Source organism: Urocitellus parryii, chromosome 6, assembly GCF_045843805.1.
Source record: "Urocitellus parryii isolate mUroPar1 chromosome 6, mUroPar1.hap1, whole genome shotgun sequence".
Classification (NCBI taxonomy): domain Eukaryota; kingdom Metazoa; phylum Chordata; class Mammalia; order Rodentia; family Sciuridae; genus Urocitellus; species Urocitellus parryii.
The window spans coordinates 165,280,464-165,402,359 of NC_135536.1; the positions used below are offsets into that span (position 1 = coordinate 165,280,464).

At 38.7% G+C, this 121,896-nt stretch overlaps 1 protein-coding gene across 1 annotated transcript; it reads left to right on the top strand.

The window, feature by feature from the left end:
* Positions 1–13,715: 13,715 nt before the first annotated feature.
* Pak5 (p21 (RAC1) activated kinase 5) lies at positions 13,716–121,078 on the top strand. Its single transcript, XM_026385834.2, has 8 exons — positions 13,716–13,919; positions 86,407–87,192; positions 101,809–102,300; positions 104,210–104,343; positions 105,195–105,321; positions 116,699–116,824; positions 118,321–118,455; positions 120,923–121,078. Exons 1-8 carry the CDS (start codon positions 13,716–13,718, stop codon positions 121,076–121,078), a joined length of 2,160 nt encoding a protein of 719 aa, XP_026241619.2.
* The last annotated feature ends 818 nt before the right edge of the window (positions 121,079–121,896 follow it).

Consider the following 121,896-nt stretch of genomic DNA (forward strand, 5'->3'; position numbering starts at 1 on the left):
TTGTTTTTCTTCTACCTATGAGAGGTCAGTTATTAAACCTATATTATCTAGACACAGGTAGGTATTTCTGAAGTACTTAAATATCCATTAGTACATTTGCCAAGTTCTTCAAGATGAATTTGAGGTTAAAAAAAGGAAAAAAAATCTCTTTATGAGACAGTCAATGGGAGAAGACTGGCTGCTAAGGTGTACATTACAGGCAACATTCTTTAATCCTATGGTCTTCTTTGTATATCCCCTGCTGTCTCTATGGCTAAGAACCTTAATCATTCTGTTAACGCCTCACTTCAGCTGTAGGGCTTGAAAGCATATCCTAATTAGTTATCAGCAAAACATTTGAGATCAACTTTATTACATCAACGCTGTTTGAGATGTTGAGGGGGAATATAACCCCAAAAATTGTCTCATAAATATACCAGCTCTGCCTATCTTGTCTCTGACCCACTCAATCTTCGACACAGCCCCTCTGGGCTAACCACTTCCTCCTAGACAGGCAAAGCTCCTGGGGCATATCCACAACATCATCTATTATTATTACTATTAAGTATTCATAACATTTACCATTTTAATCACTTTCAAGTATACAGTTCCTTGTATGCATGTTGTTTTGCAACCATCACCACCATCCATGCCATTTGTCTGAAAATACTGCTGTGGTAGGGACCAACAGTAGTGCCACAAATGATTGAGTTGATAAAGGTTAAATTGCCAAAGCCTATTTCATTTGAAATAAGGGTTGAGCAAATGCTGCTCTCCTTCTGACCAGCTGCCTGATGTGTTGATTAGACTTCAGCCACTAACTGGACCTGGCTTAGGGTAGGGTTCCTACAAACTCTTTCTGAGTGCTTCCTATTCCATTAACCAATAAACCAATTCCAGTTCCCAGTACAAAGTGTAGTGAAAGTTGAGCCCTTGCCTTGATACAAGGGTAGACTGAAGCCTCTTTTCTCATCTGTTTTCATTGATTTTTCACAGCAACCCACTGAGGAAGGTTATAAATGCTATTCCCCTTTTTAAAATGAGTATACCAAGGCAAAACAGAGGCATAACAATTTGCATAAAATTGCAGAATTGGTAGGTGTAATAAAACTTGGTGTCAGATTCACACAGTCTGGGCTCACGATTTCATTCACAGTGTCATATTAAATGTGAAATTTGTCTGCCTAAAAATCAATGAAATTACTTAGTAAAATCATTTTATCTTTACTCTTTGGGATAATTTCATAAATAAAATTATTTCACAGAATTCCCATCTTGATTTTTTTTTAAAAAATCAAGCTTTATGTCCAAGGGGAAAAGCATGGCATCAAAAAGAAATGAATATACTTTAAAACAGGGTCCTGACAGAGTAAACACAAGAAGTGGGGGAGGCCTCCAAGTGGCTAACAGATAGGTAGTGGGTTTAGGAGGACAGGTCTGGTCTCTATGGCATTCAGATGAATCCTGTGGAGAACATAAACCCCATAAACATGCCACCATTCCATTCATTGCCCTAGCAGAAAACAATGCATACTCTGGGTGGGTTTCCCCAGAACTCGAGAACAAGGTCCTGAGAATCCATAAGGCATGAAGAAGCACTCATATACTAGAAACAGCATGAAAATCTACCCTACCTAATCTTTCAGGGACCTGCAACCCAGTGAGAACAGGAGAAGAGGTTACCCCTATAGAAGCTGTAGGTATTGAAATTTGGGCCAAACATTGAGAAAACCAGAGGAATAAATACCTAGCCTCTTTTTCCATCTTCCCAGTACCTCCTACTTGCCAAATCCAAGAAGAAACTAAAAGTAAGGAAAGTGTAATTGATAGAGCCACAGAAATCCTTCACCAACTCACAGAGCACAGAACCTGGGGTGAGGGAAGGGGGTGGTAGTATGGCAATAGAAAAATCACAAAACATAAGGATGTTTTGTTGATATGAACAAAAAGAAGCAAAAACTTTTTTAAAAAAAACTTGAAAAATAGTCATGGTAATTATTTTGGTAATAAACTAGATTCTGATCTACCAAAGCTTAAAATAAAAGGATAGAGGTATCTAAAATTGGTATGACAATATACATATAATTTGGCCATGTGCTTAAGGTAAGACAAACTGCTAAAACATAGGGCCAAGTTGCTGGGCTGTCCTTTAAGACTGATTGAGGACTGAGATAACCATGAATTTGTCAGTATAGAAGCAAGGTGTTGATGTCTTAGGATATGGATTTCCTCTGTCTCTTTCCAAGACTTTTATAGAACACTCTTTTGATGATAGAGAAATATGACCAAAACAGTCCATCAGAGCCATGGTTGCTCCTAATTTTGAAAGCATCTTTCAGAAACAAGGATTCTAGGGTTTGTCTACTACCTTCTTATCTATGTGTTAAAATTACAAATACCATGAAAAGTCCCAAAAGGGAACCCTTTGCTTAGCAGTCTTAGTTGTGGACTGAAGAATCAGTTTCCTACCACATGCTCCTCAAATTTACCTTTCAAAGAACTGATGTTTCCTGGAACACACTTAGTTAATGTATAGACAGGTTAGCAAGCAAATATTCACATGTGTGTTTCATAATGAAAGGCCCAATTTTAAACCTATGGCAAGTTTTCTACAGTGAAATATGTCTACCCAATTTTGCTGCACATCAGTCTGCTGGATTTCAGAAGCTTGATGATATATGCCATAATTGGCTCCATGGATGTTAAATCACAGGATCTACTTTTATTCTCTGTGAGGGGTTGTCCAGCCTCCCTGCAGCATAAAGAGGTCCCTTTGCTTTACCAGCTCAGTGACACAATTTGTAATGTCTTAAAAAGAGTCTTTCATGAGAGACCTAGATTCGCAGAGTTAACTTTATTAGCACCCATCATTAATTCCCACAAGATTGCATAGGAAGGAAAGGATGGTGTGTCTGGCAGGGAAGATAAGTACAGTGCAGTGATACATTGCCCTATGACTAAAGGCATGTGCTTTGAGGTTCTGAGACTTCAATTCTGCCAGTCACTCCTCTGGACTCTGAGCATCCATTTCCCTTTCTATGAAATTAGATATTAACACCTAAACAGAAAATGTTTACCACAGCACCCTTGGTTAGAATTTGGGAGTTGGATTTGATGAAGTTCCCACTATGCCTGCTAAGAATGGCTTACTGTGCTTGAACTGTTTATACAAACATTATGGGTTCTGCAGAACCTCTGGTTTCTATCTACAGTGTGAATCTTTGGTGTAGAACAAGCAGAAGATATCTATGTGACTAGAAGTGAGTCAAATCCTCAGGCATTGAGTCTCTGTTGCTTCCCTGGTAGACAGCATTTCACATGCATTGGCACAATCCAGTGTTACGAAGGTCAATCACATCCTATGTGCATTAACTGGGAGAGGACCCCTAAAAGTATGTGCCTGGTTTTCTCCAGGCTTGGCTCCATACACCTCTTCCATTGATTATTTTGTATTTTATATCCTTTCACAGTGATAAATAACATCCATGCATATGACTGTGTGCTAAATCTGAGTCCTCTTAGCAAATCAACAATATACTAGGAGTGGTTTTGGGAGCCCCTAATATACAGTTATTGTAGCTAGAATGTTCCCTAAAAACTCATGGTTTGAAAACATGATCCCTAATACAGTAGGTTTCAGAGATGGAGATTTTTAGCCAATGATTAGCATTGTTACCTTGTCAGTGGATTAATCCATTTGATGGTTTTATAAGTTGAATGGACCTACTGGTTAATAACTGTAGGCAGGTTGGTGTGACAGGAAAAAAGTAGGACAATGGAGTCATAACTTGGGGGACTATATCTAGTCTCTGGCTGCTTACTCCTTCTATCTGTTTTCTGGATACCAGGAACTGAGCAGCTTTCCTTCACTATGTTCTTCTGCCACTGTGTTCTGCCTCCACTGGCACCCAGAGCAATAGAGACAGACCTCTGAAACCCACTGAAACAGTTAGCCACAATATGTGCCATGTGACTTCACAGATCCCCCCTTTACCTTTTGACTCTGAAATGAACTTAGGAATTGTTTTGGTTATAGAATCTAGCAAAACCAATCCTGGGTGGCTTTTCCAAGCCTAGATTTTAAAAGGCAATTCTTCTTTTCTCTCTCAGAACCCTAACACAACCATGACAATAATCCCATGCTACCCTGCCGAGAGATGAGAATCCATGTGACCATCCTAGACTAGTCAATCTAGCCAACCCACAGCTGACTTTGGAACACAGGAGGGAGCACAGGCAAGACCAGAAGGACCACCCACCTGAGCCCAACACAAATTGTCAACCCATAGTATCATGGCCAAGTAAATGGTTGGCATTTGAAGTCACTGAGTGTTAGGGTGACTAGTCATGTAATGTAGACTAACTTATACACTAATCTATTCAAAATTTCCAGTGAGTTTTAAGCAAAGAGCAGTGTTATTGCCAAGATGAAAATATCAGCCAATATCTGTTTGGGAAAGTCTACTCCACTTAAAGACTTACTGTGAAAATATTTTCTATTTAAGTTTTCCTAATAATGACTTTGAAATGGTAAATGGAAATATTTAGACAATAGTTTCAGTGGAGTTGAATACAAAATAAAACTGGGGAATCTAGCTATCTAGTCAATGTTTAAAGATTGTGGAGTACTCCATTCTCCAGTGAAACACTATCATGTCATGCCCTGTACAGCAGTTAATTCAAGTACTGGATGAGGAGATATAAGGGCATGAAGCAAAGACAAACACACTCACAAACAGAGAAAAAGCTGGGGCTTGGTGGATCACTAAACCCTGGTAGGAAAATAGTGACCCATAACAAGCTCAGCACATTTATTATATAGGTTGAATCATCAAAATGATTTATTGTGAGAAAGTTTCTTCAAAGCAAACACCACCAAGGTCAGAAATGAGCAGTGCAATTATAATTCTCAACCTGTTCCCATAATTCCCTACCACTGGGCAGTTGGCATTTGAACACCAGCTCATTCCATGGCTGTTATAGAACCTCCTTTGGAACAGGGTGTCCTCATAGCAACTGGGCAGTCTTAACTGACACTTTCACACATAGCGCTCTGTTGCTGGACAGCTCAAGGACCATAACTGAGACACTGAACCAATCAAGATGCTTCAGTTTCTTGCACAAGGCAAGTCCTTTGACCTTAAGTCTGATTTCTGTTTCCTCGGGTTTCTCTGTCTCACATATTGTCACACCTGTTCCATCGTGTCCATAATAGCTGAATACACATCATCTTTCCATGATATGCATACCACAAGTAGGCACACAGTTACTCTCCTCAAAATGAGTCTATCACAGTGTTATCCCACATCAATGGAAAGTACATGTTGAACTCTAAATACTCCAGTGGTTTTTAACTTCTCTGTGTACATATATAAATACATTGCAGTGAATATCCATATCATATACAACAAAAACTGGTATCCTAATAGGAATAAGATGGACTCCATATCTGTATAAATATGTAAGACTATACTGTCATGTATAACTAATGGGAAGAAATGAAGAATAAATGCTACTCATAAAACATAAATAAATAGGAAAGAGATGAAATTAATTTTATCTTTTTTCCCTCTTTCATAGCAGGATTGAATCCATGGGCTCTTAACCTAGGAGCCACATCCAAGCCCTTTTTAGTTTTTGATACAGGGTGTCCCCAAGTTGTTTAGGACTTCCCTAAGTTGTTGAGGCTAGCTTTGAATGTGTGATCTTCCTGCCTCAGCCTTCCCAGCTGCTGAGATTACAGGGGTGAGCCACTGCACCCAGCCTTGAAATTAATTTTCATTACATATTTTACTTTAACCTTAATTATATAATTTCAACCAATATTTAAAAATAAGTAGTAAATACAACCACAAAAAACCTCTACAGCATTGTTCCCGTCAGTTTTATTTGTAACTGCCAAGAACTAGAAACAACCAAAGTAATATTTTTTTAACCAAAGAAATATTATTTAGAAAGAAAATAATGAAATATTTGAATAAAATAAATAAAAAATAAATAAAATGAATATAAAAGCATGAAATATTATTTATCAATAAAAAGGAATAAACTATTGATACATGCAATCACAGAGTGGATCTTAAGGGGATTATGCTAATTGGAAGAAAACAACCAATCTCAAAAGGCCTTAAAATGTACACATATAACAATCTCAAAATTAAAATTTAGTAGAGAAAGAAAAAAGGTTATTGGTTATGAGGGTTGGGGATGGTGGAGTAAAAGGAGCAGATCTGACTATAAAGAGATAGCATGAGGGAAATCTTCACAGTGATGGAGCAGTTCTGCTTCTTGATTGTGCTGGTGGTTACACAAATATATACATGTGATGCACGTCACAGACCTATATGCACACATTGTACCAATGCCAGATTCCTTGTTTCAACATCATATAAGTAACCCTGGCGGGTATTATTTAAGGGAAAAGTACATATGCACATGCCGATACATTTTTTTTTGAATTGTAGATTCACAGGAGGTTGCAAAGATAATACAAGGAGATTTATCTCTTTAATATTTTATTTTTCCTTTTCTAATAACAATATCTGACATTACTGAATGCTTATTCTGTGCCAGGCAGTGCTTTGTGTACTTACAAAGCATTAGTTCATTCAATATTACAATAAGCCTTTGACATAGATGCTACTTATTATCTTCCCTTTATGGATATAACACCAAGCCATGAAGACATTAGATCATTTGCCCCTGTGAGTGGCACAGCTAAGACTTGAACCCTGAAACCTGACTCCAGGATTCACTGTGCTTGTCTCTGTCCCCTTTACTCCATAAGGACTCACACCCATCACTGTTTTGTCTACAGAGCTTTGTACATAGTAAGTACTTAATAAAAACTTTTGAAGGAGTAATGACAATATGTGAAGGGCCAGCATTTTGGCACATGCTTGTAATCCCAGCCACTCAAAAGGCTGAGGCAGCAGGTCTGCAAGTTGAAGGTCAGCCTGGGCAATGTAGCAAGATCCTGCCTCAAAATTGAAAAACATAGATTAAAAGGGTTAGGGGTATAGCTCTGTAGTAGAGCACCAGTGGCTTCAATCCTCAGACCATAAAATAAATACATGAATAAAATTAAAAGGTTTAAGGCTCAGGTTGCCTATCTCTCAATCTGCACCAGATGAGCCATATATTCAATTGGGTTTCTGAGAAATAGAGCTTGTTTCAGGGATTCAGACCCATGACTGTCCCATGCTGCTTATTTCACCATGTTAAAGCATCAAAAAATATAAAGTTTCAGAGAGACCAGAGGAATAGGGTTGGAGATAGGATGATTATAGGATGACTGTAGTCAATAATGGTATATACTCTAAATTTTGAATTAACTGAGTGAAATTCAAATGCCTCATTGTAAAATTGATAAACAATGTGATAGACATTCTAATTAGCCTAAGTTTTACATTTCACAGTGTATATATGCAATAAAACATCACCTTCAACCCTATTAATATGTAGATGAGTATGACTTGTGAATCAAAAATAATTTATTTATAAAGTCAATCTGGTTAAGCCACGAATTGGCTTTACCAAAGAAATATTTTGTCCCAATAAATATTTATTCCACACATATTTATTGATCACCTGCCCTTTGCCAGACACAGATAAGGTGGACATCAATTTAAGGGGCTAATGAATTGCCAGGGAAGACCAAGTTTGCTTTTCAACAATATTGGAAGAAAAGATAAATGACCTAGGTTTTCTGAACATCGCCTTACCAGAATTAATGTGTGTGTGTGTGTGTGTGTAAAATCTCTTCCCAAATTCCTATGTTAAAATCCTAAACATCAAGAACTCAGAATTGAGGTTTTTTGGGGACATGGAGACTAAAAAGGATATTTCGGTTAAAATGAAGTTATTATTGTGGCCCCTAATATGGATGGTGCCCTTACTAGAAAAGGAACTGGAACATTATCCCATACCAAGGGTAGTCACTGTGAAGACACAGGGAGAACATGGCATCTACAAAACAAGGCAAGAAGTCTTAGATAAAACCTACCCAGTTTATACCTCAATATAGACTTCTAGCCTCCAGAAACATGAGAACAAAATTATCCTGAAAGCTGTATAATCCCTGGAACTTTCTTAAGATGTCCTTTTTACCTAGTATTTCCATATCTGACAATCCAGGCTATTGCCTATATTTCTACAGAATGACGTGTGCTCTGGGAGTCTTGCTGGAGTGTTGTTTTTAAGAGTTAAAAAGAAATAAATTTAAATGTTATTCAATTAAGGAATCAGTAGATGAATTATAGTACATTCCATCTTATGAAATGTTATAGAGATTATTTTTCAAAAGCAAGATGATACCATGTGTACTAACTGATATGATAATCTAACTAATATTTGCTTTCTTGGTTTGTTGTTGTTGTTTGTTTGTTTGTTTAAACGTAACAGGCAAAATAGTTAAATGACACAAAAAGCAAATCCCACACAGTGTCCATAAGGTGATCATATTCATGTTTGAAAATTCAAGGTGTGAAGGCAGGAAAAATAAACATTAAAAAACTCCAGTCTTGGGATTTTGTGATGGGAACAGCATAGCAGTTGATGTTAATTTTTTTCTGTATTGTTTAACTGTTCTGTATTGTATGCTTCTGTGTTGTTTAACTGTCCACAACTGGCATTACCTCATACATTACTTCTGTAGGATTTGAAGTAATCTCTTTTTCTTTCTGTAGCACAATAGTTATACAAGGGCTATAGTGCAACAGAAGAAGAAAAGTCTGCTGAGATTCACAGGTAGCCTTCCTGAAGTGACACTTAGACTCTGAGACAGGATTGGAGACATAGGGGCAGAGCTGAGATGAGGTGGGGAGCCTGGGAAAGAGGGAGGTAGAAGGTAGAGGTAATAGGAGTGCGGCTTTAAGGTAAAGAAGGTTAGTAAGTTATGATAATAATGAGGGGAAGGGATTTAGGCAACACATTTAGAAATGTATCAACAACTGGACCTCAGAAAGCCTTGGGAGCTCAGATAAGGATTTCAGTTTTGTCATTAGGTCAATGGGAAACCATAGAAAAGGGTTAGGAGAAACAGTGTGACACAGATTTACATTTTAGGAAGATTGGTGGAGAACCCTTTGGAAGGGGACAAGTTTAGTAACTCAGATGAGTTTTTAGTAGTTGGGGGAGAAATGATGGTGGCACAGATAGTCTAGTGACAGTAGTGTGTGCAGTAGGCAAAATCATGTCCCCACATATGTCCATGACCTAATCTTGGTAGCTATGGATGTGTCACATGAATTGCAAAGGGGAACTGAGGTTGCAGATGAAACTGCCATTGCTAAAAAGTTGTCAATAAAATTGGGAGATAATCCAGTTAAGCCCTATACAATCACAAGTATCCTTAAAAGCAGAAGGGAAGAGACACAGGAAAACGCATGAGATGGAAAAAGAGGCAGATAGGTGCAATGTTGCTGGCTTTGAATTCACAGTCAGGTTCTAAGAGCCAAGGGCCACAAGTGACCACTGGAAGTTGAAAAAGGCAAAGATGTGGATTCATAACTAGATCCTCCAGAAAGGGACACAACCTACAAACACCTTGACTGCCACCCAGTGAGACTCATTTCAGACACTTGACCTCCAGAACTATGAGATAAGTTAGTGTAATCTGCTAAGTTTATGGTAATTTATTACAGCAGCAGAAAGAAGCTAATTCAGTGAGGCCACCATGAGATGTGCAGATATAGTAAACATTGGGCAGAATGAATAGGAATTGGTGATTATTGGATGTGCAGGATGAGTGAGGTGGAAAAATCAAAGTAGACTCCCAAAATTTGATTCAGCAACTTGATAGGTTGTGATATCTCTTAATATATATGTAAAAGAACAGGTAGAGCAAGTAGGAAAGACCACGATTTGAGTTTGGAGATGAAACTGCAAAAATACGGAGTCGGAGAGAAGTCTGGAGTATTTCTCTGTATTTTGGATCATTGGTTTAAGGAAGAAATAAGCTAATGGTGTTATGATTTTCTGGATTATAAGCATGGATGTTGAATCACAAGGATCTTCTTTTATTCTCTGTGAGGAGTTGTCCAGCTTCCCTGTAATGTTTTTTTTTAATTTTAAATACCTTTATTTATTTGTTATTTTTAGTTATACATGACTGTAGAATGTATTTGGATATACTATACATACATGGAGTATAACTACCCATTCTTCTGGTTGTACATAGTGTGGAATTACATTGATTGTATATTCATATATGCACATAGGATAATAATGTCCGATTCATTCTACTATCTTTCCTATTCCCATTCTCCCTCCCTTCCCTTCATTCCCTTTTGTCTAATCCAAAGTACTTATTCTGTCCCCCCCACACCATTGTGAGTTAGCACACACATATCAAAGAGAACATTCAGCCTTTGTTTTTTTTAGAATTATCTTATTTCACTTAGCATGACCTCTAGTCTTACCAGCTCAGCAACACAATTTGTAATGTCCTAAAAGGGGTCTTTCACAACAGACCCAAAATCTCATAGTTAGCGTTATTAACACCCATCATTCTCTCCCACAAGATTCCATAGAAAAGGCAGGATGGTGTCTCTGGCAGAGAAGGTAAGTACAGTGCAGTGATACACTGCCCCATAATTAAAAGCATGTGCTTTGAGGTTTTGAGGCTCCAGTTCTGCCATTCTCTCATCTGGACTCTGAGCATCCATTTCCTTTTCTGGAAAATTCCTCTCTACAATTCTCTCATTTAAAAGCAGAGAAATGTTAGTTCTTTGATAGTTGCCTTCTTATAGTCTTGCTTGAATGGCACAGCAACCAGTGGGAAATTCACAACCAGGAAGGGAATAGCAAGACATTTCTGTTCTGGTTCTCAAAATCTTTGGTATAGCATTTTCAGTGCTTGTCCAGATAGGAACACATACAGAACTTTTTTTCAAATGATTTTTTCTGAAATAATTCCTATTTTTTCTTTTCAAAATGATCGTAACTAAAATGTCAAGTAGACTTAGCAACAAATAGCCAAATTATATTTGAGGGTATATTTTATGTTCACTAAATAAAACCAAGAGATGACACATAGAGTCACTAATGAGGTACAATTTTCTGTCACTGAAAACATTGCAGGCCTTCAACCAACCAGAGAGTAGTATCAGAATCAAGACTCCTTTGAGTTAAGGCAATTATGTGATAGCTAATATAGTTGCCCAGATTGGACATTATTACTTGAAATTTCAGAGCAGCTAAAATTGAAAGAGAAAAATGATGAGCATCTGGAGCTGCAAGGTATGAGATGATAGTCAGGTGTTTGCATTAGCTTTTTTCTAAACAACAATGTATTCCAAAGCATAATGGTTTAAAGCAACAAGCATTTATTTATGTCCTGATTCTGGAAATTGGTACCTGTGGGTCCAGCTCAGTTTGGTAGTTTTGCTGCTGGTTTTGACAGGGCTTGCTCATGTGAATAGTTGCAGGTCAACTGGACAACTGGGCTTCTGGGGATTGGCTGGGATGACAAATAGCTAGGAACCATGGCATCTTTCTTTTAGCAGGAAAGCCTGGTCTTATCCTCATGTGGGCTACAAATTTCAAGAGCAGCAAGAGGGCAAACCTTAATGTGCCTACCCATTCACATTTCCTTTTGTCCCATTGGCTACAGCAAATTGTATTTCCCAGAGTCAGTGTGAGAGAGGACTATTCAAGAGCATAGACATTGTGGATCTTTTCTTCAATTGTGGCTCTTTTCCTCCCCTGGGTTTTTCTAGTTCTTTATACTTTGGCCTATTTGTACCTAGATGGTAAGATCATCTAAGCTATGTTTATAAGTTTTCTTGGTCTATAGTACTTAATCTTTTTTAAACTTAAGTTTTTCAAGAGAGAAAATACATCAGAGTATTTTCAGCTCATATCATCTTCATTAGTTTCCCAAGTTAGTTAGTCTGAAGTAGCAACCAGGATGAATGGGATGGGTTTCAACACAGTCGGGGAATTCAAGGCTATGAATGGTCTGTAATCATTGGTGAGAAAATATTTACCCAGGCAGAGGATAGATAAAACTGGAAGGCAGAAGGAAAACACTGCCTGAAAAACAACAGCAAATGATAAAAAGAAATCGACACCATAATGGAGAACAAAGGAAGGTAGAATATTGAGAAAGAGGAAATGAAGGGAGATGTTAATGTGCATGGACCTCTGATACTGCAAAAACATACTGGGTGATATGGGTCTGTCATCCAATATTTCTGGAGCCCTTCAATAGGGCAGACATTAGCAAACAGGAATGAACAAGCAGACAGCTTCCTTTCTAGGACCCTGCATACTAGGAGAGAAAACAGATGCTGAACACGTTGTCACATTTCATTATTCACAGTTGGATGAATGCCATGAAGAATATGTATAGGAACAGTGAGAATGTATAACCCACGTATTCCAATTTAAGAGCTGAGGTAAGGCTTCAGCAGCAAAGCAACTCTTAAGCCAAAACATCATCTTTTATAAAGTCCACAACACTGTGTGGAAGGATTCCCAACAGGATCATGATTATCCTACTCACAAATAGTAGATTCAGACAGGGAAAAGCCACTACACAAAATCACAGCTGATAGGTGACCAACCCACCCTTCAAACCCGGGTTCTCTTACATTTTCTCAATACCACAAAGCCTAACATACCCCTTTTACTTATTTTCTAGAGATATTCTAGTCACTGGATATATTTTACGTAGATACACTCTATTGTTTTAAATAAAATACATTGTACAAAATTCTAAATACAATATGCAATGAAAAGTGAATCTTCCTCCCTGGCTTATGCCCTGAATTCTCTTCTCTACAATGACAGTCAAGTTTCTTGTGTATTTTCCCAGAGGTATATAGTTAGTTCTTGTGGCACTTACTTTGTGCCAGGTGTTTTCTAAGTGTTTGACAAATGCTTACCTGTTCAGTTCTGTAATAATAACTATACGGTAAATGTTATTATTAGCCTATTTTTCACACATATATATTCTATTTTTTGATTTTAGGTGCATACCAAAATTTTGAGATGCTTCTCCTGGCATACTGGTCAGTTTTTTTTTTTTAAGAGAGAGTGAGAGAGAGAGAGAATTTTAATATTTATTTTTTAGTTATCGGCGGACACAACATCTTTGTATGTGGTGCTGAGGATTGAACCCAGGCCGCACGCATGCCAGGCAAGCGCGCTACCGCTTGAGCCACATCCCCAGCCCTACTGGTCAGTTTTTACTTTGATAATACCTTGAGAACATGCAAGTCTAAAATTTTAGTGGCTTACTTACAGACATGCATTTCTCACCTGTGAGTCAGCTGTGGCTGAACAGTGGATCATTTAGGCTTGCCTGGTCTTCACTCTGAATTTGGTTTGTGTCCACTTCATACATCTCTTCTTCTAAGGCTGAGGCTGAGGAAGCATCATCTAAGTGGCTGGAACACATGGGGGAAAGTAAGAAACACCACCAGCACCCAAAAGTGGCTTATTGCCTCTTTGATCAGTAGTCTGTTGTTCAAAGCAGGTTACAGGCCAAATCCAAAGTCAGTGGTCCAGGGAACTATATATGGAGAGTCTGAGGAGAGAACAAAAAAATTGAATGAAATTAATCTGTACACCCTAACAATCCCTAACGTTTATCTTTTGCAGCTGGTATCTAGAGGTATGACTGAAAAAATGTAATTGTGGATGAAGTAAAAGTAACTCTTTCAGGTCTTTTGTTGGCAAAATATAAACAGCTGCCTCTTTTCTGTTTGCATTTCCCAGGTTGTTGCACCATGTTTGGGAAGAAAAAGAAAAAGATTGAAATATCTGGCCCATCCAACTTTGAACACAGGGTTCATACGGGGTTTGATCCACAAGAGCAGAAATTCACTGGCCTTCCCCAGCAGTGGCATAGCCTGTTAGCAGACACAGCCAACAGGCCTAAGCCCATGGTGGACCCTTCCTGCATTACGCCCATACAGCTGGCTCCCATGAAGGTATGGCAAGGATCTGTCTCTAGGTTGGCTTAAGCACGCTCTTATTTGATACACTGAACTGTCCTCATAGGAATGTTATAAAATACCTAAGCCATGCATTTTTTAAACACCCACAAATTAGCCACAATTATTCTTCAGGGGTTGAAATAGTCACCATTTATGATATATTGGAGCACAAAGAAAGGAAACTTAGCTTTCAGATGTGCATTATACTAAAAATCAGAATATAAAATTCAATCACTAAAAAAAAAAAAGGAAATTTTCATTTCCTCTTTAAATGGTAGTTTTAAGTCTATGGTGAAGAACATTATCCACCCCCTCTAGAAAGCTATTTCAAACAATAGCTAAAAATATTGAGTCATAGGATAGGATATAATTTACCTTAAATAACTAGTAGATTTGGGGCAAGGAACAATAATTGCATTAAAACAGAATGCAGATCCATACATTTCAGGTATGTCAAATTGCTACAAAGAAAATTCAGGGATTGCTGCTTCCTTCTGTGCTTTTGAATGCTAAGAATTCTGTAGACTCCTAGGCAGTTGATCAGAAGCTGTCTGGGAGTTAAACATCATTGAAGTCTATCAGCATATTATCCAATATATCATGTTTTCTAATCAGAAAAAAACACAATTCAGATTTTCCTCAACAAGTCACAAAGTATTTTTAAAGGACAGAAGAAGGAACACTTTTGATAAATTATAGAAAATGTTTCTATCACCTGAGCTATCCAAATTAGAATTGTGGTTCCATTATCATGCCTGGTCTTGGTCATTTTATTCTGCTATGGGTATGTGAATCTCGTTTACACGATCAGTACAGAGTCTTATAATCTGCATTCTATGAGATTAATTTTCTGATAGGATTTTTAAAGTTTTTGGAGCAGCTATTATAATCTTAAGCACACAAAAAGTGAATACTTGAGAAAATAAATTTCCAACAGGTATGGGTTGATACTTAAAAGAAACTGAAAAATTAACCAACTCTACTAATTAACACAAGAAAATATTCTGTAATTGAACATGATTTTCTCCCTAAAAGAAGGCTAAAACTTCTCTAACAACCAAATAACAGGATAGATTATATCTGAAAGGTTGGTATTATAAAGTTTTAGTTTTTTTAATTAAATTATTTATTTATTCTAATTTCTTATACATGAGGGCAGAATGCAATTCATTTCATATTACACATATAGAGTACAATTTTTCAAGTCACTGATTACACAAAGTATTTTCATACCATTTATGCCTTCATACATGTACTTAGGGTAATGATGTTTATCTCATTCCACCATCATTCCTACTCTTTTTGCCCCTCCCTTCTCCTCCCTCCCCTTGCCCTATCTAAAGTCCCTCCATTCCTCCCATGCTCCCTTTCCATTGCCATTATGAGTCAGCATCCTTATATCAAGGAAAACATTCAGCCTTTGGTTTTGGGGGATTGGCTTACTTCTTTTAGCATTTTATTATCCAACTCCATCCATTTACCTGCAAATGCCATGATTTTATTCTCTTTTAATGCTGAGTAATATTCCATTGTGTATATATACCAAAGTTTCCCTACCCATTATCTACTGAAGGGCATCTGGCTTGGTTCCAAAATTTAGCTATTATGAATTGTGCTGGCATAAACATTGATGGGGCTGTGTCCCTGTAGTCTGCTGTTTTTAAGTCCTTTGGGTATGAACTGAGGAGTGGGATAGCTGGGTCAAATGGGCCATTCCCAGATTTCCAAGGACCATACTGCTTTCCATATTGGCTGCACTAATTTGCAGTCCCACCAGCATTGTATGAGTGTGCCTTTTTTCCCACATCCTCGCCAACACTTATTGTTGTTGGTATTCTTGATAACTGCCATTCTGATTGGAGTGAGATGAAATCTTAGAGAAGTTTTGATTTGCATTTCTTTTTTTTATTTTAATACTTATTGTTTAGTTTTCAGCGGACACAACATCTTTGTTTGTATGTGGGGCTGAGGATCAAACCTGGGTCGCATGCATGCCAGGCAAGCACGCTACCACTTGAGCCACATCCCCAGCCCCTGATTTGCATTTCTTAATATCCAAAGTTTTTATATAACCCAGAAAATGGAATGGAGAGTGTGTCTAGAGAAGTCCTCTCCTCTTGATCATCATGATGAAAGGGAAATTCAAAGTGAAACTAAGTCTTATTTCCTTACCCTCGAATACTATTATCAATATCACTGGATAAGGAACATTCTAGAAAAGAGGCAGGGTCATAGAGAAGCATCCTAGCTGAAGATCCAGGAATGTGCTGTCTTGTTACAAAGTATGTTTATTACTGAGCAAGCACCAAGTTTCACCTATTTCATCATGATTTTCTACTTGCCCTGAAATATCACCTATTTCATCATAATTTTCTACTTGCCCTTGGTGTTAACTGGTCTTGTCTGGCAGTAGAGAAGCAGGCTTCCATCTCAATGGTAACCCACCATGCTCAATGGGCATAGGAAAACACTGTAGATAACTTTTTTCATGGCTTTGCTCATTATCCTTTGCTCTCTGATAGAATTTAGCATTATCCCACTGGAATTTGGATAGAATTTACATTCTCATTGGAATTTGGAGCAAGATTTCTCTATTATAGCACTCCAGGGTCCTGTGATACTGTGATTCTCTTATTCATTTTAATGGCCTTTCTAGCCCTGATGCAAATGTGTGAACTTTCAGTGTGCGAAATGGGAATGTTTGCTACAGTCATTTCAATGTTAACTGGTGATGACTGGAAAATACACCTTGACTATAGAAACAGCCCTGGATTTCTGCAAATGGAACCTCAGGCATAATTTTACCACAAAGAACACCAGTTAGTAAAATAAAAACAGAGAAGGAATGACAAAATAAGATCCCTCAGAAAGAGTGAATCTAGTCAAATGTATTTAATGGGCAAGCATCCAAAAAATTCTGTGTCTCAGAGTGAACCTATTCCTCTCTGAAAATCAGTACAGTTAGCCTTACTGGCTGATGGTGGACAACATTACTGGTTAAAGAGAATCCCATTGTCTCTTCCGGCCCCTAAAAACAGGTAAAATTAAAAAGGGCTAAGGTGCCAAAGTATGCCATGCAATTTGGTTGATGGCACTCTTTAGAAATGCTGTCTGTGGAAAAGCTTCCAAATTACTTAAGAATGGCATATAAACCATGTAAAAATATATCTTAGAAGTCAGAACAGTAGTTGAAATAAGAGGTTATGACAGAACTGACAAAAAGGACTGAATACTAAGCATAAAAATTTTGCAGGCCTAAACCACTTTGACCAAATTTTTTAAGTTAAGTAGAACCAATAGTCCTAGTTTGGTCAAATTGTCTTTCTAAAGAGGAGAAAGGAAAATGGGAAAGATATTATGACATAAAAATAGTCAATAAAAAGTGGCATCATCCCATATGTTGTAGCAAAGTGCTGGTCCTGTATTCATCATCAAGCTCCAGCCAGACTAGCTCTGAATGGAAATCCCACCATTGCAATCAACAGTCTCCTCTGTGGTTGCCTGGGATTTTCCTTGTTCCTATTCAGAATCTCAGTTACCTGTTGTACCTGTTGCTTACAAAGGCACACCTCTCCTATGTAGATTTATTTATGTCAATGTTTCTCAAAATATATAGTGGATCAGAATCACCCAGAGGACTTGATAAAACAGAAAGTGATTCAGAAATGGGGTTCAAGAATTTGCATTTCTAACAATTTTCCAGCAGTAGTGGCGCTGCTGGTCTTGTGACCAGAATATGAGAACTTTGACTTAAGTAGTTACAAAAAAAAATGTATCCCCATAAAGTATAATCCATGAATTTGCACTGACCAAGATTTCCCATTTGGCAAAAATTTAACCAGAACAGGTTAGCTGGGACCTCTGTCAAAAGTTGAAGTTTCTGTGCCCAAGCCAAAGACATGAAGGCTAACTGATATAACCTGAATACCCAAAGGAGGAGGATCCTTTTTAAATATTTGGCAAGGGACTGGGGATGTAGTTCAGTAATAGAGAACATACTTGGAGTGTGTGAAGCTCTGTGTTCAATCCCCAGCCTAATTTTAAAAAAAAAAAAATGGCAAATATCTTTGAGAAACTCCTTTTTACATTTACCACAAGAAAATTATCATCAATATTACCAAAATTCCTGCTGAATTAAATGTGTTATATAAAGGACAGGCTAAATGCTCATATTAGTTTGTTTTTGCCTGATGTGTACCAAACTTCGTCCTTCATCATAATTTCATGGGGGGGAGGGCTTGTTGTAATCCACATATTTTTGCTGCACCCTAGAGATTCTGATGCAGTAGGTGTGAGTTAGGCCCAAGGACTTGCATTTCTAACAAGTGCTCAGATGCTGCTGATGTGGCTCATAGATGGGGAACAGTTTCTAAGGACCATTGTTGTAGGTGAATTGAAGTGAGAACATGATGATCACACTTTCCCTTTGTTACAGTGTAGAAATAATTTGGAAAAATGCTAAAAAAGAAATACAGGGGATAATATTTAAAAGTCTTTGTAACTTCTATCTAACATGAATAAAGAGTAACTTTAAAATATTTCCTTCAGATTTGTTTTTAATTTTCAATTATATTTATAGAAAGAATATTAAGTGGTATTATTTGATACATTTAAATTGTATTTAATGAAATCATACTGTATATATTATTCTCTAACTGGTTTTTCTACCTAATGTTATTTTGGGATGAATTCTTATTGATAAGTAGAAAAAAGTTTATTTAAAATTTATAGTTTTTTATAATGTATCTATTTATTTACTAAATGACATCATCAAATATTTTCTATTAGAGATATTATTTGTAAAGATCTGTGTTAATTTTTCCTGGGGCCCATGGTAAGTTTTTTCCAATGGTTATTTATGTGATCTGGAACCCTGGGGATCCCTCAGACTCTTTCAGAGAGTCTGTAAGATAAAACTATTTATAATACTAACTATTATTATTATAATAGTTAGTATTATTACATAATACTAAGAAATCATTTGTATCTTTTCACACCCATTTTCCTCTGAGTGTACGGTGGAATTTTTCAGAAGGTATAAGATGTGTATAAAACACAGTAAATATTGATATTGTAACATAAACAAAGCTTTTCACGTCCACAATAATTTGTAAAAGTTCTTAAACCCAAAAGTTTTAGAACCACCATCTTGGAGCTTACATCAAATTTGATTACTTATAACTTCTGCAACTTATTTTCCTTACTTTTTTTTAATGAAAGTATTTGTCTTCTCCAGTTTGCTGGTATTTTTCTAGTCTTTTCTCGAAGACTGTTGAGTATGATAGCCAGCCCTTTAATTGTCATAGAATATAATTTCTCTAAGCCAACTATTTAAGTCATTTGATGTTGACAATCCGTACTCACTACGTCTTTTCTAATTTAACCTTCAAAGTTTTTCTAACAACTTGTCAAGATTGAAAAGTCACAGAGAATACCAAAGCAAATCTGGCTCTGACTGAGTGTTCTTCATCTTGTCACCTTGGTATTTTATAGTTGTCCAAAGCTAGGGTCTGCTTCTTCCTTTTTTTATCTTCTGCCCCAACCATGGAATTCAAAACCACCTTATTGAACAAAACAGGTACAAATGAGAGAGGTGGATCTTCATGTCTTACCAGCCCATTCTGTTTTCCAGAGCTTTTGTTGAAATCTCATCAAAGAATGGGTCCACCTTAATGGTAGTTCTCTACCTTTCTTCCTTTTATGATTCACAATTTTACATTCAGAATAAAAGTTTTTAGAATTATCATCTTTCTTAGTATTTTTCCCCCCTGTGGAATTCTTCCTTCAGCATATTTTGAAATCTGCTTTCCTAAAATGCAATGCAACTACTTATTTTCTAGCATTATTTCCCTTTGTCCAAAGGTAACAGATTCACCCAAGGTTCCTTCTCATTTTCACATCACTGATATGCTCTTCTTCACTGGTGGTAATTTAATCTAGAGCGGCTATTTTAGTGCCCTTCTTCTTCTGAGGGTGGTCCTCAAGGGATTCAAACTGTGCAGCACATGTTTGGTATTCTCTTAGCTGAATGAAACTCCAGCAATCCTGAAGGCAAGGGCTGACCTGTTGTCTCTTTTCTAGCTCCAATGCCTGATCTGTGGTCTATGCCACAAAAGCCTCACACTGCCATACAGCTGGGCTGAGTGCCTCCTGTCTTTTTATTTTCTTCCTCATGTTTTCCACTAGCCTCTGTTTCAAGCTCATAGGTTGGATTCCCTATGATCTTCCTATCCTCTTAAGTCAATATATTTTTACTCCCTTCTATTTCTACCAACATATAAAGTTGAGCATAGAAGCATTGTTCTTACAACATAAGATTTGATGCCCTGTTGTTCACCCAGCCAGACCTCTTCTTTCCATTTCTATGAGCCTGCTTAGCTGAACCTCAGGGCACCCCTGCGGAGGTGACTCTGGGGCTGGCAGAAGATCTGTGAAGGGGATATTCAGAGGCAGGAGGAGGAACTAGTGCAAAAAAAGAGCTCACCTGCAGTGCCTGGAGCAGAGTGTGTCTGGGAAGGGAGTGGGAAACACGATCAGGTGGTGGACTAGCTGGGATTGGGTGTTGGGGGTTTTAGAAGCCACATCAGGAATTTGCTATTTGTTGAGCCTCCATAAATGAAGAACATGGGTCTCACACCAAGAAATTGTTCTATTATGAAATAAATTGATTCATTTAAAGGTCAGATCCGATTTAAAGTGGAAACCAACCCTATTGATCTGATATGTAATCCTATAGGTTTTAGGTGCTTATTTTTTAAATAGTTGTGGAGAGTTGGGATATAGGACATCCTTCTAATGACGATTGCTTAGAAGATACTTAAGAAAAGCACAAACCTTCTTAGAGATGAAATTGAGTGTGTGTTATAAAGAAGTTAATCTCACAGGAAAGCAGAATGTAATATAAAGTGAAACCCATTGGGCATGTTACCTATATTTTAAGACCTCCTGTTAAAAATATTACTTCAAAAGAATTGTAGCAGTGTCTGTGTGGAGGTGATCAAAACCAAGGCTCTCCCTGGGAGATGGACTATAAATCTTTTGTTAAAGTCATCTCTGTATTCCTACACCTGCAAAACCAGTGAGGACAACATGCTTGGACTTTCCAATTTTCTCAGTGCCTTTTGCTGCTGAAATCCCCCCCCTTCCAATTTCAGCATGCCTTTCCAACCATCTCACTATCACAACAACTGCAAAGAAAAACATCTCTCACTTGCCTAAATTCAGGAGAGTTGGGTAATATAAACTTGTTTCTGAACAAAAGAAGAAAACCAAAATCAAATATATAAATAATATATAAATAATAATATATATAAATATCTTCTATTTCTATGATCCCACCAAGCCTATATACTCTAGAAAAGTAATTTTCCATTATATCAGTGAAGTTAATATTGTATTTGATGTGCACCCTGTCAAAATCATTTCACCCTACATATCTTTCTCTCTTTCTCTTTCTCTCTTTTTCTCTTTCTAATACCCACACCTTTAAAAGAAGTAAAATTTGACATCCACCTCTTATAAATACCATCTTCTTTTACTTCGGTACTTTTCAGTATTTTGCTTAAACCACATTAACATTTCCTTTCAAAGTTTGAGCAAAGTTAAACTCAAATGGCCTCTTTGTTACTCCGTAAAGCAAAGGCTGATGTTTCCAGGGAATAAGTATCATCCCAAGGAAGTTACTGTTGAAAGTGCCCACCCCTTCTTCCATTAGGAAAATGGCAAGGTGTTAACAATGCTTCTTCCCCAAACCTGGCACCTGTGATCACAAACAGGTGATTCTTGTCCTCAGTGTGACCAGTAGAGAATAACTGGACTTGCATAATCTGTCATCCTAGCATTTGAGAGAGAACTCCCAGTATCCCCATTAAAATTGAACCACTCAGATCCTATGAATGAATATTTTCCTTTACTCTTCGTTAGCATTGCCCTGTCACCATCAAGTTCTTGATAAACATAAACGGATTATACGATTTTAAAATAATTATTATTGATAGGTTATTTGGAGGTTACTTATGACTAGGTCTATATCTCAATTCCTTCTCTCACAGTTCAAAATGTTTTCTCCAGCATTCCTGTAGTGACCCTGATAGATCAGCCCCCACTCACCCAGAGACAGCATGTCAGAAGTCCCGTGATTACCTTAACTTGACCATTTGACCCCAGCTCTACTCCCAGGGCAGAGGCTGGTATTAGGGCCAAATGGGCATCAGATCTATACTGACCTGAAGTTTTTGTTGAAATTTCCTGGGACACAGGCCTGACCAAAAGCAAAACTACAGTGAACAAATATTAGTGTTTTGCAGAGCACAAAATGGTTGCTTTATTGATGGTTTGTGGCATTCATGTAACAACTGATGAAGAGTTTTAACCCAATTGTGTGGGTGAAGAAATTTAACTCAGCCTAATTAACTGATTTGTTCAGCTCCACTCAATTTCTAAGTTTAACCCACTTCTCGGGTCAGACTCAGCTGTGTTTGCTTGCCCCACGCTCTTTCTTTCTTCCTCTTGTGTCTCTCTTCTCTAAAGGCTCAAAGATCACTTTGTGTGTCCCCACTGAAAAGCATCTGCTTTTGGTAGGAAGGCCATAGGGAACAGATAATCATAATTCCAAGGAGAAAATGTTTTTTGGCAACATCAGATGTGTGATTGGGGTGGCATCCTTGAGCAAGAGAAATTTTCTAGTCTGCCTAGAGCAGCACTAGAAACATTGATTGTCCTCAAGAAGGTTTTGGCAAATGATGATGATGATGATAATAATACAGAGATGTCAATGACTAATAATGTCCTTATATATCAGATGGTATGTTCCACAGATGCTGCACATATACCATCTCCAGTAGACTGAATTAAACTCAATTCATTATTTCTTTTGCCCCAGCCTCATGAAGAGTTGAGTAGTTCCTTACCCCTTTCATCTGGGCTTAGCCAAGTAACTTGTATGACCAATTATGTGGTATAAATAAAAGCATGCAATGGATAGCTGAAGTTTCCCTATGTTCTTTTGCCATTGACATAAAAAGAATATACCTTGGAAAGCTCCGTGATTCCAGAATAGTGCGTGGCACCCCAGGCTTTCTATATCTTTTCAACCTAGAGGACAGCCACCCTAGCCCCATAGTCATTATATGACACTGTGTGTGAGGATATTTTTTATGCAGCATTGTTGGACAACTGAATGATACTATCTCATTTAGAACTGTTATCTTTTTATGGGTTGTTTTTTTTTTTTTTTTTTTTTTTTGGTATGGAGCATTGAACTCAGGGGCACTTAATCACCCAGCCACATCCCCAATCCATATTATGTTTTATTTAGAGAGAGGACCCACTAAGTTGCTTAGGGACTCACTAAATTGCTGAGGCTGGCATGATTTTGTAATCCTCCTGCCTCAGCCTCCAAGACTTCTGGGATTACAGGCATGCTGCACTGTGCCTGGCTCATATTATTCTTTTCAAGCAGGTGGTGTTAACTATCTTTTGGGTGAGGAGAACAGGTTTTGCAGGATTTAAAAAGTTGTTGAAGATCCAACAGCCAAAACTGGAAAAGCCAGTGTTCAAACCTCAAAAGTATCTGACTCTAAAACTCACGGCTGGGCTGTAATCATCATATCACTCTGATTCCTGATGATATGGGTGTAATTTGGGCATTAAAATGTGTTTCATGTATAAATGATGCTAAATCAGAGAAAAAAAATTGGTTCCTTCCTGCTTAGTCTTGTCTTTTCATCTAACAGATGATACAATTGGGACTCAGGTATGTTCCATTTTTTTTTCCCAAGGTCATAGAGCAAATTAACATTAGGTTCCTATGGGTAAAGGATGTCTTTGATTCAGCCACTTTGAAAGTGTAGATTTAGCCCTTCAGCTTCCACTCACTTGAGAATCTGATAAGGATATCATTTTAAATGCCTTCCTGGTGGTAATTCCTATCATTACTGCCATATGACTTTATTTTCAACTTGTAGAATACTCGGGGCCCTTTGCAAGGTCTTTCATTATGCATGTAATCCACACACAGTGTTCTCAAGTGAATTAGGCAGAATATTTCAACAGAAAATGTCAATGAAAGCATTTGCTGAGAAGCAAATGAATAAACTTTCAAATGCATGCTGCTCATTCTCTCCCCACTCCATGGCCTCGCTGCTCCCTGAGCTAATCATATTTGAGGTCAAACAGTGAACCCCCAGTTCACAGGCAGCTCCCCAGGCCCCTGCTGGCCTGCTCTGAACTCCTGACAGCTGAACTCACTGAATGATGAGAATGGCTATGCTTTGATAACTGGAACATGCTGTGTAAAGTAAGAGGATAGACTCAGGAACACCCTATTTGCCCCAGCTGGGCTTTCCTCAGAGTGGTGACCTAACTGAAAATAATCCTTCCAAATCAAAAGGAAAAATGCCTGTGATTCTCTGTGACTCCCACTTATGCTTGGAACTTAAAAGATTTAATTTTATCTCTCATTTAGCATCTTAGAGAAATTGGGACACTAAGATGGCAACTCTGGGCTGCTTTGGTGAAACTGTCAAGCACTAGTTTTTAATTATTTCATTACGGAATTTTAAGTGGAAGCACTATACTGTCAACGCTCTACTAATGATAAATCTATCATTTCAGTAATTTCCAAGCAGTACATCACTGTCCAATGGGTTGGTTGTTGCTACTGTTACTTATAAGGCTAAAGGACTAATAAGAAAGTGTGTGCCCAACACAGTGCTGGTCTAAGAGTTTTCTGTGATTAATCAATCATCACATATTGAGAATCTTTGCATGAGTCTTCCATTGCTAGGACAAATTACCACAAACCCAATGGCTTAAAAGAGCACCCTCATTATCACCGTTTCTGTGAATTCAGAGTCTAGGAATTGCTTAACGAGGTCCTCTGCTTAATAAGTCTTGCAAGGCTGCAGTCAGGGAGAGACAGCTGGACTTCATCCCCATCTGGAGGTTCAACTGGGGAAGAATCTACTTTCAACCTCATTTAAGTTGTTGGCAGGATTTCTTTCTTTGCTGCTATAAAACATCTAAGAGGCCATCAGGTGCAGGAGAGCTAGTCTGCTTGGAGTTTATATATCATTACATAACTACAGAAGTAATATCCCATCATTCTTTCTCCACTGGCCTCGTTGCTCCCCAAGGAACATTATAAGAATGGTGTCCATGGTATTGCATTCACCTTTGCTGAATAACACAATTCTAGAAGTGACAGACCTGTCAGCTTGCCATACTCTGTTGGTGAAAAGCAAGCCACAGGTCCTGCCATATGCACGGAGAGAGGATTACACAAAGCATGTGAACCAGAAGGTAGGAAATTGTAATTGACAGGATCGCTCTAGGTGTTGTTCTCTGTAGTCTCCAATATGCCTGCCATATGCAAAATGCATTCACCCCAGCCGAAAAGTCCCCAAATCTCATTCCACTACAGCAGCAACCCAAAGTCTAAATTCCCATCATTTAAATCAGGGTTAGGACCTATGGAATACTAATGTGTAATCTGTTAAGTACAGCTTCAGGGTAAAATTCTTGTCCATCTGTGGAGCATTGAAACTGGAGACAAATTTTCTCCCCCAGCCTCCTCAACATATAAAGGTAGGATAGACCTACAATAACAGGGATAAAAATTCTGGTTCAGAATGAGAGCTGCAGGTAAAACAGTGTGATTGAAGATAAAAAGGAATCACTGGTTCATGTCTATTCTGAATCCAGTCTGGCAGATATTGAAAGTTCCTAGTTTAAATTAAAAGAAATGGGAATATATCTCTAGTTCCACCCTTTGGTTTCTTATGCAGTGCTGTCCTCCTTTTGCATGAAAGGTAGCATGTGTTTGCAATTGAAGAAGTTTTATGGGCCTTCTTTTTAATATCAGTAGAGTTGGGCATGGTTATCAGAAAGTCTGTCTCCCTGGTTTCATATCTTCCTGTCCCTTTCAGGCCAATTGACAATGTGCTTGTTGAAACAACTTCTTAAGAACTTTGTGCATTTCACTGTAGCTCACAACTTTTAAACAAAAGCCGTGTTTTGAAGATAAATGCCCCTGTTCCTTGACTTTCTTTTTTTTTTTTTATTGTTGGTCGTTCAAAACATTACATAGTTCCTCATACATCATATTTCACAGTTTGATTCAAATGAGTTATGAACTCCCAATTTTATCCCGTATACAGATTGCTGTATCACATCAGTTACCCTTCCATTGATTGACATATTGCCTTTCTAGTGTCTGATGTATTCTGCTGTCTGTCCTATTCTCTACTATCCCCCCTCCCCTCCCCTCCCCTCCCCTTTTCTCTCTCTACCCCTTCTACTGTAAATCACTTCTTCCATTTGAATTATCTTGTCTTACCCCTCCTTTCCTCTTATATGTCATTTTGTATAACCCTGAGGATCGCCTTCCATTTCCATGCGATTCCCCTTCTCGTTTCCTTTCCCTCCCACCTCTCAACCCTGTTAATGAAAATCTTCGTCTCAAGCTCTTCGTCCCTACCCTGTCCTTGTTTCCTCCCCTTATATCAGAGGAGTCATTTGGTATTTGTTTTTTAAAGATTGACTAGCTTCACTTAGCATAATCTGCTCTAATGCCATCCATTTCCCTCCAAATTCTATGATTTTGTCATTTTTAAATGCAGAGTAATACTCCATTGTGTATAAATGCCACATTTTTTTAATCCATTCATCTATTGAAGGGCATCTAGGCTGATTCCACAATCTTGCTATCGTGAATTGTGCTGCTATGAACATGGATGTAGCAGTGTCCCTGTAGCATGCTCTTATTAGGTCTTTAGGGAATAGACCGAGAAGGGGAATAGCTGGGTCAAATGGTGGTTCCATTCCCAGCTTTCCAAGAAATCTCCATACTGCTTTCCAAATTGGCTGCACCAATTTGCAGTCCCACCAGCAATGAACAAGAGTGCCCTTTTCCCCACATCCTCTCCAGCACTTATTGTTGTTTGACTTCCTAATGGCTGCCAATCTTACTGGAGTGAGATGGTATCTTAGGGTAGTTTTGATTTGCATTTCTCTGACTGCTAGCGATGGTGAGCATTTTTTCATGTACTTATTGATTGATTGTATGTCCTCTTCTGAGAAGTGTCTGTTCAGGTCCTTTGCCCATTTATTGATTGGGTTACTTGTTGTCTTATTGTCTAATTTTTTGAGTTCTTTATATATTCTGGTTATTAGGGCTCTATCTGAAGTGTGTGGAGTAAAGATTTGTTCCCAGGATGTAGGCTCCCTGTTTATCTCTCTTATTGTTTCTTTTGCTGAGAAAAAACTTTTTAGTTTGAGTAAGTCCCATTTGTTGATTCTAGTTGTTAACTCTTGCGCTATGGGTGTCCTATTGAGGAATTTGGAGCCTACTCCCACAGTATGTAGATCATAACCAACTTTTTCTTCTATCAGATGCCGTGTCTCTGATTTAATATCAAGCTCCTTGATCCATTTTGAGTTAACTTTTGTGCAAGGCGAGAGATAGGGATTCAGATTCATTTTGATGCAAATGGATTTCCAGTTTTCCCAGCACCATTTGTTGAAGATGCTATCCTTCCTCCATTGCATGCTTTTAGCCCCTTTATCAAATATAAGATAGTTGTAGTTTTGTGGATTGGTTACTGTATCCTCTATTCTGTACCATTGGTCCACCCGCCTGTTTTGGTACCAGTACCATGCTGTTTTCGTTACTATTGCTCTGTAGTATAGTTTGAAGTCTGGTATCGCTATACCGCCTGATTCACACTTCCTGCTTAGTATTGTTTTTGCTATTCTGGGTCTTTTATTATTCCATATGAATTTCATGATTCTTTTATCTATTTCTACAAGAAATGCAGCTGGGATTTTGATTGGCATTGCATTGAACTTATAGAGAACTTTTGGTGATATCGCCATTTTGATGATGTTGGATCTGCCTATCCATGAGCAGGGTATATTTTTCCATCTTCTAAGGTCTTCTTCTATGTCTTTCTTTAGGGTTTTGTAATTTTCATTGTATAAATCTTTCACCTCTTTTGTTAGGTTGATTCCCAAGTATTTTATTTTTGGGGGGGATATTGTGAATGGAGTAGTTGTCCTCATTTCCGTTTCAGAGGATTTGTCGCTGATATACAGGAATGCCTTTGATTTATGCGTGTTGATCTTATATCCTGCCACTTTGCTGAATTCATTTATTAGCTCTAATAGCTTCTTTGTAGACCCTTTTGGGTCTGCTAGGTATAGAATCATATCATCTGCAAATAGTGATAATTTAAGTTCTTCTTTTCCTATTTTTATGCCTTTAATTTCTTTTGACTGTCTAATTGCTCTTGCCAGTGTTTCGAGGACTATGTTGAACAGAAGTGGTGAGAGAGGGCATCCCTGTCTTGTACCAGATCTTAGAGGGAATGCCTTCAATTTTTCTCCATTCAGAATGATGCTGGCCTGTGGCTTATCATAGATTGCTTTTACAATGTTGAGGTATGATCCTGTTATCCCTAATTTTTCTAGCGTTTTGAACATAAAGGGATGCTGTACTTTGTCGAATGCTTTTTCTGCATCTATTGAGATGATCATATGGTTCTTATTTTTTAGTCTATTGATGTGGTGAATAACATTTATTGATTTCCGTATATTAAACCAGCCTTGCATCCCAGGGATGAATCCTACTTGATCATGATGTATAATTTTTTTGATATGTATTTGAATCCGATTCACCAGAATTTTATTGAGGATTTTTGCGTCAAGGTTCATTAGAGATATTGGTCTGTAGTTTTCCTTCTTTGATGTGTCTTTGTCTGGTTTCGGAATCAGGGTGATGTTGGCCTCGTAGAATGAATTTGTAAGATCTCCCTCTTTTTCTATTTCCTGAAATAGCTTGAAAAGTATTGGTGTTAGTTCCTCTTTAAAGGTTTTGTAAAACTCTGCTGTATACCCATCCGGTCCTGGGCTTTTCTTAGTTGGTAGTCTTTTGATGGTTTCTTCTATTTCTTCTATTGTTATCGGTCTGTTTAGGTTGTCTATATCCTCCTGGTTCAATCTGGGCAGATCGTAAGACTTAAGGAATTTATCTATGCCTTCACTATCTTCTATTTTATTGGAGTATAAGGCTTCAAAATAGTCTCTGATTATCTTCTGTATTTCTGAAGTGTCTGTTGTGATATTGCCTTTTTCATCCCGTATGCTAGTAATCTGGGTTCTCTCTCTTCTTCTCTTCGTTAGCATGGCTAAGGGTCTGTCAATTTTATTTAGTTTTTCAAAGAAACAGCTTTTAGTTTTGTCAATTTTTTCAATTGTTTCTTTTTTTTTTATTGTTGGTCGTTCAAAACATTACATAGTTCCTCATACATCATATTTCACAGTTTGATTCAAATGAGTTATGAACTCCCAATTTTATCCCGTATACAGATTGCTGTATCACATCAGTTACCCTTCCATTGATTGACATATTGCCTTTCTAGTGTCTGATGTATTCTGCTGTCTGTCCTATTCTCTACTATCCCCCCTCCCCTCCCCTCCCCTCCCCTCCCCTTTTCTCTCTCTACCCCTTCTACTGTAAATCACTTCTTCCATTTGAATTATCTTGTCTTACCCCTCCTTTCCTCTTATATGTCATTTTGTATAACCCTGAGGATCGCCTTCCATTTCCATGCGATTCCCCTTCTCGTTTCCTTTCCCTCCCACCTCTCAACCCTGTTAATGAAAATCTTCGTCTCAAGCTCTTCGTCCCTACCCTGTCCTTGTTTCCTCCCCTTATATCAGAGGAGTCATTTGGTATTTGTTTTTTAAAGATTGACTAGCTTCACTTAGCATAATCTGCTCTAATGCCATCCATTTCCCTCCAAATTCTATGATTTTGTCATTTTTAAATGCAGAGTAATACTCCATTGTGTATAAATGCCACATTTTTTTAATCCATTCATCTATTGAAGGGCATCTAGGCTGATTCCACAATCTTGCTATCGTGAATTGTGCTGCTATGAACATGGATGTAGCAGTGTCCCTGTAGCATGCTCTTATTAGGTCTTTAGGGAATAGACCGAGAAGGGGAATAGCTGGGTCAAATGGTGGTTCCATTCCCAGCTTTCCAAGAAATCTCCATACTGCTTTCCAAATTGGCTGCACCAATTTGCAGTCCCACCAGCAATGAACAAGAGTGCCCTTTTCCCCACATCCTCTCCAGCACTTATTGTTGTTTGACTTCCTAATGGCTGCCAATCTTACTGGAGTGAGATGGTATCTTAGGGTAGTTTTGATTTGCATTTCTCTGACTGCTAGCGATGGTGAGCATTTTTTCATGTACTTATTGATTGATTGTATGTCCTCTTCTGAGAAGTGTCTGTTCAGGTCCTTTGCCCATTTATTGATTGGGTTACTTGTTGTCTTATTGTCTAATTTTTTGAGTTCTTTATATATTCTGGTTATTAGGGCTCTATCTGAAGTGTGTGGAGTAAAGATTTGTTCCCAGGATGTAGGCTCCCTGTTTATCTCTCTTATTGTTTCTTTTGCTGAGAAAAAACTTTTTAGTTTGAGTAAGTCCCATTTGTTGATTCTAGTTGTTAACTCTTGCGCTATGGGTGTCCTATTGAGGAATTTGGAGCCTACTCCCACAGTATGTAGATCATAACCAACTTTTTCTTCTATCAGATGCCGTGTCTCTGATTTAATATCAAGCTCCTTGATCCATTTTGAGTTAACTTTTGTGCAAGGCGAGAGATAGGGATTCAGATTCATTTTGATGCAAATGGATTTCCAGTTTTCCCAGCACCATTTGTTGAAGATGCTATCCTTCCTCCATTGCATGCTTTTAGCCCCTTTATCAAATATAAGATAGTTGTAGTTTTGTGGATTGGTTACTGTATCCTCTATTCTGTACCATTGGTCCACCCGCCTGTTTTGGTACCAGTACCATGCTGTTTTCGTTACTATTGCTCTGTAGTATAGTTTGAAGTCTGGTATCGCTATACCGCCTGATTCACACTTCCTGCTTAGTATTGTTTTTGCTATTCTGGGTCTTTTATTATTCCATATGAATTTCATGATTCTTTTATCTATTTCTACAAGAAATGCAGCTGGGATTTTGATTGGCATTGCATTGAACTTATAGAGAACTTTTGGTGATATCGCCATTTTGATGATGTTGGATCTGCCTATCCATGAGCAGGGTATATTTTTCCATCTTCTAAGGTCTTCTTCTATGTCTTTCTTTAGGGTTTTGTAATTTTCATTGTATAAATCTTTCACCTCTTTTGTTAGGTTGATTCCCAAGTATTTTATTTTTGGGGGGGATATTGTGAATGGAGTAGTTGTCCTCATTTCCGTTTCAGAGGATTTGTCGCTGATATACAGGAATGCCTTTGATTTATGCGTGTTGATCTTATATCCTGCCACTTTGCTGAATTCATTTATTAGCTCTAATAGCTTCTTTGTAGACCCTTTTGGGTCTGCTAGGTATAGAATCATATCATCTGCAAATAGTGATAATTTAAGTTCTTCTTTTCCAATTTTTATCCCTTTAATTTCTTTCGTCTGTCTAATTGCTCTTGCCAGTGTGTCGAGGACTATGTTGAACAGAAGTGGTGAGAGAGGGCATCCCTGTCTTGTACCAGATCTTAGAGGGAATGCCTTCAATTTTTCTCCATTCAGAATGATGCTGGCCTGTGGCTTATCATAGATTGCTTTTACAATGTTGAGGTATGATCCTGTTATCCCTAATTTTTCTAGCGTTTTGAACATAAAGGGATGCTGTACTTTGTCGAATGCTTTTTCTGCATCTATCGAGACTATCATATGGTTCTTATTTTTTAGTCTATTGATGTGGTGGATAACATTTATTGATTTCCGTATATTGAACCAGCCTTGCATCCCATGGATGAATCCTACTTGATCATGGTGTATAATTTTTTTGATATGTATTTGAATCCGGTTCGCCAGAATTTTATTGAGAATTTTTGCGTCAAGGTTCATTAGAGATATTGGTCTGTAGTTTTCTTTCTTTGAAGTGTCTTTGTCTGGTTTCGGAATCGGGGTGATGTTGGCCTCGTAGAATGAATTTGTAAGTTCTCCCTCTTTTTCTATTTCCTGAAATAGCTTGAAAAGTATTGGTGTTAGTTCCTCTTTAAAGGTTTTGTAAAACTCTGCTGTATACCCATCCGGTCCTGGGCTTTTCTTAGTTGGTAGTCTTTTGATGGTTTCTTCTATTTCTTCTATTGTTATTGGTCTGTTTAGGTTGTCTATATCCTCCTGGTTCAATCTGGGCAGATCGTAAGACTTAAGGAATTTATCTATGCCTTCACTATCTTCTATTTTATTGGAGTATAGGGCTTCAAAATAGTCTCTGATTATCTTCTGTATTTCTGTAGTGTCTGTTGTGATATTGCCTTTTTCATCCCGTATGCTAGTAATCTGGGTTCTCTCTCTTCTTCTCTTCGTTAGCATGGCTAAGGGTCTGTCAATTTTATTTATTTTTTCAAAGAACCAGCTTTTAGTTTTGTCAATTTTTTCAATTGTTTCTTTTGTTTCAATTTCATTAATTTCAGCTCTGATTTTGATTATTTCTTGCCTTCTACTTCTTTTGCTGTTGTTTTGCTCCTCTTTTTCTAGGATTTTGAGATGAAGTATGAGATCATTTATTTGTTGGTTTTTTCTTTTTTTGAGGAATGAACTCCAAGCAATGAATTTTCCTCTTAGGACTGCTTTCAATGTGTCCCATAGATTCCGATATGTTGTGTCCGTGTTTTCATTTAACTCTAGGAATTTTTTAATTTCCTCCTTGATGTCTTCTAAAACCCATTGATCATTCAGCAACCTATTATTCATTCTCCAAGTGATGCTTGATTTTTCCTTTCTTCTTTTATCATTGATTTTCAGTTTCATTCCATTATGATCAGATAAGATGCATGGTATTATCTCTACCCCTTTATATTGTCTAAGAGTTGCCCTGTGACATAATATATGTTCTATTTTTGAGAAGGTTCCATGTGCTGCTGAAAAAAAAGTGTAACTACTTGATGTTGGGTGGTAAAGTCTATATATGTCAATTAAGTCTAGGTTATTAATTGTGTTGTTGAGTTCTATAGTTTCCTTCTTTAACTTTTGTTTGGAAGATCTGTCCAGTGGTGAGAGAGGTGTGTTGAAGTCTCCCATGATGATTGTATGGTGGTCTATCAGACTCTTGAACTTGAGAAGAGTTTGCTTGATGAACACCGCTGCACCATTATTTGGGGCATATATATTTATGATTGTTATGTCTTGTTGGTTTATGGTTCCCTTGAGCAGTATGAAGTGTCCTTCTTTATCCCTTTTGATTAGCTTTGGCTTGAAATCTATTTTATTAGATATGAGTATGGACACGCCTGCTTGTTTCCGCTGTCCATATGAGTGGTATGATTTTTCCCAACCTTTCACCTTCAGTCTATGGATATCTTTTTCTATCAGATGCGTCTCCTGTAGACAGCATATTGTTGGGTCTTGTTTTGTGATCCATTCTACTAGCCTGTGTCTCTTAATTGGTGAGTTTAAGCCATTGACATTTAGGGTTATTATTGAGATATGGTTTGTACTTCTATCCATATTTGTTTGTTGATGTTACTAAACCTGATTTGTTATCCTCTTTGACTACTTTCCCCCCTTTACTGTCCTACCTCCCATTGTTGGTTTTCAATGTTATTTTCCATTTCCTCTTCCTGCAATGTTTTGCCAAGGATTTTTTGAAGAGATGGTTTTCTAGCTGCGAATTCTTTTAACTTTTGTTTATCATGGAAGGTTTTAATTTCATCTTCTAACCTGAAGCTTAATTTTGCCGGATACACGATTCTTGGTTGGAACCCATTTTCTTTCAGTGTTTGAAATATGTTATTCCAGGATCTTCTTGCTTTCAGAGTCTGTGTTGAGAGATCAGCTGTTATCCTGATTGGTTTACCCCTAAATGTAATCTGCTTCCTTTCCCTTGTAGCTTTTAAAATTCTTTCCTTATTCTGTATGTTGGACATCTTCACTATAATGTGTCTAGGTGTGGATCTCTTATGGTTTTGTACATTCGGCGTCCTGTAGGCTTCTAGGATTTGGGATTCTGTCTCATTCTTCAAGTCTGGGAAGTTTTCTCGTATTATTTCATTGAATAGGCTGTGTATTCCTCTGGTGTGGAGCTCTGTGCCTTCCTGTATCCCCATGACTCTTAAATTTGGTCTTTTGATATTGTCCCATATTTCTTGGATGTTCTGTTCATGGTTTCTTAGCAGACTTGCTGAGCTGTCTATGTTCTTTTCCAGTTGAAATACTTTGTCTTCATTGTCTGATGTTCTCTCTTCTAAGTGATCTACTCTGCTGGTAGTATTCTCAATTGAGTTTTTAAGTTGGTTTATTTTTTCCTGCATTTCTAGTATTTCTATTTGTTTGTTTTTTATTTCCTCTATCTCCCTGTGAAATTGATCTTTTACTTCCTGGATTTGTTTGTCAATGTGATCTTTCATTATCTGATTTTGCTGTCTCATGTCTTCCTTGAGACTCCAGATCATCTGAAGCATGTATATCCTGATCTCTCTATCTGACATTCCATCTGTTGCACCTATTACCTCTTCTAAAGTTGAGTTGACCTGCATTGCCTGTGGTCCTTTCTTTCCTTGTCTTTTCATACTGCTGGCGTTTCTTTCTGCTTGGAGAAACTGTTGTGTTTTGAAATTTTCCCTCTATTTATTTATATTGCTCTTGTATAGTTGAATAATCACCCTTGCAGGGCATGTAGTGGCTGTGATCCTCCTCCAATTGGTGTGATCCGTCTACCACGCTGGCAGGCCCTAGGTCTGCTCTGCTGATCGGTCAAAGGCCCGCCTACCCAGCAGGCACGAGGGGCACCTCTATCACTCCGCAGGTTGCTGGGCCTAACCTCCCGATGGGTCGAAGGTTCGCCTAGCTTGCAGGGGGCTGCTCCCGGAGCGAGAGCTAGGCCTCCCGGGGGAGCCCGGATGGTGGAGGCCGACTGCCGGTTCAGGCGGGGCGGGCCAAGCCGCACTGGGTGCCGGCGGCTTGCAAATGCGGCTGGTATCAGCAGGACTTAACTCCTGCACCCGCTGCGGGGGCACCTTTATCGCCGAGTAGCTGCGGTCGCGTGGTTGGGAACCGGGCGGGTGGGGCCGCTTCTCCCAGGGCGAGAGCTGGGCCTCCCGGGGGAGCCCGGATGGCGGAGGACTGCCGGTTCAGGCGGGGCGGGCCAAGCCGCTCCCGGATCCCGCGGGTTGCAAAGGTGGCTGGCGTCTGCAGGACTTAACTTCTGCACCCGCTGCCGGTTCGGGCGGGGCGGGCCAAGCCGCTCAGGGTTTCTGCGAGTTGCAAAGGTGGCTGGCGTCTGCAGGACTTAACTTCTGCACCCGCCATGTGGGCACCTTTATTGTCGAGTAGCTGTGGCTGCCTGGTTAGGAACCGGGCGGGTGGGGCCGCTTCTCCCAGGGCGAGAGCTAGGCCTCCCGGGGGAGCCTGTATGGCGGAGGACTGCCGGTTTTGGCGGGGCGGGCCAAGCCGCTCAGGGATCCCGCGGGTTGCAAAGGTGGCTGGCGTCTGCAGGACTTAACTTCTGCATCCGCCACGAGGGCACCTTTATCTCCAAGTAGCTGAGGCCACCTGGTTAGGAAGCGGGCGGGTGGGGCCGCTTCTCCCAGGGCGAGAGCTAGGCCTCCAGGGGGAGCCCGTATGGCGGAGGACTGCCGGTTCGGGCGGGGCGGGCCAAGCAGCTCAGGGATCCCGCGGGTTGCAAAGGCGGCTGGCGTCTGCAGAACTTAACTTCTGCACCCGCCACGTGGGCACCTTTATCGCCGAGTAGCTGTGGCCGCCTGGTTAGGAAGCGGGCGGGTGGGGCCGCTTCTCCCAGGGCGAGAGCTAGGCCTCCAGGGGGAGCCGCCTGCCGGAGCGGCTGATGGTTGGGGGACTAGACCTCTGTGCCCGCGTGGTCTTCCAAGATCCACTTCTCTGGGGCAACCTGTCACTTCGAGTAAACCTACCAGTTCACGGCAGCTCTCCTCTTAAGGAAGTTATGCTAGAAGTTCCTCCGTAGCTAGGCTGCAGCTGTTTCGATGAGTCTTTCATATCCCGTTAAAGTGGAGACGTTGGAGTGGCTGCTTCCTCGCCGGCCGCCATGTTGGATCCTCCTCTGTTCCTTGACTTTCTATTGAGATAGCTGAGGGACAATGCCCTAGGCTTTCTGAGGTTCTCTGGTTTGACCCTCCTGAAGACTCATAATCACTTTGAAAGCGCTCATTGTGTAACTACCTATTCTGTCCTTTCACTCCTGAGTTTTTAACACAGTTTTACACTCACACATTCAGCTTTCTCTTTAGAGCATGCTTTCCAAAGAGTGCATCTGTTTTGTTATGGTTTGGATATGAGATGTCTCCCAAAAGCTCCTGTGTTGTTGCAGGAATGGTCATAGGTGAAATGATTGGATTGTGAGAGCTGTAACCTAATTAGTCCATCTACTATGAATGAACTGACAGGGGGTAGTTGTAGGCAGATGGGGCATGGCTAGAGGAGGTGCATCAATGGGAACATACCTTGGAAGGAATCATCTCCCATTTACTCTCTCTGCTTCCTGGGGGCTATCAATGGAGCAGTACTCCTCTACTATGTTCTTCTGCCATGATGGGCTGCTTCGTGTTGGGCCCAGAGTAATGGACTCAGTCTTTTAAGAATTGAGAACTCTTAATCTGTGGGTCCCAGATAAACATCCTCCTCTAAGTTTTTCTTGTTGAATATTTGGTCACAGCAACACAAGCTGACTAACACATCTTCGTTTTTGCATCTTTGCCATGTAGAGACCATCTAAATTGTTACATCATCACATTCTGATTTTTTTTTAAGAAAAACCATTCCTTCAATTTATGTCTGGCCTAGCAGAAAGAAACTAGTCAGTTCCTCCAGTCCTTTTCTTGGAAATCTCTTTAACTACATAGTGCGTTTATCACTTGCAAGTTCTGCTTTCTACATAACTGCAGAGAACAATTTCACAGAGATTTACATAACAAAAATGTCTCTGCCTCCACTTTCCAGAAACATGTTCCTCACTTGCTTTTGAGCCCTCACCATCAGCATTCTCAGTCTAAATTACCATGAAGAGACTGTTATGGCAATTTAGGCTTTCTCTGCTCTGCTCTTCAAAATTTCTCTATCCGTCGCCCACTATTTGGTTTCAGAACTCCTTATGGATTGTTGTGGATGGAATTGTGTCCTTCCCAAAATTCATACGTTGGGACCCTGTAACCCAATGTGACTGTATTTAGAGGTAAGGACTTTCAAGAGGTAAATAAAGTTGAATGTGGTCATTCATAAGAGAAGGGCCCTAATCTAATGAAATCAGTATTTTTATAAAAGGAGGAAGAGAAACCAGATTGCACACAAAAAGAAAAGGTCATGTAAAAACAGAGTGAGAAGGTGACTGTTATGGTTTGCACATACGATATCCCCCAAAAGATCATGTGTGAGTCAATGCAAGAAAGTTCAGAGGTTAAATGATTAGGCTACCTACAAGAGCCTTAACCTAAACAGTGCATTAACCCATTAATAGGGATTAACTATGGATAACTCTAAGCAGGTAGGGTGTGGCTGGAGGAAGTAGGTCACTGGTGGTCTGTCTTAGAGGTTTACATTTTGTCCCTAGTGGGGCACTCTCACTGCTTCCTGATTGCCACGTCCTGAGCTGCTTTCCTTTTCTCTACATTTCCACCATGATGTTCTGGTTCACCCTGGGCTCAGAGCAATGGAGTTGGCTGTCTATGCACTAAGACTTCAGAAACCATGAACCCCAAATTTCTCCTTCCCCTACATTGTTCTTGTCAGGTCTTTTGGTGACAGTGATGAAAAATTTGACTAATACAGTGACCATCTGTAAGCAAGAAGAGAGACCTCAGGAAAAAAAAATCAACCCTGCTAACACATTGATCTCAAACTGTTGGCCTCTAGAACTATGAGAAATGAGTCTCCATTTTTTAAACACCTAGTTTGTGGTACTTTATTAAGGCAAACAAAAACTAATATGCATTTTTTAGACATTTGTTACATTAGTTCCCCACTTTCAAGCACCAAACTCTATATGACTTTTCTATTACAACATAACAAATCATCAGAAAACTTAACAGCTTGCAAGAACACATATCTGTTACCACCGTCAGTTTCTGTGGATCAGGATCGTGGCACTGCATAACTGGGTCCTCCACTCACATCTCGAAAGGCTGATTCCCCACTACCTTCCCATCCAGAGACTCAGCTGAGGAAGAATTAACTTCCAAGTTCATTCAGCTTGTTGGTAGAATTCACTTCCTTGCAGCTCGGAAGGAATGAATACTGCAACTGAGTAGTAAGGAGAGAACACAAAAGGAGTTGTTAATGACCAAGTAACTTCTGTGAGGAACTGGAGTCAGTCCCAGAGGGGACACTCCAAGACCTCAGGAGTGTCTCAGCAAGGAACAAAGGAGTAGAGACCCCTATCTACCAACTTTAATCCCTCTCTGATTGCAGATTGCTCCCAGGAATTAATTCCCTGGAAACTCCACATTTGGCCAAGCAACCAGAGAGCACCTTTAAGGAGAGAGACTCCAGAAGATTGGAGTATAAATAGGAAATGTCTGCAGTGGACCTCTGGGGTGGGCAGAGGTGACAAAGGCATGCAAAGATGTCAACTGTTATCAATACAATATCAGATTTAATTTTCTTTCCAAATATTTTTGTGGACCTACCATGTGCTAGGCAACAAAGTTCTGGAGGAAAACAATCTTTGGTTCTATCCCTATAAAGCACACAACCTAGTGAGGGAGATAAACTTAATAAAGACAAATGAAAATATAATAAATATTATAATGAAGCTATAAATATATGAAGGTCTCAAGAACAGAATGTTTATACCTTCTAAGAAATTTCCAGAAGGTATAATCTGGGATTTAAAAAAATATACAGTTTTATATTCATACCTAATGAAAGGATACCTGTTTTATTCAGCTTTTTTTTTTTTTTTTTTTTTTTTTTTTTGCTGCTGTGACTAAAGGACCCAACCAGCACAATTGTAGAGGATAATTGGTTTCAGAGGTCTTAGTCCATAGAAGAGGAGCTTCATTCCTCAGGGCTTGAGGTGAGGCTGAATGTCACCTCAGGAGAGGGTGGCAGAGGGAAGCAGCTCACATGATGATCCAGAAACAGAGGGACTCCACTCTAGAGATACAAAACATATACACCAAAGCCGAACCCTAATTCCCACCTCAGGGGATTAATTCACTGATTGGGGTAAGACTCTTACAGCCCAATCATTTCTCCTCTGAACCTTCCTGCGTTGTCTCATACATCAGTTTTGGGGAGACATCTTATATCCAAACCATAACAACACCCCTGTATAAGAAAATAATTTTACAAAGAGGCAGTGATAGTATCTTATTCCAGAGTCAGACTACGTGAAACAAATGCAAAATCTTGATTCTGCCTATTCTACATTTCCAGATATATGATCCTGTTTAAGTTTATCTCCGGGTGCTTTGTTTCCTTTTGCATACAAGTGGGTATGATTGTACTATTTCATAACATTATGTAAACATTGAACAGTTTAATACATGCAAAACATTAGTAATCGGTAAATTTTTTTTAAATGAGACAAACCCAATTATCACATACTAAATATGATGAGTAGTCCCTTTTTAAGGAACACTATTTTTAGTTTATTTTGTCTCAATAGTGTGTGTATATATACATATATATATGTATATATACACATATGTATATATAAACACACACATATAAACTCACACATAATTTTTTACAGTACTGCTAAGAACAATTTTGTAGGTGATTCTCTGTTATACAAAATGTGAGTTCTTGGGAGTTTCTCAGTTTTAACAGCAAAACACCTAGATCTCTTTCACGCAGGGGTTTTCTAGTGTGAATTTCCTAAGGGCAGGTTTCCAAGGATATCTGTCACTTCAGACCTGCAGGATACTGCAGGTTATTACTCCCACTGTGAAGCAGGAACCAGAGAAATGACTCTCCTTGCAGCAGCATCTGTGACATCCAAGGATCCACCTCTCCTCCTCATCTGCAGACAAGACATGCAGAGGGCAGTGGCTAGAAACTCAAAGCCAAGTTCACTTCCTGAAAGCTGTAGTGGTGTGAGACAGGTACTTAAAAACAAAAACAGAATCAAAAAATCACAAAGAGAGATAAACAGAGAAACAGGTTTTTTTGTTTGTTTGTTTGTTTTTGCTTTTGTTTTTTTGTTTTTTTCAAAATGTCTGCTTCCTAGAACCAGATTCTACTTATGTGGAGAGAAGTGGATTGTGATAAGCCTTCTCCAGCAATGAAACCCTGAGGTATGGTCAGCAGATATTTTTATTCATCATTGAAAATTTACTCCTTTTGGGACTCGTTTTAATAACTTTTCATTGTTTCTTATCATGTGAGAGTAAGACCTTTTCATCATAAGCAGTTTAGGAAACACAAAACTAGGGAGAAAAAAGACTTGTCAATATTCCCCACTGCCCACAGAATTTTGAACTTTGATGTATTCTTACACATACACAAACACACACACACACACACACACACACACACACACTAAGAAAGAGCAAGATTGAGACAATGTTTATGCACTTTTGATTTCAGTTGTTTTACCCAAACTTCCTTGGTTCAAGCTACCTTTAGTCTCAGTAATTTTGTCACAGCGCCCCCAGCAGGAAAAAAACAGCCATTTCATTTATTAAGTAGTTGGACAACTTAATAAGTATGTTATAAAAACAAATAATTCATATAAGTTAAACTGTTAAATATTTTTATTTTATTCTGCAAACACCGAGGAAGTGTACAAGGCTGTTTGGCACTGTGAACCAGTTTGAATATCAGTCTCATTTTTGCTACATATTGATTTTCATGAGGAACTCACTTATTTGTATCATGGCAACTGTGGTATGCATAATTTTGTAAAGTGGTGGCATGGGTGCTATGGAGCTGGTGGTGATAGTGGGTGGTGGACATGGTGGTGGCAGTAGGCAGTAGTAATAATATATATATTATTACTGCATTTATGAAAGATTAGCTGTAGATGTATGTCTTAGTCTATTTTGTGCTACTGTAACAGAATACCTGAGACTAATTTAAAAATAAACAAGATCCATTTCTTATTGTTCTGGTGTCTGTAAAGTCTAAAGTCAAGGGGCCTACAACTGGCTCTAGGGCCTTCTTTCTACATTATCCCATGATGGAAGGCAGAAGGGCTAGGAAATGCCTGTGTAGACGTGAGAAAGGAAGGGGAGAGAGAGAAATAGAAAGAGGCAGGGAGCAAGGGAGAAGGAGGTCAGCTCATTCTTTTATCAGGACCCCATTGCTGTAATAATTACAATAACAGTATTGATTTAGTTGTGAATACAGAGCTCTCATGGCCTGGTCACTTTATAAAGCTCCTACCTCACCCTGCTCCACTGGGGATAAGATTTCCAACACATACTTTTGAGATGACACTTTCAAATCTCAGCCATATAAAAGGCCTATGTCTGTTTTATGCTCAGTGAATCCATAGAAATGTATGATGTTACTATTCTCATAACCTAATCATTTTACCCATGAACATTGTTACAGTGTCTCACACATGATTTTGGGGGGCGGTTACCTCATATCCAAACCATAATACTGTGGGACTGGGGTTACTAGTAGTGATACACTTGAATGTATATTACCTCATTTGAGCCCTGTTATGTGAGAGGAAGTATCATTATCATTGTTTTACAGATGAGTGATCTGAGATTCGGAATAAAGGGACTTGCCTTTAATAGCTATCAAACGACAGAACTGGAACACACACACACTTCCACACGGCTCAGGAGACCCTAGAGTCAGGGCCTTTCCATGAATAAAAATATGTTTAAGATGGCAAGTGGTTTCTGAAGGTATAGTGGCATTAGTAGCATGTTATAAGACAAGGCTATGAGGAGAAATCATAAACCTGAATTTCAAGAAGACAGATAATTCTCTTGCTTTTATCATGACATTCATACCCAATCCTCAAAAATTGCATGGAAGATATTTCCATACATACCTTCCAGCCATTCAAGTTCTACTGTCTTATAACTTATTCACCACATCAATATCCTTGTTAAGATAATCTACCTTTCATTTGTTCAGCATTTTTTAACACTTGTCAAGGACTAGACATGGTGTTGGTGTTGCTAAATTGTGAGATTGAGTATGTCAGTGATGGAGATCAATAACTAGCAGAAGCCAAAATTTTTATAGGATCAGATCAAAGTTAAATTTCCTAACACAATTCTCCTGTGCCTTATTTGTAGAGCAAAAGCTATTGCTGCCAAATCATAAGAGGGATATGTTTAAGTTCCCCTGTAGAATTGTGATTTTTTATATGTTTTCCTTATAACATCTTATTCTCTAATGTTGGACCTCAGATGAGTGTAGGGTTAAAAGTTTCCTGCCTACAAGATATTCTGTCACCCAAGAATGAAATTGTTGGGTCATAAGACATATGCACCATTAAATTTAGTAAGTGCTGCCAGATGGCTCTCCAGAATGATGATTCTAGGGTACACCTCAGCAGCAAAGCACAAGGTTACACATCTTTCATTTTCACCATGTCTTTGAACTATGAACCTCTTAATATCTGAAGTTCCAAAGAGGGTCTCTTGTAGTTTTAGTTCCTCTCTCATTACTCATGTGTCTGAGTGTCTCTTCTTACACTTAGACCACTCATTCTGTGAATTGCCTACTCGAATCCTTATCAACTTTCCTGCTGTGTCGCAAAACCTCCTTCTTGCATTAATAAGACTTCATTTAGTGCATTTAACTTTACATGCCCTCTTGCCTAATATTTATATTTCCAAACTAATTTCTTTTTGTTTATCTGTCTTTATATAATGCTTCTTTTTTTTTCCTTGCATATATATCTGTAAACATTTTCTTATAAACAGCATAGAGTTGGTTTTATGTCATTTTGTCTTCAATCTGTATTTTGGGATACTTCAGTACATTTATATTTAGTATCATGACTCAGCTACTTGATTTTTTTTTTCTTCTGTGTTACTTAATGCTTAATTTGCTGTACACGATTATCTACTTCTTTTTCTTACTTTCTTGCTGATTTGGTCATATTGCTTATCATTCCATTCCATGGTTAAGTTAGAGTTTCTACTTTTCCATTTCTCCATCCCATTGATAGATTCTCCTCCCACTCCCCACCTCCCACCCTTTTTTTTTTTTTTTTTTTTTGGTATCAGGGATTGAACTCAGGGGCACTCAACCACGAAGTCACATCCCAGCCCTATTTTTTATATATTTTTTTAGAGACAGTGTCTCACTAAGTTGCTTAGCTCCTTGCTTTTGCTGAGGCTGGCTTTCAACTCACAATCCCCCTACCTCAGGCTTCTGAGCCCCTGGGATTACAGATATGCAAACCACCATGCCTGGCCTTTCTCTGCTCTATTTTGTAATCAAACTCCCAACTAATTCCTCAAATTGTAGACACTGAATCCCTGCACAATGCTCTGCTTCTCTCCTCTCACCTCAATAAGAGGAGACAATTAGAAAATGTTCATACATCCCTTTTTACCCTTCTCCACTCTGCAATCAAGAGAACTCGAAATGCGTTTATTTTTCTGACACCTTCCAACTTCTAAATTTTGATTAAATAATTTTACATTTCTGTCACTGAACTTGTAATTTCCTCTGCATTCTTTTTCAAGAGGCCTCATTCAGAAATCTTACTATGCATCATTCCTAGACAGTCTCACTTATTATCCAATCAAGATTAATTCTAGAGTGAGAGAGAGACAGAGAGAAACAGCAGTGTGTCTTCTTTTCCTCATGTTCATCCCATGATAAATGTTCTAGATCAGTGTTCTCCAACAGAGTTTTCTGCAGAAATACTCCATATCTGTGCTATCCAGTATGGTTGTCACTAGACTAATAGAGATGTGGGGCTCTGGAAATGTGGTGAGGATGACTGAGAAACGGAATTTTTATCATATTTCATCATCATCAATTTAAATTTCAATTTATTAGTCACATGTGGCTAGTGGTCACCATATTGAAAAGGGTGACCTTTTCATTCAGTATTTGCTCTAATATGGGTATATAGATGTTTTATTGGCTTAATTCTTATATGCATTTGGTTTCACTGATAAGGGAATTAAACATATTAAGCATTCCTAATAAAAAAAAAAATCTGAAAAGTTCCAAATTTCAATTTTTTTTCAGTGTATGTTGGCACACAAAATGTTGCAGATTTAAGATTTCAGATTTTTAATTAGTGATATTCAACTGATAGCATCTATGCAGATATTCCAAAATCTGAAAAACTCCAAAATTTGAAACACTTCTAGTCCCAAACATTTTAGATGAAGGATATTCAACCTGTACTTTGGTGGAGAATAGGCTCCCTAGTCCTTTTTTCTCGGGTTGAGTTCCCTGTGCACAGAGCCTGATTCCAGGATTCTTGAGAGTATGGTTTATTAAGGGAGAGCTCTTGGGGGACACCATGACAGAGTGTGAGAAACAAAATAAGGCAGAAGATGGCTCTGGGAAAAGTTGCAGTTTTAGTTGGAGTCTTGCCTTCGGCTGATTCTTCTGGGCACTCTGGTGTGTGAACCACACAGGGTTCTCTCATGTTAGGTAGTAGGTCTGACCTTTTATTCTTACTGATCAATCATTCACTGAGACCACCCTGAGAAGAACAGAATTTCCCAAGCCTGGTTGGGACAGAGTCTTTACCAGATAATTGTGAAAGTTTCCCGAGAAGTAGACGCTACTGGTTGGAATATCCCCACCAAAACTCATGTTAGAATTTAGTTCCCATTGTCTGGCATTTAGAAGTGGGACAAGGTTGAAATTTTGAGAGTGAAGAGGTCATGAGGATCCATCCATTCATAGTTTAATGAGTTATCTCAAAATTGGTCTGTTATAAAAATCATTTTGGCTCTTGTCTCTTCCCACATGATACCCTGCACCCTCAGGATCCAGCAAGAAGGACCTGGGCAGATGCATCTCCTTGACCTTGAAACTCTCAGCCTATAGGACCATGGATAAAAAACCTTTATTCTTTATAAATTTCCCAGTCTATGGTATTTAGTTATAACAACAGAAAATGTACCAAGACAATGGTGTAAGCTATTAACGGCCAACACTCAGCCCCACATAAAAGAATCGGCCAGGCACCAACAGCATCCACTGTAGGACTCCATTTCATTAGAGCTTCAAGTTTTAAGGTAATAAGTCCATTATAATTTTAATTCTTCTCCTTTTTCCTGGAAGTATATAAGAAAGAGTTTCTCTTCTTGGAATTAAGGAGTCTTCCAGTATATGTGTAAATGTGGTTTTCTTTTTTTCTTTCAAATTACTTCTGCCCTAAACTGCTGGAACATTTTTAAACTGCATACTCAGATCTTTAGCTCAAGAAAATTATTATCCATTATTTGTTTAATTATGTCCTCCATCTGTTCCTTTCCTTTTCTTTTTTTTTTCTTTTGGCACTCCTATTATCTTTTTACCCCTTGTGATTTTCATCTCTTTGTATACGATTGTTGAGACATTCCTTCCACTTCGAAGGCTCACTGTCACATTTCAGCCTGCCTTCCAACCTTCCTTCAGTCCATTCACTGAACTGCCCAGGTCTATGCTCTTTTTGTGCCATGTGTGAGTCAGTAGAGATATTCTGGCTACCTGTTACATTGAAGTGGTCATCTTTGTCTCCGAGTACCACTATTTTGCTGGGAATGAGTTCCATTTGGTTTTTTTTGAGCCATTGTCCTCTTTTCTGTGTATGCCAGATTTCTTTTCTTGGGATGAAATATTTATAGCATGCACTGAATAAAGATATTTCCATCAACAACAGACCACATACATGGTAGTATATACCATCTAGACCAAATGTATAGTTGGATATATCATCTAGGTGTCTACAGATACACTCTATGATGTTTGTACAATGACTTTCTCCTAATGATACATTCCTCAGAATATTTCTGCCCCAACCCATACATTAATTCCCAGGTCTGGTGTTTTTCTGTTTCTGAGAACTAGTAGTCTCTAAAACCAACTTTATAGATGTGGAATAATGATGTAATGTAGGCAGACTTCCCATCATCCATTGAGACTCATGGAGGAAGCCCCTCTTTTTCTAGACTATGTCTATACTCTCCCAGGCTCAAGACAAGAAACTCTCCTCAGTTCCATATTAGCTCTCTAGAGCCAGGAAGACCATAGTCACAAAGTCAATTTGTAAATTTCTTGGCTTTATTTTCATTGATTAATTTGAAAATCTGAAGTCTAACTGATGGGTTAAAAATTAGTTTCCTGTTTAAGGCTCATTGTTTGTAAAACCAAATCCCTGACAAAACTACAAGGATCATAGGATTTGGAACTGCAGGTACTACCAGCTAATTGTGCTCTGAAACTGCAAGGTGAGGAATAAACAGTCAAAGTCTGTTAGTCCATCTCTCATCTTTCATCAATTTAACCAACATAATGGCATGAACAACTTAAAGAGGAAAGACTTATTTGGGCTCAGAGATTCAGATGTTTCAATCTATAGCTCACTGACTCCATTAATTTGGTCCTGAGGTGAGACAGAACATCGTGGCAGAAGGGCATGGCAGAGGAAAGCCACCTAGGTCATGGCAGCCATGGGGCACAAATTGGGGAGGACAGAGGAAAGATGTAGTCCCCAAGGTCACATCCTCAACAACTGATTCCCTCTAATGATACCCCATGTGCCTAGAGTTTCCACCATCTCCCAGTCATCCATTCAAATGGATTAATCCACTAACCCACTAATAAGGTCAGAGTTCAACCATTCACTATAAGCCTCACCTCTGAACATTGATGCATTGGGGAACAAGCCTTCAATACATGAACTTTAGGAGACATTCTAGATCTAAATCATAACATCTACTTTCTCAGGTCCTTGTGTTGCTCTAAGATCTACCTCTATTTCCAACCATGCACAGCTAGAGCACAGACTCCTTCCCAGAGCAGCAGAGACAATCCCACCAACTCTGTCTGTTGCGATGTCCTCAGCACCCAAGCTTTGCAAATGCCTCACTGCCTACATGTCCATCAAGTCATGTGGTCTGACCACCAGTTGAAAATGCTGGTGTTGTTCTATCAAAGACTCAAGGGAAGGAAGCACACGATGGCTTTCTTAAAACACTGAATGGGGAACTCAGTATTCTCTGGAATTCCCTGCGGGGGGGTTAAGTAGAGAGAGATCCTAGTGGTACACTCTCACAAAAACAGGACTAGGAAACACATATGCATCCTCCTGCTGTGGAAGAACTGCCTCAAGAGTACAGGGCACCCTAATTAGGATTGTCTCCGTGTTGGCCCAGCTGCTCACATAAAAGGGACCTGAAGACAGGGCAAAAGAAGCCAGGAAGGAATGGAGATCAGAAGCTTGTTAGGGATTTGATGTTGAATGAGTTTGTTCATCTATGACAGGTGAGAGCAGGGCAGAGTAGACGGGGGTATAAGAAGTTTATCCAAGGTTTGTCAGGTATGTCTCCTTCAAGCACAAGTGAGGAATGAAGGGAGTTGTTTTTCAACTTCATGTTGCCAGATGACCTCTAAGTTTTCTAAAATATAGTCATGCTTTTTCTTCAAAAAATATGTGCATATATATTTATGTACATGGATATTTTATTTATTATATGTATGCATAATATATATGTACTTTTTTTCCTGATCTACCTGTAAAACTAAAACAATAAAAAATAGAATCTGGAAGGAACTACTCTCTACATTCCTTACCTCCTCTCAAAACCTACGCTCCTGAAACATATGCTATGTTATGAACGTATACATTCAGCTAAGCTTTTCTTTAATTGACTTGTATGCTCTATTTATGAAACTACGCCTGTTACCCAGCAGGTGCTCAATAAATATTTAATGACTGAATTAAAATAAGTTCCAGTCCTTAGTAGTTGTCAGCAATATCACTGGGCAGGGATCTTAACATAGAAAAAAATGTTGCTCACATGGAACAGAGCTGTATTTTTTTATTGTTGTTGTTTGTTTTTGTTGGGGTTGGGGGGGGTTCGTTTTTTGCTTATTTGTTTTTGTCTTCAATGTGACTATAATTTAGTAGGCTAAATTGTGTCCTGAAGTTTGTGCATAACATGTGGGAGTTACCTCATGATTTTTCACTGATGTACATAAAATAAGTTTAGACCTATTTTAGGCATCTATTCATCTGATCTAGGTATATTCATTGTCATCCCCAGCTTCAATCTGTCACTGCGTTAATCTCTTCCTATGGCCTCTGTACACAATGGCCACAAGCATTGTGTGTTCCTTATCCTTTGCTGCCCTCTACCAGGATTGGCGCCACATTACAAGTAATCTCTTATTAAGTATACATGATTTGTAGACTTTTTCATGTATTAGTATTAGCTTAATTAAAAGTAATTTCTTTTTATATGTTCAATCTTTCATTGTGTTTTCAAATTCATGACATAATTTAGGTTTAAAGATATCCTTGATGTTTCAACAATAAAATATTGAAATTTTTCACTTTTTTGTTTTCCATAATTTGGTAGAAAACCATCCATTCAGACAGAAGTTGGGGTTCATCTCCTCTTGGGTCCTTATCTTGTCTTGAAAATCAAGTAAAAAAAAAAAATTTTTTTGGACTGGGGATGTGACTCAAGCGGTAACACGCTTGCCTGGCATGCTCGAGGCACTGGGTTCAATCCTCAGGACCACATAAAAATAAAATAAAGATGTTGTGTCCACCAAAAACTGAAAAATAAATATTTAAAAAAATTCTCTCTCTCTCTCTCTCTCTGTCTCTCTCTCTGTCTTTCTCTCTCTTCTCTCTCTCTCTTTATAAAACATTTTTTCCTTTTTTCTTTTTTTTTTTAAAGAGAGAGAGAGAATTTGGAAATGGAATTGGAAAATGAAGAAACTGATTATAAAACATTTTTTTTCTTTTTTCTTCTTTTAATCAGTTTCTTCATTTTCCAATTCAGAGTAACTGTGTTCACTGTTTCTAAAGTTAACATATTGACAAACTAGTATAAAAGTAATTAAAGTATGAATTATCTGGGCCATACTTCTCTGATTCAGTGACTTTGAGACCCTCTAGACAAATCCGTTTCTGCTGATTCTAGCTTTATCAGTCAGAAGTCAACAAATGTGCAATGGCACCACCTAGTGTCCCTGAACGTATTGTACAGCCTCTCACTTAGAATCAGCTTTGGATACAGCAGCAGGCAGCACCTTTCACATTTTATGTTGCAACATCAGATATGGACCTAGTAAAGGTTCAGCTTGACAGCATTTCCACTTATCAAAGCAATATAATTCGCATCTTGGTTAGGGAAGCCGGTCCTGTTTTGAGATAGACATCATCCTGACTCAAAGTAATTAGTTTGATCTTCCTTTTGATTTATGATTTGACCTTTTCTAGACTCAGTTATGACTCTCAGCCGTCTTGTGTCTGAATCACACACAGTTGCAGTAGTCCAGCTCTCTACAGTTATCTACATTTTTATATGACTCCAGAAAGACCAAAGTGAAAGAATATGAGAAAAGACTTTTTCACAAGAAAATGGCAATTTTGGACTCCTTCCCATTCCTACTGGCAATGTGACAGACTGCCAAGGAATTCAGCTACATTCCACCACCACCCACCCCTGGACTTCTCTCCTTCAGTTACCAATGAACACAGAAGTACTAAGGTTATCATGCCCCTAAGGAAGGCAGCAGACTTTTCTTGGGTCACAGGACCTTGTCTGGGCCCTGCACCCCAGTGCATGACCCTGTTGTGTCCTATAGCCTCATTTCTCCTAGTTTAGTCCACAGACCAGCTGCTTCCAAAATCATCCAGGAGCTTGTCTGATGCAGAGTCTAGGCTGATTCAGACCTGCTGAATCAGAAACGACATCTTAACAAGAGGCCTAGGTAATATATGTGCATATTACAATCTGAGAACAACAACTATGGAGAACAAATATTTTAGCTAAAGCAAATGCTGTTCTCCTTTCTAATGTGCTGCTTCTCTCTACTGGAACAGGGGAGCTATAATATTGGAGGAGAGGCTATAGGACACAACTGCTTCACTGCAGTCAAATGTTAGGTGGGGCTGTAGTCATCAGAGGACACAAGAGAATGGATGTCCAAGATGCTCACTCACATGGTTGTGGTTGAGACCAACCCTTGGCTGGGGTCAGCTGTGCTGTTTACCAGAGCAGTCATATAAGGTCTCCCCAACATGGTAATTTCTTACAGGTGCTCATCCTGAGAGAACCAGGTGGCAGCTGCATGACCTTTCTTCATCTAGCCTTAAGAACTCAAATAATGCTGCTTCTTCCCCATTCTTCTGGTTATTAGGCAATCACAAGCCCATTCCATGCCAAGGTGAGGAAAGGTAGATACCACCTCTGGTAGAAGGTATGTCAAAGTCACTGCAGCCAGTTTTAAAAACTCAGTTACATTTTTACCTGACAGAAGTGGGTGGGTGGGTAGAAAAAAGGAACCAATATTTATCAAGGGTGGACTATGTGCCAGGACTAATACATTACTTCACATTTGTTAGCCCACAATTTCTCCCTGGATTAAATATTATAGCTCCTCTGTTCCTGATGGTGAACTAGAAGTACAGAGAGGTGACCAGCCCAAAACACATGGGTACTGAGTGGCATATTCTGTTTTCAATGCTAGATCCACCCTGTGTTTATCTTGAGATTTTTTTCTTGATATTCCTTTTTTGGTCCTATGTGTTATTTAGGACTGTGTTGTTTAATACTTATGTATCTGGGGATTTTCTAGTTGTCTTTCTGTTATTGATCTCAAGTTTAGTTCCATTGTGGTCTGAAAGGAGACACTGTATGATTTGTGTTTTTAAAAATTTATTAAGGTGTGTTTTATGGCCCAGAATGTGATCTATTTTGGTGATTGTTCCATGTGAGTTTGAGAAGAAAGTGCATTCTGCAATGGACAAAATGTTCCATAGATGGGAATCATATTCAGTGATTAATGGTGTTACTGAGCTTGGCTGTGTCCTTACTGATTTCTACCTGCTGGATCTGTCCATTTGTGATGGAAGATGTTGAAGGATCAACTGTAATGGTAAATTCATCTGTTTTTCCTCTTGCAGTTCCATCAGTTTCTTCTTTATGTGTTTTGATGCTGTTTTATGTATATATATGTTAAGAATTAATAGATCTTTTTTGAGTGCTGACCTTCTATCATTATATAATTCCCTCTTTATCCCTGGTAAGTTCCCTGTTAGAAGTCATTACAATAACTCCTGCTTTATTTTGATTAATGTTAGCATGGTCTATCTTTATCTATTCACTTTTAATTGATGAGTCTTTACATTTAAAACGAGTTCTTTTAAACAACATATTTTGGGGTCTGATTTTTTTGACCTATCTCTACCTTTTATAATCTCTATCCTTGACAACTGATATTCAAAGTAATTATTGATACAATAGAATTCATATATACTGTATTTGCTACTATTTTCTATTGTTTTTTAATGATTTTTTTAATTAAATGACAATGGAATGCATTATATTTCTTATTACACATATAGATCACAATTTTTCATGTCTCTGGTTGTATGTAAAGTATGTTCACACCAATTTGTGTCTTTATACATGCATTTTGGATAATTATGTCCATCACATTTCACCATCCTTGCTAACTCTCTGCTCCCTCCCTTCCCCTCCCACCCCTCTGCCCTATGTAGAGTTTGTCTATTCCTCCCATGCTCCCCCTCCCTACCCCACTATGAGTCAGTCACCTTATATTAGAGATATGATGTCTGCTTTATCCATTCAGCATTTGTTTTTATTTTCTATTCTTTGCCCTTACTTTTTGTTTCTATTTTTGTCCTCTACTCTTTGTCTGTATTTTGTAGTTTTATGTGAACATTTATATAATTTTATTTTCTCTTCTTTCTTAACATATCAGTTATACTTTTTCGAAAATTGTTCTCAAAAAAGTTTTATGTGAGCATTTATATAATTCTATTTTATACTTGTTTCTTAACATTATCAAAGTTTTCAATATACATAACAAGTCCACTTTTAAATAACCCTGTACTATTTCAAAAGTAATACAAATACCTTATAATAAGAATATAATTTGAATTCTTTCTTCCCATTCTCTGTATCATTGTTGTCATTCATTTCACTTATACATACACGTATATAAGATATGTACTTAATATATTGTTACTATTATTATTCTAGACAAATTTATCTGTTAGATTAAGAAGAAAAAATTAAGTTTTTCATTTACTTTACCTTATTCCTTCTCTAATACTGATCCTTCCATTACGGAAGTCTGATTTTCTGACCTATAGCACATTTTCTCCTCTCTGAAGAACTTTTTTAGCATTTCTTGTGAGGTCCATCTACTGGCCACAAGCCCCCCCTTAATCTTTGCTTGTCTGACAAGCTCTTTAAGTCTTCTTTACTTTTGAAGGATAATTTCCTATGGTCTAGAAATTTTGGCTAATGGAGCTTGTTTTTTTTTTTTGTCTTGTCTGTTTAATTTGCCTTTTGTTTTTCTCTCAACGCTTTAAATATTTCACTTCATTTATTCGCTTTCTCTTTCTGAGAAGTCATATGTAGTTATTCATTGTTCTAGTGCAGGCTGCTCCCCCACACCCCCCAGCTGCTTTCAGTATTTTTTCCTTTCCATTTCCTTTGGGGGGGTATAGAGGGGAGGGGAGCATGTTTTGAAAATGATATGACTGGGTGTAACTTTTTGGTGTTTATCCTATTTGGTGTTGTGATAATTTAGTTATTCATTTGGATAAATTCTCAGTCATTATTGCTTCAAAGATTCCTTCTATTTCCTTTCTCTTTTTTCTCCTTTTGCTATTCCGGATACATATAAGTTATCTCATAAAACTTGGATGTTGTCTTCCACTTTTTTTCCATCTTTCATCTCTTTTTTAGTTTTGCATGGTTCTAGAGAGATATCCTCAAGCTCAGAAATTCTTTCCTTATCTGTGTCCACCCTATTACTGACCTCATTAAAGGTATTCTTCATTTCTGTTAGTGTTTTTACTTATCCCTATTGTTTCTTCCTATTCATTCTCATAATGTTCATGCATCTGCTCATATTGCACATTTGTGTTTGCATGATGTCTGCTTGATCCATTGGAACCTTAGGCCTGTTAATCAGAGTTGTTTCAAACTCCTGTTCTGATAATTCCAATATCCCTCCTATATCTGGTTTGACATTTGCTCTATATCATTAAATTCAGCTTTTTACCTTAGAGCATGCCTTGTAATTTTTTTTCTTAATAGCTGTACCTGATGTACTGGATAAAAGGAACTATGTCAAATAGGTCTTTGGTAATGTGGTAATAAATTGTGGAGCAGGGGATGAATTTTATAGTTTTGTGATTAGATCTCAATCTTTCAGTAAATCTGCCATGGTCTCTGAAATTCTTCAGACATTTACAGATTTTTTTGTTATTGCTGACCCCTATTTTGGGTAATAGGGATGTACTAATACGTAAAAATTGCTTTTGTGGTGTTCATCTTTATATGAGGAATAGATGCAGTAAAGGCTAATAAATATCATGTCATAATATGTGCCAAGGGAAAAACTGAAGAAGGGAAAGCAGCAAAACAGTGACAGAGTATTATGGTTTGGATCTGTGTAAGATAAAACTCATGTGTAAGACAATATGAGATGTTCACAGTGAAGTGATTTAATTATGAGAGCTGGAACCTAATCAATGGATTAATCCACCTGAATGGATTTGCAATGGTAACCATCAATAGAAAGGGTGTGGGTGGAGGAAATAGGTCAGTGGGGGGTTATATTTTGTCCCTGGTGAGCTGAGTTCCCTCTGCTTGGTTGCTATGGCTTGGGCTGCTTTCCTCCCCTCTGCCCTTCTGCCATGAGGTTCTTCCTCACCCTAGGCCCAGAGCTCTGGAGTCAGCGGACCATAGACTGAACCTCTGAAATCAGGAGCCAAATGTCCACTTTTTGCCCTCTAAGTTGTTCCTGTCAGGTCTTTTGGTCACAGCAATACAAAACTGACTAAAACAGGGAGGGTAATGTGGTGGTCAGGAAGACATTTCAGCAGAGATGTGAGTTGGAGCAATAGGGCACGTCTGGGATGTCTAGGAAAATAGTGCCTTCCAAGCAGAGAAGAGGAAAGGTATTCAGCATGTAAGAGGAGCAGTGAAGGTAAGGAACCCAATATAGAAGCTGAGGACAGGGAAGCCCCAGAGGATGGGCCTCAGTGAGAACTTTGGATTTGGATGATTATTCTACTTCCATATTTAATCCTGGAGCATTTTCCATAGTGAATCACATATCCTGTGCCTGAGGAGTGTGAAGCTGACAGAATAACCTTATACTTGTTTAAATAATTTAAAGAAGAGCACAGGACTGTCTCAAAAATGGGCTCCCTGAGGAGACCTTAAGGCAACCAATCATTTGAAGGAAACACTCCCAGAAAAAAAAAAAAAAGAGAAAGAAAGAAAGAAAGTAAGGGCATGATGGAAACAGGCAGGAAATGGGAGAAGCCAAACAGAAATGGGAAAAGCCAAACAGTAGGAAAATTTCAGGTAAATCCTTAGCCTCAGCCTGATTTATGGGGAACTCTGAAGTATAAACTGTCCTTTGAGTTTATTCCTGCTTTTGAGTTGGGCTGTCCCATTCCCATGCAACAGAGAAAGAACTTTTTCTTCTGTTCTCATACGTCCTGCAGCTGAGGACCTACAGATTAGAATGGCAAAAGGCAGGTAAATAAGAGAAAAATATAAGTATATTGACACAATTTGCATACACATGGGAGATTTCAGTGATGAGTAACTTCAAGGCGTATGTTAGTCAACGTTTCATCACTGAGACAAAATACTGAGAAAAATGCTTTGGGGAGGAAAGACTTATTTGGGCTTATAGTTTTAGCCAACGATCAGCTGGCTCCATGGCTTTGAGTCTAAGGTTAGGCAGAACATGACTGTAGAAAGGCATGGTAGAGCAGAGATGCCCACCTCATGGCAGATGGGAAGCAGAAATACAGAGAAAGAAAGAGAGGTAAGGGACAAAATAGACCCCTCCTGGGAACACCCCCAGTTACCTACTTATTCCAACTAGGCCTGACCTCCTATGGTTTTGTACCACCTCCCAGTGATGCCATCAGCTATGAACCCATCAATGGCAATCCATTAATGAGGTCAGAGCTTTCATAATCCAGTCACTTCCTAGACCCCCGACACTGAATACTGCTGCAGTGGGGACCAAGCCTTCAACACATGAGCCTTTAGGTGATATTGCAGATGTAAAACATAACCAGGTGAATAAAACTTGGGCTTATCTAGCATCTGTTAAAAATCAATCATTTTGTAAAGAAGTAGTTAGATAAAGGAAAAGAAGTTTAGATTTTTAGGGTGGCAAATTGTATGGAGGTAAATGCATGGGGAAACTAAATAGAGCTGGTTAATAAGGTTTGTGTAGACTCCTGGAAACTGTCTCTTCTCTGGTGATGAGGTCATTACTCCCTTTCTGGTTGGAATAGGGGGCACCTTCACAGGGTAAGTTCTGCTTTCAGGGAGATAGTGAGGGGAAATAATTCAATCTGTGTCTGATTTTTCTGAGTTGCCTTCACATCAAAATAATCGCATGACAGAGTATTTTGGAGTGGCAAACTCCAAACCCCTTCACCTATAATCATATAATCAGCAGTCATTGGCTGAGGGGCCATGCCCCAAGAGGGGATGAAACAAAAACTCATAGGCATTACTGGTCTCTGCCTATATAGGGCAAGATCATTCCAGTAGTCTAAGGATGGTCCTTTAAAGATATGTATCTTAGTGCATTCCTGCTGCTATAACAAAATACCTGATACTGGGTAATTTATACACAATAGAAATTTATTTCCCACAGTTCTACAGGCTAGGAAGTCCAAGATCAAGGTGCTGACAGGTTCAGTGTTTGGGGAGGGTCCAGTCTCTGCTACTGAGATGGTACCTTGAATACTGGTCCTGACATGGAGGAAGAGAAAGAAAGGGTAAAAGGCCTATTAGTTCCCTCCAGCCCTTTTATTAAGATCACTTTATAAGGTCACTTCCTAAAGGCCCCACCTCTTGATATTATCATCTTGGGGTTTAAGTTCCAACATTTGAATTTTGAAGGGCTACATACATTCAAATTGTAGCTATGATACAGGTACACTTTGTTAGAAATAAAACTCACAGAATCCAGGGGAGGAGGGGGAGAGGGACAAGCCAAAAAAGTTAAAGAAATCCAAGTAAGTCCAAGAAGATGATCAGGAGGGTCTGCTACAAAGACCAAAATAAAAATGCTTTATGACATTGTAAATATGTCAGCATCTTACATTTGCCTATTTATAACTCAAATAGTAAGCACACTTCCTGTGTGCTATTCAGTTAAGCATTTTAAAACCTCTGATTTTAAGTAAGAAGGCTGCAAACATACTGTTCCATGCAAGGTTACCCTACAGTCAGGGAAGGGAGCAACAGCTACATCTCATGCCCAGTATTTTTCTGGAGAAGTTCAGAGAAATACAGCAGTGATAACTAATGGTTCAGGACCAATGTGTGAAGCCACACTCAAACTCTATCCCATGTCAGCATAAAACAGAGGTGTGTGTTTGTTTGTTTATACTGGAGATTGAACCCAGGGGCACTCAACCACTGAGGCACAGCCCCAGCTCTTCTTTGTATTTTGTTTAGAGACAAGGTCTCTCTAAGTTGCTTAGGCCCTTGCTAAATCGTTGAGGCTGGCTTTGAACTCGCAGTCCTTCTGCCTCAGCCTCCAGAGCCACTGGGATTGCGGATGTACAACACCACGCCTGGCTAAAAGGAGGTATTTAACAGCAGTCTGGTTACCCAGAAAATGTTTAGGCTAATTCTTTATTTGAAGTCCTCCATAATGACTAGTCCAATTCTGAATACACTGTGAATATTCACCCACTATCTATGTAAGGTTTTGTGTATAGCAGTATGATTTCAACGTTTATCTAAGCACTTGTAGTTGCTTTTATCTATCTTCACACCAGGGGGCAGATGTGAGTCTTTGAAATCTGCAGTCTAGTCCTTATTAAACAATAGCTGTGCTAATTATAAAAGAATACAAAGGAAAGACCCTATCACACATGGTTACCTCAAGAGAAAATGAGCATTTGGCATTTTACTTCCTTCACTGTCATTTTCTGATTACAAACCTTCTGCAGAATGGATTTCAAAGTGTTAGCTATCCATCTGTCCTGTCAGTTTCTTTCTCCATTTGTGATAATTTGCAAGGATCCATTTTTAAATTTTAAACAGGAAAATATACTATGTTAAAAATCCACCAAACTAATATGGTTTTAAAATTCCTAGAAAGGAAAATTAACCAAAATTGGATTTTTTTTTTTGTAATGTTTTGTTTTGCTTAGTGTAAAATCTTTCAGGAGAGTGTCCCCAGTGGCCAGATGCAAAAAAAAAAAAAAAAAAAAAAAAAATCCCCGCTGCCCCCTGCCTTTGATGGCTTTGAACCCCTGGGGGCTGAGGTTGTCATCAGAGCTCCAGGACCATCCTTCTCATGAGCTCATTTGCCCCCTTCGACCCTCACCACACTCCAGCCTTGAAGAAGGAAAGGAATGATGTGCATCTGTGTGTGTCTCCTTTGCCCTCAGGTTGTACAGGGTTAAAATCCAGTGTCCTTGATTCTCAGCAATCTGGAAAGCAGAGGCACTAGCTCAGTTGTTCATGGCAGCATGAGTGGAATTCGGACTTCAGAAGACTCCATCTGATGCATTCACATGGCTCAGATTGAACCTGAAGGCTAATGAGTGAGTTTGCAAATTAGAGCCACTGACCCATGAATAGGAAGCAAAGGCAAGCCCCTCTTCATTACTTGAGAGTCCATCTACAGCATAATCCCCTCTCCACCCCAACGTATTGTTGCCAGTATCCTGTGCTTAACTGCCAAGGCAATCCCTCCCTCCTCCTGGGCCCTGCCACCTGGAGTGGAGTCCATACTTTGCAGACAGTAGATATGATTTGGTGGGGAAGCATCATATATTCACCAAATCTGCAAGTTATTTGCTTTATTCTTCGTCTCACTGACTGTCTTTCATGACTAGAGTTCCTTTCTCTTTCATCCTTGTTTCCATTACCACTAGCATCAGATAAAGGAGCTGCAGCTGGACAGTTTAATTTATTAGGGTTGTCAGGGCCAATCTAACACTGATAATAGAACATAGTGGAAGTGACCTGTCCAGCAAAGCAAATTGAATCTAAATGATTCAAATACTGTTTCAGCAGCTTCCTATCTATTAATTCATTTTAGAAACCCCCCTATTAATCTTGTTTCGAATTTGAGAATGTGTGTATCTTGCACCCACATTTCTCTTTTTAAAATATCCATCAGTTTTTGCAAAGTATTTGGTATTTAAAATATTTTCCCTCTGATTTTAAAAACGAGATTGAAAGCCAAATTAAAAGACATTACTTAGGATCAGGAGTGTCTGAAAAACTTATCCCACATAGAGACAATGGAGGATTGTTGGCCAGTTTAAATTCACTCCAGAAATGAGCATTTCTACCTTATATTCTTGATCTAAACGGCTGTCCTTTCAGATCTAGGATCCTTTGGCTAAAGCATTCATGAAATTATTATTTATTATTTTCATTTTTATTTCAAATGATCTCAAAGAAAAGTTGTAAGCACCATGTAAAGAACCATTTTTCCTGAATCTGTTGAGATTAGATTGCCAGCTGAATGCTTCATCACCTCCAAAAACCATAGTGTATGTTTCCTGTCTCTTGTAGACTAAATGTTTGTGTCTCCCCCAAATGCTCATGTTGAAACCTTAACCCCTAATGTGGTGATTGGGTCATTAGAGCTCTGCCATTATAAGAGAGGCCCCAGAGAGCTCTCTCATGCTTTTCTCCATGAGAGGTAATAATGAGTCTATGAGCCAGTCACCCAATCTGCTAGCACTATAATTTTGGACTTTCTGACCACCAAGACTGTGAGGGGAAAAAAAATTGCTGTTTTATAAGCCACCCACTCTATGGTATTCTGTTAAAGCAGCCCAAATGGACTAAGACACTACCAATAAAGAACAACATCTACATGGCCACATGCCATCACCAACATTAGGACATTAACACTGAGATCTAAAACTTTTCTGTCATTTATTTCTCAGGCCCTAATAATGGTCACCAGTCATCCCAATGATGAAGATCTAATTGAAAATCACCTGTTGAATTTAGTTATATCTTTTTATACTTGATGAGTCTGGAACAGTCCCTCTATCCTCTTTGATGTCTGTACTGATGGTGGCACTTCCAAAGAATACAGGCTAATTGTTTTGTAGAATGACCCTCCATCTGGCTTTGATGTTTCCTCACAATTGGGTTCATGTGATGCACATTTAGCAGGACTTTGATAAAAACTAATGCTGGGTCTTTCCATTGCATCTGGCCAGGTGACACTTGGATTCCATGTGTCCCATGGCCAATGGCACTCACTTTGATCAGTGTTGGTGGTGTCTGCCAGGCTTCTCCCCTGTAAGGTTTCTCTTTGCAAATATGGGATGGAGAAGTAATTGGAGAATATGAAAAATGGGTCTTCTTTTAAAACATCAATCGGCAAAAAAGATTTTTTAATCAAATTTTGTTAATTTTCCAAAATGGCATTTTAATATCTTTTTTATTCAAGATGCACATAGAGGGAAATTAATTTTTGATGTCTATATTTCTCATTCCATGGGTATATAGTCCTTAGAAATCCTTTTAAAACAAGGCCTGTGTTCCCTTACCTCCACTTTTTTAAAAAGCTTTGATCAACATTTAGCATACACACAGAAATGTGTACAAGTTGTAAATGTGTGGCCCAGCATATTTTTACAAGGGAAACACTATAGAAGAATCACAATATTATAAACCCCCCTCTCTTCCATTCCATTTCCCATCTCATGTGCCTTACATTCTCACTCACTCCCAAGAGTAACCACTATCCACATAGATTTTGACAGTTTTCGAACTCTATTTCAATGAAATTATAGAGCATCTGCTTTTTTGTTCCTGACCTATTATTATGAGATTCATCCTAGTTCATGACACTGTCTACCATGGTAGTTATTGTCCCTCCCAGGCCACCTTTCAGATTTTGAAACTTTTATTCCTCCATTCATTCAACAAACACCTACTAAGCATCCAGAACATTGAGCAAGGAGACTGGCATTGGTAGGTTCATGTTTGACCCAGTGGGGAAACCAATAATAATTTTCCACTGTGTACCTGGGTACTACCCCAGGTATTAACTCTACCCTATCTCACTTGATCCTCCCTTTAATAAACCTAGTAATATATCATCATTCTCTGTTTTGCATTCAAGGAATATGATATAGGGAGGCTTCTGCAATCTGCATAAGGCCTTATAATTAACAGATGGCACAGCAGATATTTACATCTACATCTGAGTGCAAAGCCCACTGTGGAGTCACATGGATGCCCTGTTTCACGTGACCTTGGGCCACCTGAGTTTAGTTGCAGCTTTGGCGTGCTGGTCCCATGTACATTGAGAGAGTCCCATCTGCTCTAGGCCCCTCTTTGACATTACAGGCCTAACCAGTAATGCCAGGAATTTAATACCTCCACAATCCCCACCAGATAATCTTTAACCAATGCAGGAAGGATAAAGGACAGTGTTGGATAAATACCTCCATTTCCCCATCTCTTAAAGGGACAAATCTGACATACAATCTAAATGGCTCCTCAGAAGTTCTATAGCAGAACAGAGGTCCCCTTGTCCACAGAGGAAACTAGCTCATCAAAGTATACAAGATTTGTCTCATTTCTGTTGTACTCATTTCTGTCATATGGCTTTCTGGAGTCCCAGAGCTGCACTAAACAGCATCCTTAGGGTTGGCTTTCAGAAAAGCTCAAATTAGGACAGGTGTTCTCTCTGCACCTCCTTCAATAGGAATACCTAGTGCTTGAAAATAGGGTAGAGTTCCAGATAATAGCTCAACAAGTAACTGCACAAACCCTAGGTCTTTAATCCCTGCCACAGGGTAGAAATGCCTGGCCTTTAGCATTACATGGCTCCTCTGAAGAAGAAAAACCATATCACGACAGCAGGCATCTTTTTCTCATCTCTTTACATGAGTGTTCATGGAGGGAGGATAAAGGTGATGTTTGGTGTGTGGCTGACAAGGGACAGAGAACATCAGGTTGGAGGGGACTCACAACGAAGGGGATCCATTAGAGGATGCAGCTATTTTAAATGGGAATTAATGACTGCTTAAGAACAAACATTTTGAATCTAGAGAGACATGGCTTCAAAATCTGTTTCCTCCACTTAAGCTAACTTTGTGGCCTTGACATAGTAGCTTAACTCTGGCCATACCTCAGTTTCCTTATATTATATCATGATTATAATTTATCTGGTCTTACAGCGCTGTTAAGTGGATTACATTTGAAAATACATGTAAAGATCTTAACACAACTCTCAGGTGGTAAGACATTTTTTTTTAATGTTAGAAATTTGTAAATACTAGTTAAGACATTGATTCTGTAGCCAGATGCCCTGGGTTTAAAAACACAGCTTTCCTACTTACTGGCTTATGCCTCAACTTATAAATCAGTAACATGGGAATAATAATGGCACAGGCTTTCTAGGGTTATCTTGAAGATTACATATTGATGATGTGCACATCACACAGTATGTGTAGCACATTGTAAACACTATGTTATACATAAATCTAGAGAAATGGCTTGAATCTAGAAGCTGTCTATAGCCAAGTAGGCCCAGTCATGGAGTATTAATCTATACAGTTTGGGATGATTAATAAGTACAGGGTGGTATTAGCTGGTCAAGAATAGGATTGAAAAGATACTCCTGAATTTTCCTCTAGGGCAGAAGTTGTGTGTGAATTGGGATAAAATCGTCAGATGCCAAGAGATGCTAATTCTCTGATTTAAGTAGGGCAGAAGTTGAAGTCTGCAGGGAATGATGTGGGATAAGTAGAAGGGATTCACTAAAGTATAGGAAAGAAAGCAGGAATCATTGATAGAGATCAAGAAAATGGATGATTACCTCCTTCCAACCAGCTAAATCTTGCAGCTGTTAACATGCCCTTTCTCATGAAGAAGCACTTCCAAGGAAAGGGAAAAAAAAAGTAGTTACCTTGCTCTTTTTGAGAGCACCACCTACCCAGAAAAGCCAAGTGTGATTGACAGGTAGTTTATAGGAGATCAGCCATTTTCTTCTCAGGAAGCATCTGTGATTTTTCCTCTACAGTCCATTCTACTTGCCAACTTTCTATGCAGTGCAATGCTTCTATGTTGAAAGTGGTCCCTCCCAGCTTCCTGGGTTCTGTGCCAAGACAAAATGAGGAAAAATGAATCAACTTGACTTTCCCACCAAAGCCACCTCTATTTCAACCATCTGTGACTTAGAGTAATAGGAAATAAAATGCATGAGTCAGAAAGATATGGTTTTTGTTTTGTTGTGTTCTGGTTAAAGAATAGATTGAATAAATAAATAGATTTCTGCCTGCAAAAGCAGACATACAAAATACATTTCACATACATTCAGGCAATATGAGTTATTTCCTGGATTAAGTTCTTTGGGGGTTTTTTCCACATTTTTTATCAGCCCATTATAGTTGTACATATTGATGGGATTTGTTGTAAAATATTCATACATGTACACCATATAACAATATAATTTGGCCAATATCACTGCCTAACACTTCACCCACACTGCTTGCCTCCCATCCCTTGGTCCCTTTCCTCTACTAATATCCCTTGGATTTTTTTTTAATATTTATTTTTTAGTTCTCGGCGGATACAACATCTTTGTTTGTATGTGGTGCTGAGGACTGAACCCGGGCCGCACGCATGCCAGGCGATCGTGCTACCGCTTGAGCCACATCCCCAATGCTCCCTTGGATTTTTTATGAGATTCAACCCCACCTTTCTTTCCCTTTATCCTCTCTAGCTTCCATATATGAGAGAAACTCAATATTCTTAAGTTTGACTTATTTCACTTAACATAATGATCTCTAGTTCCATCCATTTTCCTGAAAATGCCATAATCTCATTTTTCTTTATGGCTGAATAAAACTCCATTGTGTATATATACCACAGATTTCTTTATCCATTCATCCATTGATAGACACTGGTTCCATAGTTTGGCTACTGTAAATTATGCTGCTACAAATATGGATAATGCATGTATCATTGTAGTATGATGACTTTAATTCTTCAGGATAAATACCAAGAAGTGGTATAGCTGGGTCATATGGCGGTTCATGCCTGTCTTTTGAGGAACCTCCATTCTGATTTCCATAGTGGTCACACTAACTTATAGCCCCACCAACAATGTAAAAGGTATCCTTTTTCTCTACATTCTCTCCAGCATTTACTGTTATTTGTATTCTTGATGACTGTCATTATGAATGGTGTGAGATGAAATCTTAATGTAGCTTTGATTTGCATTTCTCTAAGTGATAATGATGTTGAACATTTTTTTCATGTATTTGTTGGTCATTTGGATTCAGTTCTAATTATTGACTGAAGAGAAACAAAACTTAGGTTGATGAAGAGGCTCCTTTCTACATTTTTGCTTAGATGCTATAGTCATATTTTACTGATTTGAAACAGTTCTGAATCTCTACTGTCAAATATTGCAAGTACATCTCACATTTTACTAGCTATTATAGAATTTTCCCATGAAAATGGGAAAATTCTATATAGTAAAAAATGGTAAGAATAGAATGAACTGAAAAAAATAAAGGAAAAAAGGAAAGAAAAAAGAAACAAAACTTTAGATTCTCAGAAACTGACTGACAAATTAGCCTGAGGGTCTATCCATAAAAATGACAAACACATGACAGGTGAGCATCTATAGGAGGCACATGCAGGCACGGGGAGCTTCATTCCACACTGTGCTAGCCAAAGGCAGTACTATTCCCCAGATTGTGTGTTAGGGAAGTCAGGAGCAAAGGCACACAATCAGACATTCCTGGAATTTAATTATGACTCCATCACTGTATACATCAACTGTGGTTGCAAAACATGCTACATAGTAAACAAACCCCCAGATTTTAAAAACTTCTAACATCGAAATTTTCTTTCTTCTGCTTATGGGTCTTCAGTTGGTAGGGTTATTCTGCTTTAAGTTTTAGAAAAGCTGGATTTGGCTTCAGGTTTTATGTCGAGTTCATATCTGTTCAAAATGACTATTAGTACTATTCATGGGCCAGCAACTACCAGATCAGGTTCTCTTCAGGGAATATGGCAGGAACTCAAGAAGCCAAGCAGTACATATAACAGCCTCCATTTTTGTCAGTCCACAAATATTCCAAGGGCCAAAACAAGACCATCGCCAACCTCACAGTCAACAGGCACATCTGCTCTACTGGGAGATACTGTAATGTCAACTGCAAAGGGTGGGGTGCACAATCATTACAGGGAGGGGGTAAAGAATTTACAAGATATTTCAGTTTCCACCCGCTAAAGAGTTGTGGAATATTGGGCAATAATTGTAACTTTTCTTTTCTCATTAGTAAAAAGAGGCATACCAATAATATATATTTCTTACAACTGTTGTATAGATCCAAAAGCAAGAGAGTAGATGGTAGCACATAGGGATAAATGAAGAGTAATGTTCTTGTTAAAGAACCCACCCTTTTTGTTTTGGACCTTTTTTTGTCTTCAAACCTCTTCTCTACTCCATCCCACCAGTAGCATTTCCTTCCTCCAATTCATGGAATTCCTGCTTGGTTTTCTCTCACTTGCAGAACTGATTTAAACTATGACAGTTACACGTGGGTTTAAGGCAATGTGAAAATCTTTGCAGACTCTCCCTTATATTTAGACTGCAAGAAAGAAAGATGGAGATCCAAGTATCAGATTTATTCTTGTGAGGCCACATTTAATAATGATTCTTCATGCAATACACACCTCCATATCACCCTGCTGCTTAAACATGAGCATTGTGCAAAGCTATTATTGACCCAGCCACACTCATCATCTGCCAGTGTTGGATCAGAGAGGAACTCTTGGCTTCTGAAAGAAAAGTTCTCCATCCTTTCCACTTGGAAGTAGAGTACACAGGCTGTACACAGGGAAGCTCAAAAATCAAAAGGAGGTCCCTCAAGCTATGCATGTCCCTTGATGCTTCTTCCTACTTCCCATTAGATAAACCATGATCCCTGTCACATGTAGACAAGTGAGCAATGGAGACAAGAGAGACAAGACAATGAGAGAAAAGACAATGAGAGAGAGACAAGACAAGAGAGATAAGACAAGACAAGACAATGGAGACAAGAGAGACAAGAGAAAACAAAAGTGTCATTCCAGTGAATGACGCCACAGGGAAACAGGAGGACAGAGGACTATCATTTTCCTTGACAACTTGTTTTGAAAATGAGAAAGGTTAATGAAAAAGGGAGCTTTCTGCTCAGGGGAGAAATCAGGAGGTTTAGAGTCAGTAGCCTGGACTAATATCAATAATGGATCAGTCATCTATTATCAAAAGTAATTCTGTGTACCAAAGTGGTCTAAAACTAAAGAGCCAAGAACAAACTCAAAACTACAACACTGCTGAAAAATTGAAGAAAGTGTGAATGAATGGAAAGACATCCTATTTTTATAGAGAGGAATACTTAATATTATAAAGATGATGGTACTATCAAAATGACCTATAGATTCAATCCAATTCCTATCAAAATATTAATGGCGTTCTTGCAAAAAGAGAAAAACAATCCTTGGCTGAGTATGTGGCTCATTAGTAGAGTGCTTGCTTAGCATGTACAAGGCCCTGGGTTTAATCCCCAGCACCACAAAAAGAGAAAGAATCCTAAAAGTCATATGGAATCTTAAGGGACCCCAAAGAGCCACAACATTCCTGGAAAAAAAGAACAAAGTTGGAAGACACAAGCTTCCTGATCTCAAAACTACAATAAAAACCAAAATAGTATTGTGCTGGCATAAGGATAGACATCAAGATCAATAGAACAGAATACTTCCCAAAATAAACTCACAAGGGTGCCAAGACTATTCACTGGGGAAAAATCTTATAGCCAAAATAGTGCTGGGAAAATTAGATATTCACATGTAGAAGAATGAAACTGGACCCTTACCTTATACCATATAGATAAATGTAACTCAAGGTGGATCAAAAACCTGAACATGAGAGCTAAAACTATAAATCTCTTAAAGGAAAAATAGGAAATAACTTTATGATATTGGATTTGCGATGATTTCTTGGATATGTAAACAAAAGCATAGGCACAAGAAAAATATTGATAAATTGGACTTTAGGAATACTATCAAGACAGCAAAAACATGAGACAAAATATGGGAGAAAATATTTATAAATCATATATAAAGGGGAAAATATCCAGAATACAAAAAGAACCCCCCAAACTCAGCAGTAACAAAAACAAACAACCCAATTCAAATATGGGTGAAGAACTTGGACAGACGTTTCTCCAAAGAAGGTATGCAGAGGGCCAACAAGTACAGGAAAAGGTGCTGAACAATAACTAGTCACCAGGGAAATACAAATCAAAGCACAATGTCATTTTATACTCGTTAGGATGTCTATTATAACGTTTAACAGTTGATGCAAATAAATTATTATCCACAAGGATTGCTAGTAGGAATGTCAAATGCAGCAGCTGCTGTGGAAAGAATTTAGAGGTTCCTGAAAAGTTGAATCATAGACTTACTATATGACCCAGGGATCGAAGGGAGAGTTATTATTTAGTGGATACAGAGTTTCTGTATGGGGCAATTAAAAGTTCTAGAAATGGGTAGTAGTGGTACAACATTACAGAGGTGCTTAATGCCACTGAATTGCCTTCTTAAAAATAGTTAAAATGAGAAATTTCGTGTTATGTGTATTTTCCCATAATAAAAGAGAGTTTTAAACAAGAGGCATTTATAATTCCTCAAAATTCTGCAAGTTGGCAGTTTGGCCTGTGCTTAGCTGGCAGTTCCTCTAGACCCATCTGGACTCATTCATCTGTCAATTGCTGAATCGGCTCTGTGAGGCTGGCTGGTCAAGGATGGCTTCAGCTGCTATAACTTGTCCATTTTCCACATGCCTCTCATTTTTTACTAGGTTAGTCCAACTTTGTTCACATGGAAACCAGGGAGAGTTCAAAGCTGCACAGCCCCTGGAAGCTTAGCCTTGATTGGACAGGAAGTCACTTCTGCTATGTTCTATTGGCTAGAAACAGTCATGTGACCAAACCCAGAGTCAAGAGGAAAGGAAACAGACTCCATCTTCTGATGGGAGGAGTCATGGAGTCACATTGAAAATGACATGTGTTATAGTTTGGACCTGAGGTGTTTTTGAAAGCTCATGTGTGAGACAATGCAGAAATGTTTAGAGGTGGAATGAAGATTACAAGAGCTGTAATCTAATCAGTGAATTAATCTATTTGATGGGTTAATAATTTAAGTGGTTAATAGATGGTAACTGTAGGCAAATAAGGCATGACTAGAGCATGAAGGTCACTGGGGACACGCCCTTTTGTAGTATATTATCCCTGACTGTTTTCACTCAACTCTCTGATATCCTAACTATCATGAACTGAGCAGTTCTATGGCATCCCCTTCTGTCATGATGTTCCACATAATCTAAGGCCCAGAGGGAAAGAGTCAACCAGCTATGGACTTAATCTCTGAAATTGTGAAAATAAATTATCAGGAAAGGAAAATTAGGACCATTTTTGCAGTAACCCAACACACTTTGACTTTGTTGAAAAAGTATCAGGATACCAAATGGTTTGTGGCAGTATGGTCTCGCATTAGCTAATCTAGAAGTTGTTTACAAGGTCAGTGTTTGTTCTAGAATTTTGAAGTATAAGAGAGTATACACTGACTCCAGTCGGTGCACATAATTTTCTCTCCCAGTAGTTCAGCACCTGTCAGACTGTTTTTCAATCAAGCCAATTACTTTGCAGACTTAGCACTCTGTAGGAGACATAACTATGTGGATTAGCTAAAACATGGAGATAGCCTTCAAAGCAACAGAATGTATATGCTGGAAGGGAGCCAGGCAAACTTGGTTTGGATATGAAGTATCCTCCAAAGGCTCATATATGGAAGGCTTGCTCTCCAAATCAGCAATATTCAGAGATGGCTTATGAGAAATGACTGGGTCCTAAGGGCTCTGACTTCATCAGTAAAATATTAATTAATGTGTTCATATCTGATAGCATTATTGGGAAGTGATAGAAATTGTAGGAGGTAAAACCTAGTTGGAAGAAGTAGGTTATTGGGGGCAAGCCCTGAAAGAAGCTTGTTCCCAGCCTTCCCGCACATCACCCTTTCTCTCTCCTTTCCATTAATTATAAAATGAGCAGCTCTGTTTCACCATGCTGTCTCTACCATCTTGCTGTGCTTCATTGCAGGACATAGCAATGGAGCCAGCTTACCATGGAACTGAAACCTCTGAAACCATGAGCCAAAATAAATCTTTCTTCCTCTAAGTTGATTTTCTTGGGTATTTTGTCGCAGCAATGAGAAGCTGACTAACACATAAACCCTCTCAGTACAACTAAGGAGCATCAACCTAACAAATGTAAAGTGACTTGACACAGTCTACATAGTTGCTAGTGACAAAACTTGGACTAGAATCCAGATTGCCAAATTCATAATCCAGTGCTCTTACTACAACATGATAACAACTCAGCTATCAAGCAAACTTGATCTATTCTTTAGGACCCTGTAATTCTAAATGTGCTCTGCAGATCATGAGCACCAGCCTTACCTAAGAGCTTATAAGAAGTTCAGAATCTCATGCCCCACCCCAGATCTGCTCACTTGGAACCTGTGTGTAATAAGATACCCAGGAAATTTCTAGACATAGTTGAGTTTAATATGCATTGTGTTAGATTCTTGTTTTCTACCTTGACTGCTCATTGAAATCGCCCTGTGGAGGTTTGAAACTACCACTGCTTAGGCTGTACCACAGAGATCCTTATTAATTTGCTCTCAAGTACAGTTTGAGCGTAAGTACTTTTGGAACTTCCCAAAGATACTATATCTCTATAGTTAGTTTCTAAGGTACTAAAGATACTGACAGCTTCTTATTAGGTTTTCCCTTTACGCAATGGGCTTGTGTTTCCTTAATGAGTAAATGTAACTAACTGACAAACACAAAAATCCTCTCAGTAAAGACAAGAAACATTCACCTAGTAAGATAAAGTGATCTGACAGGCTGCACAGTTGCTGGTAACAGAACCCAGACTAGAGTCCAGATTACCACATTCACAACACAGTGCTATCACTCCATGATAGTGACTCAGCTGTCAAATGAACTTGACCTGTTCGTTAGGACCCTGCAACTTCAAGTGTTGAAAACTCTTATTGGTGACCTTCCTCCAGTGTCCTGGGTAAAAAGTGGGACGAAGGGATTTTTAAAGCTGGGGATAATTTCAGTGGAGTACTTAAGGGATGGAAATTAAACACTGAAATTGGTAATTGAGAGGATACTTTGTTCCCCAAAAGGATTGACATTCATGTCTGATAAAATCCCACATAATAAAGGCATGACACATTATCAATACAATGAAAGAGTGAGGACCAAGAATGATGTAAATCATGAATGGGAGAAATGACAAGGAGAAGGAATACAAATATTCAGGCAGGCCTCACTCATGATCATGACAGTTAAGCTATAAATCTGAAAATGTTCAAGCCTTTCAAGAGTCCAGTTGAATAGTTGCAGGATTTTTATCAATAGGAAAGGAGAGTCTTACCTTCAGGAAAAAAACTTTCTAACCCTCATCTGTAAATATATGTTTTTGATAGATAAGATCCCTGAATAGCCCAGTGAACTCTGTCTTCAAAATCATTCCTAAGGCAAAAGCAGCACTAGATTTGATGTGTTTCTGATACTGTCTTTTTGTTAAGTCTGCAGTCATGATATTAAAAAAAAACAATTGATAAAATACATTTTGGGGAAAAGGAAACATAACGTTGTTCGAGTCTCTTCTGGCATATGTTGGTTGCCTAGGTCCCAGCTAGCTAAGATACCGCTTCAGGAAGGGGACTTGTAGACTTGCCTTCTCTTTCAACTTGGCGAGGTAGCTTAGAAAGAGAGGAGTGGATGCTCTCTTCATGTTGGTGCAAGGGTTCTTTTGGTTCTGTGAATATCCTGGAGGGAATGAATAGGATTATGCAGTAAACTTTTTGCAGACTCCTGCTTTCTAAACTTAAACTTACCCCCTGGGATGTTTGAACAGCATCATAATAGGATAAATAGACTATATCATTAAGTGACAGAACATGTGCTAGGAGCACAGTACTCCAGAGGTGCCTTTGGGTTTGTGAGTCAATCCTTTTTCCATTTTGGATTATTGTTTCTTTTACTATAAAACACAGCAATTATCCTATTAATCTGTACTAATCTGGATTGAAAGGCTAGGAAATATATTTTCCTTTGATAACAACATCTCTCTCTCTCTCTCTCTCTCTCTCTCTCTCTCTATATATATATATATATATATATATATATGAAGATATATATGCTATATATATGAAGATATATGTGTGTTTGAATCTGATATATATATATATGAAGATATATGTGTGTTTGAATGTGATATATTGATCAATTCTCTCAGTGTATATATATGTAATCAGGTGTGTGGTGTATGTGTGTGTGTACATGTGCACCACAGTGGGAACTGACCAATTTTCAAAATCTCTGCTGAACTGAAATAGTTTGAGTTGTGAAAAAGAAGCCATAGGAATGAATCAAAGGCAAAGGTTCTACAGTGCTTCTCAGACTGCAGTGTACAAATGAGTTACCTGGAGATTTGGTGGAAATGCAGGTTGATTCGGTAGATCCAGATGGGACTGAGACTGCATTTCAAGATGTGGATGCTGCTGGTCTGGGGGCCCCACTTTGATCAGCAGGGAGAGAGACATTAGCAATATGGTTCCAAATTTGGTTGCACATTGGAATCACCCAGGGAGATTTAGAAACTACTGATTCCTGGAACCACCACAAGTGATATAATTGGTCTGAGGAGAGGAATGTATGTAAGCTCCCCAGGTAATGCTCCTGTGTAGCTATGACTGAGAGCTGCTGCCAGTGAAACTTCTGGATGAAGCAAAATCTCTCACTGCCTCAGCATTTCCTAAGGACTGTGATGAACCCTCAAAGTGTATTTGTAAAACTTTCATTGGCTTTCAAAGAGACATGATCTTTAAATGTTAACATATCTATATCTCAGATAAATAATCTCCTTGGGATAAATGAGTCTTGTTTTGCAAAAAAAAAAAAAAAAAAAGAAAGAAAGAAAGAAAGAAAAAATCAAAAAAGAAAGAGAACCATGTATATATGTACTTATATAAATCAAAGAAATGTTATAGTTAGCACTTCTGCCATATATACGAAAATCCCTATAGATTTGGAGGTTTCTCTGGGTGAGCCAAGTTTGCAGATTGAGAAGCATGAGGACATGGTAAAGATGGAGAGTAAAAGGGAGCTGCAGAAACTCTTTTTTAAAATATTCATTTTTTAGTTGTAATTGGACACAATACCTTTATTTTATTTATTTATTTTTATTTGGTGCTGAGGATCAAACCCAGGGCCTCACATGTGTTAGGTGAGTGCTCTACCGCTGAGCCACAACCCCAGCCCTGCAAAAACTCTTACTAGCATCAATCACACCACTTCTCTGGCATTTGTTAAGAATAGCATTATTCTTTGGTTGGGTTTTACCGACAGGATTTTTGTCTTCTTGGATTCAGCCACCCACCTATCCCACCACTCCTGTTCTCTCTACCTTTGATCTTTAGCAGTTAACCAAGCTCCATTATCCTTACCCATCAGCCCCCTCATTTAATAATTGCCTTCCAACTTAAAATCCCTGGTTCCTCCTCATTCTTAGTGTTCTTTGCTACCTACCTGCTGACACCCATCTATGACAATGCCTGGAAAACACCCATTCTTGGATGGATCCATAGTCCTATATTTTAGGAACTGCCCTCAGCGTTCTACATATTTACTGGTAACATCCAGCAACTATAGGCTCGATGCCATTCCAATGTATTTCAGCAAAGAAACGATTTGCAAGTCATAAAAGACACAAATCATGGATGTCCAGTTTGTTGAATTTTTACATAGTTATGCATTCATGTGACCACAACCCTGATCAAGATAGAGAACACTGTCAAGATTGAGAAAGCTCCCTTGGGTTCCTTTCCATGGGGGAAACTATTATTCTGACTTTGATCACTAAAGAGAAATACATGTCTAACGGCTAGGAATGTTTGGTAAAGTTGACCTCAGAATTTAATAAAAGTTTCACATTTCTGAAATGTTTAGAATATTTTGAACCCAGATTTTCTCCTTTCTTTTTTCCATGGGGCATACCTTTTCCTTGGCATCTAAGACAAATCAATTTCCAAAATGTGAACTACATAATAACAGTACCAGCTTTGTACTTTAAAATGTTATCGAACCACCTAGCAGCTTTATTTCCAGATTAACAAGTTTCTTCACATTTATTATGCCTTCAAGAGATAATTTTTACTTTCCTAAAGGTGGCTTGAAATGTCAGGTTGAAAAACGACAGAAATTTAAGTTTGGGACACTCAATGGTAAAATTTTGTTGACTAAATTAAACTAAATATGCCTTCTGCTTCTTTATAGAGTCTGTAAAAGAAATTTTGATCTTTAGTATTACATATTAGCAATAATTCAAGCATCACTTTATCAGTTGATTTGGGGATTTTTTAAGGGGGGTGTCAATTGATGTGTAGACCACCCATTTTGTTAAATAAGTAGTTTTTTTAATATTTATTTTTTAGTTTTTGGAGGACACAACATCTTTGTTTGTATGTGGTGCTGAGGATCGAACCCGGGCCACACGCATGCCAGGCGAGCACGCTACTGTTTGAGCCACATCGCCAGCCCTTAAATAAGTAGTTTTAAGCACCAAAATCTTGGGCAAAGACCATCTAACGAGATTTCTCTTTTGTTACAAACAAAATTTTAAAATTTCTATAAAGGCTAATTATTTCCAAGTCAGACAACTTGTGTTTCTCCAATTTCCAGAAAGTTCTGTTTTAAACAGAATTTAAAATTTAAACCCAACTCAGAATTTCAAAATTCTTTAAAATGTATTGCTTCTGGAAACTTATGCTACTCCCTTCCCATAGCATACACGCTTACATTCCTTTCACTGAATCACAGGAGGGGTAGAGCTTGTCCTTGCCATCTTTTACTGATCTGTCTACCCACTATGAGTGCTCATAAGGCCTGCTGTGTGTTGTATAGTATATTGAGAGGCAGTATTTTAATAGGCTAGAGTGAACCTTGCATTTGAATCCTCCACCTGTCAGCTGAATGACATTAGACAATAACTTGGCCTCTCTGAGCCTCATTTTCATCCTTTGTACAAAGTTGCAATAATGCTATATACCTCAGAGTTCTATTGTGAAGATTAAATGCAAGAAAAAACATTTCTCGTCATCCTAGCCCATAGGAAGTACCTAATACCTGTTAGTGTCTGGAAGGTCTTTAAAACCAATTCAAAGATTGGTGGCAGTCATTTTATTCATATGAACTCAGAAGAATAAATTCTTCAAAGTTCAAATCCTATGTGAGGAAAGGAAACCTGCTAAATTCTTGTTTATGTTCATCATGTCTGTGGCCTAAGGCCTAGCTATCCTAAACCCAGCCAGAATGCAACAAACTTGCTTCTTGACTGCTGTTGCTTGAAAATGCTTTGGGAGTAGAGTTGGGGTTCTCATTCTTATCGATTGGCTTGGCCCCAAAACTGAATTGCTTCAGGAGAGGCAGACCTGTGATTTGTACCCTCCTCTGCTGCAAAACCACAGATTATAAATGAACTAAATGGTTCTTTGGTATCATGTGTTCCCATCACACTGAGAAAGCATATCCAGCTTATGTGAATTTCTTTTGGGGGCAGCCCATGAATCAAATACTATATCTGTGATACTCTGGATCAGAGTTTAGCAAATTTTTTGATTAAAGGGCTCAAAAGGAAATAGATTATGCTTTGTGGGCCATATGGTCTCTGTCGCAATTACTCAATTCTGCCACTGTGGTGCATTAGCAGTCATTCACTGTATGAAAACAAGTGGGCATGACTGGGTTCCAATAAAATATTATTTACAAAAATAAGCAATACCAGATTTGGGCCATGGACCATAGCTTGCCAATCTCCACTCTAAATCAGTGTTGTCCGATAGAAGTAAAATGCAGACCACAAATGCAAACCACATATTTTACATTTCCTTGTAACTACATTTCAAAGTTCTCGATGTAGTAAGACTTCTCAGAGTTTAAATAATTTTAAAAGATGAAAGTATAAATGTCTCTGAATAGGAAGAGATAGATCCTCAAAAAATTAAAAATAGAATTACCATATGACTCAGCAATTGAACCAAAGGAAATGAAATCAATGTGTCCAAGAGACATGTGTACTCCTATGCCCATCACAACAGCATTCACAATAACTAAAAATCAGAGTCAACCTCAGTGTCTATCAGCCAATGAATGGATAAAGAAAATGTGTTATATGCTTACTCTTCAGCCTTAACATATGAAGGAAATCCTGTCATTCATGGCAATATCAAAGAGCCCAAAAACATCATCTTAAGTGAAATAAGCTAGGCACATGATCTCACCTATACGTGAAACCTAAAAAAGACTCATAGAAGCCAGAAAGTAAAATGGTGGTTACCGAGGACTGTGGATCAGTGAGGGGTTGAGGAGATATTAGTCAAAGCATAAAAAATTTCAATGAGGTAGGAAGAATAATTTTGAGAAGTCTATTGTACCACATGCTGACTATGATTAATAACAATGTATTTTGAAAACTGAAAATAAAATACATTTAGGATTTGCCAAAAAAAATTGAAGAAGAGGAGGAGGAGAAAGGAACAGATGCCTTCCTTATGAGTAACCCAAAGTTGATGAAACAGACTGACACCAAACGGCTCAATTAAGAATTTCTAAGTTGCTGTTGGAAAGTTTGCACAATTACCAAAATGTTCATTTTTGACCGATTATGTATAGTCTATGTAAATAGAACCAAAATAATAACCATGAATCTGTACACATTTCAAATAACTTGAGCCATAAAAAGAGAGAGAGAAAGAGAAAGAGAGAACAACTCACAGAGAAAGAAGCTCAGGCCATGCCCTCATTTGTCCTCTATGCTGACTCATTCTTCATGGACTAAAACAGTTAGAATAGCACAAGTTCTCTTGAGTTCTCACAAATCAAGAGACCCCACTGTCCATCATTGGTAAGAAGTACTTTCCCTTTCCACAGGTACATGAGACTTGCTCGTCTGGCAATATGGTTTATCTGCCCTAGTCTAAATTAGACCAGACACTAGCTTTTATACTTCCTTGCTTTTGCAGCACCCTGCTCTAGTCAGTATGGAGGAAAAGAGCATTTGAATGAATGACTGGTCTAGTATGGCCTCAGTATAGCTCATCTCCGACACTTCAACTGGCTAGCCCAAGCTTGTTCACCTGGGAAGAGAAGGGGAGAGAATTCTGCTGCTGCAAGTTTTCTTAATATCTAGACTCAGTATCAGTAGAATGTTACTTCTGCTACCTTCATTTGCATAGCAAGCCACATGACCATCCAGACTCAAAGGTAGGAGACACAAGCCCCACCACCCTATGGCAAAGAACTACAGTCACATTGCAAAGGGAAGGGAACACTTGTGTCCATATTTTTCAAGGAATCTATCACAGAGATTGATCATAAACTATAGGACTGGCCCCCAGGGGGGTACACTCTAATGAATCCTTCTTTACTAACGTGTGTATATTTATATCTCATCCTAAAATAGTGAAAAATAAAATATTTGTTTGTACAAGGTTATACTCACTGACAACTGAAACTAAAGCTGAGATAACAGCTCTATTCCAAGTTCTGTATTTGTCTCAGGTTTTCAGATTCAATGCCATTTCTTCTATCAGGATATTATCAGTGAATGTCTGGATCATAATTCAAATTCCTCCCCTTGTCATCCATCCCTAGAGCTGGTGTGAATGTCCTAGCCAATGCCAGCTCTGGTGAATTAGCCTGGGCTTATCTGATAGGAATAAGATAAAGTCTGTCTTTGCTTCCTGTTCACTTCTTATTCCAGGACTGCTTTTTATTTCTGGAATCACTATAGTGATTATACTCATGATCTATTAGTTAAGACAACTCCAAGTGCTATCACATACTGGGTTAGTCATCTTTCTAGCGCTGTGACCAAACACCTGAGAAAAATCAACTTAAAAGGAGGAAAGGCTTATTTGGCTCACAGTTTCAGAGGTTTTAGCTCATGGTTGCTTGGGTCCATTGTCTTTTGGGGGCTTCTGGTGAAGCAGAACACCATGGTAGCAAGCACATGGTAAAGCAAAGCTATTTACCTTATAACAGATAAGAAACTAAAGAGGAAGGGAATGGGGTTCCAAAATCCCCTTTAAGACCAAACCTCCACCTGGCCCCTGACCTCCTAAAGTTCCCATTATCTCTCAAGAGCATCATCCGCTGAGAATCATACCTTCAACATGAGCTTTTGAGGGACATTTGAAATTCAGACAATAACACTGACCCTTAAGCTGTACAAAATACAGATTGAGCATTGCAAATCTAAAAATTCAAAATGATCTGGAATCCTAAACTTTTTGAACTCTGATATTCAGACAGTTTCAGATTTCAGAGCATTTCAGAGCATTTTTCAGATTTTTGGATTAGAGCTATTCAACCAGCAGTGCAGGCAAATATTTCAAAATCTGAGAAACTCTGAAATCTGAAACACTTCTCATCCTGAACATTTTGTAATGAGGGATACTCAACCTGTAGGAGTTAATCTCTCATTCCATATCAAATGTGGCTTTCCTGACCAGAGATGGGCTGTCCACATGGTTCATCCATGCTCTGTCATGGCCTAGCAACTAGACCCTGGAACACAAAAGCTATTTCTTGGCTCTGTCATTCCTTAGCAACTAAGAGTATCTTGCTAGACTTTCTCCATCCATCTGGCAGACAGGAAGATAGAGAGGAAAGGGGCGTTGTTTGTTTTGTAACTTTTATCTGGAAAGGAAACCTGTCACATCCTGCTCATATTCTATGGGTGAGAATTGGTCCTATGGACCTATATGAATGTGGTCTCTGGGGGACGGGGAAGAGCTTCACAGCAATACCTTGTATAATGAAGTGGAGCACACACACACACACATATATTTGCTAACCATATTATTCGTATATATATAATTATAGTTATATGATTTTTTGCCCAACATTAGGGGAAGGAAAAATTGAGTGAATAATAGAGTATCACATATCCCTGAAGAATAAGACAATTTGGGCAAAATATGTCAGACTGCAGGTACTGGAGAAGGTTTCTAACCATGAAGAGTCTTTTAATGAATGATATAATCCTCTTAATCACGTGGATTATACATTTATGAAATAAAATAGACATGAGGTATTGTAATATCATAAAACACAAACAAGCTTCAGCATTTTTCCCATAAGGATCCTTGTATCTCAGATATGCCTGTTTTTGTTGTGATCATACACCCAGCTGTTTCCAGACATATGCTTGAATAAAAAACAAAGGAACTGGTTCCCTACAGAGTAAGGACTTAGGTAGACAGTTTCAAAGTAGATATTTGCTAGGAGAGTGTTGGTTTATTCTTGAGTCACAGGAATATTTGGCTTATTGGCCTCCCGAGAAGTATTTACCCAGAAAGACAAAATGAAACTCATTCTTCAGGTACAGAGAAGAAATTGTTTTTGAAAAAGAAATGTGAGGTCTTATTAGGGCAAAGCTGTTAATTACACACTTCATTATAGTCAAGGTCAATACAGTCTATGAGAGGAGAGGCACTTTTTCATCTCTTCTCTAGGAACAAGGGGAGACAGCTGTTCTCTTGGACAGATCCATTATAGCTTATCACCAGCCGCCAGCCTGTGGAAGGAGCACTATGAAATATGGCTGCTGTCACCAGGAGCCAGAACAGATGCGGAGCTGGTCCAGAGTACAATGGAAAGACAATGAGAACCACGACTTCAAATAGATTGGGTTGCATTGATTTTAATGCCTGTAGGTTCCACCGCATAAAATTCACACATATTTTTGCCATGATTGCATTATTGATTTCCCTAAAACTGCACAATCTTGCTTTCATAAACATCAGGTACTGACAGTATTAGGCAGCAGTTTTCCCAGTCCAAAGCCTAGTTAAACAGTGTTGGAAAATTGTATATGTTTGCATTTCCTCGTTATTGCTTTACCAGTTTTGATTCCATAAGTGAAACAAGAGTCAGCAAAACAAATATTGCTTCTGTTCTGTTTTAACTGGCCTTCCTGATCAAATAAGGTCAGGATATTTTTTTTTCATTTTATGTTTTTAGGCTTCTCAACAATTTGTTTTACTAAACATTTAGATTTTGTGAGTCTCTGTTCATTAGGAATGAGTTAATGGTTTTCACTGAAACAGGAAAAAGCATGTGCTTCCTGGAAAAGAAATACATTTACACCACTAACATTTTCAAATGCTAAAAATGAGATCCAAGAAATTGAGTGGCTTAATTAGAGTATGCTTTACTTTTCTTGGGTTTTATTTGTTTTATTTTGTTTTTCTTACATATATATTCAAATTTCTTCTTCTAGTTTCTGCAATCAACTTTTACTTTTCTAGTATGCCAATTTTACTCATCAAGTAATCTAAGCATTATAGCTTCCAAGTAAGCTCATGATGCTAAAGAAGCAAAGGTGCCTAGTGGTGAAATCTATGAAGGTCATAGATCTTGGTTAATCATTAAAGTATTTCACCTACATAGGAAACAGGAAAATATTGAACAGTGTAGCTCCCAATACCAACAATAGCATCAAGTAATTTAATACAATATGTATATGTATACTAAACATTATATGTGTATATATAAAACATGATATCTATAACACATTTACTACTATATTGTATATATTATTAAATACATATTTAATACGTGTGTGTATGTGTGTGTGTGTGTGTGTGTGTAGTGCTGGCTCCTGTTATACTGAAAGGCATATTTCCATAATATTTTTACTATAAAAGTAACCCTGACTGCAGAAAATCTGGAAAAAAAATGTACTAATTCCATTACATCCACAGTCTGAGCCACAGACTAGCAGGTGCAGCACCTGAGAGCTTCTTAGCATGTTGAGCCTCTTCTCTGGCCTCGGGAATCAGAATCTCCCTTTAACAGTACCCTTGGGTGATTTGTGTGCACATTAAATTTTAAAAATACTAGTCTAAAATATGAATCACCCTTAATCTCCCCAGGTGACCCCTGTCAATATTTAGGTGTACTTCCAATACTCTTTCTTTTCCATGCCTATCTTTTAATTTAAATCTTGAAAGTCTTAATATGATTAAATTTCTGATGATACATTATGTTTTTAAGAAATACCAATATAGTTCTAATGCTTTGAATGTATTCAGGTTTTTTTAGTTCTAATGAGGAGTATTTATTTTAATAGCAACTGTAATTAACTTGAGATAAAATCTTCTGTTTTTTATTTTTAATTGATTTTATTTTTTAAAACATGACAGTGAAATGCATTACATTTCTTATTACACATATAGATCACAATTTTTCATATCTCTGGTTGTATGCAAAATATTTTCACGCTAATTCATGTCTTCATACATGTATTTTAAATAATGATGCCCATCATATTCCACCATCCTTGCTAACCCCCTGCTCCCTCCTCTCCTCTCTCACCCTTCTGCCCTCCCTCCCCTCCCCTCCCCTCCCACCCTGCTGCCCTATCTAGAGTTCCTCTATTCCTCCCATGCTTCCCCTCCCTACCCCACTATGAGTCAGCCTCCTTTTTCAGAGAAAATATTTGGTATTTGTTTTTTGGGGATTGGCTAACTTCACTTAGCATTATCTTCTCCAACTCCATCCATTTACCTGCAAATGCCATGATTTTATTCTCTTTTATTGCTGAGTAAAATTCCATTGTGTATATATGCCACTTTTTTTTTTTATCCATTCCTCTACTGAAGGACATCTAGGTTTGTTCCACAGTTTAGCTATTGTGAATCGTGCTGCTATAAACATTGATGTGGCTGTGTCCCTGTAGTATGCTGTTTTAAAATCCTTTGGGTATAGAACGAGGAGAGGGATACTGGGTCAAATGGTGGTTCCATTCCCAGATTTCCAAGGAATCTCCGTACTGCTTTCCATATTTGTTGCACCAATTTGCAGTCCCACTAGCAACGTCTGAGTGTACCTTTCTCCTCACATTCTCGCCAACACTTATTGTTGTTTGTCTTCATAATAGCTGCCATTCTGACTGGAGTGAGATGATATCTTAGAGTAGTTTTGATTTGCATTTCTCTAATTGCTAATTTGCATTTCTCTAATTTCTCTAATTGCTACAGATGATGAACATTTTTTCATATTTTTGTTTATTGATTGTATATCCTCTTCTGAGAAGTGTCTGCAGACCTTAAACTATACTACAGAGCAATAGTACCAAAAACAGCATGGTATTGGCACCAAAACAGACTGATAGACCAATGGTATAGACTAGAGGACACAGAGACTAACCCACAAAATTACAATTATCTTATATTAGACAAAGGCACCAAAAACATGCATTAGAGAAAAGAGAGCCTCTTAAACAAATGGTGCTGAGAAAACTGGAAATCCATGTGCAACAAATTAAATTAAACCCCTATCTCTCGCCATGCAGAAAACTCAACTCAAAGTGGATCAAGGACCTAGGAATTAAACCAGAGACTCTGCGTCTAATAGAAGAAAAAGTAGCCCTAATCTCCATCATGTGGGATTAGGGCCCAACTTCCTTAATAAGACTCCTATAATGCAAAAATTAAAACCAATAAGCAATAAATGGGATGGACTCAAACTAAAAAATTTCTTCACAGCAAAAGAAACAATCTGTGAGATGAATAGAGAGCCTACAACTTGGGAACAAATTTTTACCCCTCACACATCAGATAGAACACCAATCTCTAGGGTATATAAAGAACTAAAAAAACTAAGCACCAAAAATAAATAAATAAATAACCCAATCAAATCTTATGTTTAGTTCAAATCTTATGTTTTTTTGTATCGAAAATTACAAATAGTAATTTTTAAAGTCTTCTACTTAGATTTATAATTTATAAATCTGAGATTTCTTTTTACTATTTGTAGTTTCCATTTTCCCAAAATCATCAACTTAATTTAAGCATCTATTACTGAAAAATATATTTAAACAACTAACTGCTATTTATTGGTACTTTCTATATGCCAGGACATATTATCTAATTAGATTATCATGTTAACACTATGAGATAAGGATTTGTTCTTGCCATTTTAAGGATTAAGAAACTATGGTTTGAGGGTTAGGGAGATAACTCAGTGGTAGAACAATTGCCTAGTATGTTCAATCCCTGTACCACAATCAATCAATCAATCAATCAATCAATAAATAAATTTAAATTACTGTCTTTTAAAAGGTTAGATTAAAATGTTGCTTTTTATCTATATTCTCTCCAATATTTATTATTTGTGTTCTTTGGGGGGGGGCTGTGGGGTACTGGGGTTTGAACTCAGGGGCACTCAACCACTGAGCCACACCCCCAGCCCTATTTTGTATTTTATTTAGAGTTAGGGTCTCACTGTGTTGCTTAGCACCTTGCTTTTACTAAGGCTAGCTTTGAACTTATGATTCTCCTGCCTCGGCCTTCTGAACCGCTGGGATTACAGCTACGTGCCACTGCACCCAGTGATTATATGTATTCTTAATGACTGTCATTCTGACTGGTGTGAGATGAAATATCCATGTAGTTTTGATTTTAATTTCCCTAATTGCTAATGATGTTGAACATATTTCATGTATTGCTGTTCATTTTTTATTTCTTCTTTTGAGAAGTGTCTGTTTTTAGTTCATTTGCCCATTAATTAATTGGGTTATTTGATTTTGGGGTGTAAAGTTTTTTGAGCTCTTTATATATTCTATATATTAATCTTCTGTCAGAAAAGTAGCTAGCAAAGATTTTCTCCTGGGTGTTCTCTTTTCACATTCTTTATTATTTCCTTTGCTATATAGAAGCTTTCCAATTTGATGCTGTCCCATTTATTAACTCTTGGTATTATTTCCTGAGCTTTAGGGGTCCTATTGAGAAAGTCATTGACTGTGCCAAAAGTTGGAGCATTGACCTTAGTTTCCAGAAGTTCCATATTTTCTAATCTAATTCCAAAGTCTTTGATCCATTTTGAGTTGATTTTTGTGCAGGATGAGAGATAAGGGTCTAGTTTCATTATTTTGCATATGGATAGCCAGTTTTCCCAGCACCATTTAATTTAAAAGGCTGTCTTTTTTTTCCAATGTGTGTTTTTGACACCTTTGTCAAGGATCAGATAACTATCTATCTATATGGGTTTGTCTATGGATCTTCTGTTGTGTATATTTGGTCTATGTGTTTGCTTTTATGCCATTACCATAGAGTTTTTGTTACTATAATTCTGTAGTATAATTTGAAGTCAAGTATTGTGACACCTCCAGCATTGGTTTTTTTTTTTTTTTTTTTTTTGGCTTAAAATCGCTTTAGCTATTCTGGGTATTTTATTCCTCCAAATGAATTTTAGGACTGTTTTTTCAAGTTCTGTAAAGAATGTCATTGGTATTTTGATGGTGTCAAAATACCAATGCATTGAATCTGTATATTGCTTTTGGTATGTATGATCATTTTAATTCTGTGAATTAGTACAAACACCATAGAAATCGCCCAGCAATGCTACTTCTCCATATTAATCATGAAGAATTAAAGATATTTTACTACAGTGATACATACGTATCTATGTTTACAGCAGTATAATTCACAATAGCCAAACTATGAAACCAGCCTAGGTGTTCATCAATGGATGAATGGATAAATAAAAATGTGGTATGTATACACAATGGAGTTTTATTCAGCCATAATGAAAAATAAAATGATGGCATTTGCGGATAAATGGTTGGAACTAGAGATCATCATGGCAAATTTGTCTCATGTGTGGAAGCTAGAGAGGATAAAGGAAAAGAAAGTTGGGGGTTGATCTAAAAGTCAAAGGGAAATCAGTAAAGGGACCAAGTGGTGGGAGATGAAGAGGGAGGGGAGAAATGCTAGGGAGTGTTATTAGCCAAATTATATTGTTAAATTGTGTGCATGTATATATATATGTAACAATAAATCCCACCAATATATGCAACTATAATGCTGCAATAAAAAATGTGGGGAAAAAAGTTTAGCTAACTTGCCTGATATTACATAGCTCATAATCATTATACAGCTAAGATTCAAAACAATGATAATAAATACATTTTTAGAGAGAGAGAGAGAATTTTAATATTTATTTTTTAATTATCGGCGGACACAACATCTTTGTTTGTATGTGGTGCTGAGGATCGAACCCGGGCTGCATGCATGCCAGGCGAGCTCGCTACCGCTTGAGCCACATCCCCAGCCCCAAATAAATACATTTTTAAAAGAACAATTCTTATTCAATAGGAAGTCTTTATCTTTTCTTTTAAACAGCATTTAGCTCATAGTAATATTAATATTTCTTCAACATTAACAGAAAATTCCATTTATTGAGTTTACTGCTATAAATTTACTGATGAACTGAAATACTTCACCAGCTCTATGGTGACAAGTGAATAGAAACAGCAGACTCCCCAGTGAGGCCACAGATTGATTTTTACACAGAAACAGTGACTCTTCTAATATCCCACAGAAATCTGAATGAACCCACTATTACACTGAAGAGTGCACAGAAGGCATATACTCACCTAAGCCATCTTGGAATACTGCTTTGAATGGAAATTTTAAGGTTGAAGTCAAGATGATCTTGACATAAACCCTGAACTCTAGTTAACAAAGATGTTTCCCTTGGTAAAGTGGGTTCATAATGCTAAAACTGCTGCACGATTATCCTGAGATAGAGTAAGTATATGAATGGCAGATGGTAGGATCCCCATTTTCATTGTTAGTGAGACAGGTTACAAATAAGTAAGGGGGAAAGATAAAATAAAACCTGGTGGTATTGGATTAGATTCAGAGATATCAATATAAATTTATATTTAGCTTAATATAGATATCTAGATAGAATTCTAAATGTGTGTGTATATATGGGTTAGTATACAAGCACATGTCCTCTTGCTCTCTTCACTGGGAGGGGCTAGGAGCAGTGACACCCAGCTATTAATGAGTACACCCAGAATCCCCATCTTCATTTCTAAGATCATTTTCCAAGAAAAGAACCAGAGCTCCTTGAAGAAATGACTGATTTGGAGGCAGAGGCAGGGGAAAAATGAACCAAGAGCATTTTGTTGTGATGGAAAGTAAGGAAGTGCTCAGAACATAAATGAAAAAGGTATTTACATAGGGATACAGCAGCCAACCTGAAAGACCCCCCAATGATGGAAGCTGGAACCTTTTGAGCAACAAAGCAAATAACATGGGATTAGTAACCCAAAGTATTTAATAAATATCCATGGGTCTATCTGTACTGATACAAATAAAGGATTGAACAAAAAAAAAATAGGGAACCATAAACAAATCTCCAGTACAGAAGGATGCCAAATATCTACTCCCCCAAGAAGGTACTAGAGTTTCACTACCCATTCCTTGAGTTTGGCCTGCACCTGTGTCTTGCTTACAATGGGGAAGCATGAGGTGTAAATGAAAATGCAGAATGGGGAAGCATGAGGTGTAAATGACAATGCAGAGACCTGGCAAACACCTGGCAAACCAGTGACCAGGGTTAACACCATTAGTAGAAAATCATGTTGATGGTTTTCACCCTGTATATGATGTGCTGGAAATGCAACTCTGCTGCCTCCTTCCCCAAAACCCATAACCCCAGTTTAGCCATGAAAAAACCATCAGACAAATCCAACTGAGGGACATTCTGCAAAATACTGGTCCTCAATTAGTACTCCTTAGAGAACTGCCAAGGAAAGTCTTAGAAATCGTCACAGACCAGAGAAGACTCAGAAGACATGACAGATAAATGACATCCAGAGTTATCCTTTTTATAACCAATCATTATGAACCTAAAACTTAATATCATAAAGAGGAGGCACAGAGGAAAACAAATGAAACCCTGATTAAGGTGGCGTTTCATTAAGAGTAAGACAACAACAGGAAATACTGGATGAGGGATCAATGAAAATTTCTGTACTTTGTAACTTCCCTGTTAACCTAAGAATATTCTAAAATAGAAAGTTTATTGAAAAGAAAAGGAAATAGATAAAAGTATTAGTTCAGGATTATTTGGAAGAAGAAAGACAAAATCTTTTCTTTCACCACTAATAGTCTGATAAACTCTGATCTGTAAAGCATAAGCTTCAGGGCAACTTAGTCTTTTTCTCCCAGTTTGAAGTTTCCTATTGTATTGAGGTGATTTTAAACTCTTTGCTACACTCAAAGTATTTTTCTCTTGAGATCCTGGAAGTCACAACATTCTGTTCTTTATTCTTTTATCCACCCCCTATCATATTTTGCTGCAAACTTTGTCATTGTCAAGGCACAGTTGACTGGCTCTGTAAGCGATTTGCTGTTTCTGTCTGTTCCTCATAATCTGGTGTTATTTAGGTTTATTAAAGGGAACAATCTGTCACTAAGATCCAGGTACAACTGCATCATTACCAAGCCATCCAAAATTCAACATTGATGATGTATGGAAGCGTACACATGATAGGCATCACAGTTACTTATATTTAATAAGGATATCACATTTGATTACAAATTAAACTACACAATAACCTCCATGCTGTTCTCTAGTTACAGTTTCAGAAAGTGGCTTTCTGTTCAATAAAGTCTCATAGCATCAATTATGTCTTCCATAAATATGCAAAAAAAAGAGCACCCATTTCTAGTTAATAGTCAAGCTTAATAGTTTTGCAAATCATCTGAATAATGAATGTAAAACAATGACAAACATGCTTTTTATAACCACTCATTATGAACCTAAAATTTAATATCATAAATTTGTTAGATGGCTAGGTTTCTTAGTTAGGTGCAAAAACGGGGCAAAGATAAAGCTGGTAAATAAGAGAGTGATAGCCTAGATGGTCTTCTAAGTAGAATTTTGATGTTTGATTAATATCTCAGCTTAGATAAGTAAGGATACATTGCAAGCTGCGATTGTTTTTATTTGCTAGTGAAATCAACCATTTTTTTGAGATTCTCTCTCTCTCTCTCTCTCTCTCTCTCTCTCTCTCTCTCTCTCTCTCAACTGTTCCTGACATCTGCTTTCTTCTTTACCATTCATTTTTCTTTCCTTTCCTTTCTCTTTCTCCCCCTCCTTTTCTTCCTCCTCCTCCTCCTCCTCTTCCTCCTCCTCCTCCTTCTCCTCTTCTTCTTCTTTTAAATTTAAATATTCCTGGCATCTGTTTTCTTCTGTGGTTTACATTGGACGGAGTGAGGGTAGAATTCTTCCAGCCATATTTTAACCATGAAATGTCTTCTCTAAACAGTATTCCCTTTATTGTTCCCAGACAATCGTTAGAGGTAACAAACCCTGCAAGGAAAGCTCCATCAACGGCCTGCTGGAGGATTTCGACCACATCTCTGTGACTCGCTCCAACTCCCTGAGGAAGGAAAGCCCACCCACCCCGGACCAAGGAGCCGCCAGCCACGGCCCAGGCCACTCGGAAGAAAATGGCTTCATCACCTTCTCCCAGTATTCCAGCGAATCCGACACCACGGCAGACTTCGCCACCGAGAAGTACAGGGAAAAGGGTCTCTACGGAGACGAGCTGGATCCCTGCTCCAAAGGCAGCCACGCCGTCAAGCAAAACGGGCACGTCATGAAGATGAAGCATGGGGAGGTCTACTATTCCGAGGTGAAGCCTTTGAAAAGTGACATGGCCAGATTTCCCGCCGATTATCACGCACACTTGGACTCGCTGAGCAAACCGAGTGACTATAGTGACTTCAAGTGGGACTACCAGCGGGCCTCCAGTAGCTCCCCGCTGGATTACCCCTTCCAATTCACGCCTTCCAGAACTGCAGGGACCAGCGGGTGCTCCAAGGAGAGTCTGGTGTACAGCGAAAGTGACTGGGGACCCAGCCTCGACGACTATGAGAGGAGGCCAAAGTCCTCGTACCTGAATCAGAGGAGCCCTCAGCCGGCCATGCGGCAGAGGTCCAGGTCAGGCTCAGGGTTGCAGGAACCCATGATGCCATTTGGAGCAAGTGCATTTAAAACCCATCCCCAGGGACACTCCTACAGCTCCTACACCTACCCTCGCTTGTCCGAGCCCACTATGTGCATTCCCAAGGTAAAGTGTGCTGCCTCTTTTCTCTCACTGTCCACAAAGATGGTACTAGAACTGGCTGCCTATAGAGTCAGATTCAAAAGAGTTTGCTTGTCTGTTCCATAAAAATCCACATCCAAATCCTACCTTATTTCCACCCAAGTGCAGAGGCTTTCAGACGAGGTCCTTCTGTCATTAAATTCAAAATCTGTCATTTCAGATCTTCCTATGACGTTTCAGATAAAAAGGCAAAGACGATCTTATCTGATTTTCTGATATCTTGATGTTAAATACTTTGTGATCATGTTTTATTAAGTTCTCCATTAAGGAGTTAACCATTTGAGGCTATCGGAGGGATTAATATAGTGGTTACCACATTCTCCCAAAGTCTTCATGATCCTGGCCAATAGGAAACAAAAATCAGGAAAATGTGGTGAGTTTTTATAAAGCTAATTTTATCCAACTCAGGGTACAGACCTATATTTTAAGAGTATGTCCTTAACTCAATCTTAGTGTTGATGTAACACTTTTTCCATGAAATTTGAGGGGTAATAGATAGTAGCTAGTTGATGGGCTATTTTGTTTGTAATTCTTAGCTTGTCTTTAAAAAAAATGTTTTGAATGTTGACTAGTGGAAATTTGCTTTGAAATTAGACTGGTCCATGATTTACCAAAGTTGGAGAACCACTGTTGGAGAAGTTACCAAATCTTTATTCACAGCACCGACTTTGCCATGAGGATCTAAGCCTTTTGGAAATACCTTAGAGAGTTTGCAAGGAGCTGGCTTTCCCATGGGAACTTAGGAATGTCTTTGTGTCTCACTTATACAACAAAAATTAAAATGCAGCGTTTGGTGGTAGATTGTGAATTACACAAAGGTCTCAAGCCAGTTGAGATGGACATGACTTCTAGAAGGGACAGCATCCACATCTGTACCAAAGGCATTCTGCTCAACAGTTTGATGGGCAGCATAATAAAAAATTCTGGAAGGAAAGCGGGTTAGTTAGATTTTCAGCTCTGTGATAAAAACACCTGACAAGAATGACTTAGAGGAGGAAAAATTTATCTGAGCACACAGTTTCAGAGATCTTAGTTCATGGTTGTCGAACTCCATTGTTCAGAGCCTTTGGTGATACAGAGTATCATGGCAGAAGGGCATGACAGAGGAAAACTGCTCATGTATGATAGATATGAAACAGAAAGAGAGAGAGAGAGAGAGAGAGAGAGAGAGAGAGAGAGAGAGAGAAGCCTGAGGGATAAGATATAATACCCAAGGCTAGGTCCCCATGTCCCCAGTGACTCATTTCCTCTAGCCAGTCCCCACCTGTCTACAGTTACCACCCAGTACAATAGTTCCTTCAAATTATTAACTGATCAAGTGCATTAAATCTGTGGTTAGGTTTAGATTCTAGTAATATAATCATTTCATCTCCTGCATTAACACAGGAATGTTGGGGGCGGGGGAGGACACCTCATATCTAAACCATAACAGCAAACTTGCCTACATGTGTCTGCTTTGTTGACTACAGATAGCTAATATTTTTTCTTTGCTTGTTATTTCTCATAAACCTTCTCCAAGATGTTGAAGAGAAGCCATTTAGGGACATTCTGGAAGTGACTTAAGCTATGTTTTAGAAAAAGAAAGGAAGGAGGGAAGGAAGGAAGGGAAAAGCTACTATTTTATTTCCCAAGATATAAAATTAAAAATAAGTTATGAGAAAGGAAGAACTCAAATATACACCTCCAGCTAAAATGCAAAGAACCACAGTGTTTTTCTCCTCACAATGTTAATGTATTTGGATGCCCACGGTCAAGGTATCATAAATGCCTTCACTTCCCATCAATCTTGGGAGGTAGATTACTGGGAAAAGGTCTAATTAAACAACTTTCATGTGGATTCCTACGCATGTATCATGATACATGAGATAGTTTACTCTGTTTTCCTATTCATATCACTCTATGAGTCCCCATGTCAGAGGAAACAGTCCTAGAATTAAATAAGCAAATTAAGTATGTTCAATAGCTGACTTGAGTTATATCTGCAGGCATCGATTGTTGATGGTTATTTTATCTAGGAGTAAAGAATGGAATTTTGTGTGTATGTAGTATGGCTGAACACATGTTAGAGAGCTCTTATTGGTCATAGTCATAGAAAAAATGTTGCTCAGAGTTGGCAGCTTTTCAACCCTGGAGCCATATTTAGTCCAGATGACATGTTTGGCTCACCAAATATTCATTTCCAACATGAAAATTGGAAATTCAAGATATTTTACTTAGAAGTCTCAATTTTTGGAGCTTCAAACTTCTGTTGGAAAAAAATAGTGGGTGGGGAGTGGTCTGGCATCCCTGTGCCCACATTTTCACACAGCATTAGAGTGAATCATCTGGCATAAAGTTCACCCCCTTAGAGGGGACATAGGATCCCCAGTTTAGAAAATGCTCTGCCAAGCCTATTTTATTCATTTTTCCCATTAGTCTAATCCCTCGGAGCTTTTTAAAATTTAACTCAATACCAGCAATCCCTGCCCACTTGTTTGCCAGAAGAGGAAACTGAGGTTCAAAGAGTCACACAACATGCTTAATTTCATAATTAGCTGTCTGCTAAACAAAGGCAAGAATTCAAGTCTGGTGTTTCTTCCAAACTAGCACCTACTTGCTATATGGGCATAGGTTATTTTGGGGATTTAACTGAATTTGCCAGTAAAATCCATTTAAGTACAAAGTAGCCTTCCTCTTTGGCTAAGAAGAGGAAGGAAGGAGAGAGAGAAGGAGTAATCTTCATCATTCCTTGAAGACTCCTCTTCCTGCAGATTTCCAAATATAAGTCAAAGTAGATCTGCTCTGAAATCTGGCCTTCCAACAACCCCAGAAATAATGCAGAAACTATTGTGGCTCGGGAAAATTATATCAGCATATTCACCCATGGGAACATCAACCAAGGGCTTCTCAGCCCTTACAATCAGAGCTTCAAGGAGCAGTTCACTCCTCTGTATTTCTATAGAAAACCTGTAAGAAATTCACGAGCAGGTTTTATGGGAGAGTGAGGGCAGGAAGCATGTTGATAATTAAAGCATTTGCTTGATTCAAAATACAACATCTCTCTAAAAAGACTTAAGTGCCTATGTCTTTAGAACTGTACTCTTAGAAATCTACCAATTGCATTTGAATTTCCAGCTGAGGGAAGAAATAGCAATCACGACTCATATCTTTTGGCTTTGCCCCATAGCAATTTCTAAAGGAGGGCGAATAATGTTTACACCTCCAATAGTGAGAGAAAACATAAAACTCATGGAGATTTCCAGATGGAGCAAAAATGAGGAGGGTGTGTGTGTTTGACATTAGTTTTGTATTTTTGCTTAAAGAAAATAAAAAATAGTAATGTTAACTCATGTAAAAACTCCTCCAGTGTTATCTCCTACCTGATTTTCCTGTTAGCATGACAGGAATCAAGAGTGTCATGAAATCTAATGATAGGAACCTCTACTCTCCACTTTTAAATGTTTTTCACTGGGGCTGAGCAGACAAAACTTTGAGGTGGGCAAAAGTCAAACTAAAACCATACAGTACCATTTACACCACAGAAGTATAAAAACTGCCAGATATGGAGAGAGAATGCTTTCCATACTCCCATGCAGATATATCTGCTTTAGAGAGAGGAGAGCTGGCTAGACATATTGCCACTGTGTATTTGATGTGGCTCATCCTATGTTCTCCAGGGATCAGGCAGCTGCTGGCTTGTATGTTGGTGCTGACCTAGCACATCCATTTCTTGCTCTGACTGTAACCACTGAGAAGCCCCAGCATATTAACAATTCTACCAGTTCATTAGGCATTTGCTGTATGCCAGTTACACACATTATCTTATGGAGCCTCATAGCCCCATCAGGCAAGAACTCTTGCCTCTGTTGTACAGATGAGGAAAAGGGTTTTGAGAGACTCAGTAACTGCCTGGCCAGTCCTCTCACAGCAAAGCTGGGATCCAACTCTGGATGTAGCCCCTTCACTAGACACAGGATCCAACCTCCATGGCACGAGGCAGCTTCTGGGAGTGCGAGGTTTTAACCTACCTTCTTACAACTCTTTTTAATACCTGAAATAATGAAGCTGCATTGACAATTAAGTTAGCTATTAATACAACAATCCAGTTGCACCATCTTGTTCCACTTAATAGTAGGGTTTCTAAACTTGACACTATTGACATTTGGGACCTACTGATTATTTGTTATGAGGGGATGTCCTATTTATTCATCATAAGGTATTCAACAGCATCCTTGGCCTCTATCCATAGATGCCAAAAGCACCCTGCCTCCCTCCCTCTTGTAACCACCAAACTATTTCCAAAAACTGCCAATGCCTCATAGATAGAGGAATATAAAAATCACTTGGGTTGAGAACCACCACTCTGTAGCTACCATCGATCAAGTGCTTAGGAGAAGAGTTTAGGTTTTGTAAATAAACTGCAAAGTTGAGCCCTTGGAGTACTTACTAACTGTGTGGTTTTGTCTGTGCCTCAGTTTCTTCATCTGTAGAATGGTTTAAAGCTTTGAACTTGGGGTAAGAATTTAAAAAGAATAATAAACATAGAAGAGTTAGCATATGGCAGGCGCTCAGTATTAACACTTATTCCCAGGAATACTTCTGGATGGAAAACATGTCACCATATACACATATGCTGGCCATAGACATTTTCTCTCTGTATAATCTTTTATATATTCTCAAAATATGAGAACAAATTCTGTCTGACCACTTGCATGGCCCCTCTGCACAACCTATAATTATGACTGTCCTCATTTTAGACAAGTGGGTCACAGAAGTCCAGAGTAGCTTAGTGACTTCCTCAAGGACATGCAAAACCTTGGCAACTGAGCTGGCTTGGGGACCCCGATGCCACCAATGTTTGCCTCATTTTGTAGAATGGAAGTGAAATTCTCAGACCTTTCAAGGGAGCCAGAGGCTAAGTGAAAACCGTCTAATTATATATCTAAAAAAAAAAAAAAAACACAAAAACACTCTATTTCACCCTATCACCTCCTCTGCTTAGGACAACAAGGGTGACCAGTGCTATATTCCAGGGTGTCAGAGACAGATGGCACATTAAGGGGTCTAAGGAGTTAAGAATGATGGATGTAAATAAAAGTCTGTCAGGATTCCCTAGACCTTTCTTCTGGGATCACCTATGCAATGGTTTTCCACTGCATAGTAATCACTTTGCTTTCTCTGGAAGGAAAAGTCACTAAACTCAGTGTGCTGAGTCTTCCTGCATCAGTAGCTTAATGATTCACTGTTCTTTATGACATGCATCATGCCCAGGAACAAAACTATCAGCTCCTTTTCTACTGAGGATCCCAGTAGAACACCTTTCAGAGACCGGATAGGGCCCTAATACCTGATGAAATAACATTGCTAATAAATCCTGGTGGCTGCACTAAAAAGTCTGAGAAAGAAAGGAAGAGAAAAAGAAGAACCAAATCATTTAATGTAACAATAGGTATTATTGCCTTTAGGTTTGTTTTCTGTACATATATGCTCCTAAAGGGTGTTCATTAAGGTTCATAAAGCATTCAAAGTGGTGATTCAGTGTGACAACTCTAACATCTGTCCCTTCTGATAGAGACTTTAGCATATGAATGGATGCATTTTCCTGTGAATGCTCATGGGGTTCAAAGTTAATTGTGTTTTGGTCATTTTGTGTGGGTTTTCCCATTACCATATTAAAAACAAAATGATTCTGAGCTGGTATTGTCCATCCCTGTTCTCTAGAAGGCTCTGACACATTTGAACAATATGCTGAGGCAAGGAGCCAATCCCCACAGGCACAGAGTTCCTCAGCATTGCTGCAGGCTATGAGGGATCCCAGGTCAGAGCAATCTGCTCTGTGGCACTGCTCTTGAATAGAGGATGCATTCTTGGGGTTTGGAGCAGCAACTATGGGGGATTAATTGGATATGCCGATTGAGAGGTAGAAGAAGAGCCTGAAATGCCTGTGTGCTTGAGCCTGCTGATTATGGATTTAGTCTTTGTGGATGCTGGCTTTGCCTATTTGCAGAGGTCATGAGATGCTTGTCTGAACATGCATTTCAGCATGCATTCACCATGGATTTTGTAAGGCAGAGAAGTACATGACTCTTCAAACTTCATGTCAGAAGGTATATGCTTCTACATGCCTAGATGGGAATCTGATAGAATGGTTGGGAGAGATTCCTGGCAAAACCATCAACAATGGCAAATAGTTTTGTCCTACATGCAGTGTGGAAATCCTGCAAGTGTGTAACCATCTAGAACTTAACAAGCCCCCTGCATTAGCACCTTAGGGAGACACCTTGATTTTACAGGTGTCACCAGGGCCTGCTTATTACTATCACTCATTGACAGTGGTCATGTGTGCTTCCCTCTTTTTTTGAAATTAAACATCAGCTGAAACTGTGTCCTATGCCCCTTTATCATCCCACTAGGGTGAATGAAATATTCACTATGGAATAGGGTTGCTCCATTTTGTAAACGAAAATAAGTATCTCAGAAGAGATCAACCATGGCTGGGTACTAGCAGGAGTAGCAGCAACTGTTTTTTTTAGAATGCAATTGGAGATAAAATAGTCCCTTAACACCCTGCAATTTAAAAGACAGACTGGAGAAGTCAGGTTTAACTACCTAGATCAGAACAGCAGAGGGTGAAATCCAAAGATGGAGTTAGAAGAATCCATCAGCCACAGGCCAGCTGGTCTACCCACAAGAGGGCAAATGGGAAATAGCTCCCTATCAGTGGTGTTTCCTGCCCAGTGTGGGGAATATTGGAACTGTAAGGCACAACCAGACTTCATGAATCCCCTTGCCCTAATTACCAGTCTCTGAAATGTTCCTGCAGAAAAAGCAAGTTAATGATTCTCCCCAGAATTCTTACAAGACATCATTTTCCCTTCCCCAAAGCCAAGGCTGGTCCTATTAACATTCTTCCTTGAGTCGAATCAGGACAATTCAAGATGTCCTTACCCTGGTCAGATAATAGAGTACTATGATTCTCTTTGATTGTGAATTTCATTTCTGTAGAACAAGCAAGCAGCACTTGATCTGTGGTTGTATTTTGTTCTGTTTTTAAAAGGGGATGAGCAGTCTCTTTGTTTCCTTGTGCTCCCAAAAGGTGTATTGGAGATCCACTTAAGTACTGAAAGCATCTTCCTCCCATCCCCTGTAACTCTCCACCTTTTACAGAGCACTTCACAGTCCCCATTAACACCCACACCCCAGTGCAGCACCATCCAGCCAAGTCCTCCCTGTCCTCAATGCCCAAGGTTGCTGTGACAGATAGATGCTGCAGCAGAATTGTTTTTCTTCCTTTTCTTTCTCCCACCTTCCCTTACCAAGGCTTTTTTTCTTCCTCCAGTCTTGGCACAAAATGGTCAAATGATGTTCTACTGCAGAATTCAATTTCACAGTTCAGTTAGGTCCTTGATTACACTGCCAAATTCAGATTAATGTGCATTTAACTAACATGGATCAGGGGAATTCTGGCTGACAGCCAGCTGTAATCGGAGCAATTGATAGCTGTGTGGAGCTTTATGCCCTGCCTACCCCAGCATACCTCTGCTGAAATTGATTGATTAAATGAATTCATTGCTATAATTATTTATAATTTTGATAAATCACAAGCCTGTGTCTGACCCTATCTTTGGGATGCTGCCCTGTGTGTGAAAGGGTAGTCAAGCTGGATTGTTAACTGGATATTATTTATTCCTATATAATACAGCCTTTCCCCCCACCTCTTGGCCTTTTTCGATTTTGAATAGAGACATGAAAAAGCATGTTTCTGTAAGAATTAATTATATGATATGCTAAAACTGGTATCAGGAAATTAAAAACCAAGTATATGTTCTTAACCACTTCAAAAAAGGAAGGAAATCACAATTACTTAATCATTCTGTCAGTATTTTTAAAGATTCCTATAGAGCGAATTCCTTCTCAAAATGTGGCAGATTTTCAATGACCATTAGTAGTTACATACTGCAGCTCAGGAGTTTGGCAGCCTGGGTGATACTCTGCAAAACAATCCATCTACTCTTCTCTGATTTCACCATGCCATATGGAAATTCCCCCTTAAGGTATGCAAACTATGGCCTCATTGGTAAGGAGTTATTTGTTTCAAAAATCCAAGATTGTTTTCTCTAATGGAATGGAAAGAAAGTCTTTGTTGTATCTATTGTTTTCTCTCCTCCATAGCTGCTTTTCTCTCCTGTTCAGCAGCTCCCAGCTTGTGCAATAAGGTCTTCCAGGGTAAATGACATACATAAATCTTTTGGAAATGACATGGAGCATTGGATTCACTAACCTCAGGTCCAATTCTATTGCACTGCAATTTTACTAAATGATTGGATCCCACATTTCTTTCATGATACAATAGATAGTCCTGCTCATATAAACTGTGTGCCTACTCCTTTTTCTTCTGGAATATATTATCAAATAAGATTGTAGAAAAGACCATGCAATTCAAGGTTCACTCCTTTGCACACTTCTTAACGTGCATGAGTACATGTGTGCAAAACTGTATGTATAGATAAGTTCATAATTTATGTTTTACCTATTGTCAAATATAGGCTATAGTCAAGAGTAAAGACAATTCATAGTAGGAAAATCAAATAATTCTAAATGTTTAAGGTGGGAAGAACTTATTACAGGAAAAAGCTTCGGCTTTCTTGCTGAAAAGAACATAAAAAAGAACAGCTTGAGCGCTGGTATAAACAAACACCAAGTTCTTCTCTGACCAAAGCAAAACTGAAACTGAACTAATTATGTACATAGGTGATCTACTTATTTTGCTGTGATGGCTATTTGTGTGTGTGTGTGTGTGTGTGTGTGTGTGTGTTAAGCTTAATTCTCTCAGCCAAGATTTTTTTTCAGTTATTTATCTTCCATTCACCTCCCCTAGGCATTATCATTCATCATTTTCTGGTCCAATTTTTTTCATTTTCCTCCAGGCTGCACAGACATCTGGACCCTCAGTGAAACACCGTGAACAGGCTTTATCTCTGTAGTTGTCACTGCAGTCTTTCCACCTCTGTCTTGACTGTGCCCCACTTCCCACCTTGTCACTGTTACCTGTTTCTGTGAATTTGTGCAGAATTCAAGTGCTAAAATGATTCTGGACGGGAACCCTCATTCTAACTTCTTAGTAGCCTTGGGTCCTTTGCATGACGTATTTCAACCTACTATGCCTCAGTCACATTATTGGTAAAATGGAATAATTTTGGGGCTTATTTTATAACTTGTGGTTTAAATGCAGTAATAAATAGAGTGCCTCGAATAGTTCCTGGCATTAATAACAAATATCATTATTAGCATTCATATTTATCAGTCCAGTAAGAATAGCTTCTAATAAAGCAGTTGCTTAATCAAAGAAGCCACACTTTGACTTCAGTAAAATGCCTGTGCATTTGGTGAGGAAGAAAGTGTTCCAGCCTTGATTATATAGATAAGGGGGGGTGGTGGCAAGTAATGGTAGAAAAGCCAAGGCAGGCAAGAAAACAGGCAAATAGTACCAGTGTCCTGACCAATGGAAAATGGCAACAAAGGACTGGACTAAGTAGAAGAATCTGGTTGCATAATCCTATTGGGAGCATGGGGCCATTTGCCTTGGATTGATTTGGGGAGAATTTCATCTCCATGAGCCTCAGTTTTATCATCCACAAAATGTAATAAAGTGCTCATTAGTTGATTCTCAGAGTGTAAAATAATGAGGCTGGTCACAAATGTGTGGGCCAGTGAAGTACACCATCATGGAATCCACAGTTGGGTTCAGAACCAACTGAAGGTCATGGTTCAGCAACATGGTGGAGACAACCAGGATCACTCATGTACTTCTCCTTCAGCTTATTTGTCCTCTCTTCTCCCCTTGAATAGATGAAAGCCCTGGGGAAAGATCACGTGTTCCATTTTCGGAAGCAAATACTTCATTCTTCTTTGAGTACTTAAGTTTGGTTCTGAAAATTATCTCTTGTGGGTAGGGGTTGTCCTTTACTGCTTTTTGAAAAGTCTGCACTCTTACCAGCAGCCATAAAAGATAATTGCACCTTTTTGTCTAAAAGAACTAATTTCAAAGATGTTTAGCTCCCAGCAAAGAATTCTGACTGCTGCCTTCCTTCTGTAACTGGAAATTGTCCCCCTCACGCAGGCAGGAGCCCTCTTCTTTGTGCCACAAGCCAGATGTTAAGAGTAGACCCCAATCATACTGATGACAGGGGATAAGGGAGAAAAGAGACCTAATGCAGTGTGCAGCGGTGTTTCCAATTCCTATGGGACACAGCTTTCCTGTGTGTAATGTGTCTTCGGAGATAGTTAGACATGCTTGTGGTGAATGAATGCAATTTTGTTTAAAGTGCAAAAACAAATCCTCCAGGAAAGACCTAGGGAGATGACAGCATGGAAAGGTTCCCATGACACACTTTCAAAAATAAAAATCAAAGACTTTGCTTCTCTGCACACCCTGGCCTTGCTGACTAGCCTAGATTTTGTAAATCCCAAGACCAATTTAAAGGAAGATCCAATTGACATTAATCTCTCCCCACCATTGTGTGTGCATATAGACACATAGAAGAATTTTCCTTGTGTAACACAAATACATAGACTTAGAAAAAAATCAGCCTGTTTTCTAATAGAATATTTTCATTGTAATATATTTTTCAATATATTTTAAAGCCAATATATTACAATGAAAGGCACCTTGTCTGATTATTTTGAGAATTCATTTTCAGGAATATATTTGGCACCTTACATTATACATCTTCAATAAATGCTTACTAGTTTAATTAATATCACTTTTTATTAAATCACTTTTTATTTTACTGTTATACTGTTGTGCTATGTACTTTATAACAATTACACTGCCTTTTGGCCAGCCACTGTTTGAAACCATTGTGTATTCAACCCTGTGGAGTTCCTATTATTATTATTATTATTATTATTATTATTATTATTATTATTCAGTTTTAAAGATTAGGGGACTGAGGCTTAGAGAGGCTAGGTGATTTAACTAAAGCCATCAGGTCAGGACTCATCCTTACATGAAAGTCTTCTGCATCCAGGACAGGGTCCCGGCTTAATGGACCTTGTACCTGTGATGCCCTGGTTACCTGCTGGTAGGTTTTGAAGTTAACTGAATGGGTGAGTTCACTTGAGTGGAGTGTAGTCTCTTAAAGCCAGAAGGGCTGCACTGTAACATGTTTACCAGGGCAGCCCTATAATCTAAAGCCAATGAACAGTACAGAAGAAAAAAAAAAGAAGGTCAACTGCAGAATTATTACTAAAAAGAGGAGGAAACAGGCATATTGTTTGGATAAAATGTGAAATATACTAAAATTGGTAGACACTATTTTTGAAATACAATTTCCCTGCATCAAGAAAATGTAATATAAACAAGAAACTCATATAAAAAGAAAAGAACTGAGAATGGTAAAACGCATTGGATACAGTCCTTGTGCCCTAATTTCATGGAATAGCTCTTTTTTTCTGCAATGTGATGGAGTGTGAGCTTGAGACATCTGCGTACTTCTACCATCTTGATGGATCCACTGAGTAATGGATCTCATCCTACTTCTCAGAGGCATTTCATATGCTTCATTACTCCTTAAATTCTTTAAATACCTCCTGCTTGGCCTCTAGAACACGCTACTTCATTGGTTTTCTTTCTACACCACTGGCCTCTCCTTCTTTGTTCCTTTTTTCAAGATGCTTGTGCACCCTCTGGTTCTGAGATGGTGGAATCCATTGACCTTCTCCTATACATTCAGCATCATGGCTTTAATACCAATCAAACCCTAATGATTCACAGATTCCTTAACTCTTCCCTTGTCTTCTGCATATCTAAGTCACCTAACTAACATCTCTATGTGGATGTTTAATAACTCTCTCAAACTTAAGCCAGCCATAGCAGAACTCTTGATTTTCTCCCATGTATTAGGTATCTATTATTGTATAACAACTCATTCCAAGATTTAATGGCCTGAAACAACAATAGACACTTATCATCTCACACAATTTCTTGGGCCAGGTCTCCCATGAAATTAGTTATCCATTGCTCTAACACGAGCTATCTCCTGGGAAAAAGAAAAAATGGTGATCAACAAATTACTCCCCAAACTTAAAATAACAAACATTAGTCTCTGTTGGTTGGGAATTTTGGAGGGCTTAGTTGGTCAGTTCTGTCTTAGCATCTCTCATGAGGGTTACAGTCATCTGAGGGCTGGAATGGCGACTAGAGGATCCATTTCTAAGATGGCTCACATGGCTGTTGGCTTAAGAATTAAGTTTGTAGCTAACTCTTAGCAGGAGGCCTCCTTTCCTCACAACATGGACCTCTCCATAGCATTCTTGAGTGCCATAATGACATGGTAGTTGCAAAAAGCCAGAGCAAGGGATCTGGTTGATAGAAAAAAACACCACACATTTGTTTTGACTTAGCCAAAAAAAAAAAAAAAAAAAAGAAGGAGGAAGAGGAGGAAAAGTACTTATCATCACTTCTCCCATATTCTTTGATCACTCAGATCAACCTTGATACTATGTGGAAGAAGACCATACAGAGTGTAAATATTGGGAGTCAGGGAACATCAGGAGTCATCTTGGAGGCTCATTGCTACTACACCCACAAGCCTATTCCTGCCCCTGGGTCCTCATCTCATTAAGTGGCCTGTTTTTCAAGCCAGAATCCTGTGAGTCATCTTGATTCCTCTCTTGCAACTTCTCATCCAACCCATCATCAAATCTTGCAGCTCTACTTTCAAGCCCTATCCTGGATCCCACCATATCTTACCCCATATATAGTAACCACCCTAATTTCAGCCCTCATGGATTACAGCAGTTAATTTACATTACTGTTTCTATGTTTGCCTCCAAAATATATTCTCCTTCATCAGCCAGAGAGAGCCAGACAATGTTACTCCTCTCGGTTTGGTAACCTCCATTAGCTCCTAACTCATTCAGAGCCAAAGTCAACATCCTTGCCAAGACCTCCATAATCTTCCCTCTAGCTCTGCTCTCTTTCTGAATCTCCCTCCCTCCACTCTACTGGACACTTCTTGCTGTCCCTCAAAGCTTCCAAGTCTGGATCTGCCTAGAATCCCCTATGTGCATTTCTCTGCCTGGACCATCCCAAACCAGGACAACAATGGTGGTTGTTCCTTCACATCATCCCAATTCCTGCTCAAAGGTACCCCTTCACAGAGGCCCTCCATGACCATAGTATCCAAGATGGTACCCCATTACTCTCAACCCTCTTAGTCTGTTTTATTATAAATTTCTTCATGTCACTTAAGAATGAACTACATACTATATATTTATTGACTTCCTTATTTGTTATTTGTCTCTTGCTCTAGAATATAATTTCCAGGATGGCAGAAAGATCATCCATTTTGATGTTTGGTTAACAACTTCCCCAGCACTTGAAAGGGTGCCTAGCATACAGCAGTTGCTCAAATATTGGTATGTTGAATAAATGGGATAAATTCATTAAGTGGGGACAATCATTTTACCTAGAACAGTGCTTTCCAGTAGTCATTACTTCAGTGGAGGTCATGATCTATGGGAATGATATCTAATGTGATGGTTATTTTATACTGAAAATGTAATTAGTATGACTAAGGAACTCAATTTTTTATTTTATTCTTATTGACTTCAAATAGCTATATATGACCATCTTATAACTACCATCTTAGAGTAGATATACATCCTTACAGTAGATGGCAGGAATACAGGGGCAAGTTAATGTCATTCTATGCATATCACAACAAAGAGACAGAAATTTCTTGGGGTGATGTGTTAAGAAGGAGCCTGAGGTCAAAATCAGCTAATCATTTTTGAGTACCACTTATGTAACTAGTACTGTGGTGTCATAGGGTCTTATTTTAAAAAAAGGGTATATTGATCCACTAGCATTTTCTGGCCTGGACAAGAAGGTGAACATGGTATGATGTGGTTTGTGTACAATTCCAGTGATGAACAGGGCTCTTTCCTGATCCTTTCCAAGAAGCGATTTTGGGGACCTACACCTACAGTCCTATAAGAATGGTCCCCTTACTTGAACTTCCCTTCCCATTCTCTGCTAAATTCCTTCCACCCACTCTCCAAAATCAGAGTGGAATGTTCTTTGCTGCCATCCCTTTGGGAGCTGGCCAAATATACAGATTTCATGCATACACCTGCAAATTTTGGTTGCTTTCAGTTATATTTGTACTTACCTGGCAATACGGTTACATTCATTTTCCTTATGTTCTACACCAAAGCAAAAGCTGCTTAGTACCAAGAGTCATGTTCTCCCTTGTACAGATAGATGTACTATGTTATGTATGGATGGTACATAACATTTTTAAGTCTGTGAGTTCAAAAGCATGGAAAAGGCCTCCTACCCCTGAAATTCTTGCCCAAAATACTGAACAAGAAAATACTGTTAAGCCACAAATACACCTGGGAAAATTACACATGAATTAAAACTCCCCCTGTGTTGTACACTGATGGGAGAAAACTCTTTCCTAGTGTAACCAGTACTGTCGGTGCCCCAGTTATATCTTTTCATCACCTGTTGTTGACCTTCATTCTACCAGCTGACCATTCCCAATTTGGATCCAGCATGTGAATCTTTTCCATCCATGTCTGTCTTTCCAGGTGGATTATGATCGAGCACAGATGGTCCTCAGTCCTCCACTGTCAGGGTCTGACACCTACCCCAGGGGTCCCGCCAAACTACCTCAAAGTCAAAGCAAAGCAGGCTATTCCTCAAGCAGCCACCAGTACCCTTCTGGGTACCACAAAGCCACCCTGTACCACCACCCTTCCCTGCAGACCAGTTCGCAGTACATCTCCACAGCCTCTTACCTGAGCTCTCTCAGCATTTCATCCAGCACCTACCCCCCACCCAGCTGGGGCTCCTCCTCAGACCAGCAGCCCTCCAGGGTGTCCCATGAACAGTTCAGGGCTGCTCTGCAGCTGGTAGTCAGCCCGGGAGACCCCAGAGAATACTTGGATAACTTTATCAAAATCGGAGAAGGGTCAACAGGCATCGTGTGCATCGCAAGCGAGAAACACACGGGAAAGCAAGTGGCGGTGAAAAAAATGGATCTTCGAAAGCAACAGAGGCGAGAATTGCTTTTTAATGAGGTAAATGGTGTGTTTGGATCATCCTTTCTCTCCAGTGTAACATTTATATCCCATTTCAAAAACAGCACGTGTACATTTGAGGACATTAGAAAGGCACCCACATAATCTTTTCTACTTGTCTTTTTTCTGTGTGTGTTTGGCTGTCACTTTTATAAAGTACTTCATGCATGTCAGTCACTGTGCTAAGCATTAATTTAGTTGGACCTCACAACCTCATGAGTCAGAAAGTGTTCTCACTATTTCAGCCACAAGGAAACTTGGGCTCAGATTAGGTGACTCTCCCAAGGTTATGCAGGAAGTTGACCACAGACCTGTGATTTGCATTCCTTTCTCCACTGTCTTCAGCTGTTTATAGATCAACCTTAACATCTGTAGGAAATTGGTTCCAGGACCCCCTCAAACACAAAATCTGTGAATTCTCAAGTCCTTCACATAAAACAGTATATAGTATTTGCATATAGTCTCTGCATATCCTCCTGTATACCTTAAAGCATCTCTAAAACCCAATGTAATGTAAATGCTTTGTAAGTAGTTTTTATATTACATTGTTTAGGTAATAAAAGTAAAGGGAACAGTCTGTACATGTTCAGTACTGATGCATTTTTTTAAAAAATCATTTTCTATTCACCATTGATTGAATCCACAGATGAAAATCTCAGGGAAGCAGAGGGACAACTGTACACATGTTATATTGTTGTGATACTATTTATACCCTTTATAACCTATTTTTGTAAGTTAGTAAACTGAGGTTTAATCAATGGCCTGTCATTCTTTAAGAACTTTAAAATATTTTTTTCTTAACTATTAAAAAAATTATGATTTCTTCCTGCAGAAGGTATGGAAAGCATAAGAAAGAATCCCACACAATTCCACAAGCAAGCAATGCCTACATTAAGACTTTAGTGCTTTTTAAAATATTTTTTCTACTTATATATCTCTTTTCTTTGGGATAATTCTATATGTGTGCTTTGGTAACTTTCTTTTTTTAGTTTTTATTTATTTTTATTTATAAATAATAATAGAATCTATTTTGATATGTTTATACAAGCATGGAATATTTTATTCTAATTAGGACACCAGTCTTGCCAATGCATACCACATTGAGATTCACTGTGGTGTATTCATATATGTACAGAGGAAAGTCATGTCACATTCATTTCATTGTCTTTTCTATTCTTATCCACCTTCTCTTCATTTCCCTTTGTTGAATCCACTGAACTTCTTTTCTTCCCCTCCCCGCCCCTTTGTAGTTTGGTAACATTCAAATTTCAATTACTATTAACATTAAGTTGATATTAATAAAAATTAAAATAAGATATATATTAACATGTTTTATTTTCTACATGTCAAATCATCATTTTCATGGCCAATAATTTTTTGTCACATATATGTGTCAAATTCACTCCCAGTTTCTGATTTTATTGTTTCTAATTTGAGACTTTTATATTTTTGTAGTGAATATTGTTAACACATGTCTTTGGCCTCATAACTGAAAATTTCTTTAGATTCATAGAAGTGGAATGAACAGATCTAATGATATATTTTAGGGAAATGACATGTAATATTTCCAGAAAGTTCATACCAATTGGTATCTTCACCAATAGTCCTATTTCACCTTCACTAGCATTACCAGATACTCTCATGTTATCTCTGTTAATTTGATAGATATGAATAAATTGTACTATTTTCATGAACACTTTTATTACCAGTGAGGCTGAATTTATTTTTATAAGTTTATAGGGCACATCATATTACTTTGTACACACAGCTCTTGATATATTAAAGAAGCCTTTTATGTTTATTTGTTGTACATATTCTTCCACTTTCTTATCTACCTTTTCAGCCACTAGAGAACAGCCAGCCAAATTCCACCAAAACAAGTCAAAAAGTATCTTTCTCATTCATCCAGGTTGTGATAATGCGGGATTACCACCATGAAAATGTGGTGGACATGTACAACAGCTACCTAGTTGGAGATGAGCTCTGGGTGGTCATGGAGTTTCTAGAAGGTGGTGCCTTGACAGACATCGTTACTCATACCAGGTACATTTCTTTATTATCCAGGCAGATAATTCAAGATGCTTAATATGCTCCTCCAAGGTAAGGTCTCAATGATTGTCTTCTCAACTCTTCATAAATTGTAAACTCTTTGGAATCAAGGAACACAACTTCCTTTTCTCCTATGTTTCCCAGATTTCTCATTGTTATATCTTGCATGTGTAGTCCATTCATTCATTAACATTCTACCTAACCTAAGAAGGTTATTAATACCCAATTATTTTTATTTTTTGCTTTTTTGGTGTGTTGGGAATTGAACCTTGCGAGTGCTAAGAATGCACTTTACCATTGAGCTATACCTATAACCCTGCCATTGATTTAAAAATCAGCAATCTGCAAAGAATGAAGTTTCAGTGACAAATAACAAAAGTGCCCATTACCAACTAGAGTTCAAATACTGAGTTGTCATGACATAGTACCACCCCATGAACCTAAGGAAGGAAAGGGCAGGTAGAGGATCAAAGTTTAATGTTAGAAAGCAAGCCTCCTAAGAGAAAGAAATTCTTCAATTCTGGTTTAAACCAGTCTTGCAGTTTTGTTAATGCCTAAGGAATTTTTTTGTAAGAATCCATGGAAGTAAATTTGTACTAATGACCCCAGAGCTGAAAAACTGAGGTCTCATTCTTTTGATTTATGCTGGACCTCTTTAATTTTTGACACCAAACCTGTGTTCTGGCAATCAAGCCAGAACCTTCCTTTTGTTTGTCTGCAGATTTTCCAGATATGGGCTGCAGTACATGGACTAGTTCTCCAGAACACAAAAAAGTGACCTCTCCTTAGAATTTGAAAGATGCCCTTGTACCTCTCTTGTTCCTGAACTGTTATTTCCTTTCTAGAATGAATGAAGAACAGATAGCTACTGTCTGTCTGTCAGTGCTGAGAGCTCTCTCCTACCTGCACAATCAAGGAGTGATTCACAGGGATATAAAGAGTGACTCCATCCTCCTGACAAGTGATGGCCGGGTAAAATTTTCACGTTGGGTTCCTCTTCATCACTTCATCTGTCATGAACATTATTCTCTTAAGAACACTTTTTCATAATTCTAATTTTTCTCTGTCACCAGTCACCCACCACACTTTCCAGAAGACTTACAAAAAAGAAATTACCTTCCCATCCTCTGTGACCTGAATTGGAATGGGTAATTTGCCTCCTTCACAATGAAGTATAGGAACTAATGAAAGCTTTGAAAATTTCATTTTCTGTCACATTCTTCCTTTTGTTAGAGGAGAGGAGCTGACTTTTCTAGGGCTGTGTTTCTCCCCTTCCTGCAAATATCCATGTCTACAGGGTCTCTCAGAAGCCCTGCAAGAAACAGATGACAAGCTCCAAAATGATAATTTGCAGAGAGGTTACTTAATAATAGTTTATAAAAGTGCAAGCAAACGTGGAAATTTCTTAAGGAACAGGGCACAAACATGAGTACAATTCTCTAGAATAGATTACCATTCTACCTCATGCCTGAAGAGGCAGGGAACTGTCTGCTGGAATCTGGAAATAATTTATAGTATTCAGGTCTGCCTGGAAGGAACTCTGAGCTTTGGTGAAATCCAGTCCATGGTGAACCTGTAGCATGTGAGCTGAGGATAACTACCCTAGCCTCCCTCTGCCCTTGATTCTGTCATCTACTGATGCTCCCCACTGGCTCAACCCAGTCAGGAGCCATCACTACAGTCAGTGCAAATTGGCCTCCTAAGGCTCAGAGAAAGGAGGAGAATGTGTCTGAAAGGACAAACAGAAAATACTCATCACACCAGAATATTTCCATGCTTAGACTTATGCATTTCTCATCACTGCAGCATGCCCCGAGGATTCTGTTTAATCTCAGCAGCTACAGCATGGTACAGAGCATACAACAATTAAGGAAATAATGAATGGCTATTCCAAGGAAGGATTAGTTAGATAGGATAGTTCTGAAGAACAGATTTTAACCATTTAGGAATTTTAAATTCCCTGAAACTCCCACTAGAGTTAATTGCTCTGGGACAAATAGAGCCAGTCATCCTTTTGATGTACCTATCTTTTATAATCTAGTAATCTTGGCCCTAAGGAGAATGTTCATGTCACATCAGAATTGCCCAGAGATAATCACATCATGTTCATGTCACATCAGAATTGCCCAGAGAACAACAGGAGGAAACTTCCCAAGCACTTTGGCTTTTCTTACCTTGTTTTTAAAAGTTTTTTTTTTTTTTTTTTGTAGAGAACTTAGTAAGTTCAGAATAGATGACAAAACAAAGATCACTCAATCCTACTTAATATTTTTCTGTCTTTCCATGTATACATAATTTGCAAACTTGGGATTATATTTAATGGGCAGTTTGTGGTCCTACTTTTTGCATTAGTCAGGCTGAAATTTTTAAAAGCAGGACTACAGGAGCATCTGTAAGGTTTTGCTATGTAACAAACCTCATAATACTTAATGGCTTAAAGCAAGAACCATTTATTTACTCACAAATCTATGGCTCATCATTCTGGGCTGATACCAGGTAGAACAACTGGTCTCTGCTCCATGTGGCACAAACTAATGAACTTGTGACCAGACTGCAGTTGATGGTCTCACTCACTTGCCTGGCAATTCGCTGGTTTTCAGAAGACACAGGAAGATCACATGGCCCCAACCAAGTATTGTTTGTCTCCCAGTAGAGTAGCCCTGTAAATTCGTATGTTGCTGGTAGCAGGGTTCCCAAGTATAGCAAGACAAGTAAGCCCTGTTGCAGATTAACAAGCTCTTTTAAACCCTGTGCTTATATAATGTATGCAAAAGTAAGTCATACCACACAGCCAAGCCCAGATTCAAGAGGTGGGGAAATAGATTCCATGTCTTGATAAGACAAAATACAAAGTCATACTAGAAAGGGATATAGTCCAAAGGGAAGGGAAGAATCAGCATCCATTTTTGCATAATCTTCTGTAAAACAGAAGTATAGGAAAAGAACAAGAATTCTTCCTTGGCCCAATTCAGAAAGCACCTAGGCCCCACAATCTCAAATTCAGTTTGTAAAACATGGAACTGGCCCATGAATCAGTATAAGTGGTCCACTTGTACTACCAGAAAGAAAAGGCATGGCGATTTCAAGACAACCCTTCTTTGCCTGTAGATTGATGTTGCAGGCCTCCTTGTTGGAAGTACCTATCTGATGTCAAAATCAGACAGCAAACTAAGATAATAATTCCTTGCTTCATTAGCTCACTTAAAATCTTCCCTCCTCTCAATGTGCAAGATAATTAAATCTTTCAGTTGTTATTCTCAAAGGAAGAACCTTTGTCTCAAAATCTCCTGTACTGCTGTGCACCCAGCAAAGAGCTTATGGGGCCAGGCACATTGGAAGTCCTTTAAGTCTTAGTGGCTTTTTATACATGTCATTTCATAAATATTTGCTGAATGTCTACTGTGTGCTAGGGATGGTTATAACTCCTACCGGTGAACAAAGCAAAATCACTTCTTTCATTAAGCTTATTTAGGGGTTGGAAATGTGGTAATAAACAAATATATTTAAAAAAAAATACCACCAGACAAGAAGTGCAAAGTGCTAAATTTTCTGTAATTGATTTAAGCAGAATACGGATTATGGAGCATAAGGAGCCTGGAGCTCTATTATAAAGGCCAGTCAGAGAAGGCCCCTCTGATGCAGTGACATCACAGAAGAGGTTTAGGAGGAATTGGACCTTTTAGCTGTCAGAGGTAGGAGTCTCCCAAGCAGAGAGAACAAATTGCATGTTTGGTGGATCTGTGCCTCTTGGCTGTGTAGGCCAAAGGTTTTTCATTCACATTTCAGAATTTTATACCATATTGATTCTAATGGGCTTCTTCGGTTTTCTACAGAACAAGGAAACTATTTTTTTTTTTTTTTACATAAAGAGAGCTGAGATATAGTGTGAATACTCTGCAAAACAAAATCTGAGAGCACATTTTTATACTGAACTAATAGAGCATATTAAGAAGACTATTTTAGTTATTTTATTGCTATTATAACAAAGCATCTCAAGGTCATAGGTCAATGAGCTTTTGAGCTGTGTCTCAATAGCTCTGAGAGTTGGCTGGGCTCAGCAAGGCAGTGCTGCTCTGACCTCTGGTTAGATGATGCCTGGACTGGGGTCTTCTAGAAGTCTTCCTCACTTACATATCAGATAGGTGGTGGTAGCTGGTGACTACAAGGTCAGTTGGGAACTATTAGCCAGAACAACAACAATGTGGCCTCTCCGTGACACTTGGGCTTCCTCATGGAATGGTAGTTGGGTTCCATGAGTGGATTCCAAGAGAACAAGGTGGAAGTACATGGCATTTTTGTAACATAATCACAGTATCAAATAGTGTCACTTTCACCATAATCACAAGTCCTTCCAGATTCAGTGAGGAAGGAAGGATGGAATCCTCCTGAGTGGGAAGAAAATTAAAGTCACAGAATAAGAAAAGCTCATGAAATGGGTGATACTATTGTTTGCTCTTTTAAAAAATGCTGTCTGCCACACAAGAAGTACTGGATTCTCTTCCTGTTGGGAGGTATTGAACATCATTAGAGAAATGCAAATTAAAATTACAATGAGATATCACTACACACCTATAAGTATGGCTAAAATGAAAAACAGTGATAACACTGGTCATTCATACATTGCTGGTACAACCACTCTGGAAAACAGAGTGGTACAACCACTCTGGAAAACAGTTTGCAGACTGAGGATTGTAATGGAGTAATTTATATTCCATGCATGTATGAAGATGCCAAAATGAACCCCAGTATTATGTATGAGTCACTAGTAAAATATTTAAGAAAACTAAAACTGACTTACCCTATGACCAGTAACTACACTCTTGTTCAGAGAAATGAAGCTTATTTGCACATAGAAACTTGTGTACAAATATAATGAAGCTTATTTGCACATAGAAACTTGTGTACAAATATTCATAGAAGTTTTTTTCATAACAACCTCAAACTGGAAACTCCTCAAAAGTCTTTCAGAGGGTGAATGGTTAAATAAAGTATGATGTGGTCATACCATGGAGTACTATTCAACAATTAAAAGAAGAACAAACAATTGACACATACAGAAAGTGAATGAGTTTCCAGAAAATTATTCTGAGTAAAAAATATTCAATCTCAAAAGGATACATGTTGCATGGTTCTGAGTATATAATATATGTGAAATAATTATAGAGATCCACAGCAGATAAATGGTTGCCTGGGGCTAGGAACAGGGGACATGCAGTTATGAAGAGATATCCTAGGGAGTCTTATGGTGATGGTTTGTGATATCTTGTTTGTGGTGGTGGCTATGCAAGGCAACATTTGTTAAAATGTCAGAGTAGACACACGCATAACACACAGATAGGTTCATATAGACCTGATAAAATCTGAATAAGCTCTGTGGGTTGTCACCACATCAATTCTTTGTGTTGATATTATGCTGTACCTTGATAAGAGGCTGATAGTATGAAGGTCTAGATGCACATTTTTTGGCAACTTCTGTGAAGCCATGATTGCAAAATCAACAAAAAATGACAGGAACTTTCTCAGACTGAAAAGAACAAATTATTTCTGGCTTCTTAAAAGCCTGGAAAAAAAACTTCCTTTATATCAATTAAAAGAAAGCCATTTCCTAATTACCTATGACATATATAATATCTGATTAGTCATTGATTTCTGGTAAGCAGCAGAGAAGTCCCAGAACACGTGCTGGGTGTTGGTATGTAAATACCCCAGCTCTCTCATTTGGTAGAATAACTGAGAGTCACTTGCTCTACACAGTCCACCAGACTTCTTCAGCAAGATTGAGCTCTAATTGCCCATAACTAGCCTGGTAAATAATCTCTAAATAATTGCCTTCCTTATCATACTTGGCCATATCACTGCTAGTATTTCTTACATCTTCCAAATAAATGACTTGTACTAAGTTCTTGCCTAGGGATGTGCTTCTGGGGTATTATAAACATGGTTCTTGGAAACAGTGATATGTTTGTGCCCTGCCTTCCATAGAATTTGAAGCAGGGATAAAGAATTAGATAAAAGGCCACAGACTGACAACGTGGGCATTATGATTGTTCCTCTTCTTCTTTACTATGACAATCAGCTGGAATCATCTTTTCCCTAGAGGTATGGGCCCAATAGTATTCTATTGTCTCCACCTAGCCCCATTTAATTGATTTGATATTATTAGCTTTCTTCCCTTCATCATTTTAGTTTTGTTGTATCTCAAATAACTAGAATTTTACAATACAGGATGACCTGGAGATTGTTTTCCCAGGGATGTTCTTAAACAGACACTCAGGCGTGTGAAATAACTTGCTAAAATTCATTCTGCTCCGACAGTCTCTGAGTTAACTTCCTGGTCTCCATCGGTACTCCCTTTCTGCTACTTGATAAGAGAACGTTGCCTAATGTGGGTTGCACAGCATGAAGTTAAGAGGCCCAGGTTTTGCTTTTCTTTTAACACTTCTGTCCAGCCTCCAGCAAGCTCCTACTACTCTCTGTGCTCTGCCAAGTGGCAGAGGGTGGGCTAAGGTCTCTATCCTATTCTAGGTTAGTCTCTCTGAGGTTCTTCCTCCCCTCTTTGAGTTTGCAGCTGATGAAGTGGACCTTAAGCAGAGTTGGAGGCACCATTATCATGATGGCACCTTTAATTCCCACTCTCAGTTTCTTTGTCCCTGGGTTATTGCTCTCCTTGAAGTAGAAATTCTCAAACATTAGTGACATCAGAACCCAATGGAGAGCTTGGCAAGAAAATGGATCCCCCAACCCCAGGGATGCTAAATTACTCAGTCTGGGTGGTCCCATCAAGTTTGCATCTCCAACAAGTTCTCACATTATGCTGAGACTACACGAGTTAAATGCCTTATTGAAAGCACCCAGGAATCAGGCCCGAAAGCAATCATCTATGGTCTCAGCCCCAAACCTGGAGCAAACACAGAATTCTTTATTGGGTGTGCAATTAGTAGAGCCAAGGGTTTTTTACATTCTATTTTCAATCCCGAGGGTATCTTGTGGATAGACTTCATTTTGCTAGGGGCCCCTCTTCTCCATCCTTTTGTGGGGGTCTGGGCTTCCTAGCTAGGGCACATTAGACATGGATGGGATCTCAGGTTTAAATAGCAGCTTTGTCTGAGTTCTAAATTCCACTTCCTTGTCTGGTTTTTGTGCAACCAGCTACTCCTCTTCCTTTGGGGTGGGAGTGGAGGTGGTATACTAGCTGCAGTTTCCTTAGCCTGACTGCATGAGTTAGACAAAGGTGGTTTCCGAAGCAGCCGAGTTATACAATTCCATCTAAAATAAGGCTCAGCTTAGAGTCTGTGTGATTTGCTTTTAAGATCTGCCTCCAGTGCTTTATTATACTCATTACTTGAGATCTCATTATCTACTTGCAGATTTATTTGGACAAATGTTGTGTGCAATTATGCTCTTTTAGAAAATTGTGTCTTTTATGTACTTGGATGAGTAAAAACTTATACAAAAGTGCTTATACTCCTACAACAGAAGAACAGGCCTAAGTCCCAAGTGTCTAGTTTCAATTACTTATCTTACACTTTGTCAGGAAGATAATTATTAGTATGCCATATTTTGAGGGGATTGAGTTTGTTCATGTCAGCAAGGAGAAACCCACACCAGGAATACTGAAATTAAAAACTATCAATACCCAGATGCTCATACATTCACCTCCTTAGTCATTCAGTTTTCTTAAATGTATAGGCAAATGGAATTTATCAGCGTGACTGTTCTTGCTCTTCTGTCTGTGTAGAAGGGGGCTGCACACCCACAGTTTAGCTTTAGAAATAACCAGCCCTGACCCACACACAAATAGAGACCTGAGAGTTTCCTAAAACTGACCCAACTTCTTCTCAGATCTCTACTGGCTAGATTCCTTCTAGAATTCTCTATTTTAAATCAGGTTGCTTGAAAAAAAATTCAATCATTATCTGTCAAAGTTTAAATGCATTACTTTAAGTCTCAGCTGATACTTTTAAAAACTCAAAAGTCTTTTGGATTTAGCTACCACCAACTCCCTCTTCTCACCTCCCACACTCACTCTTTTCCCCATGGTGGCTTCTTGGTATGTGGAACCTCAGGGTGAAGAGGATAGGACTCATCTTCCAGGTCCTCTCTGGTCCTTGCATTGGTGTGCCTGGACTCTCCTGATACCTGGAATAAAGATCAGCTTGTCCTCCCATGGCTGGGCTGTCCAGGAGGTACCTCAGCAATGTTTCACTCCTCCTGCCTTTGCCTCAAGTGGTGAAAGGTGTCCTTTTGTTCAAGTCCGTATATCAAACGTGGCCTTGTGCCAGGCACATTCTCCTTCTCTCACTGAGATCTGGAGGGGCTTATAGACTTTTGGGCATCACACACAAGCCATGGAAGCCAGAAGTGCTGCCTCAAGACCACTTCCACTCACACAATTGTGCTGTCTCCATGGAGGCCAAGTTGGGCATGGCCAAGCCTGCAGCTCAGTTGGTTTATTGAAATATTCTGGTTAGTTATGAGCCACTCTTTCAAGTTCTTAAGAGTGTCACTGAAACCCTTTTCTGAGATACATTTAAAAATGGTAGTCCTATCCAGAGTAACTCTAGGACACTGTTTGACTTTACATCTAGATTCTGATTGATCTAGATCAATTATTAAATGTTTTGATTACCTCTGAACTCAGACATATATTTGCATTCTCCTCTTGCCTGTTAGTGTAGGTAATTATGCTACAGGTAATCCTAAAGCCCACTCTCATCCATTTGGGTATACTAGGAATTGGTGTACAGTAAGGAGCATGGGGCCTGATATAATCAACATTGCTTTTCTCTTTCCCCTTCTGTAAGTAATCCCAGGCTAAAAAGAACAGACAGCAGGATTTTTACTTCTGTGCATAATAGACTTCTTTTTTAACAGGGCAGCAAGGATTCTGGACTAATTGCCATTGCCACAGGGTTTTCTTCTTCACACAACAGGAGAGATTCCATGATCTGAGTCCTCTGCAGTTGATTCTTGATTTACCAAAGCAATTGAGAAAATCATCTCTCCCCTAAAGTATCTTTTCCCCTAATTCCACCAGGAATAATCCAGTTGTCCCCTACTCTAAGCCACTGTTAGCGACTTATTAGTGAAAAGATCAGGAACAGAAAATAAAGAGTAAAAAAAACATTCCCAAACATTTTTATGTATTTCGTCTGTATTCTAACTTTGATCCTAGAAACAGATGTCTTCAATATGTCAATGATGATTTCAGAAAGAGCCCCAATGTGTCTTCTATCATGTGATCTACTATCATGTATGCATATGTCAACATAAAATCAATCTGGTGGCACGTGCTTTTTGAGCATCTATTGTTTGCCCAGCTCTTAAGGAACACAGGAAGGCTCCACAATCAAAAAAGCTGAGCTGTTAGCCTGAGGAATATCATTGCTAGCTGGACTGACATAACCGCATTAGAAAACTTTTCAAGACTGAGTGTGTCCAGAATTCTCTTGAATGTGGAGAAGGGACTGATCAATATGGGTTTCTGAGAAAAATCACAGAGGAAATGAGATGTGCTTAATCCCCTGGAGTATACTTGAGAATTGAATATGTAGGAAGAAAAATGAACAAAAACTCATATTTGGAAACAGACCAACTCTTTCCAATTTGCATGGAACTTTTCAGGTTTTAGCATTGGAAATCCCCCATTCCAGGAACCCCCTTGATGCTTAGGACTGGTGGCAGTACATATGAGAGCAATGAGGAATAAGGTTGGCAATATAAAAGACAGCAGGTTAAGGGGCATCTTGAAAGGCCATCTGGTGGGTTGTCAGTATTTTCAGGAAGGCTTCTGTCAAGATGCTGAAATGAAAACATGAGACCCTGTGAAAACAAGTACCCCTTACTCCTCACCTGACCAAAGGATGCTCCTTGTTCTTATTTTCCCTAGGTGAACTGTGGTCTCTTTGTTGTAAGCTACAATGTGAGAACCAACAGCCGAGGATCTTGTTAAAATGGAGACTCTGACTTGATTAGGTCTAGGGTGGGACTTAAGATTCTGCAAGTCTAATAAGCTCCCATTTCATGTTGTTGCTGCTACTGGTGCTGCTGCTGATTTGAGTAGCAAGACTCTGGATACCATCCCTCTCATTTCTTCAGACACCCTATCAGCAATCCATCTTCAACATCTGCAACGTTTCTAACTGCCTTCTTTTGACCTATAATTTTGCTCTTCAGTACAGGGTAGTGATTAAACATCTGAATCCTAGCTTTCCCATTAATTGCCCTGAATCCTGGGCAAGTAACCTAACCCCTTTATAATTTGGCTTACTTATCTATAAAATGGGGATAATAATATTTCCCAGCGCATTCATTTCTTGTGAGCAGTTAAATGAGATATACATGAAAAGTGCTTACAGTGGTACCTCACATGTAGTAACAGCTCAGTGAGGTTTATCTAGAGTGTATTAGGCATACAATTTGAGAGTGTGCTGGGACTACAGTAACAAAGCCCCCCAAACTGAGTGGAGTTTTATTCTCTCTGAATTTAATTTAGTCTCACACAGTGCAGGAGAACAGAAGACCCCAAATCAAGGTGTTGACAGGATTTGTTCCTTCTGAAAGCTTTGAGAGACAATCTATTATATTCCTCTCTCCTACTTTCTGGATGTTTTTGGTAATCCTTGGTGTTCCTTGGCATAGAGGATTATCACTCTAATTGTGGCCTCCATCTTCCTATGCTCTTCCCTATGTGTCTGTGTGTCCTGTCTTTTTCTTATAAGGACACTAGTCATTGGATTTGGCACCTACACTAGTCCACTATTATAGGTGCACCTCATATAATGACAAAGGTACATTCTGAGACATGTGCTCACAGCCAATTTGCTCATTGTGAAAGCATTATAAAGTATGCTTGTGCAAACTAAGATGGCTGCAGCATCACTAGGCAAATATTAGCAAGTTTGATTGAGGTCATCCAATGTGGAGACATATAATGGTTGGTGACACAGTTTGGTGTTTTTTGGTTTTTGAGATTTGTGTGTGTGTGTGTGTGTGTGTGTGTGTGTGTGTGTGTGATGCTAGGGATCAAATATAGGATCCTATGCATGCTAGCTAAGCACACTACCACTGAGCTATACCCCAACCCAAAATACAGATTTTAAATGGAGAGGAATTAAGTATAGGAAGAAAGAGAATATGCAGCAAGAAGAGGTAAAAAGGAAAAAAAGGTTAGAGTTGAAAGCAGAACCCAAAGAAACATCAAAGTCTAAGGTGTAGATGGCAGAGGTAGAGACAAAAAAAGAAAAAGAAAATTTAAAAAGGAAGATTGAGAAAGGAGGTTCAGAAAGTTATAGAATATCAAGACAGAACTCATACCTGAGAGACTATATCTTGGATCTATAGAGAATTTTAACTTCAAATATTCATTCTGCACCACTGCTAAACAATGCCCAGTGTACTATTTCCTTTTGGATTCTATCATCACTAACAACTAAGCGGCCCACTGGTGTTCTGGTTGGTAAGGCCACCTGAAGTTCAGAGCAGGTCATCCTGACCAGGAAGTGTGCCTCCCAGAAATAAACCAAATCCCGATCATTTAGAATATACAATCCAACCGGTGTCTAACCGTGCATTATGTTCTTAAAAGGACAGGAAGTTTGTGCAAGAATTTTCAAAGTTCGTTTTCTTTTTGACCATATCTGAGTCCTTAGTATCTGCTCTTTCCCTTCTTAGCTTGACCTCCACCTTAAGGAACTGTCAACCATGTGCTGACATCCCGTTTCTACACCTGCATTTCCACTCTCAGAGATGTTTACATTGTTAACTTCCGTTGTCCCCCAGGAAAAAGGAGCAAAACAAAAAGGGAAGGGGAACCAACACTTTAAGTGACATCTTGGCATCCTAGATAAATGCATATCTTCCGGTATTTCAGACACACTAAAAAAGAGGGTGGCTGTTTAAATCATCACATGGTACATAGAATTCTAAATGTGCTCAATTGCCTATGCTGCAGCAATGTGTACAAAATTCCCCTCACAAATAGCAATTTACTTACACTAAAGCATCATCTGTTATATTCAAGTTATGGGTTTGAGATTTAATGAATAGGTTATACACTTAATTTGTGAGAGTTTCTTGTTGTTTTATGAAAAGATAAAAGCAGCTAGAGTTCAAGCCTTTGGAAGTCAACTCTGGTAGACCTGTAAAAAGTTTTTCCATTAAAATGGATTTGTGCCTTTCCAGTAAAAGGGTCTTGTGACCTCTTCTCTGATATTTCTGAGGCTGGTTATTGAATTTGAATTTGATGCTCTTTATGTCTTTATTTCTAGGTAAATATATTTATTTTTTTTGTATGCCTAGCAGACAGTATTTTCAAAATGTTCATTTATGGTTTTCCTTTTCTTTTCAGATAAAGCTATCTGACTTTGGTTTCTGTGCTCAAGTTTCCAAAGAGGTGCCAAAGAGGAAATCCCTGGTAGGCACCCCTTACTGGATGGCACCTGAAGTTATTTCCAGGCTACCCTATGGGACAGAGGTAAGGGCAAAACAGGCATTTTTCAAAAGTGGCAGTGATGCTGTGTTCTGATATTTGGTGACCACAGACAATTGGAGCGATGACTTTTGACACCACAGTTAATTCCCATTCGCTGACTTAGGACAGAGTAGGCTGAAGTGACATTGGCCACTATTCGGGATATTACCATAATATTTATCCAGGGGCTTTTATTGCAATCCTACAAGGTATATGGGAGTTGGGATGGGAGTCCCACTCTTAAATAGGTGCCCGGAGATGCTAAAATTAGCAGGCATATTTCAGAGAAAGACAAGAGGATCAGAGAAAATGCCACAAGTAGAGGTAATATTTGTTTGAGCCATAATGGCTTCTAATAGAAAAAAAATCATGTGACTATTATAACATTCAAAAATACATTATAATTTATATTTTTTCTGGAAAGCAAACAATAATCTATGAAGGGATAGGACTTGGATAGGTGAAAGTGAGCTGCCGCAGGGGGTGAAATAAAGGCCTTCTAGGGAGGGAATAACATGAGTAGGAGCTCTGAGACACACAAGGCTCCATCCACATGGAGCCCAAGCAGCCAGTTCCAGCTGAGTATAGAGTGTCCACATGTTATGGTGCAGCTGGTGATTCTGAGAGAGGAGAAGCCTGGGAAAAAGTGGCATGAACCAGAACATGAAGAATGCAGGCATAAGTTAAGGCCGAATCTGCTCTTTCCCTTCTTAGCTTGACCTCAGAGGGAGCACTCAACTTGTTTGTCTCACTGTCTTTCCAAGAGATAAATTCTCAGCAAAAGTCACTACCAAGAGGTATAATAGAAATGTAGCATACTGGGAATTCATAGCACCCTTATAGTCCTCCCTTCCCATTCTTCACTCAGAAAGAATTTCTCAGCATTCCTTCCTTTTTTTCTCTCTCTACTCCCTAGAGATGGTTTATATAAAGCAGGGTTTTGTGCATGCTGCTTCAAAACAATAAAACATAAGGGGGTGGGAAATCCCAAAGTAGGTGGGAAAAGAACTATTTTAAAAAACCAAATTATTAAAAAAAATATTGGCGTGTGTTTTGCATAGTATGCAGTAGTAGCTCCTTGCAGTTTGTTATGAATATGTCAAGAACTTTTCTTATGATTTTAAATGCAACTTTATTTTCTATTTTCATAGCATAAAAATTTGGATTTTTTGAATGTGCTCTCAAAGGCAGTTAATTACAGAATTTAATTAAAAGTTAGTTGAAGTACTGAAAAAATTGAAGTACTAAACTTCAGAATGTTAAGTTATTCATTTATTACTTATTGGTGTGAACTTCACTGACACTTTTTAAAAGCAAAAAGAGAACCAAGGACCTCAGTAATCTAACAAGTCAGCTGATAAATCTGAGTTGCAAATTTGAGAAGTTACAAATACCATATTAAGTTATGAATAAGTAAGAATCTATTGGGTTCCATGGACACATCCAGCATTTCAGAGTGTTCACCTCACCTGTCATAACCAGTGTGTTGTGCCCAACAGGTGGACATCTGGTCTCTTGGGATCATGGTGATAGAGATGATTGATGGTGAGCCCCCCTACTTCAATGAGCCTCCTCTGCAGGCAATGCGTAGGATCCGGGACAGTTTACCTCCAAGAGTGAAGGACCAACACAAGGTGAGTAGTGTGTTTTGCTAGGTCCAAAGTAGTTATCAGATCTTTTAGCGTCTCTGTGGCTTCAAAGACTGGCATGCCACACTCAGTGGGTGGGTAGATTCTGGTGTAAGAGCATATAACCTCTGAAATTAGTCACTCAGATTCGAATCTCTGCCCTTCTGTTCATGCATTGGGCTTGTGATTCAGCCTTTCTGGCCAGAGTTCATATGTAAAATGTTGTGGGATCATTTCATGTCTCAAGGGGCTGATTGGAAGAGTGAATCAAGTGCTCCATTCAATACTCACTCCTTGAGCACCTGTTACCTGCTGGAGACTTCTAACTACTGGGAAGGTTGGGGTGAAAGACCCCAGATTCCCTATCTCTTACATAACTTGCATTCTAGTTGGAGGAGGAGATAATAAACTATAAGCAAATGGATGAACAAAATAATTTATATGAAGAAAACAAAGCACTGTGATATAATGGTGTGCACAGGAGAGGGGATTGAGAACTGGTTTAGGTCAAAGAGTGAGGGAAGCCCTTGCTTCTGACAAGGATCTGTAAACAAGGATCTGGAACTCAAATGGAAAGAAGGCAAAAATCTTGCTGGGGATGTGGCTCAGTGGTTAAGTGCTCTTGAGTTCAATCCCTGGTACAAGAAAAAAAAAATTGGAAAGAAGGCAAAAATCTTGCAATGGTATGGGAGACCAATGTTCCAGGCAGAGGGACATCAAGTACAAGGACCTAAAAAGCTAAGAAAGAATAAGGTTTATATGAGTATGTCAAAGTGAGCCAGGGACAAGGGTAGAACATGTCAGAGAGGTGTGCAGGGACTGGGTCATGCAGTGATGAAGGCCATGTTAGTGTAATACATGTAAGAGACCCAGCAGGGCCTTTCCTAGTTCCCAAAACATGTGGATCGAGGCCAATCTCAGGAAAAATTATGAGAAGTCCAAGAGATACCACATAGCAAAGAGGTCAGCTCCCTGCGGGGCTTGCTGAGAAGGGATATGTCCCCAGGACCCTTCTGTAAACATTGACCCAGCCATATCTCCCTCCCATCTGCTTAGTAATAAGAGAGAATGTGAGGCTGCCTTATAGGGGAGAATACCTTGGGGTTTTTGTCCTTATTGTTGTTTTGTTATTTGGTTTGTGTTTGGGGGGTTATTTTTGTTTGGTTTTTGGTACCAGGGAGGGATTGAAAGCAGGGGCACTTAACCACTGATCCACACCCCTCGCTTTTTTTTAGTTTTTATTTTGAGGCAGGGTTTCACTGCTCAGGGCATCACCAACATGTTGAGGCTGGCTTTGAACACACAATACTCATTTCTCAGCCTCCCAAGCCACTGGGATTACAGGTATGCACTATTGAGTTGGGCTGGGGAGAATACTTTATAATGGTAGAGTCTCCTCTTTCCTCTCACCTGAACCTCAGGAAAGAGCATTAGTGGAATCATTCATGTAGGTTTGTGTGAACCTGCAAAATAAAAATAAATAAAAATGGAACTACTTGAGCTGAATAGGAAATTAAATTGTTTACTGGGTTGGACTAAGTGTAAATAATGATAAGTAACAAAAGCTGTATTCTAAGAAAATAGTCTTACACCCAATAGAAATGAGTGCCAGTGTTCTTCAAAGCCATCTATGAGAGGTGTCTTTAATCCTAAAGGTCAAAAGCTGGAAACTCCCAAGATTATTTCCCAAATGGATACACAAGGTGTGGTATAATTGGGCAATGAGTACCATGCAGCAATGAAAAGGATGAAATTTTGGTCACACACATCGGGAATGAATCTCACAGACCCAAAGTTGAATGAATGAAGCCAGACAGAGAAGGGTCCATGGTGCCTAACTCAATTTCTATAAAGTATAAAAGCAGAAAAAACTAATTTATGCTATTAGAAGTCAATAGGATAGTTAGCTTTTGCTAGGAATGAATATTGGCAGGAAGGGGGCCCAAGGTAGCCTTCTAGAAACCTTGACAGGTGTGAATATATGTAAAGATATATTCAAATCTATTGGACCATTCACTTGGTGTGTATTTACTTGAATGTAGTTAAGATGTATATGAAAAAGTACATAGTAATCTAGACTTCTTTCCCTTCAAGAGAGGGGAGTTCACAGAGCCCAAATGATTGTAGTTGCTAGAAAAATAAGACTATTCCATGTTTATACTGTACTTCATTGCCTGTGTGACCAGTACTTGTATATAGTAATCATGCAGTTGTTGCTGTTGTCCCTATTATTACCATTACTATTTTATTTGGTAAATAAGATTTTATTCTTAATTGTACCCTTATTACTTCAAATTTAAATAAAAACATCATGTGTTAATAAAGACAATGCCTTCTTTTCTTTCACATATCTTTCTTCCTAACGCAACTAGTTTCTAGAATTTGAAGCTGTTGCCAGGACTGGGAAATTATTTTGAGAACTGGGGTCAGTGTCTGTGTTAGTTCTCAGGATGCTATCTGTATGTTTTCACAGGTCTCTTCAATGCTGCGGGGATTCCTAGACCTCATGTTGGTGAGGGAACCCGCTCTAAGAGCCACGGCCCAGGAACTCCTTGGACATCCTTTCTTAAAATTGGCAGGTCCACCATCTTGCATCGTTCCCCTCATGAGACAATATAGGCATCACTAAGGGCATCACTGAGCAGAGGATTCACGTAGGTGACAAAACTAAGCAAGGATGTGAGAATAATTCAGGAGAACATAAGAAAAACCACAGATCATACAAAAGGCCTGTGCATTCTAGACCAGCTGATTGGTGGGACAGTGCGATGACCGGCAGGGTTCGACAGACCAGGGCATCTTCTTGTGTCTTAAATAGGCATCTCTCCACTGACAGCTGGCATGGTCATTTGGAGTATGGCTTTAATAAGTCATTATTATATTTTTCAGCCCTTCATCCAGCAAATCAGAAGGACTCAGTACAAACTCCGTTATGTTATATCCTAGCCACATGCAGGGTACCGCATAGGATTTTCTATATTGAAAGAATACTTTTCTGGCAAAAAAAATAAAATAAATTTAAAAAAAAAGAAAGAAAGGAAAACAAAAAGCACTTTTTTCTTAATGGTAGCAGTGTAATGTATTTTGCAATGAATTTGTAATTTTTCTGTACAATAGTTTTGATAATTTATAGTACTTTGATGTCACGTAGCCATTGTATCAGTTGAAGTAATACTTGTTTACTAGCAGGAGTTTGAACAAAGCCTTTCCTACTTTTTTATCCCTTTCAGAGAACCAACGATTCTTTAGGAACTTTGAATACTGAATGACTCTCAATCACCGTCAGCTTTAGTAGAATATCTTTCTTATCTTAACAAGTGTCTTATGTGATGGAAGAAGAGTTAAGAGTGATGGTTGATGGTGTACACATTTCATTTATCCAACCAAAAATGATGAAATAAAGTTTGAGCCACATTAAACCACCAAACTATTCCTTGGGATAAAGCT

Bases quoted from the DNA above. Each gene is read 5' to 3' on its own strand.
- Pak5 (XM_026385834.2), top strand. From the start codon at position 13,716: ATGTTTGGGAAGAAAAAGAAAAAGATTGAAATATCTGGCCCATCCAAC. The intron at 13,920-86,406 runs GTATGGCAAGGA...TATTGTTCCCAG, and splicing joins TACAGCTGGCTCCCATGAAG to ACAATCGTTAGAGGTAACAA. The intron at 102,301-104,209 runs GTAAATGGTGTG...TCATTCATCCAG, and splicing joins GAGAATTGCTTTTTAATGAG to GTTGTGATAATGCGGGATTA.